We start from the raw sequence: 120,670 nt of genomic DNA, 5'->3' as shown, positions 1-120,670 counted from the left end.
CACACATGCACGAACACAAAACTATTTACCTGATAGGTTTCCAGGACGCACAATCAAATTGTTTCAATAAAGCGCATCATGAATCAATAGAAAAAGTTAAACAATAAGTGTGAAAATAATGTAAACATTAAAAAAAATTAAGCCACAGTGTTCCTCTAAATTCAGCCCACTTCTTCCTGGTCAGACTAAGAGTTGGGGGTTCACGTGTTGACGATGCATGTGTGGGCCCCTTCTCTCCAGGAACATTGTTAATATTGCCACCAGTCCAGTCTGAACCGGTTGATGGATGGGAGTAACAACACCACCCTGCACCAGTAGGGCGCACTGCCTGGAGTCCTCTCCCTGGTGAGCGCTGTTTAAAGCAACACATGCACAAAACTCCAGGATCAAATCTTAATCGGTCCTCCCGTCAGTGGAAACCGACAAGGAGTTTGGTCAAACCTCAAGGAGTATGAGAGGGATACACAAACAGGCAGCAACATGTAAACAGCCTGCCATGCAGCTACCGTGTTTTAAAAATAGCGTTATGGGAGTGTTACAAGAAGGAACATATACTGTATGCTTGTAGAGTATGTTTAGTGTTTTAGGAATATTGACAGTTCATGCAGGAATATTATATTCCATTGATCTGGTGGAATAAAATAGATGTAGCCATGGAAACACAGATAAATTATAGTAAGACTATAACCTCCCTGAATAAACTCAATTTATTTATATTGCTTGACTATCAGATTTAATTTCTAGTATTTTGCATATTCATTTTTTTTTTTATAAGATCTACATAAACAGATGGAGTTTGTTTGTCTCCAGCTTAACAGTCCTCTTCATACTCTGAGAAACATACAAGAACAAGACACATTTTTGATCACATTTAAATGAACAGAGGCCCACAGTCAGTTACAGACAAATATTCTTTTCTGTTTCGTGTCTGAGAATTTACTGCATTCATACTGTGGTGGGTCACACTGCCGTAGCGTCATAAAAATTATATCACCATGTGATTGTACCCATTCTCATAACCTCAGGTCAGAAACACAGTTGAACCAAGTCAGAAGAAAAAAGCAGAGGGGAGGACTGGAGAGAGGCGACGGGAAAGTAGAACACAGAGGAAAAGCTGACATGAAAGATGAAAGGACGGGAAGCAGAGTAAGAACGGGGGTGGGATGAAGAGAGCAGACCAGAGGTGAAACTGTTTTTCACACCGAATGCACCTAAAATTCTTCAGGAACTTTGATACTTTTTCCCATACTTGAGGTCTGCTGCCAGAAAGGGTCTTACAGGAAAGATTTAGGCTCCATAATCCCCGTCTGCCTGAAAAATTAAGGGAAAAAAGAACAAGGGAGGCACAGTTAATTGTACTCTACACTGGTATTGCATTGACATGTTGCTCCAGACCAGTTCCAACCAGACAGTGCATGGGGGAGAAAGTGTGTAGGAATCTGAGGGAGGGTGGGGAGTGGATTACAGAGCAGCTATGATATACTGTTGGCACTACTGAGTGATTCAGGAATTGATGTTGGTGCTGGTTTTTGTTTATTCTATACATTTGCTGACACATTTCCAGTTTCAGTATATAGACCACCATTTTCTATTCTTGGTACAGAAAAGCAAATTTGATTATCTACCCTGCCTTTCAAGTTATAGTGATAGTGACACCAAAGTCTGAAATACAGTGTTGAAGATGATTTCAACAGCTTAAGGCTGAGATGGCACAGAACATGAGGGCACACATAAAGTCTGCGGGAGAAAATAATGAGGATCTGTGCCCTCTGTGGTGATCCTTATATTGCATCATCAGGTTGTTCCAAAGCATTAACGTTGGAGACACAGTTGACCTATATAATTATCAACCCAGTATTTCAGCTGTGTAAGACCAACTTTTCAAGTGCATTCAGTACACAGTGCTGATGCCAATCAAATGAGCTGGACTTTGGCGTCAAATGTGCTCAAATCTGGGCCCAGGTCCCTGATGTTAAAGCAACCTAAAACCTCACACTAGTTAATTTGCTTGATGGCAAGTGTGCTGCACTCTTGTGTTATACTGTTAACTGCTATTGGAAATCACAATTTGCTGAGAGAACTAAAAATTGTTGTTTGTGAATGTTTTGAAATCAGGTTACTCAATTTGTTGATGGTGTACCACAAGGGTTCATAATGGAGCCCCTAATATTCACCCTATATAGTAATATATGTAATATTTCTTCACCAACTCAGCACTGATAGTCAGTTGGACACCACCATATTTTTTTTTATAGATAATACAAGTAGTTCAAAGCCTTAAAAATGACCATTTATGCTATGCCCTCCTTCAAACTTAGTGAAGCCAAACACAGAAAATGCAAGCACAGAAAGGTTCAAGGTCCAAACCACAAACCTTGAACTTCCTGAGGCAACAGTGCCAACCACCGCACCACAGTGCCGTCACCTCTTGAAACATGAAATACTAAAATATTACCACAACAAAAATATTGTGGTAAATGGAGATAATCTCGTGCTAATCTTACCAAATATGGCTAGTTTGCCATGGAACATGTTTTGGTCCTTTTTTATGTGTAGCGTGCCTCAAGATGCATTGCCAACATGAGAATTTCATTGTCAATCATGAAAAATCACCTTATAATGAACATATAACATTCAGGACATATAAATTGCTTACGTCTGCCCTAGCTGCAGAGCTCACATTAGTTTTCTATGGTACGATAGCAAACACACACCTAAATTTCCCAGCAGTTTAACATGAGCTGACCTGATGTTCTGACATTTTTAAGTATCTTTTCTTTTTCTCTAGTACTATTTGACACCTGAGAAGCAGCAGCCTGCTGTTCTTTTCAGTATGAGGCATGGCAGGTATAAACATACAGAGACACCCTGCAAGCTGGATAAATGTCTCTTAGTTCGGCCATCTAGCTCCATAAAGCTGCACAGGTGAAAGGCCACTTTAGCACCCAGCATGGCCACCCTGAGCCTCTGGCCCAGATTCCTGCTTGGATTAGTTCAGGTTCCTGGCCTCAGCAGCAAGAGAGAACACTGCAACACAGTAGAAAAACACAGGATACACTTCAGTTGTATCAGACTTCTCCAACTCTTTGGTAAGAGATATACTCATGTCAGTCTTACAATGGGGTGTATGTTTTGATTCTGGTGAGTTTGAACCGACCATTTGTGTGAATGGGCTACAGTTACCTGCAGTGACCTAAAGGAAGCCTCATGTGTTGCGTAGGCTGTCATTCTTACACTGCTCTGCCCCCGTCACAGGTTATTGCACCCATATTACAAAGGTTTACCATGTTAAATGATCCTACAATGATTGATTTAAGGAAACACCACTCTGGTCTTCAGCCTGTTAGAACCGGTTGAAACCATGTAGACTAGGAAATGAAAATGCTGGCACAGAATAAAGACTCAACAGAGCTGATGCTTGTAAGGTGCTTATCACATGATGTAGTTGCGGTACAATACATTAAGATCCAAGGATAATTGATTTTATATTTCAGTATTTAACGACGCTCAAAGTATAGCTCTAGGTACTGTTGTGGGTATTTTGTCCAGACTGAAAAAACACAAATACTGGACTGACTAGAACAAATTTGTGAAAGCACACTAAGGACACATATGACCTTGAGTGAAAGGCAGGTTTTTGTTTAGCATTGCTTGTGATTTACATAAAGCATGGTGGCAGCGCATGTACTCCTCTAGTCAGCCCTGGCATCTGACTGTTAGGTCTACTTGCAGTGGTCTAAGCTGAACTGTACAATGTATGGGGTCAAACATCAACACTGAATTGAACCCAGATATTTACATACAGAGTTTAGCTCGATAGTGTAGTGTCCTTATCTAGCTTTGGTCAACAGAAATATGGTCATCAGTCCCAAACTGTGGCTGAGCTCACTCACTGCTAACCTGTCCATATAATGCTAAGAAAGAGCTGCCATCAGGGCTGTGTTGACTGATCTAAGATTTGCACACACATGAAACAGAAGTCCTTTGAGCTAAATGATCAGGTATACATGTCAACATGCTGATGTTCATCAGGGATATGTTCACTAACAAACTTTGGAGAATTAGCATGCCAACCAATGCAAATTAGCATTAAACAGTTCAACTCAGGCTGATGCGAAGGCAACTCATTTTGCAAGTATATGGTCATAAACATCTTTTTGGATGAAGAGAAATTTTTATTTTTATATTGTGACCCCTTCTGCTCCTAACTTATGGCACTGAACAACGGCCAGAAACTTGATCTTGCTGAAAGTTATGATGTCACAGTGCAGTTGGCCTTTGACTTTTTGGATGTAAAATGTAATCACACCATCATTTTATTCTATTAGACATTTGTGTGAAAAAAAATCTACCCAATTCATCTGCTGGGAACCATGAATGTTCGTGCCACATTTCTTTGCAATCATCAGTAGATGAGATTTTTCAATTAAAAAAATGCCAACTGGGTGGCACTAAAGGAAGATTAAGGAGACAACCAAAGTCAGAAGTCAGTTGGATACATCCTCTGGTAAAGATGAATATCTATACCAAATGTCCAGACATGTGATCTAGAACCAACTAGAATCAACTTCATGGTGGTGCTACAAGAGAAAGTCAGTGGGTCGCTGCAGTCAGTAGGAATGTTAATATTTTCCTTAATAAATGAAAACCCTGACATGCTGGTGGCACTAAAAGTCGGGGTAATTGGAATTTATCTTGCAATTATCTCAGTCATTTCAGACATTACAAGGCCACCATGATTGTAAGATGACAATATTAAATCTTATTAGTAGTGAAGTGTAGAGAAGCCTCATGTGCAACACATCACTAAATGTATTGAACATGGATTCCTCCATTATGAAAAAATATAAACATCGTTTCAGCCTTACCAGATAGTGAGTTTTGACGGTGCGAATTTATTTAAGGCACAAACATTTTCCATCAACTACTGCAGGGGTTTGGTGGGACCTCATGATTTCCACAAGGAAGCATTCCAGAGAAGCTAAATACACAAAATGATCGATCCAATTCAGAACCGGTGCACCTGTTAGGATCTGTCAAATTCAGCATGTGCATTGAAATGCAGTCTCCTGTCGGGGAAAAAAAAACAATCACAAACAACAGACCGATTATTATTTTCAACAGTTCTGAAGTCTACAAAGCTTGCTCATGAATGTTTAACTCTACTTACAAATGGGTAGCGAACGCTATCCATAAAACTGACAATTAAAAACAGAAGTCGTCATCTCAAGAGCTTTAATCATACATAGAAATTTAGTTCAACAGTACCATTCATTGAGAATGTTTTAGCAGTATGTATATTTAGTGTAAAGAGCATTATGTTTTTTTCTTTTTTCTGATGAGGAATATCCACAAGGATGATAGAAGCTTTCAGAAATACACCAGAGAGAGAGAAGAGCAGAGAAGAGACTGAGTACATGACTAAGTTGTAACACCCAGATTACATTTTTAAACACCCCAAAAGGCGACATTTATCTGTGGTTTATGTACCAGTGTCCATCTTCCTTGATGTTTTTTCCTTTTCATTTTAATTAAAGAGCAGCAGAGCCTTGAATGCTTTCAGAAACTAATAACTGTGGCGCGAGCTCCGTCAGATCAATGCCCTATAATGGAGAAACTCCTAGCCGTTTTCTATGACACCTCTCGTTGACCTAATCGTAGCTGTGTTGAGCTTTGAGTCTGGAGAACCATTGACACTGTTCAGAGGCAAAGGGGGTGGCGTGAGCGGGAGTGGAGGACATTACTGCAATCGAGTGTCATATTATAGGCATGAAAAGATTTGACCACATCCATCTATCAGTTCATCCATTTCTCTAGCCATACATCCATCCGTTGATCCAAACATCCAACCTATCAGAAAACACCACCATGAAACATACTGTATGTGCTGTTTGTGCTATCGTAGAAGCGCCACAACAACAATTCCAACCAGCTAAAGTCCAAAGCAAAGAAAAAAAAAAAAAACATAACATGTACAAGACAGAAGGTGGAACAGATCCCAGAAGCGATTATTTTTCAGTCCATCCATTCCTTTTAAGAGTAGTTAAGTATGCCATGTAGATTTGGCAGGCGGCTAACTTCATTGAGGGTGAGCCGCCATCTTGTTTCTTTCCCCTCTAAAACTTTTGAAGTTGCTTCTTTTGTGGAGTTGGTAAAGAGTAAGAAACTTGACTTCCAGAGCTGGTAATGATGGAAGCTGCTGTTGCGGTAGCATCGTGGCATTCAGTGGGCGCGCTGACGCGCAAAGACAGAGACCGTGTGTTGCGTTAAGGCTGGGAGGGAGGCTGCTGTGCTGCTGCTGCGTGCTGCGACATAGCTGCCGGAGAGGACATGGACTGGACCATGGGCTGAGCTGGTGGGGGTAGCGGAGGCTGAGCCTGCTGGGCCCCTGAGTGCGTGTTGGGGGAAGGTGGGGGTGTTGGACGTTTGAATTTGTCGGGGCTGGTGCTTCTTCTTGGGGAGGGCCTCTGTTGGAGAGAGAGAGAAAATAAATAAACATGCCTCTTAATTGAGATGTCTGAAAGTCAGTCCAACCAACATAATGTGAGGACATTCTCATGGGCGTTTCTTACATTTTGTAATTTAGTTATAGGCAGATACAATTAGTACACAGCAATATTTTTGTTCAATGTTTCCAGGGCCAAAAACTACAGAGGGAAAATAAGATTGAGAGGCAAGATTTCTTCTCTCAATCATGTTTCCCTCACTGAGCTATTGGTCATGACCTGACAACTGCAATTCCAGTCAGAGGAATAAAAAAAGAGAAGAAAATAGAAGGGTTTTAGTGAAAAATTCATCTGTCTGAGGTTCTGATCTCCCAGACAGAGTTATTTCCCTGTTTAACTCATGGGTGGGCTGAGTGGTGATGGGAGACATGTGGTCTGTACCATCCACATGGATCAAGGTGGTCTACTGCTGCAGTGATCACTTAGTTTGTGTTACTGTGCAACTCTGGCGTTTTAAAGAGTTAGTTCAAACTAATGTGTTAAAACACCAGAGTCACGGCAGCTAGACTAGCACTTCAATTACTGTTTTTGTCAATGGAGTCTGGATGGCTTTGAACTGAGTGATAGGACAACAGTTTCTGGTTAAACAGAAGGGATGGTACACATCTATCTCTGTAGGGCTTCGCTCTGTAATGGTGTCAGACACTTCAAATAACAAAAACCAGCATTTTTAGTGAGCATACTTTGATCTGGCCCAATTGCCTCAGCGCATTACACTGCAGCAATATAGCCTGTTTGTCGTCACTTCTCAGCTGCCAGCAGAGGCGACGTACTGGATCAATTCCAAAACTTTTTGTACCTACCAGTTATTTTTTAACCCAAAGTATGTAAAAAATATACCTCAGGTTTAAAAATACAGAAGTTATCATTTTAAGTATAATAGAAAAATTATTCAGTAATTTTTTTTTTTTTTTACTGCTATGGATGGTGCTAATGTCAGAGAGTTTAGCCAAAGGTTTTAGAAGCAGCTATTGGAAAGTGAATACAAGGATGCTGATCACACTGAAGTCTGCCACTAAAACTTCTGTTAGCCTAAACCTTTTCTCCAAAACAGCGAGACAGTTCCTGATAGGTCATACATCTTGCAACTGCACATTAAAATCAAGAGGGCATTTCACTGGCATGTTGTGCTGCCAGCATGCTTCTTCCCTCATCTTCTCCTACTCCTGTTGTCCCCTGGCGATCAGATTGCCCATCCGCGATATGAAAATTTAAATGATCACCCAACCCTCGTGCACACCAGGAATCCAGGACCAAACTCACAATCTTATTTATTCTCTGAATTATTTGCTGAAGTCACTCTTCCACCTCAATAGCTAACTTATTATTCTGGCACCAATTCTGCCTCAAATAATTCTGTCAGAGCATTAAGGCTCATTTAGGAAGCATCTTTATGACAAACTAATATTAACTAATTATGCCTAATAATATTAGGTCAAATATGAATGAGATGATACACATACTTCAGGTCCTGCTGGCTAATATGACCATATGACACACTGCGAATAGGTGTCAGTCATAACAGAAACTAAAACCACACTAGCAGGTTAGGCCTTAATAGAACACAGATGGTGGAATAAAACAGTAATAAAATCATAAAAGATAAGTTACTACAGAAATCTGTGACACAATTAAGGCTTGTTCATTGAGTCAGTTATTCACTGTGAAGAGATAAATGAACAGCCAACCTTGAGACATTTATGGAGCTAGTATCAAACTAAGAGTGACCTATTTTCTGTGATGTAACAACAATTATCTATATGAAGACCAAGGCAGTTTCTTTTGGCAGGTTTAAAGTTTGCAAATGTTCACACTCATAGCACTGCAAGACTTATAACTCTATTTACCGTTTGTTCATACACATAAAGAAGGACTACAACATCAACAGGGTTTATCACACTGAGCCTTCTGTATAAAAGACAGCAATTCAACAAAAGAAAAAGCAGTATGTGTGCCATGTTTGATGTTATTTGGCCAAATATAATATAACCGAAAATGGAACATCTTGCTCAATAAATGTAGTAGGAACATCATGCTGACATGTGCAAAGAGCCCAAATGTGTATGAGGACATGATTAAAGTGTAACTTTTTCCCATTAAATGTATTAATCATTTCTATTTGCTTGAAAAGCACTTTGCTTTACACTGCCAGTGAAGCAATTTAACTAGAACTTAACTTAGAATTTAACTGCATTCGCCAACTGGTCAAGTAGCAGTTTACATCCATGCCTGTCTAGACCCAAGATTAGTGTCGGCGATTCGGTATCTGGCCAAATGTGAAATATTGTGACCCCTTCTGCTCCTAACTTATGGCACTGAACAACGGCCAGAGACGTGTTCTTGCTGAAAGTTATGATGTCACAGTGAAGTTGGCCTTTGACTTTTTGGACGTAAAATGTCATCACATTTTATCCTATTAGATATTTGTGTGAAATTTGTGTCATACATAGCGATGAATTCTTGAGTTATGGCCACAAATTTGTTTTGCGAGGTCGCAGTGACCTCTGACCAACAACTCTAATCAGCTCATCCTTGACTCCAAGTGGTGTCTTGTGCCATATTTGAAAAATGTACAAATCGCTCAAGGACTTCCCAAGAAATTCACAAAAATGTAACGGATGGAGGGACAACCTGAAAATATAATGGCTCCTGCCACAGCCTGGCACAGGTGTGGAGTCATAAGAGAATAAGCAGTGAGATCCCGAAAGCACTCACTATTTGGCAGGTGTCTGGTTAAGGAGGTGTGGGTGGAAGTTATTTACCGCTACGGCGTGAGAGGAGCTTCCGTGGACGTGCAGGGCGGGGGTGTTGTAGTGGGAGATGGCAGCTCTGGACAGTGTTGCTGGAGGGGTGAAGCCAACTGTGTGGCTGCCATATGAGAGACCTGTGACGAAGACAGGAAGGCGGACATGAAGAGAAAGTACATACCGTATGTCCTTGTTTTGCTCCAGGTCATTATGTTTAACTATACATTCAGCTCTGCTTCAGCGCTGCCAATTCTCTACTCTCTCTCTCTAATTATCTGTTCCATCATTACTTCGACTTGGAATGATAGCAGAGACCGTTCACATCTTTACAGAGACCTGGATCTCCTTGCCCAGTATCAAATTATTGCTCTTGTCAGGCAGTCATGTTCCATTTGGATATTCCGACTTGGACTTTACTCCGAATGTAGCATTTGCCAATTAGGACACATGGGATATGCCAATATGATTCAGTTTTTGGGGGAATTCTTTGAAATTCATACAACACATTCTGAATGTGTGTCTCAACTGGGATTTTTACTGCAGTTTGTGACAAATGGACTCTTGCCTGTTTACAGTCAGCTCTGTGAGTTACAACACAACCACGACACCACAACAAGCCAGCAGATTGCAAGACTAGAGTAGAAAAGCACGGCCAAAAGAAAAGCTTACATTTCTGGTTCAAAGGAAAAACCCACCCATTTCAAAAACATTTTGAAAGACTGAAGTCAGAAACCTGTAGGACATATGCTATTATGTGATGTAGGTTAATTAGAGAATGCATGGATGCAGATAAATGGGAATAGAAGTGTATTTATCTTCATTTAAACAGCTTAGTAAAAATTTTGCTTTTTTATGAATAAGGGCAAACACCAGGCACATATTGTGCATGTGTACTTAGTGATGCTTGGCCATAAATGAAAACCATATTATCATCACAATCCTGATGCTGCTATTGACATTAGGCAGAAATTACACTACAAAATTATTTCCTGGGTGTTTGTGTGTATACAAATAACCGTATGCATTGGTTTTTTTTTAATCTCGTATTTGATCCTGTTCTATTCTAAATTTAATCATTTGTATATACAGTGTGTTCTATGTGAATGTATCATTAAGGGGCAGCAGCTTTCATTTCATTGCGCAACCCTGTGTTGTAAAATGACAAATAAATGAACCTTGAACCTTGATCTTTGATAGATGGAAACAATTTGTACCTGGCTGACTGACAGAAAACAGGTGTTCTGAGATTTGATTACAGTCTAAAAGGTGCGCATAATGTTATCTTGCTGATTTACACCAAACATGATTGAGCTGACCTGGAATGGCTACATTTTCCTCTGCATTGCATTCAGAATTAGGACTCCAAACTTACCCTAGATGCTGGAGTTTTTGCCTTTAACTAGCACAAATGTAAATATGTGTTTTATCCTCATTTATTTTTACTACAGTCTTGTTGCTCACACATGCTCAGTCACTTGATATTAAGCTCCTTTAAATTGCTTTAGCTGCCAGTGTCGAACAACTCATTAACAGTAGCAATATAAACTGCACAAGGAGTAAGTATTTCTTGGGAATCCTTTTCAAGGAATGTTTTGAATATCAGATAAACCTAAAAAAAAGTTACCATATTTATGTAATTTGGTTTCATGTTTACTCATTTAAAAAAACTTCTATACACAATCACTTTCTTACATAAGTTATTTCCAGAACAGTGCATTTGTTATGTAAGCATGAGGATCTTTTATGATATATATGATTTTATGATGGAAGGGAGTAAGAAGGAGATTTGATTGGACAGAGAGGGAAGGCGAACTTATTTTTATGACCTTAATAAACTTGTCAGGGGAAATGTGCTCCAGATATTGACACAAGATACAGTGGATTTTAATGCTAAGCTTTGTTAGAAAGATAAAGCTTGTCTACCAGGAACAGATCGTGTGAATTGATAACGGCGCTTTTTCTTTTTGGGTCAGCTGTTCTCTTAGACGCTGCATTACCTGGACAGCAACTATCTCAAATGTACATACCAGGTGATATGGGTCGGCTGGAGCTGGGAGAGGGGGTGTAAGGGATCGGGCTGGACACAGTCCTTGCTCGCAAGCCCTGTGCAGACATCTCGTTGAAGTACCTGAGAGGATGACAGGACATGTTTATGAAAATTTTGTAGATTTCTAGTCCAAAAACCAATGTACATACATATACATATACACATTTCTGTCAAATACATGGTCAACAGGAAAAATTATGGTTATGCGGAACAAAATTGAGAAAAATTATTGATAATCCCTTAAAATGCAAAGTAAACATCTCCTCTGTGGCTACTTAAAGTTGGTGTATATACAGTAAGTCCTTAATTTAGCCCAAATTCTGGACATGCTGCATCCTCAAAATGTCTGAAGTGGAGATATTTTCTAAACCTCTGAGAGCGATCAAAGAAGAAATCTCTGTATGCAGGTGTCTGCTTACAAAGATTTGTTTCTTTCCTTAAGTATCATAATTTGTCAGTCAAGGACCTTATTGGTCTTTTTGCATGTTTTATGTTCTGATGACACTGCATAAGATGACATGCAGAAAGTTGGAAGATGATTTTAGCATTCATGGAATACAGCAATGCAATGCCACTACTATGTGTTCCTTGAGAGGGTTTAGGTACACACACTTTCAAATGTTATTTCTTTAAAAATAGGAGCATAAAAGACACAAGGGCTTCACAGACAGACAAACTAAAACATGGATATGACAATATACAAATATAACAATTAGATGTTTATGTGACTGTGTGTAAGGCATTAAAGCTACCCCCGCAGTTTTCTTGGTTTTGCATTATATTAAAATCAATATTTTAGGGAGTTGTGATTTTTACTGTTTTCTAGTGTTTTCCAATAATGGATAGTAGTTTTTTCCAATGTCAGAATAATTGGTAACAAAAATAACTGTTCCATGAAGCCCTCGTTCAAATATGTGGTCTGTGCAAGGTCTTGGCCTTAAATGGTCCTGCTATCTTACCTAACTTTCAGGATAACACAGATTTGGATTACTGACACTAAACTTCTGTTAATTCTTTTGACGTTTGCCTTTCTTAACACTGGTGTGTGGAGCAACTGTAGTGGCCATGGTCTGAGTCAAAACTGCATGGCAGCACTAAATATTAAAAACCTTTATTTAATGATTGTAAGGACACCATAATCACAAGGCAAGCCTATACAACACTAACAAAGACTGGTTATTGGAGGAACTACTGTTGTGTGCTGAGGTGGCTCACATGCCTGTGGTCTTTTGCATTTCACCCTCTTTTGCACCTTCATCTTTTCATTTTTGATTCATGGAGCCAAATGCCTCTGCAGCCACTCTGTAACATCAGACTTTAATAGCCAAGCCGCACTGCTTAATAAGAAGACGTTGCTCTCATCTGCCTCACTTGATTTGCTGACATGTGGTATTGCACCCCACTGTATGTGCTACTGCAACATGTTTAGTCATCAGGCCTATTGTGTTTCCCATCCTCTACCTCTCATCATCCATCTCCAGACTGGATTCACTCTCCGACAGTTGTCTGCACAGGGCCTCCCTGCGCTCCATTTCTCTCTGAAGCTTTCTCTGCAGCCGGATGTTTTCCTCCCTCATGTGTCGCTCCTCCTCTATGTACTGGGCACGTTTCTCTGTATCTGGACACAAAGAAATCAGTTGAGATATTGTCAAGATCAGATTTTGGGAAGTCTATATCAACACAGCCAGCAGCTGCATTACTGCACAGCATGTCAAAGCTTGCACTTGTAAAACCACCTAAATAGAAGGCCTACAAACTGTGCAGAAATAACATAATAGCTTCTAAAGACCTAGACGAGCAAACACCTTTATATGTGCAGTACAATGACTTCTTTTTCAAAAAGAAAGTGAAAGGGTCAACGCTGATCTCCCCAAACACAGAGGATTATAAAGAAAGCAATGTCATGATTTTTTTTCCAGTAGCAATGCTGTCTTGTTTCTTGACTCAGCTTTTCAGAACACACTCAATGGTGGGTGAACAGCTCCCTCTAATGGCATAAACCATGCATAGACAGGCCAATGTTGAATGACTCGCCCTGGCATGTTTGGAATAATCACCAAACAAGTATTACTAATTCAATGAAATGGTGTTTACTGCTGTGCTGTTATACGGTGAGATGCTTCCTCTCTTTGGTCCATGCCCTAGGTGCTATAGTGGAACCATAAAACATGAAAAACTTTTCAATGTGCCTGCAAGCCGCTGATAACGCAATATGGATTTCACCTCCAAATATCACATGACTTCCCATCCTATGCTCCATCTTGTGGCATCACTTTTTGGGGAGACAAACTAAATGCAGGTGAAAGTGGGAGAGCCAATTAAAGCAGGTGGGACTGATCATGAAGAGACATACTGGGCAACAACAGTTAGGCCTCGTGGTGTGTGTATTCAAGTACATGTTTGCCAAAGTAAACATAACCCTGCCCAACATTTTTATCAAATTAGCAAAATAAGTGTTCATCCAAAAGACAAACCAGGTTGATAATTCTTCATAAAAATTGGCCATAGCTGCCTGTGATCTGTTACAGACAAAATGTGTACAATAGCATTTCAATGCAATGGCACAAGCAGCAATACAAAAAACAAAACTTAAAAGCTACACTAATACTTTCTTAACTGAATCACAAGACAACTGTGTGATTATGCAAGAGCCAAAACCTAGTTGAATTTCACATACCACATTTGCCTGTTTCTGACCAGAGTCTAACCAGTCAATACTGTTTCAGTGATGCTTTCTAAAATTATAACCCAATTAATGTCAGCAGAAGGCAGGAGTTTTCAGTGGATATTTTGTCTTGCCAACTGTTACTTTGACCTGCAGAACTCTTATTCTCAGAAGGTTATCATCACCTTATTGAACGACACATCTTAAATCTGAAGAACCCTGTACAATTTTACTTTCATAATGTCCTAGCCGATGTTTTTTTTTTTATTCAAGAATGAAAATTAGCCTTGAGATTTGTGGAAAATTGGCTATTCAAACACTGAACAATTGGTCGTCTCTTTGGTTCAAGTATCTTGTCAAAATATGGCAAGTCCTTGTGTTTTATATATTTTAGTATCGTAGGATTGAGGTATCTCAAAAGGTATCTCTTAAAGTTTTGTATGCTGCAGCATTCTTGAATGCATCAAGATAGCATTTCACAACAGTCCTCAATAGCGTCCTAGAATGCAGAAAGGACACTTGCTACCTGCAAGCAATCGCATTTCCATGCAGTATTAATGAACGTAACATATAGTACACACTAGAGCTGGGAATTTTGTCTGACATTACAAAGACTTGAGCTCTGGAGCAAAACACACACAAAAAAATAAAGTTTTTTAATGTTTTATGCTTGAGTATGGCTAGTATTTACGACACATTATTTGTTTCTGGTTTTAGATTAAGTGGCGGTCTTTATTACATACTCTATAGATGTTAACCTTCCCCCAAAATCCATCAACAACAAAAAACAAAATAAAAACCGTTTGAAATGCTTAAGTGTAATAGTTACCCCTTTCAAAAGGAAGGAAAAAAAAAAAAAAAATCAGAACACTACTGACTTTCTTAGTCAAGCAGTTCCACTTCTTCATGAACCCAAGACTAATGTAACCAATGGGAGGTAATGAGGATGTAAACTGTGTAAAATGAGGCCAGAACGTATCCTGTTCTCTCACGTCTGTGGAAAACAACCCATGACTGTGTGTTAGGAGAATTCAGCCCCAACAGGTTATCAGAGGATCAGATTTACTAATTACATCCTTAATCAACACTTGGGGGCATCCGCCCCTTCAGGGTCCACACTCTCTTGGATCATGTGACAAGGTGAGAGGCCACTTACGCTGCAGCTCAGTGGTGCGCAGGCTTTTCTTAAGTCTCTCCACCTCATTTTTCAGGAAGCGGATATGCCGCATCATGTTCTCTGGTGAGTCTATCTCCATGGAAACGTCTCTTGGGGAGGGAGGAGCAGATACAGGCTGGTCCAACTTCTCCTGAAGGATTCTAGTTTAGAAAACAAACAAAACACACTGTGAGCATAATTCAAGCTTTTTAAAAATAAAATCTATTTGAGATCCCCTTGTTTTTATGCAAGTCTGGACAAAACCCTATAGTGAATGAATATACTGTATATGTACGTGTACACACATTTATATATTCATTAAGCCTGATGTAGTTTGTCATTTACAGCTCTACAACATTACCCTGAATCTTATCTAAATAATCTAAATCAAAAAGCTAGTTGGTCAATCATTGGTTATTTACTCTGCATCATAACTGAGGCTGAGTCACTTGTTTTTGGTGACAAAGACATTTTTTGTGTGTTCCTGTGAATGTGTGTGTCTGTTGGAGACCGATAAGGGGCAAGAAATACACATTTTCGAACACATCAAAACAGACAAAATATGCCATCCAAATCCAAATCACTCATCTCTGCACATGTAACAAGAATGTAAGTCTAATATAAATAGATTTATACTGAGTACACTACAGCCAAATCATCAGATTTCACACTAACTAGTCAAGTTACAGATTAGTCGATCAACAGGTGGTCTACTGATGAAAGCTGAAGATGTAGCTATTCTCAAAAATTTAACTTTTTTTAAAATAAGCAACAGGAAGATGACAATCTGAGAAGTGGGAACTTCTTTTTTTTTTTTATAGATTGAGAAATTAAAAACAATGACATGAAAATAATTAATGGCAGGCATATTTCAATAGTAACACACAGGCATAAATACGGTTTGAATCCAGGCCCATAAAGAGTAGATTCTAAAATGTCCATCGCCTCTAGATACTGAGATGGTTAACTAATATGATCGTTATAATATGATCGTTGCACACCTTTTCTCTGCCTCCAGTTTGTCCATCCGTTTCCACAGTCTGTTGACCAAGGCTTCTTGTTCTTGCTCTAATGTGTTCTCAAGGTCGATCTTCTCCCGCCTCAACTTGAGAATAAAAAGAGCCGAGAGTGACGTTCAGAGATAGAAAGGCCTTGACTTTGAAAACATTCAGACGACTGCACACAAATGCACTGTACTGCAAACCCAAGGTCTGTACAGATAAGCGTCTTTTAAAATGAGCTACAGTCTCTACCCGGGTTAGAGACAGTCGCACTGATAGAGGAATGACAATGCAGGATGGTCTATTATGATTTCTTTATTGCCAACTGATATAAAATAAGCTGTTTTCTTGTGTTTTTGTACTTAAGTCACTTTTTGGTAAACAATGCCATTTGATTACAGCGCAAATCTGAGCAAAATACACAGTGGCATTATACAAGCACCTCCTCAACACACAGCAAAAAATGAAAGCATGCATGCGCATCTACAGAAAAATCCTGTCATTGGAGCATGGAAATATTATGGAGTGGCTCTGCACACACAGGTTTAACTCAGCCACAGACCAAAATGTTCTTTCCAGTTAACATTCAGTGGGAAGAATTAAGAATGATAAAAATTTTGGCTGCAATAACTGGACACACAAGTTCAGGGATATATGGTTCAACACTGGACACTGACATCTTCTCACTCTACCACGATAGGCATACCTGTTCCAGAGTTAGCTGTTTGGAGATGGTTTCATTCTCCATCTTCTTGATCTTTTTCATGAGCTTGTTAACCTGGAACTCCTGCTCCTGCTCCAAATGCTGCTCCAACTCTGCCTTCTCATGCTGGAGCTAGGATGGAAAATGGAAGGATAGTGCATGGACAGAGTAAAAGAAGAGGAGGTGGAAGAAACAAAAGAGATGAGAAAGAAGGGAGAGGAGCAAGAGCACAGGAACAGACTCATGATGAGTCACATAATAACTATTTGATGACCACAGTGAACAAACACACTGCTTAAACATTGAGAGTAAATAAAAACAGGAAGCTAATATTTCAAATCTACTGGATTCATAGTTAAATTTCCCAGTGGAGAAACAGCATAACATAATGATTTGGCAACCAAAGTAACCACCTTTGGCAGCTCACCAATACAAAGAAAGGGTGCGGCTCGGGACTGATTCAAAATGGGATGGTTGTGTGATGAATTATATAAGTGATTACTCGTTACAGGAAAAGGATGCAAATCCATGAATAGGAAAAGACTTGAGGGGAGAAAAGTAACCATTTCCATTATGCTCTGAGCAGAAACAACTAGAAAACCTAAAAATGTGGCTTGTTTAAAACTTACAATGACTGCATTCATACCACTGCTCTGTAGCCGAGAGAACAGGCCACCAAGTTTTGCCACACCCGGTGCAGCCATTTTTCCTCTAATTAACACTAAAAATGTTGAGAATTGTTTTGACAATGTGCCTCCTTTTTTCCAATACAACTACCAGCTACTGTATGACAGGCCTCCATCCCACTGAACTGTGTGGTGAGTCTGAGAAAATAGCAGTTCATTTTCAGCCTATGGAAACCCTGAAGAGATTGCACTTGGGTTCTCCTGCAGTTCAAGCAGAGGCTGTTGGCAAACAACCCCAGAGTGGCGATGCGCTCATGAGTATACATATTGCACAAAACTAGTAATTGAGTGAAAGTTTTCGCCTTCATTATCTCATGCATTAGTGATAACAATCAGGCTACAATTACACAGGAAACATCTAATCAGCTTCCTCTCAAAAAAGAAAAACCTTCCATTTGGACACTGAATGGTATCACAAAAGGGGAGGAAAAGTGCACTGGACAATGATGGTGTATAAGTGAGCTGAAAGGGGGACATTGATTTAAATACCGAGGCGCTTGCATCATTTAGCTACTTAAGCTTAGACTTGAGTAAAATGCCCACCATCAAGTAATGGTGGAGGAGACGCAGGTCAGACAAAATTGTTTACAGAAGTGCATCTGCACAGGAGCACTTACACACCCAGTCAAATAAATGACCACATTTGCTCAATTCTCCCTCTATCATCATAAGAGTATAACACATGTCCATGTATACATATACACACACTACAGGCCATTTCTAAGCACAAAGTCTACAGGCAGACACAGGTCTGTTTCATGTTAAGTGAGAAGGCAAGTTAACAAAAGCCAAACAAGTCCATCTGTATGACCTTAAGCAGGTACTGCTGGGGCATTTGCATGCGTCTGTTCCAGTTTGCCACTTTACACATCAACAAACCATTAGTCAGCCTACAGCTAGCCATTGAAAGTGTGAGAGTGTGCGTGTGCATGCTGTGTGCTCTGCAGCAGGGAAAATAAGATGTGGAAAACAGACTGAACCAAATAACCGACAGACGGGAGGAGAGTAATTTGAGAGTCATTTAGAGTAGCTAGCAGCCGCAGTGAAGTCATCTTGAGCCTTTCCAGGCTTCAGGCAAGTACCAATACAGTTGATGATGATGCACTAGCTGCTGCGCCCTCTTACATGAGATTGTGTGCATAGACACACACACACACAGTGAGCGCAAGCTGAACACACTTGAAAACGCTGCAGTCAAAAACTTTGCAAACATCTCTGCACGACAGTGATCTTAGCAGTCAATATGATAAGTCATCAAGAAGGGGCGAAAGTTCAAAGTGATGTCAGGCTACTCTCCACTGGGCCTGGTATAAACATAACTAAAAACAGCGAGTTAAAAACGGGTATTTTCCCCATCTTGTTCCCATCACTCACTTGCATGAGTTTCCTTGACAGTTCATTGGTGAGAAATTCCTCCTCCTTCTCATAGTTGACCGCCAAGGTCTCTTTCTCCTTCTGGAGGGCCTGGATCTTCTTGAACAACGTGTTGCTGATAAATTCTTCCTCCTGCTCTGCTCTTGCTTGCTGTGCGACAAAAACAAACGGGAGACAATGGCAGAGACGAACATCGGTGAAGCAGACTCTTAGATGTGGCACATCAAACGGTTCACACTTAAAACTGATTAAATTGCAACAACATACTGTGCTTATGGGCGTACTGCAAACCACCAATCAACCAAAATCTGCTGCAGTGAAGTCTGCCAGCCAAAGAGGAAGCAGAATTTTCCCTAATGACTCAAGAGATATTGCAGTAACGGGTGACTTACAGTGAGGGGATGAGTGAAACAGGGGGCACTTAGGAAATGTGTTGGGGCAGCTACAACAGCTAGCATTACGGTGTGGTGATACCTCTGTCCTTGTTAGCACCAGTCTCAAATTCTCCCCCCCCATTCTCACTGACCTCAAAGCTAAATTCAGTTTTGCAAGCTAAGAGAATCTGTCAGTTGTGAGAGGAACAATGAGAAGGACAATAGAAACCAAACCAGCTAGTTAAGCCTCACACATTTACACAGGGTGGATGGGTGCACTGAGGCTGACTTGCCAACATATGAGCTTGGCATCTAGCTAGCTAGCTAAGTTTGGCCTACATACTTCCCATCTATCCAACAGATCGGTTACACATTTTTATGAAGCTGGGGCTGATTAACCGAGCATGAAGAGACATGACGCATCGGTCCATGCCCATGCTGTTGCTGTGCTATTTATTTTCACTCTGTTAGCATATCCTCGATGGACCCACCGTACTGACAATATCTAACAGTGCATAATCAGCTGACCAAATAGCTAACAGCAGTCCGGTAACTTGCATCGTGATGTTCACGCCTATATTTTTTAACGCATTTTAACCTGGCGTTTAGCTAACGTTAGCCAAGATTAGCAACGCGAAACAAAACAAAGCAAAGTAGCTGCCCAGCCACCTAGCAAACGTTAGCCCGCTGGCTAAATTAGCATCATACCCAACTAACGCTAGCTAATGTTAGTAGAGCTAGCAAAACACCAGAGGGTAGTGCTCAAAGACAGATAACATGTCCATGTAACACATTAAATGTGTAGTAATGGACTATTTAGCACTAAATGAACAACACCTGTCACAGCTACCTTACTGACAAATGCAATATAATAAGTAGCGTGGGGATAGCATCCAGCTAGCCAGTTAGCTAGCTAATGTTACTCACAATGGTGACGCTAGCTTTGCGGAGGTCCCGATTCTCCTCCTGCAGGGCTTTGCACTTGAGTTTGAACGTCTCAAGCTCAATTTTAAGAACTTTATTCTCTTGTTGTAAGGAGGCCAGGCGGTTCGTTAGCTCCTCCAAACGGAACTGTGAAATGACTATGCTCGGTTTCCCCGAATTTGAAGCGGAGGACGACATCGGGGTGGCCGAGCTGCTCCCCGCTCCGTCGGTGTCGCTCTCGCTTGCGCTGTCCGCCATGGCTGTGCGACAGTGTGGAGAAGGGAAGACGACGGCAGCTGCAGCGTTTGAGCAGCGCAGACAGCAGAATGGTACACAGTGTGACCTTGCTCACGCTTGTCGGCATAGCGCCACCACCAGGATGTCTCCAGTACCGCCCGGTGCATCGCTGACATGAGACAGATACATCTTCATGTGTGCAGACCCCAGACCCCAAAGTGTATTTTGAGCTGAACGATAAGAAGAGTGCGTTGTATCATCGATTTGTAATGATGGACATTCCTGCATCATAAATGCATTTGTGTTTAATCAACATACAACAAAGAGGGATAGGCCTACAGATAATGTGTGCCCAGGGGCCACAAATAGGAATAGTAATGGCCATATAAGGGAATATTTACAATATACTGAATGATAAATAATGTAGATGGCTGAGAATTTCTCTAATGTGATCAACAAACTAGGACAATCAATTGTACTATTGATACAGTACCATTAATACTCATATATATTAAGTAAGTGAGTAAAGTTTATTTAGTACTTTAGCACTTTTCACAGAACAAAGTCACAAAGTGCTTTACAGGAGTAAAAGAAAATAAAGACAATAAGTATAATTAAATCATAAATTAGATCATAAAAATACAATAACAATAAAAATGTAATTAGTAATTTGTACTACATTATCTACAAATTAGTCTCATCATCCATCCTCTGTATAAAATATCCTCTTAAAGTGGCTGTGTAATGTTAATAAATTATACATATAAGAGGCAGGTTTATTTTGAAATAACGTTTGTGTTTTATCTTTTATCATGGGGTGGATGTGGCTCAGGAGGTAAAGCAGGCTGTCCTCTAATCAGGGTTAGTGTTTAAATGCCCGGCTCCTCCTCCGCACTTGTTGAAGAGTCCTCGGGCAAGTCACTGAACCCCAAATTCAGGCCAAGACCTTGCATGGTAGCTCGCTGCCATCTGTGTGTGTGTAGGTGAACGAGAGACGAACTGTAAAGTGCTTTGGATAAAATGCTAAATAAATGTAGTCGCTTATTCTGCAGGAATCAGCAATATCCACTTGGGGAACTCTTGTTGTCTTATGAAGAAGCAGCTGTGGAGAATTTTGCTCAAGGACACTTTGGTGGGGAAGAAAAACACAAAACTCTGGTTGTGGGGCAGTGTTTCTCATGACATAACACCCCCACACCCCGCTGTGGTTACATTGCTTATATAATAAAAAAACTCAAGGACACAAAGACCAGAACAGAAACAATTATTGCGAAATCAATGCATTTTTATTTTTTTTTATTTTTAGGTAGATTTTTTTTTTAAAGACGTCTGAAACATTTGTGGTGGCATCATTGCTGCTATAGCCTCTAAAAGACCTTGAATAACCAAAGTGCTAGAATAGTTACATTTCAATGGCTTCACTCTGTTAGTAAGAATTGTACATCAAAAAATCTGCTCAGGTGAAAACACATATCAAACAAAATTGACAAAATTGATAGTTCAACCATATCAAAGGATCCTCTACCCCCTGATTGACATAGTAGTATAAGGGGATGTGGTACAGCACCCTCCCTGACTTCCTTTAACCCCCCCACCCCCGAAAAAAAAAAAATTACATAGTTTTCATGTCCACAGCATAGACATCAGTGTACTGAGCCATCGCACCAGTAGAACACCACACTTGAACTACATGGGCATCTAATGAAAACCAATACAAAGATAATTCCTAATGTCATGTAAATTAAAATTTTTGAGCTAGTGAAAACGATCCTATTCGACACTGCATATACAGACTTTCAAGCCTAAAAAGATCACACAGTTTCAGAGTTAAACACAATTTATTTAATGCTTAAATAATTGTTTTTGACCATCCAGTGTTTTTGTCATACAATATGCTATTTAGAGCTACAATCAAATAATTTCTTTATGTGTCCTTAATGTGAGTAGGGTTTAAATTAAGGAAATACTTCACCAAAAAATCCAAAACAAAATGCCCCAGTTTTCCTTAAATACCACAGCAGCCGTTAGAAAACCAAATTGACACACTGCTAAAATGATTACAAACAGTCTAACAGTGTACAGAGACTCCTACACCTTATAGCCAATACGCACAATACAGTTATAATTTTACAGCGAGCCAGCCTACTAGCATTTACATTCAGATTATTTCTTTCTCGTAGCAGAAGCTGCCCTTCCGGTTTCACATAGACAGACAAGACATCACACCCTCAAGAAGCTATAGAACGTTTTTTCATCCTCACCCCAACATGATAAATGTTTTAAATGGTATCCCCTTTCAATTCAAAATATAAAATTGGTGACAAATGTTAGGGCTATATGTGCACACAGATAAAGGGTTTTATTTGTCATTTGAATAGTGTTTGCAAACTTGTAAAAATTGTACTTAAAATAATGTGAACAGCATGCATGAAAATATGAGAACTCTGAAAGGCTGCTTTTTGTAGGATTAAATCCATTCCCACTTTGGGAATTACTGAAATTTGATTTTCCTGGAAATTTCCTTTGTTAAAATCAAACCAGCTTTTTTTTTTTTTTCATGTACAAACATTATACCTGCTCTAGTAAGTAATTATACAAGAACCTGTGAAGTTACACTCAAATCTTTAAAAGTGGAACTGTTTCAATAAATTTTGAAAGCACTTGAAAAGGTCCTTCTCCTCAGTGCGTTCTCAACCAGTAACTTACCCTTTTTTAAGATTTTTACACATTGTAATTTTATATACAGAAAAAAGCTTTTGTGTTAGTTTAAGTTTTAAAAAGGAAGAAAAAAAATCCCAAAACGATTTACATCCTGACAACAATGGGTTCAAGAAAAAACTATAAGGCGAGTGTTGAAATTGGATCAGAAGTGTTCCATTAGATTTTTTTTGTGTGTTATTGTGTCTACTCCATTCTTTCCAGCCACCATGTGGATTGAGCTCTTGTGCCATCTTTGGTCACAGTTGCACCTGTGTGGTTGTCAGTATGGGAGTCTTTTTCGTTTTCACAACAAACGATGCTCCTCAAAAAGCTCTCACAACACCAGTGGACCGATGGCACGTATTGTTTCACACAAAACAGGAAGCAGAATCATTGTCCATGGGTCCACCACAGTCAGAAAGTGAGAACCTCCCGGCCTTTTGATTGACAGGAGGTGAGTTTTTCATGCTCATGCGTAAGTCAGAAGGGTCGACTCCTCTCACGTGAAAACAGTTTGTTTGAAGCAGATAGTTGCAGACTGGACCCTTGTCTGAAGTCCTCACACTGGAACTCTGCAGCCCTCTGAACACTCATTCCCAGGAAACATCTAACTTGGCTCCTGTGCACCTGTAAGACACAGAAAAGTGCATCACGTACTGTAGCATTGCACAGATGCACATTTACCATCTGGTGGCGTGTGTGAAATACTTCTCTTGTTTTTATAATAAAGAAATCTTGAGCAAATTTATAATTTCCTTATATCTACAACTGCACCTTATTCCTAAAGGAAGTATTATCATTTAGAGATAAAATTAAATTGAAAGGGTGTTACCTTTCTCTCATAAAAGACTATATCTGTTTCTGAAAACACTTTTCAAAGGGCAGAAACTGGCACGCTCTTCCATTTCTTTGCATGACAAAATGACAACATGTGAACAAGACCCGATGGTCCGTGGGTTGTTATGGTGACCTCTGTTACCATAGAAACTGCTTTGCCAGACTTGACAGTGGTGCCATATTATTTCTAAGTCAGTTTTGTACAGATGGAATGATTCACAGCAAACATAAGGGTGAACAGCAGCTGGGATTAACAGTCTGGGCAGGGGGGATAACAAACTCCTTTTGGATGCTACAAAGCTATTGTGAGTTGGGGATTTAGAGGACAAAAACAGGCATGGAGGGTATCAGTGGGGCAATATAATGCTGAGGTGTGGACCACTCATCAGCCCTGTTGCCTATTCACACACACTCAGTGAACACAGAGGGCAGAAATGTTGCCAGAGGTTAAGCGGGCTCAGATGTCAGTCAGCCTTTTGCACTGACTCTGTGTGACAGAGGCGCTATCTGGGGACGGGTCAATTAAAGTTTGGCATTTTGGGAAATACCTTTATTTGCTTTCTTGCCAAGAGTGAGCTGAAAAGACTAATGCCACTCTTGTCATTTAGGTACAGAGCTGGAGCAAGGAGGCGATTAGCTTAGCATACTAGACGACTGGAAGCACAGGGAAATAAAAGGTAAAAGATACAACTACCGGCATCTCACCAGGGCACACGTTGTATCTTGCTGGTTAATACAAGCATCAAGTGTTCCCTAAGGGTTTTTTTTTGCCAAACAAGAGTTTATCCAACTGCCTTCAGTTGCCTGGTTTTAAGAGTCATTAGTGGTGCTGGTAGGCGTATTTCTGAACTTTGGAGAGATTCAAGAAAGCCAAACAAGAAAGCAGATAAGCACATTTGCCAAAATGTTGAATTATATCCTTTTAAGGAAAGAGTATAAAGTCATTGGTTGCTGTTAACTGAAGTGGGTAGAGTATAGAATAGAGTACAACTAAGTAGAGTCAAGTATTGGACCTGACCCTGATAGAGCTGAATGAATATGTATGGCATGAATGTAATCATATGGAAAAGAGTGCAGTATAAAGAGATAAAGAGGACAACAACGCACAGATACATACTGTAACAGTATAAGACAGTAAGCTGCTGTACCTGGTAGAGCACAACCACCCCTATGAGTGGAGCTTTTTGTCCCCTGACCTTCTGTCATCCTTTCTCCTGCTATTCCTTGACCCCTCTCCTTGCTGGAAAACACAGACAGAAATATAGTTGAGACGTGTCATTCTTATCTTCTGATAGGAGGAAAACAAGTCGCAACCCAATACACAAACCTGAAACAGCAAACTGAGACAAAGGAGAAAGTAAAACTCCACACACTGTAGGAGCAGCAATCTGAAACTAGTAAATGTTAGTTAGTTTGCTTAATTGTTAGGAACGTAATTGAGAGCAAAAACACAGACAAACAAGACACCTGGAAGAAGAGGAATTATGATATTGTAGAGAAAGTTAGAAACACAGGAGGCAGATTGCATTTTCACAGCAGAGTCACGGCACTCATTAGTCATACTGTTGACTAATCGGTTAACACTTAAAAGACCATTATAACCACATAGTCAGGAGCGTAGTCAGCACCCCCTTTGTTATGCAAACACAATAGACACCACACAGTGTCAAAACACAACATGCAAGCACGTTCAAATAGCTGCGTTTTTTTTTGTATTTTCAGAGATAATGAGGACAGTTATTGCCAACTAGTTAATCCAACATTAATCAAAAATTCACCTGCACTGTAGGAGGTATACATAGTCAAATGTAACTGATCCTGACTAAACGCAGCATTCAAACAGCAGTGACATAACTTTCTTGTCTTCAGTATCTAGAAATATTCTCTTTAACCTCCCTCTTTCTTCGCTTCACATTACTCCTAAATAAGCTTTCAAGTTTTACTCACAAGCACGACAATGTCATGTCAAAGTGTATTTGTTCTGTATCTGCTTGTTCCAACAGTTCGCTGAAGCGTTATGCAGCTCACACTGAGTGAACTATTTTTATTTTTTGTGTAGCATTTTATACACATTTCTGTGTAACTCATCATGACACATTTCTAATCTTTAGAAACCGTGTTAATGTGGGTTTGAACAATGTTTGGCCACAGACTATGAAGAGGTTTCTCGTGAATTCTGAAAATGTACTTTTCTCCTTTAGATACAATTGTCGTTTTTGTTTTTGTCATTGTGATTTAGGCTGATAAACCAGCTGTTTTTAAAGAGTAAATCTGGCCCAGCCTGACTTGTGTTGTTGTTAACACTGTTAACTTTCCACCACGTTTTCTGACAAGAGGATAACAATATCCCAAGCAGTCCCAGATTAGATTTTGAAACCAAGAACATAGTTAAACTGTATCTTCATGCCAACCTCTGACCCGTCTTCCTGCAGAATGGGACTTTGATGAAGGTCTTGGTGCCACCTGTCATTTCCTTGGTTTTCTGGTGTGGGAGCAGACACCCGTCGAATAACCTTCCTGATCACCTGCTCGAGGATGTCGACAGAGGAGGAAAAGATCTGATGGCGTCTGCTTTTATAAAAATATTAAGCTGCCTTTGGTGTGGTGTGACAGGATTTATTTCAGAGCTGAATGGGAAATGGAAATGAAGTGATACATTACTTTTCTACTGATGAGGTTACCATCTTGGTCCATGTAGTGTTCCTCTGTTGTAGTTTCTCCTGGGATATTCTTTGCTTGTTCACCCTGCAAGCGTTTGTGTTTAGCAGATAAATAAAGGCACAAAAATGGCTCATTCAAACAAAATAAAACAGTCCTTCACCATCATCACGCCAAAACAACACCTCAAGAGAGAATCTCCATGTCAGAAAGAGGCTGAGCAGTAGGTTAGTTTTCAACCAGCCAATGTAAACACCACGGTATGAGGTACCATGAACTGGGACAGGTTCAATAGTAACGCACACAAACATATCTACAGTACAAACACAAAGCGAGCAGAACTATCTCTGCACCAAGCAATACCACAGCAATGCACACCAGACTGACCAGTCTAAACTAAACTAAACCAAACCAAACCAAACCAAACCGAGGTTCAGCCCTGCTACCTTTAAAATGAGACGGCGTCTGAAGATTCTGGTGGTTACGGTCTGTTCTTCCTCTGAACCGGAATCTACACTAACACCCTGCCGAGGAAGGCATTATAACGTCATAACACGAACACAAGGAGTGAGTCAGGAGGAAGAAGCACACGTATAGGAAAAAAAAATCAATTAGTTTTGTTGATGTTCTTTATGTAAGTTCTACTCCGTGGCTGGCTCTATTGAAAAAGGGAAACCTGGAATGAAATACTGAAGCTCATGTTTCTTCAGCACAAGTTATAGCATAGGTTTAGGCATTTCCTGTAATAACAGAATCAAAATGCAATAGAAAGCTTTAAAAGCTACAGAGAGTTAAGAATTAAAGAATTATATTTTTCACAGATTAGACTACTTTTTAGGTTGTTTTTGTTTGATTCTATTCATTTTTGTGTGTAACATTACCTGAACTTTTATCTCCGACACCAGTGCTCCTTCTTCCTTTCTTCCATTCGATGATTCCGATGAGGCGTCCTGAGGTGAGTGCTTTGAGTTGTCGCCATTTTGTCGAGACCTCCCTGATTCGCCCCTGGACGAGGAAGTGATGGAGTCACTAGAGTTCTCTTGGCTGTTTGGGAAGAATAAAAGAGTTGGGATTGTAATTACAGGAGTACCTAAAGACCTGGAAGATAGATTATCTAAGAAGAAATAGATTGAATATTTTTATGGTATTCTGTTTGAAGCTTATAGTTGTTCAATACTTTACCTTTCCCGCCTGTCGAGCAGGTCTGAGCTGACACTGCGGCCTGGTGTTGGCGGTTCCACATTGACACTTGATGAATCACTGTGCCAACCTGAAAGTGAACACATTTCTTTTTCTGCATGTTCAGCCTGGTCAAGAATCTCCTGAACACTGGCCTTGGTCATCTCCTCGTCCTCCTCCTTCTCTGAGCCTTCTTCTTGCTTCACCTCCTCCAACACAGATACCAGTGCCTCTTCTGTGATTTCTTCATCTCTGTCACCCTCCCCCTCATCCTCATTGGATCCAGAATCACTGGGCTGAAGTTCCCCAAGTGCCTCAACCCAGTCCTGAGGGGAGAGGCGAGCTACAGCCGGGTCCTCGGCCGCCTCGTCCCCTTTTGATGTCTCGCAAAAATCTCTTTCACTGCCACATAAACCTTTTTCATCGCTAAACTGCAGATCTCCATCTGTGTCATCTACTCTCTCACCCCTTTCCTCACTGCCCCCATCACATTTTTGAACCTCAGGTGCTTCATCAATACACTCTCCGACAGCCTCTGCTTCTATTGTGACACAACCTTTTTCAAATTCATGCCCAATCTCTATCAGATTATGCTGTTCTTCAGATAGATTCTGCTCATCTCTTGCCTCCTCCACCTCACAGCCTGCCCCCTTATTCGCATCTTGAATAAGGACACGCTGCTCATTCGCCTCCTCTTCCTCTTCTGATCCCTCTTTCCGTTCCACCAAAATGTTGCTTTCCTCTACTACCATAGACCTATCTTTCGTTATCATCTCACATTTTCTTTCCACATTTTTAATCAAGTCCTGCTCTACCCACTTTTCCACTAATCCATTTCCCTCCGCTAACTCTGCTGCAACGATCTCAACAACTTTCTCTTTTTCTTCTGTCACTTCCATTTCACCTCTTTTCAAACCTACATCCTCCTCAACCCCATTGGGGGGACACGTCTGCGCTCCTTCGTGCCCCATTTGCGCTCTGTCGGGCGATGAAGGGGTGATTGATGATACTGATGAGAGTGATGGGGAAGATGTGGAGTAAGCCATGTCAATGTCTAACTCACACATCGCAGGGAGGGAGTGTGACTTGGGCCTGTGGCTGAACTCCATTTCTTGACAAGGTCTGTCCTCCTCCTCGCTCAAAAGCAGCTGGTCGTTCAGAGCAATGTGGGGCTTCCTGACCTTGGAAGGAACAGGATCAGGGAGTTCAAAGACTGGGACAGACAGGGCGAGCTCACAGGGTCTGGGGGGGCTCCTAGGGGGGCTGTCTGGCTCTCCGCTACCGGGCTCTATCTCTGGGCTCCAGGGCAGGGTCTGAGGCTGGGATTCAGCCAGCAAAGGGGTGTCTGGTTCTGGGTAATGGTGGTGTGTGTGTTGGGCAATGGAAGGGTTGGGGGTGACGGGGAGTTCGGGCTCCAGAAAGTGGGGGTCAGAGTGCAGTGCGGCAGGGGACTGCAGCTCCACTAGAATGCTCTGATAATCTGTAGGTGACAGGATGACAAATGTAGAGACGTACACACACCAAAGCATGCCACAAAAGAATATAACACACCGAAAAACACACGCCCTGACATATACACCATAGGACAACGACAGTAGCACAGAGACTGAAGAGTAAAGCATGTTTCCAGACATCCACTAGCTGGGATTGTGATATGTCAGCAGCTACTCTGTAATGGCAGCATGACAAATCAACATCAAGCATTACCCGTAAAATGTGATAAAGACACATACATTTTACTGAATATGTTTGGAAATGCCATATTCAACACAAATAAAAAAAAATAATAACATATTAAAGATATATAAAGAAGTAAATTCAAATTGACGGTGATCATAAAAGCAGTTTGGTGTTTATCAGTAGTTGTTTGATTTTTAGTGAGTGTTCGTTCAACAGTTGTGAGGTAAGACATTGATAGTGTGACATTAGTGACATAAGGCCATATTAATCATGTAGCGTGGGATGGAATGAGTGTAAGATATTAATATTTGCCAGGATGTTCTGTTACATGCTCACATGAGATAGTTGACAGATGAGAGATGTGTGAAGGAATAGAGGGAGGAGAAGGAACAAGATAAAGGACAGAGCATGCTAAATTAATAATTCCATTGTGGAAGGGTCATTGCAGGTTTGAGTAGGAGGTGGAGGGACGGAGGGCGCGCAAGTACACTGGCAAGCAGGACAGGGAGACAGGGAGCGGAGAGGAGGGGAGGAAGGACTGGGGCTAGGACAACGGAACCCAGAGGGAGAGATGGGAGGGAGAGGAGACAAAGAAAGAGGGGAGACAGGGCGGGAGAAGGAGGCCGGCTGGGTCACTGAAGACCCTTTGCTTGGAGAGGCAGTGACAGAAGGCGAGGCCCTGCCTGAGGGTGAAGAGTGGATGGGTTCAGATTGGTTAGGGTCAGCAGAGAAGGGTACAAGGTTGTGGTTAGTGGGTGTGGTTGCAGTTTCAGAGGGGGAAGTAGTGTGACATGACAAGTCAGAGGTAGAGCCGGATAATGTAAGAGAGGAGGTGTTTGGTTCTGCTTGTGAAGGGTTTGGAGTCAGTGTGGTGAGTGTGGGAAAGGCCGGGACAGAGGTGGGAGAGGCTGGGACAGACATAGCTGAAGAAGGAACGGGTGGCGGAGAGTTAGCAGTAGGTGAGGAAGGTAAAGGTGAGGTGATGAGGGGGATCGGGGAGGACGGGTGGGGTGAGAAAGGGAAGGCAGGGGATTGACGAGGATCAGTAGTAGGGCACGGAGGCATGAGGCATTGGGGCGAAGGGGAGAGGAAACTGAACTGCGACGGTTCAAATTGCGCTGGAGGTGCCAAGTCTTTGAGTGAAATGGAGGACTCATAACTCGGAGAGCGGCGTGAGGAAAGGGGATGGCAGTGAAGTGCTGCAGTGGGTGAGAAGGGAGTGGGTGGCGGCGTAGGGGTTGGCGTTGGAAAGAAGGGGCTGGCTGTATCCATGATGAAGGCAGCTTGAGCGCCGCTGGGAATTAAGGGGATAATCACGCAAACTATGGGATGGGAATAAGGCAAGATGCAGAGGAGATAAAAAGAAACAAAAAGTGAATTGGAGGAAGACGGAAAAAGATTACATACAAAACGTGAAACATGCTTGCATGACAAGATAATGAATGAATAACATGACATGAGGGATGTGTGGAGGAATGGATAAGGAGAGGGCACGTGATATCAGCAACACATGACTCTTAAATTGTTAAGAGCTGTTATGTGTTGTTATCAGCAGTGGATATTGCTGTGGGGAGGTGATGGAAGTCAAGAGGAGGAGGAGGAGGAGCAGGAGGAGGCAGTCTGGTTTCACAGAGGAAGAGATTCTCTCATCTATCCAAGGAAGGCTCAGAGGAACTGGAGGAGAACTGGGAGAACTAAACTAAACCAATAGAGGAAAGCAGACTCTACTTGGTTAAATCATATCTACTCAAGTTAGACATAATTGCAAAAAACATTTAAAGCAGTATGTAGTATGCAACATGCAGTTTTAACAGTGGATATTCCTCATTTGTGACAACTGGATACACTATTGTGATTTGTAGAAGAGTATTCAACCTAAGCAAGACCTGATTTTAATAACAACTGTCAATCCAACAAAAGCCAATTCAAATAAGTGCAAGTGTTAAAGTGCCATTAAAAATTGTTATAATTTGAATTGAAAAGTGAGAAGGATTGAAGTTTAAAGTGGAATAACATTAATAATATTTCAAAGGCACATAACCTGTAAAGAATGGAAATCAGGAATGTATTCGGGGAATAGTGGGAGCCAGTTGTCCAAACAAAATCCGAATCTGACTGTAAATCAACTTCTCTAGCGATTTGTATTAGGACTACACATATGTGATCCATGCATTGGCACAACTAAAAAAGGTAGCAGGGAGAGGTAAGAGGTCAGCTAGACAGAGCTAAACTTTACCATCAGCCTGATCCCGGAAAACAGCGTTATCATCGGCAAAACATCTTGTGCCTGAAATGTTACCATAGTCAAATATTGGGCCCTCCAGTAAAGTCACAATATCCATCCGATTGACTTTGGTCAGCACTGCAGTTAAGGCATCCGCTGTGGGGAAAAAGAAGACAGACATAAAATGCATTGAGTTACCTGAAAAACAAATTAAATTTGAGCATAAGCTGTGTATTCCAATGCTTTAGTGACAAGAACAAAATATATGAGAGCAATATCCATGAGAATTCTTTTAACAATATGATTAGAAAAGTAGGTAAAATTTGGCTTTTTCCTTTTGTTCTCCTATTAAGTTTTAAACGCAATAGGACAGATTGATGCTTAACAATTTCTGAACAGATGAGAGGAGTGAAGAAGATAGACAGTAAGATAGGAGTACACAGATGTTTGTGAAAAAAACAAGCCATCATTAGAACTTTGTCTGCTTTAAATTTACAGCAGAAAGACTGCCAGGAGTGAGAAATAGAAAGAGATACCAAGACAGTAGAAATGGAGACAGAAAAGCGAAGTTTCTTAGATATAAAAATAGTCTTACTTGTGGCGTTTTTCCCTTCCCGACTGACCCATTTCTTAAGTAGCATGAAGCTCTGTGCTGTCAGAGAGTTAGGGTTCTCTAGTCTGATGTGGTTGATCTCATCCACTGTAAAGTTCATCTCCCGAGCCAACTCTGTGATGGGACACAGACAGCAACCCAGACATTAATATCCAAACTTTAATCTACAGTATTTCAGTATCTGTCATGTTATTCACAGTGGAAACACACAAATTGCAAAAAGGTCATGTACAATTCATATATTTGAATCTCAATATGATTCAAATAAACCAGCTTATATCTTCAATTGTCTCATCAGGACATTTAAATTTCACTTTTGCAATTCTGTGACTGATAATTCATTAATTCATGTTTTGTACATATTAAATGATCTTTAGTGCCTCCTTCTCTGGGCTACAGTATAATAGCATTGTAAGTTATTCTATTAGCCTGAAGATGGCAGTAAATAACAGTGTTTGAGACTGATAGGGCCAAAGACAGAGATCTTGGTGCATGGGGATTACGAGAGAGAAAAAGAGCACTGCAGAGTGTCTCTCACCTGTCCAACTGAGTCCCAGGTGATCTGCAACGATAGCCATGCGCAAGTCTGTTCGCTCACAGGGACTTTGGGGACCTGGGAAGATAGAGGACAGTGACTCATTAATAACATTCACTTTCTTTTCCCCTCAAACAACAATGCCATAGAAAAATTAACATGTACATAACTGTCCTTTTCTGGCCACTTATTCATCAGATTTACCACAAAATGAATCAGGGTTGTGTTAAAAATAAGTATGTTACAATGATTGGCATATTACTGTAATATAGGTTATCAATTATTTCCTGGATGGCAAGAAAAGGATATTTCACATTAGAGACATTATGGGCAACGTAATGTTCATAGAGTAAGTGGTGCTCTGTGACTGTTTGTGGTATGTATCCTCTAGGCAGGCAGTAACTGTCATGAGAACCACACAAAACAAAGCATAACATGACTCTCAACGACAGACTACAAACTTCTACAAATCTAGGGTGGAAAGGTCTATGTTAGCATCTAAAATGTCAACATGCCAAGACGCTTTTGCGTGTTCTTTGCCAACACTAGTTAGTTCAAATGACAATTGATTGCATGAAAAATTCTGTAAGAACAAACTGCTACAATAACTTGGTAGCCACCCTGCACAGACAGACAGACAGACAGACCAGGGAGTTGTCTAAAAGGGGACTGGTTGCCAGTGGACCAGTCACTACTACTGGCATGCTCACTCTACTATACGGAGGTTAAAAAGGGTTGAAAGAGGGGAACAGAGGAAAGAGAATCTTGCAACAAGGACAATACAGTACACAGTACATCAATGACAAAAAAGAAATTTAAATGACAGCTACTGTTCTGAAGAGAATATGTAAACACGCCACAGGCATTCCAGTCAATCCATTAAACGATCACAACGATGTCATGCAACTAAAAGTGAAATATATAAATATATAGATGTATTTTAAACATAGTGTGAAAGTTTTACAAACTAGGCTTGATCTCCGCGATGGGAGGCGTTCGAGACCCTGTGAGTCCCTGACTGCCCTCCTTCCCACCAGTCCGCCTACTCCTCCTGCTCCTCTCACTGCCGGAGGCCCTGTCCGTCGTCGCCACCTTTGCCCTTACGGACGCGGCCCCGGCCTCAGCCCTCGAACCTCTACCAGACCTGGATGAGCGGGAGGGCTGGGAGGGCTGGGAGGGCTGGGAAGGCTGGGAGGCGTCCGACAGAGAGGTGCTCCGGGAGGTGCTGTCTTCCTCCGACTGCTCTGTCTGCGTCTTTTTCTCCTCGTCTGACAGGCGGTCCACCAACTTTAGCGTCTCCCCGCTAATGCCTTTAAAGTATTCGATGGTGCGCTTACAAACCTCACTAGGGTTCTCCTGTCTTTCCTGTCTACATGTTCCCTCAGTTGTCACATTGCTGACCTGATGCCTGTCCTTCAATGGTAGCCTTGAGGGTAACTGTATGGCTGGTCTGTCCCCTGCCCTTGTTGGCTGTGAGGTAACCCGAACTGAGACAAGTGAGCTAGCTGTGGCAGCAGGGCTGCTCTTTTTAACATCCTTGATTGGTATTCTAGACCTGGGCTCTACTTTGGCTATGGCTGGCTCTCCTCTTTTCCTAACCTCAACCGTCACTGCTTGTTTGGGCTTTTGTTTGCCTATGGCTGTTCCCTGCGTGTGAAATGACCACCCTGATGCTTTAACTGGAAGCCTTGACTTGGGCTGCTTCACTTCACTTTCTTTAACTGTTTCACTTTTCTGCTCCTGTGCTTGATTGCTGTTGTGTACTTCCACTTTCTCGTCTAAATCCCTACAGCACAGTGTTTCTATCCTGCTGGCTTTTTGAAGAGTGGGCTCAGAGGACGACTGCAAATTAAACACCACACTGCCACACTGAATGTAGTTCGCCTGAACACTGGAGGACTCGAGGTTATTGTTGTTGTTGCAGTTTTCAGAGGGGTAATCTCTTCTCTCTAACTTGGGCTCATTGTGTCTGCTAGGCTGGCTTTCTGTACACTGACCCTCTATGCTGATGTATTCTGGCACCATCTGACCCTCTGACATCTCAGCATTACAATCGGTGAGATCCCCTGAGTCTTTTTTCACAGTTATGGAGGCAGCTATGCCCATCTTAATAGGAGTGCGTAATTTGGGATCAACCTTAGAGGCTGTGATTGTGCATGAGGAGGCCGTCTCAGCTATGGCTTCAGAAGTGGGAGCATCAGTACCGGTATGGCCAGTGTCACTGCCAGGTTGTGGAGGACTGCATTTTGCTGTTGTTGTTGCTGGTGTTGTTGGTGTAGTGCTGCTGTCTGTGGTAGTATCTACAACTTTCACCATCCCATCTACTGTGGCCCTCTCCCCTGTTTTTGACTGAGAGGAAATTACCCCCGGGATCTTGCCCCCTCTCCCCTTTTCCCCTGTTTTAGGGTCAGAGGAATGCTCACCAATCTGGAAAAACTGAAGCCTCTCTTCAACAAAGTCCCGCTTGCTCATGTCAATAGCACCACTGCGGGTCATCTCAAACATCTTCCCTTCATGGAAAGGGAAGGGGTTAGGCTCACTAGTCGGTGTGCTCTCATCAGTCGGTGTTCGAGCAGGAGTTGTGTCAGGTGTTGTAGCCTGTGATTTGTCCTCCACCGATAAACCAAAGGGCTTCGGGTCTTCCTCTTTTGTTTTGGACTCAAAAATTCCCTCATTATCACTTCCTTTGGTAGACCAGGGATCAAAGTCCAGGCCTTTGGTGGCAACAGTTTTAAAGGTTGAATTCAGCTCTTCTTCAAGTTGGTAGCCAAAGTAGTTTTCTCCAAAGCCCTGCCTATCTGGATGTCTTCCTTCAAGAGTATAATCTTTTTCATCTCCACTGCTTTGCGCTGCAGATGTGCTTTTGGTCTTTCCGTTATCTCCCCCATCCTCACATTTCTCTTCCTCTATCACTTCAAGCTTGGACTGACTAAATGAGCGGTCAGTTGTTTTTCCATCGTTGGACAGACTAGATGTTTTAGGGTCCTCGCTCAGTCCATCATCCTCATCCTGAAGGTCATACCCATCTAAAGAGTCTATTTCAGTGGCATCTGTGTCATGGGAGAACTCAGCAGTGGTTGCTATGGAGCAGTCAGTGATAGACTGGTCATTGCCATTTTGTTCAAAGTCACCATCCTCGCCTTTTACGACACCATTGATCCCAGACTCCTTATTATTTCCATTTTTCTCTGTTTTTCTTTGTTTTGGGCGTTTGTCATCCTCCTCTTTCATTTTGAAGGTGTACTTTTTGATAGGGATGGGATGAAAGACAGACTCATCATCACTAGAGTCACTGTTATCAGCTCCAGGGGGAATAGGGGATGGAGGCTGAACCCTGATGATTGGCTCGGCTAAGAGGTGCCTATCATGTTCCTCTTGGAGGTTCACCTCCATCATCTCTGTCTCTGCCTCAGAGGAAGCACATGACCCCCTTTTTTCAGGGTCGGACTGCTCTGCCTCTAAAGGAGGGGGGGGTGGAAACTCTATATAAGCCACTCTTTTCTCCTTTGACTTATGTCTCTCTGAATCCTGTTTTTTACTGTGATTCTCTGAGGAAGCTGTCTTAGATTTTTCCTTCGCAGGCTCTTTATAGATGAAGGTCTTCCCATCCTCCTCCTCAGACTCCTCTGGGATAGGACTAGGCATGCCAGGCATGAAACCTATGACAGAGTCTGGTGTTCTTGAGGTCAGACTGACTTCCTCTGAGCTGGGGGTTTCAGGGGTAACAGGACTTTTCCCAGAGCTGTCCATGAACGTCACTTGTTCTAGAGTGTCATCTTCTGGACTTCCTTGAGGAGATGGAGACTGCTTTTGCTTGACAGTGTAAAATGCACCCCTAGTCTCATGCACTGTCCTACTCTCATGGCTTACTATCTTTTTGTACGTTCCAAGCTGTCCAGAGGCTGTTTCTTTCTCATACTGCTTTCCTACTTGGATGCTAACATACACAGGTAGGGGTTTAATATCTTTGAAACCCTCTGTGACAACTACAGGAGTTATTTGATCCAAATACTCTACTTGGTCACTATCAATACCATTACACACTACATTTGACTGGCTACCGTCTGATGAGTCTGTGGATTTTTCTACTGATGATCCACGAGTAGACTTGTTGGATTCAGAGCTACTGTGTAACCTGTTTCTAGCTAAAGTAGGTATATGAGACCCTGGCCTTTCATATGGATCAACAGAGGCATCTAATTTTAAAGTGGTGGATTTGTTATTTTCTGAGAAATTAGATGGCTTTTTTACAGGAATTTGTGATTCCGAGTTTTTTTTTAGACTATCATTGCTATTTGGACTTTCTCGGACAACAAATTCTGTGTAGATGATTTTCTTGGTGGTTTCTTGTCTTTGGGAATCACTATTATTGCCATCCTTCATAGAATCATGCATTAAAGAATGAGAAAGTTTGGGAGATTGTGGTTTATAGTTCCCATACTCTTGGGTGTCCCATGATTTGAATAACTTTTTCTCTTCCTGACCTTTTCCACTGGTCTCATGCTTGGGTGAGAACTTATTTGATTCACTATCTAGGGATCTCCTCTGGTTTCCCGGACTATCTGGTGTTTTTGGAATGTTTGAACCAGCAAACACCTGATACACAGGTAGCTTACTTTCCTGGAGTTTCCTGATAGGAGGGTTTGAATTTTGACCACCCTGAGAACTCCTATCTTGCCTTTGAGCCTCTTGCTCAAATTTTAGCCTCACTGCACTGACTTTGGAGGAAGACATTTGAAAAGGCTTAGGGCTTTCGCCTGTGCTTCCCTGTGATTTACTATCTCCTTGTTTCCTTGGGTCTGAATCACTATATTGCAACAATACTCTTCTCTCTGGACTGCTGGGTAGGCTGGCACATTTCCTGTCACTGGAACTGAACCTGTCTCTAAGCCTTTCTCTGCTCCACTCTTCCCCACTACCCCCATTCCTATAAGCTGACCTCTCCGGACTGCTGTGCGTAGAACTGGGCCCTGATCGCGATTCTCTGAAGTCTGATCTTCGAGATTTCTTCTCTGGAGATGAGAGCTCATCGTTGAGCTGTTCTGTTTTATCACGAAAGAACTGAGATACCTCACTGAGTTTTTCCTCTGCCTCTTTTACAGTCCTGTCCACTCTGTCCTCATACATAAGCTGTCCTCTGTCCTGTGTGTCATCTGACACACGCATCCAAACAGACTGCTTTGGGCTACCAGGCTCAGAAGAATACTGCAAAAGTGTGAGTTTGTCAAAGTTATCATCAACATTTGCCATTCTTCCGGATTTGTCAAACACATTTCGTGACGACCTAAAGACATACTCTTTCCTTGGCCCAACTGCTCTACCCTCACTGTGGCTGCTTCTGTCTGGTGAGTGAAAGCGAGACCTATCTCTCAGATATTCTTCTGTGTCAGAATGAGAGTGGTCAAATTTCTCAGAGAGTAGCATTTTCTCTGCAAAATTATAAGATTCTCCCCTGAGCTCTGATGATTCATCCTCATTGTACTCCACAGATTGCTGGCTAAGTAGCTTTAGTGTTTTGTAGGAATCATCTGCCATGAGCTGGGCTGAACTAGGACGACTGTCTTCCTCTTGTGACATGGGTGTGTTCACTCTGGGGGAGTCGAGGTATACTGGAAGTGATTCCTCAGGCTCTTCCTCTTCCTGTCTATTCCCTGGGTAGTAATACATTTCCTTCTCTGCGTGGTTTTTTGTCTCTCTGATGATGACCTCTGTTGGTTCTGCTTTATTGCCCTTTTCAATGTGAACCTCAATTATCCTTTCAACCTTTGGTTTGGAGTTGATGTCCTCAAGGACCCTTTGTGATGTTTCATCATTGCCAGACTTGTGTTCAAACAATCCAGCCAGCTCTCTAGAGGGGTCCTTGCCTGACTGAAAAGCCTTCATTATGTCATGCACAGACATAGTTTCCTCACACCTCTCTGATGCTGCTTCTTTGCCTGGTGGTTTGTGGTAAACCATCCTTGTCGTTGTAGTGATGTGAGTCTCCTCCTTTACCCTCATCCCTTTCCCCATTGGATCCTCATCAGGGCTGACTTTTATTGAATAGCATTTATTCTGCTCTGGAGATGATGTAGCTGGATTTAGATGCCCTTTAGAATCTGAATCAATATATCTGACAGGATGAGCATCCTCCATTGCAGGTTGTTTGTTATCCTCTGGGGACTCATAGCTCCTGATGACATGGACTACCTCAGTCCTAGTCTCAGTGATCACTGGGGGAACAGGGATATCCTGAAAAAGGGCCTTGGGGCCCATGCCTTCTGCACTTTGAGGGGCAGAGGGTGTCCTTTCACTCCTGGTCTCAAAGCCACTGTCTGAGAGGGGGCTTTTATCCTGTTCATGTGAGATATCATCAGGGGATTCTAACACAGTATCTGCTCCAAAAAGTGCATCTGCTACTTTACTGATCTCTTTGTCTGAAGCTGAAGAGCGCATGTTTGTAGGTGGCATTTTGAGCTTTTGCTCCTGAACTGCTATAGTGGGTTTTAAGATGCGTTTTTGCTTCTCCTTGCCCTCTCCTTCTTTTTTGGCCTCATCTGCTTTATGCTTTGTGTCATGCATTTTGGAGAAAGAGCTGCTACCAACATCATTGACCAGATAGTCAACCACTCTGGAGAGACTGAAGTCTCTATCTGGTATTGTTTTTGACTTAGCTTGAGGAACCACAGTCTCATATCTTGGTGGATAGCTCCAGTTGCTTGGTGGTTGTTCAACTTGGACTTTTGAGAAGTGTATGTCATCCAAAGACCCTCTTGCCAGGGAGACCCTTCCATCCTTCACAGCATCTTTGGTAAGGATTTCACTCACTTTTACCAAATCTTGTTTTACTTTCTCCACAATCCTGTATGGTTCCTCATCTTCTATCTTAGCCTCCTTGGGAAAATCAGACTGAAATCCTTTATTGGCTGTGGAATTTGGGTCTGTCTGCAAAATAGCTGACATTCGTATCAAGTCCTCTTTCATTTCGGCTACATCCTTCAGAATCTCTTGGCTGGATGACAGTGGTGATGTGGTGTTTGATTTCAGGCCAGCAGACAATAGAGGGGCTTTGATGGGCGAAAGAGTTCTGGCAAAGGAAGACTGAAACTGAGCATTCACCTCAGCAGGCACAGTCTTCCGCGGGGATAGAAGAGCAGCAGCTGACTTGGACACCTCAGGTAACTTTTTAAACTGGGGCTCTGGCAGCACATTAATAACGGAGTACACTGGAACAGTCATTGTACTGGACGTTACAGCAGTGGTGGCATTAGGAGGGGATCTCAGAGAGGCGTAAAGGGAATTAGACGCTGATGATCTAATGGACTGATATGAGGAAGATGCAGAAGAGGACAAGGACTTCAAGGTGCCATAGCCTGCAGAACAAGAATTAAATGTTTTTTCGACCTCATCAAAGGCTGCATTGACACTTGTAGTAGCAGCATTGGTGGTTGCTTGTATTCTCTCTTGCAGACTGCTTGTGAGAAGAGATGTTGGGGATGATGAGCGGTATTGTGTAGGCGACATAGTTCCGTTGATCAAAGCTGCAGCACTTGGAGCTGTGTTGGATTTAAGCGGTGATGAAAGAGAGGAGAACAGGTTTCTTGCAGAGCCAGTGGCATCTGAGGCAAAAGAACGCACAGAGGACAGACCAGGGACTGTTTTTATGGGTGAGGAGGAAGATGCTGTGCTGCCAGAGCCCCCCATAACAGTCTTGTATGGCAGAGGTGAACCGAACATACTCAGAGAAGATTTGGGAGAGGTTGGTGGGGTCATGCCTATGGATGTTCTCTCAAGAAGAGCATTTCCCCCTCCAGAGACAGTTATAGGAGAGGTCCTAGCAGACAATGCTGCCAGTCCTTTCATAGATACAGGATCTTGGGCACTTTTACCTGGTGAGGCCAGGGGACTAGGGGTGACCTGGACTGGGTACTGGGCTTGCTGGACTACAGTTTTTATAGGAGAGGAGATGGCTCTGTAAGATCGGATGGGAGAGGCCATGTCACTAACTGATTTAACAGAAGAGGCAGGAGATCCAGGGATGTTGGTCTTGATGGGGGAGGCAGAGTTGATGGACCAGACAGACTTTAATGGAGAAGCAGAGGGCGTGTTGGATGATGAACTGGAGAGGGAGCCAAACCCAGACTTGGTTTGGACAGGGACGGCGACAGGAACAGGCGACCACGCCTGATAAGATCTCGTTGAAAAGACAGGTTTGTGAGGGTAGCTAGAAGGCTGTGTTCTCGACGAGCTTCGATCAGTTGTTTCTTCAACAATAATTTAAATCAAAAACAATAAGGAAGTAAACATAAAATGCAACGTAAAATAATTTGAAATAAAACATAAAAACCAGAAAGAGAAATTTGTGTCAGTCAGAAACAGCAACACTCACAGCAGCAAGACAAAATTTTACTCATGAGATGTAAGAAAAGCCCTATTCAAAAACCCAGGATGATATGACAAATGATGGTCAAAAATCAGTGACTAATGACAAAATACAGTCGATAAAGAATAGAGCATGTATAGGGACAAAAATGCTTGACATGTGGTAGACAAAAAATGACACGATAATCAAAAAAAACAATTCCATTGACTTTTGATGTGCTTAATCTATATGCCTTCTTGCAATAGTGCCTTTTATTGTACATGTTTCACTGACATGTGTTTATCATATCATTTGGTTCATTTTTGTTGCCAGAGATGACCCCACAAGTGTATACAATTAATAAAAAAAAAAAAATCACTATTTGTTTGGTCAAGACTTAAAAGGTGAAATATGAGGTTGCACTTTACAAAAAAATTCAAATAATGAAATAATTGTTTGCAATGAAATCTTTTCACAAAAGACTCACATGGCCATGGCTGTAATAATAAAACAAAATACAGACAGTACCACAGACTTTGTAAAACTTCTGTGTCCTGATTATATATTAAGTATTAAAGTGCAGTATGAAAACTTCACCTCAAATATATAATGGTTGCATGGAAATGTATGCCAATATGGCAAACATGTAATATTGTGGGGAAATGCTTGCTGTAACACAGCCTCACTGTAGGGGAAATCAAGTTAATGTAAAGTGCAACCTGTTACCACATTATTATACACAGCCGCACACAATCATAAAGCCAATAAGAGTGAAATGGTCACTAAAAGAATGAGAACAATTCAAAAGAATATTTTTATTCGACACGAATTAAAACATTTTTGTTCAAATGATGAATGAACAGACAAACATTGATTCCCAGTGTTTCCACAAACGTAAAATAACATAACAGTTGAAACAGGGAGACGTTTTGTCAACATGGGGTGGGTAAGCAAAGCGTAACACACAGTAAACCATGCAAATGTTCGATGAATGACAGATGACCAAAGAGTATGTGTCAAGTGAATAGAATAAATGATTGATGAACATGTTTCAGGTAGATCCCTTTCTATACTATGGGTGTATAAAAATATGTACACTGTATAAATCTGATTAAAATCACACGAATATCTGAAATCAATTAAAAATTTAATGCAAGTAAAAATGGGAAACTCACTCGCTGCTGGATCGGTCAAATAGCTGTAGCGCTTACGCAAAGCTAAGGAGGCAAAGGTATGACGTCGTTCTGGCTTTTCAGTCTGAAACAAACAAAAAAGAACAAAAGATGCTTTAACATAAAAAATATGGTAGAATGAGATTCTAATCAATTATAATTAGGTCTTAATAATATATATTTTTTTTAAGTTAGAGACTGCAGTGCATGAATATTGTATTCTTTTTAGTAAATCAGTACATGCTGTTAGTGCTGGCACAAGGAGGCACTGCAGGTGTACTGTGGAGTCTAGGGAGTAGTGGACTGTTTGACTGCATATCTACACTCACTGCATTTCCCAGTGTCATTGCAATGAATTAACTACAGACAATATGTGCTTTGTCCAGTGAGTTCGCTGCGGTATGAAAAAACAAATGTCCTCTCACTGGTGAAGAATTGTATTAATTTCAATATGAGGATGGTGGTACATATTTAGACCACTGTCCAGGAATTCTGTTCATATTGGGCAATTCTGCATTACCTGATTTACAGTATATGCCAACATTCAGTGCTAATGTGGTTAATAACGTGCTCTTTATGTAACAAGGTGAAAAGTAAAGGTGTGGTGATTGATTTGATGAATGTGGGTCTAGTGTGTCTTTCTTTCATGCCACTGGCAGAAGTTTGCGTCCCTGTCAGACAGTTAATGTTGGTTTTTGAAACATTAATCAAGTTGTTTGACCGTTCCATAATCATACTATAGTTGCAGTGTGTGGTTATTGTACGTTTTTGTTTGTTTTTTTTAAATCACCATCACTGAGCATAATCTGGATTCTGAATTGTTGAATATCAACAGTGGGCTGAAAGATTTATGTAGAAGGAATATAACACACATTGTCACCACATAATATAAAAAAACAGCCTCATCTCCCTTTGATTAAACTCTCCTATACATGTTTTAGCATGCAACTGTGAAAGTTAGTATTTTCTGTTACACAAAAAGCCAAGGACAAGGGTGAAGAAAGGAAACCCCAAATACAACCAAACAATGACTAAAGTAGACAAATGATAAGAGTTAGGGTTTCATCTTTAGCTGACAAAATATAGCATAGTCCTGTGTGCAACTTCCTATGAGTTAATAGTAAGGATGGAGACATGGTGATTTCCTGTTGAACATGTATGAAGAGGAAGACAGAGATGAAAAACAAGCTGAGGTGCGGCACAGCACTTGGCTCCACTGGACTTGGGATGAAGACAACAATAAATAAACCCTTGCTGATTAAAACTGCCATTTCCACTCATGCACTACTTCACTTCAGCAATGACGTAGCTGTGTAAAAAAAACGTGCAGTCAGAAGCAGTAGTGTACGGAGACAAAGTATTTGCGACACGCATATCTACAACGGCATCTGCAGTAAAGCCAACAGAAAGGACGACAAAGAAGAAGCAGTTCCATGTGATGATGAAGAATCTGTTTTACCTCATCATCAGGATCAGACTCCATATCCTGTGGTATTCCAAGATGCATTGCGGGAGAGGAGAGAGATGACACAATGGAGAGCAGGGACGTTATAGTGAGCGGGGAGGAGAAATAAAATTCAGGGGATGAAAATGGAGCAGCAAAAACAACAAAAGGCATCAGAAAAAATCTATGGGATTAATAGAAATAAACAGCAAAATAACAAAAGCAAAAGCAAAATAATTTCAGTTTCTTGTGATCAATCAACACCACAACAAACAAACGAGAAGGATCTTTTTTTTTTTTTTGCATAATGTACCCACAGTGAGCCAGGCAACAGAACAAAGCACGATGTGCATGTGTGGCCGCATGTGTACGTTGTGGGGTCTTATGACTGGCACAGGCTTTAACACTAATAAAAGACACAAGCAGCAGGCAGTCATTTCTAGACCAAATGAACTTCACTGGCTCCTCTTGAGGTCAGGACGACATTGCTTTCTGTATTTCAATTTCATTTACATGTAGGTGATAATGATGTGACCTAAAAGGATTCAAACACAGTGATCCTACCTTCTTGTGGGTTGGCAGTGTGATATTCAAATTGCATATGGCAGTCTGTGGCAGGCCTTTACTGCTTTTTGGCTCTTTCAGGAAAGAGAGGCGGCCACATGGCTCCTGGCCCATATCTCTGATCTGTAGAGGACAACAAAAACACTGCATCACGAGTTGACTGCAACAAACAACTTGCAAAGGGAAAATGTGAAAAAAAAAATCTATCTCAACCTATTGCATGCTCCTAAAACTGGAAACTGTCACTATGTTGTCAGTATACAGATGTAAGGATCTATCTAATGTCAGTCAGCATGAACGTCAAGACACCAGGACAGTAATTGAGTGATAGTGTGAAGCTCTGATAATCTGAAAAATCATAAAGTTCACTTGATTTTACGGTATGACATTTCAATTTTCCTGGGCTATGGATAATGCATCAGACACTGTGAAAGAAAACTGCTATTGTTATAAATGTTGAACTAATTGGGAGAAGATTTAATCAGCAAGGCACCAAAGAAGAACAGAGTGAATAACAGACGGTAAATGCTAGCAGAGTGGGAGGGTGATGGGAAGGGTGCATTTTATACCTTAACATTGAAAGGAAGTCTGTTTTCCTTGAAGGAGTAGAAGTTAAAAACCAACTGCTGCCCACTTTTGGTGAGAGGGGACAGGTTGCCATAGCAATCCACATGGATAGGTTTGCCCTCCAGAACCTACAGAAGTCCAAAAATATAAATATAATATAAAACATAATACATTTATTCAGTTGTCAATTTGTTCTTTAATAGAATTCCCTATTACTGTACAGTGTTTCCACATGAACACACAACCCCACCTCAATATCTTTGCTCCGGGCCACTTCCTCAAAGTTTTCCTGCTGCTCCAGGGTCTTGTCCACCTTGTCGTCTGTCATGCAGAAGCAGCGCAGCCGAGCCTCAATAGCGTCGTTCATCTTGGCGAACACCACAAACTTGGCCAAGTATGGCACGCAGATCAGCTCCCGGTATAACTGAGACGCTAGGCTCACCGTCTCAGGAATCTGGTGACAGTCTGCGAGCCAAAACCTGAGGAGGACAGATCGGAGAAAAGAGGACAGGGGAGGGAAATTATAAATCTAGAAATCGGCCAAATGTACTATTAGCTTTATATGAAGATACATTTCCAACAGCTTAAACCCTAAAGTAAACTCTACATTGCACATTTAAGCCACTTTTGTACACTGCTGAAACACTGTACTAAAAGCAACCTTCTTAAGTAATAAATCCAACAACCTGTGTTATTTCTCTGAAAGGTGAACACTGACACATGACGGCTGTGGAGTAATCCAATTACAGAGCACCAAAGGGTGCTCAGTTAATATCAGGCTGCACACTCGCCACATGATTCCAATCTAGTTAGGATCTAGTTAGAGATTATGACTTTGCGTACTGTAACCAAAAAGTTCACTTGCAGAGTAGCAGCCTACTACTGGGCAGGCCTCTTTAGTAAACAGGGGCACAGAGAAAAATGTCTGTTTAAATACTAAGAGAGCGTCGGCAGGAGAAAAAAAACTACTATCAAGGCACTTAATTAATTCAATGAATAGATTAAAGTCAAGCCTATAACATGTAGAGTCAGGCAAGAGGGGAACTCTCTCTCCTTATGTGTGCAGAGAGACTGAAGGCAGCAAAAATGAACGTCCAGAGTAAACTTCTTTGATTCATGTGCCAACTGACTGTAATTTGTGTTTTTCTCTTGAGAAAGATTTTGGGATTCACTGCCAACTTCTTATTGCTTCCTGGAAATGTAATGTCACTATTTTGAGGCCTTAATAGACATTTAAAATTCCTTTGTTTGTGTGTGTGTGTGTGTGTGTGTTTCTATCTGTTCCACAGTGGTATGACTGAGGCTGCAACTGTTATTTCCATTATTGATTAGTCTTATCAATTATTAACTCAGTAAATTATTTGGCCATTAATAATGTCAGAAAGCAGTAACCAGTTAAGTTTGAATATTTAAAAATGGAATCATTAATGTTTGGGAATTAGCTTGAAAAGTGGCTTCAACAAAACAGTGGTAGATCAGTTCTCTCTGATCACCTAATGGTTTTTTTAAATTTATTTTTCCTTAATAAATGGCTAAAGCATTTACTTTTTTACTATATACTTCAAACACTATTTACTGTTTTTTCATTGATTATTATTGATTCACTGATTATTAATTGCTTAACCATTACTATACTGTGTCCCATGAGTCACCAATATGCTCCAGATTTAGTAATTAGCTCAAATGATGTGGTAAACAGGTTTAATTCACCAAACTACTCTTGCATTCTTTCTGTTTAATGTCATCTACTGAGCTCTGTGTGTATACGGTGTATGTGTGTGTGTGTGTGTGTGTGTATGTACAGTGCATACATGTGTGTGTGTGTACAGTACGTGCATGTGTGTGTCTTACCTGGCCGACACATTTGTGGTGAAGGAGACGCAATCAGTTACAAAGGACAGCGGTGTGGTCCCTGTGATATCCTCCCACTGGGCAGGGGACGTCCCTCCTGTGTGAAACAGAGCCAAAAGATGAACTCACTGCCTTTCCTGCCTAGCCAGCGGTTTGGTAATCCTCATCCTTTTATCTTCCCAGCTCTTCCCTCTGTCAACCAGTGGCTTTTGACATTAAAGTAACTCTGGGTTACAAACACTGTTTCATGCGTGATAAATGAGCGAAAAACTGTGTCTGCTGTAACAAATAACATTCATTAGCATCAGACTATTTGTATTAAATAGCTTGAAAACTAGTCCTGTAGAAGCAATTTGAATAGAGGCATTGCTACGGTATTATCGTGCTCTAGTTATCAGCAGGTCAACTTGCCTGTAATACTGCAGAGCAGACGCAGGCAGGGTGCAGATTCGCCTCGGTGGCCACTGGGATGGCCTTCTGCTGATCTAGGTGGGACAGGGATCGTCATGGTGATCGGCTTGTGAAACTTCCTCCTCCTGGGCTCTACAGTGACGATGGGGCTAAAGGTGGCTCTGTTCCCAAGGACCGCTCTCACCATGTCATCTGGCACCGGCTGGGCCTAAACACAAACACAGGAAGACAGAGAGAGAGCAAAGATGCAGACTCAATTTTGTTTATATTTGTTTGTTGATTAAGTTTTGAGAAATGTTTATTCAAACTTCTCCTGAACTTATGAAAGGGTCCAAGCATGTGACAAGGAGCCAAATATTCAACCAAATACAGGTCAGATAAAAAATAATAAGTCAGTTACAGCATTTGCAACAAAAAAGCAAAGTCATGAAACAGATTAAATTTGAGCTGATCCAAGGACTCCTGCTGTACCTGCAGGCCAACACGGATCCTCTTGGTGAGGGCCCCTTGTGGGAACGAGGCCTGGACCATGGGCACAGTGCTGCTGGACAGCATGCCTCCATCAGGACCCATGTGGTTAGACTCCTGCTTGATCCGCGACACCACAGCAAAATACTGAGGAAAATCTCTGGTGACAATGCGGCAAATGCGCTTCTTCTCCAGCTCTGCAGGACTGTCCAACTCTGTGGCAGAAAATATTTAACCGCTAAATATGAATTCTGAATGTATACATTTAAAGGTTAGATACTATTATATATATAATATATATTTTGGTTAGTGTTACCATAAAAAAGGACACTAAATAGGCTAAACAGATTGAAGATTTGAGGAAAAATATACTTTTAGACTGGCAACCTGCTCTTCTGGGTCACCATCTGACATAGCCCTGGGCTATGTGGTTCACCTTCACCCAAGTACTTATTTTACGGTCAAAAACACTTGAATAATCTTTCCTTTACCTTCATCCATTCCAGTAAGCAGATCAGTGAGGTCTTCTGGTCTGGCATCAGACTGGTGCTCCTTCCACGTGTCACCGTTGTCACTCCTCAACACAATCAGCTCCCTCTCTTTCCCCCGCATGGATCCAAAATGAGGGATCTCCACAATCACAGGACTGAAAGAGCAAATGCAACACAACAAAACACATTGAGTGAGTAAATGACGCCACAAGCTAATTACTGGTGAATTAGGTGACCGTTCTCTGAGTCATGATATTTTATGTTGATATTAGAAAATTGTATTTGATTTATCCTCCATCTGCAGAAAACTGCATCTCATCACAACAAAAGAAAGAGAAAGAGAGTGTGAAGTGTTTCAACCTACCCGAGGAACTGAGCCCCAGCTGGTCCGACCTCCACCAGCCGGCTGACCAGGCCCTCTCCCTCCACCATGGGTGGGGGGTAGGCCAGCTTGTGCCTTTTGGCCAGGCGACAGGTGATGCGCGTGGGCGCTGTGCACTTCCTGGGAGGGATGATGATGCGCATGCCATTGTGGCGGCTGCCTCTCATGGAACCACCGCGCGCATCCACCATGAAGCTGACCAGAAACCTGCAAGATAGAAAATATGTTAAAGGAGGGAAAAAAAAACACATAGGAAGAGAGAAAGCTAGACAGAAGCTATACCACGGACACAAGTGAGGAGGACGATTCCCATGCTGTGATCACCGTACACCCAAACAAAGTAAGGAAAAGAGAGAAAACAACAATAATAAGAAGAAAGAGAAAAAGACAGAACGATAGAGAGAAGAGTTAAAGATGCTTTGAGTTCTGAAAGCTGGCAGTTCTCATCTTCACCCGCCTCAAGTTAGAACATTAACACTGTCTGAAACTAAACAGGGTGCTAACGAAAGTTGCAGAGAGTTTAGTTTCTGGTTTTGAGGCTGAAGGTGAGACTGTTGCCAAAGTTTCAGCTCCTCTAAAGCAGCATTCAGTGAGCAAATATTTAACACCTGCACAGATGTTTCACCAGGATAGGGTTAATGTGATTAATATGTGGTGTGTCCCATTCTTCAGATTAAAAGCAGGCGTTGGCATCCCATTAATATAATCATTAACACACGTAAAGAAAGGAGTGAGGATGGAGCAGAGTGTGGGCCTAGAAAAGCTCTGCGTATGCAGTATTTATGAGCAGTCCTTATGCCCAAAACCAAATGTGCCTCTTCTTTTCACTACGAGTGTTGTGTCACGCACTGTATAGTTGCTTTTTCTATACTGTATGTTGCAAATAGCAGAATCCCTGGAAGAGTTTGAGGAAGGTTTATTTTTAATGTGCACTGTGAGAGAGAGGACAGAGATGGCACATCAATGAAAGACTTCCAAACACGTTGACTTCACACTTCTATTATCTAGGCAGTGCAAATGAAACACCAGACCACACGGATGAAATGAGCACAGACTGGAGGAGCAGAGGAAGCTGAGAAGAGAGAGAAGAGAGGGTGACGAGATGAGAGCGAGACAGAGGTGGAGGAGTGAGTGACATCACTGCGGCATCATGGGTGAAAGCAGCGAACTCAGTCATCACCTGGAGTCATACTGAGGGAGCGGGGAGGAGAAGCTGCAAAATAAACACATGGAGACAATGCAGGAGGCAAACCCCCAGAACCTAGTTTTAGTATCACAGTTTCACAATCACTGTTGGGATCTGCAATAACTACTGAAGATGAAAGAAAGATGAACAACTACAGGGGTGGGAAATCAAGGGAAACAGAAAACAGAAGACACACTGAAGACAAAATGCAAAAAAATATATAAATAGACTGACAAACACGCATAATAATGAGTCAAAAATAGGAATAAAGAACCAAAGCTGGACATGGCAGATCCCAGTATTTCATTTTTGAGCATTACACCAAAATAATGATGCATTAAGTTATGTGCGAAGACAGTGCAGTATTTAGAGTAACATTTCATAACGTCATATATTCAAAGCGTGTGAACGGCATGAGAGCGAAGTGTTATCAGTTTAGCCAAATTAAACAAATGAGCCATGAGTCTGTACTGTGTTTCTGTGAAGGTAGGAATAGAGAATGTCAGTGCCTTCTGGACCATGTCCCTAGACTGATGGTAAGACATGAGAGCTGTATAGGATGAACGGTGTCTTTTGTTGCCGTAGAGCAGCGTTATGTGTACAGCAGCAGCACTGCAGAAACCCCACAGCCGTGCGCCTTGTCTGCATCAGTGCTGCAGGGTTTGCTGAGTATTGACTCTCAGGGGGAGAACAAAAGACAACACAACAGTTGTGTGCAGTAAGCAGATAAAATGTGTGATTTCTGCAAGAGATTTATGGATGTACATGCAGTTTATGTGTCTGTGCGCACACACTGAGCTTGTGTACGCACTGAATGTGTGTTCATGCTGGTAAACATATCATGACAGATCGGGTGAGACAAGTGCAGCTGTTCTTACCCAGAGTGAATGGGGCTGGACACGGTGTTGTGGCTGTGGTCCATGGTGTCCGGAGTCCAGCTGTAGCGCCGCATACACTCCGAGCTGTAGTCTCTGGTCACAGCCAGGTGCTGGGAGAGGGGGATCCAAAGACAGAGAAAGGGGATATTTAGAGGAGGTGGAGGGGCAAATAGGGATTTGGGTGGAATGAGAGGAAGGCGAATGAGAGGTGAGAAGAACAGTCAAGGAGATGGACGAGATTGGCAGCAGATAAATCATTGACCAAAACAAAATAAAGGACAGACACAAAAAAAGATGTGAATGGAAGGAAAGATGTACACCAATAGGACGGGAGCAAATAACTTATCACTACACGAATGTAAGAGTTGAAAGACGTGACCCCTCCCCACTGTATGGACCAATGGGCTGACAACATTTACAACTTATTGACTCATATTTTAACAAATTTGGTCACCTTTCACCGCAGTCTCACCACACTCAGGACAAAAAGATGCAATAAAAAGCACAGGTTCTATAACTTTGCAGTGGCAATTCACAGAGTCGTGCAACAAAAAAAGTGGGACAATTATGAATTATGAAACTGTAAACAAGCTTTAATAAATTACAATGTATGGGAACACTGAATCATGGGAATGCATAAAGCAGCGTGGGAACGACCATCCATTAAACACAGTACTGATGAATGAGATGAGAATGGCACAAACCCAAAACAAACAAATAAGACCAAAATTCAAGAGAAATGGGAGCTGAACCACTGTGGCAGTGACTGAAAAATACCAGAACTGACAAACTATTCAGACAACCATGAACAATTTATACCTTATTGAGTGGGTCAACCAAGTAGGAAATGTCTTTACAGACACTCTGAAGCTTAGGGGAGAAGAGAGACAGTTCAGAAAATCACACTGTGAGGGCACTGTGTGGTCCGCACAAATTAAGTCACGGTGCTTTGTTTCACGGAACGATTCAATTTCCACCATAGACAACATGATCTTGTCTCTGTGAAGATGAGATGAGCCTACAATTTAGGAATCTAGATTCAAACAATCCCACTATAGATTGTAGCTGATTGGATTGTAACAGAAACTTAAAATTTCACATGTAGCAGATTATAGTAGGATTACACTGAAATGGACCACCAAGGATTTGACCTGTATATTTTCAGTTTCAGACCTTAGGTAAGTGCATATCTTAGCCATGTATAGTTTGAGGTCTTGGGTAATGCTGTCATTGAACTTGTAAGATATATTAGTAGTTGTTTATAATGTAAAAGGTTACTGTTCTGTGTTCGCTCGTGACCACCAAAACAAGTGTTGGACAGGCTAAACGAGCTCAGCAGAGCACTGCATTTTTCCATGAGAAAGCAAAGGGGGGCCTCCCAAAGCCCTTAAGTTTGAATAAACTCTTCATCCAGGTGCCATACACTCACCCTCAGCACTTTGGCAGAAAGCAAGCACGGCATCAGCACTGCTTCTGTTATGACCTTTGTGCGAGACAAGTTAAACTACTCTGCCCCCTGCTTTAAATCCGCCCAGCCTGTGTTTTCAGCAGGCCATTGACAGAGAGACAGAAAGATACCAAGGAAGAACAAAGTAAACAGAGACTGAGGGAAAGAGAAAAATGCTGGATATAGAGGGTGACAAGAAAGGACACAAAAGATGACGAGGAAGACAAGAAATGGATCTTACCGTGTCCTTTGTGGGGGCCAGAATCTCCTCAATCATCATACTGTCTCGTGCGAAGGAGCTCCGGTTGAGCGTGTTGGACCTATCCGAACTGAAGGAGCGGAGGCTACACGTTACCACGCAACCCAGCGCCGCGGGCAACAACAAGTGACGGGCACGGGAACATGACATAAAATAAAAAGCAAGGAATCCATTACTACATGCAACCTCCAGGGAACCAGTTTTTTGCTTACTGGACAGAGAGAGTCCAGAAGTAATAAGTGGAAAATAGAGAGGCGGAGGAACCCGCAGTTGAACAAAGATAAGACACTGCAGCGGGTTATTCAGAGATGGAAATGAGAGTGAGGTCAGTTTGTTTGCATTAAGAGATAGAGGGAAAGAGGACGAGACGGAAAGAAAAGTTCTTTACGAAGGTTTGGTCGGCGTGCATCACGAACACGGATGTAACTAAGTGTGTCTAAATGATGAAATATGGCAGATTAGTGGACAGTAAATGCACCTGGCTGGCAGGGGAGAGTCTAAAAATCACAAGAGGTTGTATTGACGGTAACAGAAATAAGGTTTACTCTAAAGTGTTTCAAACTGTTCAATCAGACCCAAGCTAAAAGACTGACATTGCTTTATTCTAAGATTAGCAGCTGACCTCGACCTGTTTCAGAGCAGCAAAGTAGAGGGAAGCTGGTCTCTTCTATCTGTCTTGCTGCAGTCTGCTTTATGGCTGTGTGTGCGGTGACGTGTGCCTATTTTTGCAGCCTCTCAGACTCAATGCAGTGCTCTAGACTCCTTTCAGGTTTTTGGTTTTTTTTCTCGTGCGTTTTTTTTCTACAGTGATTTGATCAGCATTGAAAAGCCATAATGTTTCTGTGAATGCACATGTGCTATACGGTCGCTTAAAATATGTGCACTTGTGCGTATATAGACACACAAATAACGTATATGAGGAGTGCTTGCAAAAAGAGACAATCCCAGCAACAGAGCTGACAACTTTGTAGCTTATTTTGTCAGAGTGTGTACTGTATGTGTGTATTGATGTGTCCTGTGTGTGAGTGTGCGCAGGGTGGGGTGGAGGGTGCGCGCGGGGGGGGGGGGGGACTGGACGGGTGAGCGAGGGGGAGAAAATGCAGAGCTCAGCGTGTTTGAGTAGGCACACTATTCAGCACAGAGAGAAGCCCTTTATTCAGCACAGCCTGCCCACTCCACCATCGAAGTTACCAAGCAACTCTGTACGGCCTGAATGGACTCGCTGGCATGGCAGTGCCGCTCTACCCCCCCCACCTTTCTGAACCCGGACTCTGTTTGTTCTTCACAGCTTCCTCCTCTTTCTCATTCTGTTCATCCTCCTCTCCTCTCTAAACATCCATGATCTTCCATTTCCTTCTGTGATTTCTTCCCTCGTGCTCGTACACTTGGTTGTCCTCCTCATTGTCCTTCATCTGTTTCTTTACAGTGCTGTCCCAACAGCTCTTCCTCTCGCTGTTATCTCCATTTCAGAGTCCCATTGCTATGACTCTACAGTGTTTACCCTGCGACTCACTCAGCGGAAGACTTATTTCACTTTTTCTCTAACTTGCTCCTTCGCTGCTCTTACCCCATCCTTCTCTGTCACCTTCCTTCCTCTTTCCACACCACTCCATTCATTTTACTGTTGATCAATCAGCCTGCCTTGCTGTAAACTACACTTCCCATTATCCAAACGGCTTATTTTTTTCTGTCTCGCATTCCCATGTATACACCAGTGGCTCTATGTTTTTAGGAGGGCAGTTGTGTGGAGTCAAAGAGACAATTGTTTGACCGTGTGAGCACTGAATGCATCTGTGTATGTGGGTCTGTCCTTGATGCATGAGGGGGATTTCTAAATGGTGGATCAAAACAGGCGGTAAAGTTTCCATCTCTGTAAACCATGACTTAACAACTAGGATCATCCTGATTAATGCTGGGACATCTCCAATTACAACAACATGCAAATCGGGTGGACACAAGGGATGGATTATGAATAAACTGATGTTTCTGATCCCTGGAAGTTACACTCAGTGGCACTACAAAAATATACATAAAGTGCCACTTGGTAAAAAGCCACATCAAAAAGTTAAGGGATTAGTCCATAACAACTCAAACGGAAGGAAAGTCTGCAAAGAACGCAAAGAGCGCCTTTTATTTTCTCATTTCCAGCAAGACTGCCTCTTTTCCAACACCTGCGTCAAAACATGAATACATTTTCATTTAGCAGATACGACGATTTTATTCAGACGAATGAGAAAACATGGTGAATGGTGATCAGATAAAATGGAGTGACGATCTCAGAATACGACACATCACGGCAACAAGGCGACAAAACGGCAACACCGGATGACACCAATGTACGATGGATGACTTGTGGTTTGGGTTAGTGGTTTTATGGGTGTGGGGTTAAACAGTAGTTTAGGAGTCACAGAGGAGGGGACACCAGTCACAGCTAATGATGCCTACTACTACTACAACTACCACTCCGTTCTTACCTGATTCTAGGGCTAGAATGAGGGACAGGGTGCAGGAAAACAAGGAAAAGAACAAAATAGAAGAGTGAAAAGCAAAGCATCTTGAAGACACTCAAGCATGATGTGGCTTTCTTTTTTCCCCCCCAATATGACATTGATGCTGTGCTTTTGCATGGCTGTACCCTGCGACTAGGCGCAGGTGTTTATAGGTTTTCACAAATGTGTGCGTTTGTGTGTGTGTGTGTGTGTGCGGCCCAGTCAAAAAGCAAACCATGCAATGTCGATGTCATAAACAGAAAGGTAAGGAAAAGAAAAGAACTTGCTCAGCATCATACACTCATTGATCAGGAAAATAGAGCGTTTCACAGCATTACATTCACACCCTTGAAAAGAGACATCTCAACAAATACAACATGTATTTCAGCCTGTTCAAACTGTTCCTGTACTTCAGATGCAATTAGAGAAAAGCGGCAATAGGAAGTTTTAGCAGTTGTATCTTTACTTTGTAGCAGACAGCGGTATTAATATTCAGAAAAATAACATTTTTATCCTAGGCATACTAATAAATTGTCATCGTTCGTAAACAAACAGCAATTAGAGCAAATAACCATCAACCGTGGTTCACCGATCTTTATATATCAAACTGCTAACATAATCCAATTCATTAACTCTGTTAAAACTCTTTCCAATAACAAACCAAGTGGTTCATCAAATAGGCTTGTTTATGTGGAATTTCTCCATTTGATTAAGTGTTTCCCTTTGTTTGCTGTGGCCGAACAGTGAGCAGCTTCCTGTCACAGTTAGTGCAGTTGTTTTGATCACCCCCCCGACCACTACAGTGCATCTGCCGTCTGTCGGTGTGGCTACAACGCACACACTGGGGCTGCATAACACTTGTCCTGTGTGCCGCTGATGTGTTTTCACTGGAGCCTGCCAGTTTTCCACTACATGCTTTGTCCACTATTTGGAACTGTGGCTGGGCCTGTGGTGTATCCTGATGTGCAGCTGTTTGGGCATCAAAGTTATCACCGATACATCTCTTGTGTTATACTATGGGCTATTTGCAATCTTTGCCCGGGTTTGAATGAGGCCACGCAAAATGCTGAATCATTATGTCAGGTTGAATCATTAGATGGCAACTCTCCAGCTGCTCTCTCTGGCGATTTCCATTATTCTGTTAGTGTGTGTGTTGGAGGGGCTGTGCATTATATAACTTGTTTCCGCCCAACATACACTGTACCATCTATACAAACTTCATATCATTTCAGATGACGGAATCATAAATCTGTGTTCATAAACCACAGCAGCGAAAGAAAACATGATGTCACTCGGTGGAAATACTTAAGTCAGATAAATATATTATGGCCCCAATATTCTAAGGACAACTTGGACCAAATAGTTAACAGCATCAGTGGGTTTTCATATGGATCTAATAAAAATGGCAGGTGCTTACCTGGCAGAGCGGGCTCCTATACTGAAACCCATGTAGCCCTCCTGAGGGAGAGAGTCATCCCCCAGCTCTTTGAGGTCCTGAGGCCGCAGGTATTTGTCCGTGTCCCCCGTCATGGCATCCTCACCTGGTAGGGGGGGGGGTGAAATCATAAAAATCCTCCTGTTAACTTCAGAAGCCAATCCGGGCAAGAGAGGCAATGCGGCGCCTCTGGAAGAAAAACAAGCCCTCAGCCCACCAGTCTCTCACTTATTTGACTGTGGTACTTAGAGGAGGCCTTGGATCATTTAACAACACCACTCCGCCTGTTAAACCCAGCATAGCTCACCTCACTGCAACTGCATAGCCCCCCTGCAACTTTTCTTTTAGTCTATTCATTCAACTGTGGCACGCCAACAACATGAAGCTGCAACACTGAGCAGAGCCGACTGTTTTAGAGGTTAGATAGTGATCATTTTAGAAAAGATGCCATCACAGGCGGCAGCAGCAAAGCCACTTTGCGGTACATCTGTAAAACCAAACGCAGCTCCTTTCCCAACGCGCAGCAGAGGGTTAAACAGATACCAAAAGCCTGCGCACAATAAGCAGAGAAGGAGCAGAAAGTGGAGAACCGCACCGCACCTCGATCGGCGGACCGGTGGACGATGACACGCCGGTCAACGAAGCCGGCGGAGCGGCTACAGTGTTTCCCCTTCTCCCTCATGTCCGGCTGTGTCCTGCCTGCAACACTCTGCTCCTTCACCGCAGCCCCTCCCCCCTACCTTCAACACTGCCGCACTCCGATCAGACACCAGCACCACTGTCAAGTTAGATGGCACTAAAAAAAAATAGGCGTTTCCGGTATCAAACTTCAAAATAAAACCAAGCGGTGAAAGGAGTTTTAGTTCTCAAACCCCGCACATACACATTATGGCACCGTGAACAGCCAACAGCTATTATGAAACACTCATGGAACCACGTGACCTAACCAGCTCCCCAAAAAGCAATATAGTTACATTGTGGCAATCAAATATCCAATTAAAAGTTAAAGTTAGAGGTAAATTGTGGTCATGTTTAGATTCATATGCTTCAGTTCTGTTTTTCTGGGTATCTGGACACATTTAGCATCATTTACATGCTGCAGCCTGACTGCATAAATTATTAACTTGTGTTGTAACTCGTCCAATGTCTACAACAAGACTCTGGGCCTATAGAAAAGTAATCTGTTGAGGCTCTGCATGGCGAAACACCTCCAAATAAATCTGAGCTGTAGATATCGATCTCATATTGAATGCATTCTAGAGTTACTTTATTAGGACGTGTTGTAAATTATTCATTAGCTCATTCTGAGTATTTTACTGTCTTAGTGTCCTCGTCCCAAAACAAACTCCAGCTTTTTAGTGAAGTAAATGCTGTGAGCATTTTGTACTCATCAACTTAAGACTGTGATAACACAAGGCAATTGAGGTGAGAAATTAATTACAATATGTTTCCAAAACTTTTCAAAAGACGCACTGTTATCTCTGCACAATCAGTGTATGTATTTTTGCCAGTGTCACATGTGGATGTCAGGGCAAAATGTTTGACTAGAGCTTTCCATGCACCTTTGTTCTCCAACAATGACACTAAATAATACGCTGTGTGTTACCACTTTTGTCATCTATTTCCAAAGATTTACTCATCTATTTAAGAAGAGGAAAAAACATAGTTAATGGTTACAGATTTAGAGTTAAAGACAGGTTGCACAACATTTATTTCCCGCATGCTTAATAAGCTTTTATTCTGATGATAAAATAGGTCACCTAACTTCCTGTGTTGTTCTAGCTGTGTCTGTCTGACTTGACACAACTGGAAAACAATCGGCTCCCCCCTTTGCTGTAATAATGTATCACCGTCCCATTCAAGCTCAGATACCCCACCACCGACACACACACACACACACACACACACACACACACACACACACTTCATCCTACTGTATAAATTGAACCTGACGCATCTTCTGCAAAGTTACAGTCGCCGCATCATAAACAGTCTCTCTGACGCTCTCTAGCAACACAACTCAAAAATAATAAATAAATAATAATAATAATAATAAAATAAATGTCCGACGAAACCAAAAGGCTGATCTCAGTCTTCCACTGGAGCAGAACTTAAAATAATAAGATACAAAATTATTGACTGATAAATTTTCGCATCGGCTCTCACATCATGACACCACTGTCGGCTTCTTTTTTTTTTTTTACATCTCAGCCTTCAAAACACCAAACACCGGCCATTAAAAACTCCCTCTGACGCTCTAACTACTTACCTTTGTCCAACGCAGCCATATTGATCGCAGCTCTTTTGCAATGTCCTGAGTTATTTCTACTTCTCTAAAGCTCCACAAAACGTCCCTTGGGATGAAAAGCAAATCCAGTGAGGGGTGAAGACTATCAAGTGGTCCATTCAGTTCCTCTGGTGCTGATGGAAAATGTTGCCCTCTCCTCACCTCTCGCACTTAACTCCACTCACACCAACTTGCGCGTTTGTTACTGGTGCGCACATCTCTGCCGCCTTCTCTCCGCAAAGAAATACTATTCAAACTCCGCCAAGTTTTGCGTCTCCTTGCAGCAAAACAGAGCGCGTAGCCGAGCAGAAAGAGTGCAAATCCGAGCCATCTGACATCGGCGGACACACCGGGGTTAATTCTCCTCCTGCGGCTCAAAAAAGCTCATCTCATTGGATTTAAAGAGAGAAACTCTCGGAGGCTCAACAGCATCCCACAGCAAACTCCGGCTGTACAGAATCAACAGTGGACGTGTTAACAGCTCTGTGGAGAGCACAGTCAGCTGACAGGTCGTCCGAGCGAATACTTGGGAGTCTCAGTGGAGGAGACAGTGACGGAGAGAAGAAGAAAACTCTCACTGAATGGCCCTCCTGTCTTTTCTTCCTCTATAAGCCACAGAGGGAGTCTGGCTGCATGTCAAACTGGGAGTGGGGCTAAAATAATGATGAAATAACCACAGCAGGCATCACTTGGCAACACATGTCTAGTTCTTCCTCCTACATGTTGAACACAGTGACCGAAACTTGCACAAGAATAAGTAAATTTAGAGCTATTATGCAAGATGTGATTGACAGTTAAAGAGCTCCAGTATACATGAAGCCAACCGTAGTAATGGTATCCTAAAGGCCCGGCTATAGGGAGACACTCTGAGCTGTGATGAGAGCAGGGCACAACAAGGAGTTAAGTTGTTGTCTAAAGTTGGTACAATTAGTGGCTATTGTTGTCTGGAGACAGCATGAGAAGAGCAAGTGTTTGCACAGGCAGGCAGCACACACACACACACACACAGAGCCAGAGACCAGGCGTGACCCATCAAACTTACTGCAACCTACAGCTTAATAGGATTGTCTTCCCCCATATAGGATTAAAGAAACTCTTGACTTCCTCTAACTCCTTCGTTCACACACACACACACTGACACACACACACACACACACACACTCGCACGCACGTACACACACACACAGCAAAAATAAAAGCAGTGAATGAAGGAGTGTATGCTTGAATGCAACAGCTAGCTGAAGGCAGTCTGGTGCTGCTACCATTGGGCAACGTGAACATCAAGGCCGCACCGCACAAGTACAATGTCGATGAATTATGCACACAGTATAAACAGTTTATGTGGAATACATGAGGCCATGGATACTCTTATTTATAATTCCTGCGTGGTAATAACAACACACTGAATCACAGACACATCGATGAGGATCTTCATCATACAGCTACAGTAAACTCATCCATTATCACCTGATATGTGTGCGCACGTAGCTTGTCGAGTCTGTCTGTATCACCTGACACAGAAACTCCACACCCCCCGGCTGTCCCCTAAGCAACAACCCATGAACGAGCTCATCAATTTTACAGGCCAGTTGGCTCTGTGGTTCCAAAACAAAGGACAAAAGACTGAAGAGGGCAGCCTGAAACAATGTGACTTGTACCATAAACTTGGCTGTGCTATTTGGCTCTGCAGCAGCTATTCTGCTGCTAACCTCCAATATTACTGATGTTATGCCACTTATCAAGGTTTACATACACTAGAATAAGATTATTTCATTGAATGTCTGCAGCTGTCTTCATAGTCTGTCATCTGAATTATAAAATGAGTCCCATTGACCTTGTTTTCATTTTCTCACAGTAGAATCTAGAGGTTGCAGGGTTGAAGGATGACACTTCACAAAGTGTCTTTGATGAGGAGAGTCATGCAGTACGAGACTTGTGGTGTAGTTAAAAATAACAAAGTTGCAGTGAAAATAACATCAGCGGTGTCAATTTGTGATCAGAAACACAAAAATGCCAGTGCCAGAGATGAAGACCACATTCAAGGCTAAAACAGTTCAATGATTTAATGTGGTTTTCTTACAAAATGATGGCATGCTAAGATTTACAGTAAATTAAAAAAAAAAAAAACACTCAGAAATAGAATATCTGCTCTGTTTGCACCTCTTATTGGCTCTTGGAATGAGGTTCATTTAACATCAATAGTATATCTGTCTGATTCATAAAGCCTTAAACGGCATAATAACTAAACTGCAGCATTTAGTAGTATAGCAAAGGCTTAGCAGTTAGCTCTTCAACACGGCAGGTTAGTTATGCTGGGGTGCGTTTTGTTAAAGAAAAACATACAAACAAACAATGGAGGAGGAAAACTGGTAGCAAATACCTTCATCAACATCTGATAAAGACTCCTCATTGAGAATTTCTGGCACATTGGCCCAGACTGTGATTCGGATACACATACAGTGAAACATGCACGTTAATGAAAAAAAAAGTAAAATATGACATGGCACACAATCATGAGTGAATGAAGACCATGCAATGTATTGATATCACGGTTTAAAAAAAAAAAAAAACAAGTTACAATGACAGTTAACTTATATATTAGTACTCAATGGCTGAAAATGAGGTGAATGAAAATGTCAGTTAGATGTTGAGCAGTCTTCACATACCTTCGTCGTCTGACATGTCGAGGAATTCATTCATGGTCTCTGGGACATTGATTTTGTGTTTTTCTGATGTGCTCTGTAAAAGTGAAAAGTAGATGGAAAACTGAACAATCCACCTGTACAATCCAGAGTATTCAATGAAACTTAAATCGAAATATGAGTGTAGTTGGTTACTGTATTAGGTTTCTGAAATAATAGCATTTCATAATACACCAAATGATCATTTGAGCTCACCGTTGCCGCATATTTACACATCCTGACCTAAACCGTGAATATATGCTTCCTTATATTATCAAAGCATCAAATAAATAACCAAAGTTCCAACTAGCACTGTTGATTTTTGTGAAACTCAATACAGTTTACAACTGACTTTCAAAAAAGCAGCAATGAGCTAAGAGGAAAATACAGGGATTTAGGGGTGCTCTCATTTGACCATAACAAATCCCTCTGACGGTGCTACATCTCCCCAAACTCAGTAAACATTTTAGAAACAACTGTTAATGACAAGTTCAGCATTTACATTCCAACTAAGGTGTGACCTTCCATATATTTCCTAATATGGACATTAAACTGAATCTCAGCCGTGGCCCCTGTCACGGTAAGAAGTAATGATACTGTGCATTCGAAGGCCATTTTACCACCCACGTAACTGACCAGCAAAGGTCTGTAGATGTGGGCTCAATAGAGACATAAAGCAACAGCAGAGGCCTTTGCAGGGTGAATAATAGATCAATCACACAAAGGTGTGGGGGAACGACCTTGATCTTTAAGTTGCTTCCCAGTAGATAGAGACAGTTACGACTAATACACTTTGCTGCTGATTGCGCAGGATCCTCTGCGACCTCTCTGTCCGTCTCTTCACTCACCGTCCCCCTCATTCTCCAGTCACCTCTTTGTCATCCTATTGCCTCTCTTTCTTCCCCACTCTCACACCCTCCACATCCTCCCCCTCTTCCTCCCGGACACGTGCGTGGATCAGATCACTGTTAGTGACCTCGGCTATTTGAGGAGAAACCTTAAGCTCCAATCTAAGCCCTCTCTCTCTCTCACTTAATCAGGATAACTTCACACATGTGACACAGTGAGACAGACTAACTTACTTGCTGGCTGATTTGCAGGATTCACACACTGACTTCACTCACAGTTTGCTGCTGGCTGACTTGCCAAGTTTTAATGTGGGCAGCGGGGTCAGTCACATATTTCAGTAAAACAGAAACTGCTCCATAAGGAGTCCAATAGTGACAAATACTTTACTGCAGACCATTTTCTAAAGCATATCCCAAGTTTTGGAATACAGCAGCAATAAACAACCAAAATTCATCTCTAATTGTCCACATCTTGACTTTTCTCATAAGAATTAAATAACAATCAATGGCTGCCTGAAAGGTAGGAAAATTAATTTATGAGCTTCAGTACTTTGAAAATGAAAAGGTGATGCAAAATACATATTTATGTGCAAAAACATGCAAAACCGTAGTACGGCATCTAATTTCCTCAATGTCATATGCAATTATTGTATTGGCTCTAGAATTAGATAATTAAAATATTATTAATAAGACTTAATTTAGTTAAACTTATTTGTTTACTGGTGATGTGATTGAGATTGTGCGCATTTAACCATAGCAGGCAGTTGACAGGAAGCCAGCGTCTCACCATGGTGGCAAGGTTTTCATCCGTCACCGGCCTCAGAGTGTCCACCACAGAGATGTACCCAAGACGGCAGGCGATGGATAGGGCAGTGTTCCCGTTCTGACCAGTGACAGACCGACAGGAAGTTATTCACAGGAGGCACACAAACTACACAAAGAGCAGTTAGTGTGTCAGCTCTGTTGGACAGTGTGTGTGTGTGTCTGCGCCAGTGTGTTTGTGCACTGACCACGGTGAGCTCGTTGGCCGAGGCCCCGTGCTGAAGCAGCAGGTTGATGATGTGGGTGTGGCCCTGCTGAGCAGCCTGGTGTAGAGGAGTGTACCCGTTCTAGACAGAAACAGCGACACACACAAACACAGTCAGGGGCAGAGCACAATACCTTTGTGTGAATAAATCTGGAATCACAAAGGAAGTTCTACAGAAAAACAGAAATACAAAACTGTGCATGTGAGTGTGTGCAGTTGGGCGCGTGCATGTCTGTGGGTGTTTTTCTACCTTGGTTTTGCCATTGACTCTGGCATGGCTCTGCAGCAGGAAGTTTGCCATCTTTGCGTTGCCATAGTGACAAGCCACGTGCAGCGGAGTGTAACCTATCTGCACAGAGGAAAGTAAATGGAGGAAGAGACACAGACATGAAAGGGCGAGCAGATAAAAAGAAGAGGAAAAAAAATACAGTCATGTATGCTGACTGGAGGCCTCATCTCATTATGTTTCTGAAAGAAGAGCTTTTTTGGAAGGATTTTGAAATTATTGTAGAAGAAAAAGGAATGGTTTATGTGGGAAAAAAATTAATTTGCTTCTATTACTTCGCATGCTGTCTCTGATTCTAAATATAACTTCAAAAGTGCATCATATTTCATGTCCTCGCTGAATTGTGAGTACAGTGCATAACGGTAATGGAGATCAGTGAGTGAATAACCTATTCGCTGTAAACAACTGTCCTGTCAGCACAAACACACACACACACACACACACTACATAACCTTGTGTAAATCCAACCTTCAGCTACTGCACCTTTGTCTCAGTAAACGTGAGCAGCCTGTTATTGGTTCTGTATGTGTGTTGGAGTGCAAGTGAATGTGTGACTGAACAATAGAGCTGTGCATATGCGGTGTGTGCGTGTGTTTGCTGCAGTGTGTGGTGCATCCATAAAGACATGAACACCATCCACTCAGGTATCAATCCTTTATTCATGTAGCACCTGAGATGATTGCAGACGAATGTGTGTGTGAGTGTGTGTGGGTGTATTTTTCCGATGCCATGAATACACTGAAACTCTACGAGAAAATCCAGTTCAAACTCAAAGACAAGCACATAAAGCAAAGTCAATGATGCATGTAAATCAAACATTATGCTTAAAAGCTACAAAGAGATTCAACTCTTACCTGTATGTATTTACAGTGTGTGTGTGTGTGTGTGTGTGTGTGTATACTGAGAAAGCTTTACCTTTGTTTGTGGGTTGACATCAGCCCCGTGGTTGAGAAGGACTTCTGCAACATTGACCTTGTCCTCCTGAGCTGCTAAGTGCAGCGGTGTAAGTCCGCTCTGTATATGCAGAAAGGACATACACTTGTAAACACACAAATAAATGTATTACGGTGGGAGCACATAACAAGACTGAAACATGCCGTCACTCTCAGGAAACAGGATGCTGAAAACTAGTTTGAAAAGCATTGAGACACATCTGTTTTTCTACTTGGGAGAGAATGAGCAGGTGAAAACGGGACATACTGTAGCTACGTCACTGATTTCACCTTATTGCACATGTTGACGTTGGCGTTCTTGGCTAGCAGCAGTGACACCAGGTCCACGCTGCCCTCCTGTGCTGCCAGGTGAATGGGGCTGATGCCTTGCCGCGTCACTGCGTTGGTGTCGGCGCCATACTCCAGTAGTGTGGTCCCAATGTCCATTTGGTTCTTTTTGGCAGCAATGTGGAGTGGAGTGTAGCCATTCTGAGGCAAGCAAAAGAGATGTAGGGGTTAAGAGGCTGGACAGAGCTCTTCCTCTTCTAGTTCTTCTGGATTTGATGGTTGGTGTATTATTCTTATTCTCAATTATTTCATAGTACAAGATCTGGCTAGTGCCCGGGTGATTTACACCAGGTGTCTTCTTCTATAATGGGTTTTACATATTAACATATTCGTTTGCCAAATCTATAGTCATGTGACTGGATTAAACAGAATAGTCTCAGCTGGGAATCGAACCACAGATGAAGTAATAATAATGAAAATAACAATAACACTAGTTATGGACTTTTTACAGACAATCATGAGGACTGGAGTGCCAAAAACATTGTGTCTGCTGTCCAGTGAACAAGTCATCCTTATTCTTCTTTTAAGTACAAACATGGAAATATAAGATTACCAACTAATAATAATTTTACATTTATCATTGGTGGAAGAATGATCACTCCTTAAAGAGCTTGTGAATGAACATCTGAGACCTCAAACAATGATTTCCCTCGGCTGGCTGAAGACAAACAGTATGCAACACCAATACAGCAAGCTCTGGGATAAGACACAGAGTGAGCACACAGGGCGAGCAGCTGAAAAGCGTCCGTCACCACTCTGACATCCCCCGCTTTGATCGCCATGGAGAGGACCGGCGAGTGAGAGTTAAACTAAAGACGGCATTTAAATACGTGTCGCTCTTAGGAACCCCACTGATGGTAGTGACAGCCGCAGGTGGGCTCTATTCAACTCTCTGGGCGGGTTTGAGGTCCACTGAGGGGGTGGTGGGGTGATTTTCTCTTAAATTAGTAAAAGGACAAGTTGAATGTGGAACAGGGAAGAGTCTCTGTGTTTGGTGAAACTGAGTTCTGAAGCTAAAAACTCCATTGAAGTAATGCATAATTTCCAAACTGCCCTCCATTACTTGGATTGTTTCTAGCAAGACTTGTTTCACGAGTCAAAAATCACAATTTTGGATCCTCCTGTCTGATGTGATACATGCACCATGTTTTATGTCACAACGCTGTGATCAAACACTGCTCGCATTTCGACAGCTCTTCTCGTACACACAGATTCATCTCTTTCCAAAATTAGACCAAGCATAGAAACTTCAGCACTCTGCTAAATGAAAAAGGATTTATAGAGGGAGAAACTGAGAGGAATGACTAAGAGCGTGGGTGGGAAGCAGGAAAAGTAAATGAATAAATAGAGACAGGTGTTAGGGAGAGAAAGACAGAAGGAGACAGAGTCGGTGACAAAAAGGGAAGATGGTGAGCAAGGACAAATTAGCTTTACAAGTTTTGATCTCCTCATTTCACAGTCCAGCAAAAAACAGGCCTTTCTTGTCCTAGTTTGTTTGCCAATTCTGCTCATACTTGTTCTGTGGTTCTGACAGACTACCAAAGCCTTGCAGGAGACTGACCACAACTTGACCACGTCACTGACCATGTGTGTTTGTGGGTGTTAGGCATTTCAACAAGCGCAGTAACCATAGTGAGTTTTCTTTGCATTTTAATGGGAACACACAAAATTTAGAGCTCTGGAACTTCACTAAAGTGGGTGGTTAAAAACACAAAACCAGTCAATTCACATGAGAAAAATATGAAAATATAGCATCCAGTAAACCACAAAGCCAAATATGCCGACAGATTGACTCTGACTAGTCGAGTCATTTCAAAGACTTTGTTGGGCTCAAAGAAAAAGCGACACATTCACCCGTAATGTCAAAGCCTAGACAGGATGGAGTGGAAGCAAATGGGTGAGCATCAGATAAGTAAAGATGGACATCACATACAGAACACGGTTAATAATAATCCAGGTCAGTATGAGTGTTGATGTGAGTTTGTGTGGATACCTTGGCGGCAGCATGTGGGGAAGCTCCATGATCCAGCAGTAGCAGTGCCACTCTCTGATTATCGTAGTGAGCAGCTACATGCAGAGGAGTTAGCCCGCTCTATAACACCCACACAGGCACAAATACATCCACACACACACACCAAGACACACAACACCAGGTTAGGAGATCACTGAACATACACAAGCACCAACATGCCAGTAAGTAAAACAAAAGAACCAAACCAACAGGATGTTAAGACATGAAGGAGGATGGACATGAAACTGACGAGAGACCGTTAATACAGGAGAAAGTTTAGAGCAACGAGAAGAGGAAGTAGGGCAAGGACGGCGTTATCAAGAGACAGATACGAGCAAGTCTTCGCTGGCCAATAAAATATATCCCCAAAACTGACAACTTCACACCAATTGTTGTTAAATTGTTTATTTTGCTTGAATAGCTTAAGTAGGAGGAAACACAAAAAAGGATCAAAATTGATGCAGCTCTTTTTACTACGCTCTTTTTACTACGCATTCTTCTTTCTTGTCAAAATTTGGTTCCTACGTTTCCCACAGTGCTTCTTCACCACTGTGAGTAACCAAATTATATCACTCGAGGCGATTTATCCAATTTCACACAGCTCCCTCCTGAACTTCTTTCACCTATGCAGTAGAGCTCCGCAAGACATGTAAGCAGACTTCAATGTGTCAAATCAGTGGAGTTCCCCTTTAATGCCTCACTTTATCGGAAAAAAGGAATTAGATGGTTTTCGATGGAAAGTGCTGATGTGACAAATGATAATTATTTTGAGCAGTGGTAGACGGAGTAGTAGTGTTAGAGTGCCAGCAGCAGCAGAAGCAGCATGTTGTTATTGTCTTGGTCTAGAAGATCACCTTCAGGCTCAGCAAACAGGCCTTAGTGGTTTAGTTTTTTGGTTTGTTTTTAGACCAAAATGTAAGATCATTGTCTTTTGTCTCTAAAGAAAATGTGTGTAATTAAACTGCAATAGAGGCCTGATTTTGCTTTGCATTTAGACTCAGTATTACGATGGGACTGATTCTAGTGCGACACCACTAAGCAGTGTGGAAGCTTCATTATCATACCTGACTGCCATTATGTTAAATGCTTTCAGATGGTGGCACAGACAGACAGACGCACGCACACACACACACACACACACTGGCTAAGACTATAATCAGTGCCAGTAGGCCTGTGCAAAATAACTGTGCCAATATGTGTGCACGTGTATACAAATACATTTGAACCGGGGTGCATGTGGAGGTGGAATGAATGCATGTCTTCAGGGGAATAAAGGTAAATCTTTCCAGCCAACAGCACAAGCATCTGTTGGCTGCGTTGTCCTGGGATCAGTCCTAAACTTACAGTCAGTACCACAGCCCCCTGTGCCCAGCTATAGCTTGGATAATACAACAAGGGTTCTGTTTACTCTCTTAGAGACAGGCTGGGTGAGGGCAGGCTACAGAGACTTGCAGAATGATAAATGGTCACAATATCTGAATTTCTTCATGATCTCACCAAAGAAGCTGACACAGTTAAAACAATCTTTACAAAGCTTCAGAATAAGTCTCTAGTTACATGTGTATATTTCTTCTTAATGTACTCTACTTTGTTATATGAGGTTATCTTCTATATACAGCAGCTAATAATCCTATCGGCTCTATTAAACACTTTTCCAAGCAATTCTCTTTTATGTTCACAGGAACTGTGGAGGATTATTTGGAAACCTTGGCTCTGATCCTAACACACCTTCTTGTTGGCGGTTTGTAATGATACTGTGGAAATTTGCAGGATTTATACTCCTGTTTTCTTTATTTTTCTCTGCACTGTGTAATAGTGTCATCTCCTGCCTAATATGTAGAGTCATTTCTGTGCCAGGCCCCTCCCTCCTCAGGGACAGTTCATGTTTTCCAGCAGCAGCACATCTGTAAACACCCTTTAATGTTTGTCAAGATTAAGTTTGACTCCCCGAGTTCGTTGTGCACCGAGCTTCTCACCTTTCCAGCAGCATCTGGCGAAGCCCTCTTCTGTAGGAGGAGACTGGCCACCTCCATCTTGCCGTACTTCGCTGCGACATGCAGAGGACTGAACCCTTTCTGCTGAGCACAAAATACACGAGATACATCATCAAAATGAAAGACAATGGAAAGATGAAGAGAATGATGGATATTCAAACAGGAAGTACATATTTGCACTGTTTTAGATCAGACCCTGCTGGCCTGAGTCAGAGCTCTTCTTCATAAACAACACAGTTTCTCACATAGAGGACTCATTTGAATGATTAAGTTCATGTAATGACACAGCGTCCATTTTTACTTAAAAACTTAAAGAATAAAGGATTTGTACATAAGTCTGTAACTGACACATGAACATTCTGACAAACTATCACGCTCATCAAGCCAGTCAAGGCCTATATAGTTAATACAGGACACACTAAAATGAAAATGTCCGTCAGACAATGTTTTTACTTTGGATAACATCTGACATGAGACATTATCTTGCAGAGGCCTTGTCAAACTAAAATACCTGGTGTAGTTAAAAAAATACTAAAATTAAAATCAACTATCAATCCCTGAGAAACTAAGCCAAAAGCCCTTATTTCCTCATGTATTCCAGATCTAAAAATGGCTGTTGTGTAATGTGATCATGTTAATCTTGGCTTCCTTCCTGTGTGCATGTGAAGATATTTAAAGACACTAGGTCATATTTTCCAGAAGAATGTGGGACTCCCACAGATTACCATTGACGGTGTTAAACGTGACCTCATTTGAATGACTGGTTATAGTTCGACTTCCTTCTCTAAAAAGGATCCTTTCAGAGAAGATAGGTCATGTAAAAGATGTAAAATTTAGAACCTTTATTGATAAATTTGTGTCATAAACAACACAAATGGGTCAATGCATGGTTTTTATTAGTGTGACATCATTTCTCTCAACAGCTGACTCAGGTGAAGTCCCAAAAGATGCTGCATGCGTGTGTGAAAGAGAGAGAAGGAGAGAGAGAGAGCTGGAGAGAGCGAGGGAGAGGGAGAGAGCGAGCACTGGCACCATGGGGTTTACCCTTCATTAATCTGTTCCATTGAGAGAGGTCACCTTCAAAGACAGCCCCTAGCAACATATCACACACATGCACAAACTAATTCCATGAAGTCTCTTCTGCATCTCTTTTTGACCTTGACTCGTGTAATTAGTCACATGTGAAACCACAACCACAAAAAAAATGACATTATCCATCCATGGTCCTCCTGGTTAAAAGAACTGTCCTAATTGGGCCAACAATAGGACTACCTCTGACCTGAATGTGGCCACTGTAAAACTGATGTGACTCCACTATGTGGCAGAGCTTAACATGGTTTGGTCTTGTTGGCTGGTTATAACCAGATCATTGGTCTTATGACTGGAGACTGTGAATATTTTTGTTATGCCAATAGAATATTTCAGCAGCAACAAAATCAGCAAAACAATCACTATGGAGGTTAGTGGAAACTCTGGTGCCCACTAGTGGAGAAACATAGTATTAAAATGATAAAAGTTGTCTGCTCTGTGATGCTTAAGACTTCAGATGTGCGCGTCTTTGTTTTTGTGATATCGTGTGAAAGAACTAGAGACATGAAACCACCAGACCCACCTTAGTCGAAGAGGAGAGCGAGGCTCCGTTCTCCAGGAGCATGGCAGCAACGTCTTGGTGTCCTTCGCGGGCGGCAAGGTGAAGGGGGGTGTAGCCTGAGGTGGTGGCAGCATTGGCAGAGGCGCCGCACTGCAGCAGCTGTTGGACGATGTCGACTTTCCCCAGTCGACTGGAGATGTGCAACGCTGTCTGGTCATCCTGCGGAGAAGGAGAACGTGACTTTTGGCCCAGTATTTTATCATTGTTTGTTAGTTTTTTCCTCCCTGAAACTGTGATTGATAATGAGGCTCAGCGTTCTGACCTTGGACTTGGTCTCCACCTTGGCTCCGTTCTTGAGCAGGTATCGGACTACGTCTGCCTGGCCTGCCCTGGCAGCCATGTGGAGAGCTGTCTCACCTCGCTGGAAGACACACAGAAACGCCTGTCAGTGGGAGCTTTTCATAATGCAATGATGTGGGATTTGAACTCCAAAATTTGGTGTTCTAACATGTAACAAATGCGTGTGTGACAAATTATCCACTCACTACGTTGGTCGTGTTGGGTGATGCTCCATGGTGTGTCAGTGCATGGACAATGTTCTCATGGCCCATGAAGGCTGCCACATGGATCGGCGTCAGTCCAGACTGTAGAGACACACAATCATCATTACCATAAAACTTTACAATAAATATCAAACCTTAGCAAAGCTGTCAACAAGAGAATGGTGCAGCTCAGAATAAAAGTCAGTACAATTTAGAGTCACGCAAGAAAAAGTAAATGTGGTCCAGTCTGGTGTAGTACCTCAGTGACAGCCTGGATAGATGCTCCATGTTTAAGCAACAGCTCCATCACTTTCACTCTGTTCTTCTTGCAGGCAATGTGTAGCGGAGTGAAACCATTCTGTGCACAGAAAGAAAGAACGAAAACTCGTGTATATCTATATATTTATTTGCTGATGTCCAGGAAGGGATGAATCCTCTCTCGACAGTCACAAAACATCTGACTGTGTGACTGCTTTTAATAGGCTGATAAAGGGAGGCAAGCAATCTGCCAGGAAACGAACAGGTAGTACCAAACAACATCAGTTCACATATTATCCTTCTTTATATTCTGTCTACTTCAGTAGTCATTTGTAGTGTTTTATGGTCTCTGTGCTGCTGCTGTCTTGGCCAGGACTGGTAAAATATGTTGAATAGATTTTTAATCTCAGTGAGGCACTCCTCCTGGGTAATTAAAGCTATGTGTTATATTACTGGATGCTTCACTTTCCTCCCTCTCTCCCATCCTGGCTGCCCCTTTGTGCCTACCAGAGCCTTGGCGTTTGGGTTGGCCTTCTTGTCCACAATGAGCTTGGCCACCTTGTAGTGACCACAGTGAGCGGCGACGTGCAGCGCCGTCAGGTAGTCGTTGGTGACGTCGTCCACCGGCACGTCATGCTGGAGCAGGAGCTGGACGCAGTTCAGGTGGTCCCCCTGAGTGGCCATGTGGAGCGGTGATAGACCGTTCTATATTGGGGGGAGAGAGGGAAAGACAGAGAGAGAGAGAGAGGGGGAGAGAGACAAAGAGAGAGAGACAAACACACGCAGACGGACACATAGACAGATGGACAGACAGACACAGTAAGTTAGGGCGTGACCATGCGCTGCACAGAAAGACTGTGAAGGAAGTTGTTGAGAAGGTTACAGAAGCATTGTTATAACGAGGTCATTACAACAATGTCTATTTTGTTACACTGGTCGTCCTGCGCGGTCAAACTGTACGGCTACGCAGCGGAGACAGGCTGTTCTGGAGAGGTCGCACAGACGTTATGGAGACAATGCGACAACACTACAGCAACAACAACAAGCCTGCTATCTGATTGGATGACAGATTTCAAATAGCTCTGTGTGGTCAGGAAATCTGGTTTGTGCAATCATCTGTATTATGGTGTCATTAAAAATGTGTGCTCTGTTTCAAGTGAAATGTGATCTAGTCCTTTGTATTTTATAACAGCCAGTGTGTTTGTGATATTTCCTTTCCTATTCTGAGCTAAGCAGCGTCTCCTGAATAGATCGTCCCAGTAGCTACCTTGGTCTTGGACAGGAAAGGAGCTCCTCGGTCTAGTAGGATTTCTACCACCTGCTCGTGCCCGCTCCTTGCCCCACAGTGAAGAGGTGTCAGCCCATCCTGAAGAAGAGGAAAGACAGCAAAAGTGTTGATAACTCACAAGAGACAAAAAAAATCCTTATCCCTGCCCTTTCTGCAACTGTTTAAAACAGATTTTTGGAAACTTTACATTTTACTGATCAGGACACATGCACACTGAGGAACTGCTCAGTTTCCACATGTGTGTGGAAGAAAGAAAAGTCTGCTTGATAAACTTCCACTGGCATAATTTATTGCAACCGGGATGGAAAATTATTAGATCGATCATCCTCCAACAGACATCAATCAGACTCACCTTGGTCTTTGCATCGATTTTGGACCCTCTGTCCAGCAACAGTTTGACCATGTTGCTGTTGCCCCTTTTCGATGCCACATGTAGTGGCGTGATGTCATTCTAAGCAAAAAAGGGGAAAGAGTTATGATGACTCAGCCCTCAAATTAGATGTTTATTCTTTTACACATACTTGTAAGAATCTACAATTAAAATTAATTAATTAATAGGATATATAACATGTAATCATGTTGTAAATGGACTGTAGTGTTTTTTTACATCTACTTGGCTAGCTCTAAAACTCTGTTCTCTCCTTATTAAGGGCACATGGTCTTTAATTATCAAGCAAACAGCTGTAAAATTACCCCATTGTTTAATCCCATCTATCTCCACTGCTGTACTATAACTCTTTGGATCCAACCTGTAATCAGTGTCACAAAGCGGCACAAACAGCAACACTCCTTCACAGGCTAGCTGATATAATTATGGACCACTCTTGATTCTGGTTAGCTGATGTCTAATGTGGAAACCCACTCTCGCATTACAATGTAAATATCGCAGTAAAAATAGTCATATAATGGTGTAGTGTATAATAGTGCAGCTTTGTAAGGTAATGCACCTCTTGAACACTGAGAGGCGTATTAGCTACTGTAAAAATGATGCTGCTGTATACTTTATTTACAAGAGAACAGGGATTTTGCTTCCTAATGCCCACTTAAAATAAATGATAATGACACCCCTTGCTAATTGGCAGTGTTTATAGTGTTTAACTTGAATGTACACACAGCACAAAACAATAGGAGTGAGCTTCAAATTAAAAATCAACTTGTACACCAGTAATCTGTTCATTATTCACTAAACGTTTTCAGTTATCTTGTCATCAGAGTGCTGCCTGATGTTTTTTCTTATAAAAAGTCACCATTTACAGAACATCCAGCCACATACGCACCATCTTCTCATTTTTCAATACAAAGCAGCAAATACTACACTTTTCTAAAACACATATTCAAATCCCCTCTATGTCTTTATATTTATGAAAATCCCAGGAAATCGGATTGACTTGACACATACATCCTTTAACAAATTTTTCATTTGTTCTGAGAACAACTATAATGCAGTATACTTTCTAGTTCTTCATTTAAACCTATTGGGGGTTAAAACATCCAACTTAAAAATCCAGATAGCTTCCCTATGTAGGAGTAATATCTCTAGGAGGCTGTCTCATTTCTGATATATCTAAGGAAAAAGACAGGATGATTCATTTCTATGAAATGCGCAGCAGATGGCCTAAACACCTCTGGAGATTGAGGGGCTGCTCAATATTACGTCATGTTAACTAAACGAAACCAGTCTTTCATAGCTGTATAGGATAATTGCAGGATCACTACATACAGAGCGCCTGAACTCGTGCAATGTTGTTAGTACCCCTCCTAAACAGCAGAGGGCAGGATAAACTCACCCGAGCCATGAAGTCCACAGCAGCCCCTCGGTTTAGGAGAAGCGTGGCCACGTTAATGTTGCCATAGTGAGCCGCGATGTGGAGAGGAGTGAAACCACTCTGAGGATTGGAGAAAGCCGAAGAACACACACATGCAAACAGACAAGCACACACGCAGCATTACAAACTATGAAACACACCACATATGTGCAATTCAGGACAGATCTTGAACTTTATAGCAGTCTACACAGGGCTGTGGTTGACGTACAGTCACACTCCATCAGACAAGGACACACTCAACTTCGCACTGGTACACTAACAGCTGACTTTCCTCACAGTGGTGGAGAAAGTCCTTTTATTGAAGCATCAAACATGGGGCCAATAGTACGCTGACAACTGGAGGGATTTTAGATTCAGTACTCCTGATGGGCTTCTATGTGCATTCATGATATTAGTCATTAAACTACCACACTGGAGAAAGTAAAGTTAAACTCTATAGGTCTGAGTGTTAATAAACAAATGTTATCTAAACGTAATTACTGATAAACTGTATGATTCATAGCATCCTGATACTATTAGTGTGCAAAAATTGTCCTGCAAATGAACCTAATGTCCATTTGTTAACATCTTGAATGAAAGTAATTTCCTGGCAAAACCCCTGGCTTAGTGAGCAACAGCTGTCAAAGCAGCAGAAGGACACTGGAAACAATCTGTCCAATCAGTGAATGCATCTAATATTAAGCTATCTAATCGTCGGAATCCAAATTTCAAATGACCAATAATCCAGTGGAGAGCAGGTGTCTCAGACATGTGTATCCACTGTGCTCAAACTCCCAACCAAAAACACCACAGCTATGAACAAATTCAAATGATATTTTTACATTTAAAATCATATTAGAAAAGTAAGGTAAACAAAAATTACAATGAACCTCAAAAATCTCTCGAGATTCATACATTTATAGTCAGTCTATGGTCATAGATTAGGTTAATCCTAAATGCTTTTTATAAAAACTGCAATAACTTTCTTCCATCTCCCGTTAGAGTATTGTGCAAATTTGTTTACCACGATGCAGGAGCCTCAGATCAACAAAGCCATTTTTGAATGATTCATACCAGATAACTGGCCAGCCTGCCTAAGCCAGACACAATGCCAACCAAAACAGGCACACACAGAAGGTGGCCTCCTGGCTTTGGTGTGACGATGGGGCCCGTGTTACCATAGAAGCAGTGTTGAGGTAGCTTGTTGCTTTGGTCCCATGCAAAATGCTTTAGGTGCAAAGGTTGAGGATTAAAACTAAGATCAGTAGAGGATAGACTAGTTACTAGTTAGACTACTTATCTATTGCTAGAAGGCTGGGTTCCTTTACAGCTTAATGGGGATTTGGTTGCCATGCAGGTTGTAGACAAACTGCTGCTTTTCAATGACTGATAACCACTTTACATGCTAACACAGGTTATCATGTTAATCAGTTTCATGGACGGACTGTGTCCAGACACATTAGGGAAACATTTTGTCAACAGTCACAAAGAATTTGCCAAAAAACAGCTTAAGTTTTGGACACCATGAAACTATTAGAATCAAGGAAAATGATACCCAAGCCTCCAGCCTGAGGATTTTTTAAACCAGCATTAGTGAAGCATGCGCTATTACTCTGACTTTCTCTACAACTAGAGATATCCACTACATGAATGAAGCAATGGAGAGGAAGATGAGACTGAGTTAAAATGGAAAAGGGGACGTGGCATAGGGCTGCAGAAACACGACTGCATCAAGTCAGGGGCACTGAAGTGTTTGTTGTTGTTTCTTTCAGAGTTTTTATGAGCTGCGATGGAGAGACTACATAATGTACAGAGCTGAGGTGTACCTCTGTTGTTCTATTCACCATCATCTACAGAGTCAGCCAAGAGAGGAGAGAATGGGCAGTTAGTGAGCAAAAAAACAGAAAAAGAGCCTCCACTGAGATAAAGTGGAGGAGCAGAGAGAGGGGAGAAGGAGCTCAGTACAAAATAGTTTATCTCAGTTCTGGATATAAAGTCTGTGATGTTATCTAAGATTTACGATACGATTTTAGGTTTGAGAAAGACTTGCACAAAAACAAACAAAAGCGTACTTCTGCTCCTTTCCCCTTTCTGCCAAAAAGAGCATCAAAAGCAAATTCAACGAAGAAAGCAGGAGAGAAAAAGACAGCAAGAAATAAAAACTGACAAAGAAAAACAAAATCCATCAACAGTCAAAAAAGCAATTTAACAATTAAAGATTCAAAGAGATAAAAAAAAAAACGAAAAAGAAAAAAACAGAGCCACCACCTGAAGATCCATCATTTCAGACTGGCAGCATCTGCGCCGTCACTCACCTTGGACTCCACATCCGCATTGTGGTCGTTCTGCAGGAGCAGGGCCGCGGCCTTGGTGTCGTCCTTGCGGGCAGCGATGTGCAGGGCAGGCAGGCGTACCTTGCCCTTTGTATCGTTCTCCAGCAGCAGGGAGACCACCTGGTCATGGCCCTGCTGGAGAGCCACCGCCAGAGGGGTGAAACCGTCCTGCATGTGAGGGGACAAAGGGGTCACTGGGGCTGGATGGGTGCTGCAATGCATTGCTGGTAACAGAACGAACGCGGCGTGGTAGGTATAACTGGAAGGATGATGTGAGCAGGTTTGGAGAAGGTTTTTACAGAGATGGTACTCCGGTATTATGTTTTGCTGAATTATTGTTTTGCTGCAGACATAGTGGAAAGCAATACAAAGCCCCTGAGTCGTTTAGAGATTTTAAAAATGGTTCAAATGTTTATGTTATTAATGATTCAATAAACTGAATGAATTAAAGTTTTTCTTCTTATTTTAAAAGCAAATTCTCTTTATAGTTTACAAATGGTACTTTAATCTGAAAGTAAATAAACTTAACTTGGAATGCATAAATGCCAAGAAAAAAAAGATAATTGGCTGGAAAACATAAGAGCAACAGTAATGTGTTCTATAATTTTCCATCAAGTCCAAAGTGCATTTTGTTTTATTGTGATGATAATTTCATCAGTCAGATATTACCTTATTATTAATGCTGCCACAATCAAATATCTTGTTTCATGATAAAAATCATTTGGATGTTTAAAACAGAAATAGAAATAGAAAGAGTTCAACCTTTAGACAGTCTGACCTTCTTGGAACATTTAGCGAAGTAAATCATATCTTAATAGCCCATGTGTCGAACAGATGAAGTTACTTTACATTTTCTGCACATTTCCAAGCCTCTTCACCATATACAGTAGGATACTAATGGAAGTTACATAATGAGAGGATGGAGTGGAAAAGGCTAACATCTATATCCTACACACAACCCTTATGATGCATAATTCAGCTGAAAGCTCCCTGCCACAACAGTGCATACTGTAAGTTTGAACGTGTGTATATGCATAAGTAGTTGTGTATGTGCACATGTGCTGCCGTTCATATATTATGTGATATATCATGTTCCCAGGATTATCGGATCTGTGTGCAGATCTGTGTGTGCATGCAAAAATATTCTATAATCATGTGTGTACATGTCCTGAAGGGCATCCTGTGTTCTACCGTGTAGCCCATAGATGTAAACCAGTGGGCTGTAGACTACCTAAGTATTCCATTAGGCCCACCAGGTACTTATCTCCTCATGTGCACGTGCTTCTGTGTGTATACGTGTGGTGACTGGTAAGCATGTGTGTGTATGGGTTCCACAGGCTGAGCAACGTAAATCAGAGCAGTAACAGCAGTGGCAGCAGCCGTGGAGGAGAAGCAGCGAGCGGAGAGGACCTCATCTGTGACCCACTCAAGGTCACTCTGCCTTCACCACCATACACTACCAATCAATGAAGCTCTGCTTAGTCCCTCATGAAGAGATGGGGAGTGTGGGAGGATGGGAAGAGGAGAGGGAGCAGGCAGAGGAGGATGGTGTGAGACAGACAGGATGAGAAAAAGACATTGAGACAGGAAAGTAAAGAAAGGACAGAGTGACGAAGAAAAAGAGAAAGAGAGACAGAGGCAGATGCAGAGTGAGTGGGGTCGGGATGATACAAGGAGGAAGGAAACAGAGGAGATGAAGGTGGTTAGTACAGCAGATGTAAAGACTTTACATGACTGAGGCAGAGAAAATGCATGGAGACATACTGTAACGGTATTTATGTAGAGAGGTGGACACATGACTGGCATACACATATGAACACATACACGCACATACACACACAATACAAAAACCCACACACATGTACAGTACCTCAGTGGCCATGCTCTGGCTGGCATTGTTCTCCAGAAGAAATCGTACCACCTCCAAGTGATTCTCCTGGGCTGCCATGTACAGAGGGGTGAAGCCATTCTGCACACAACATGGCCCAAAACACACACATATACAATTACAAACATGTTAAAACAGCCAGGGATGAACTTGCTGCCACGTGTGCTTCAAATGGAGAAATGTCCTTGTAGTCAGATTTGGCTTTTCATTTTTGGAGCACTGCAGGCTTTTTCCTCTATTTCCCACACAAAAACATCATAAATCATAAATGCACTGAATGTAATGTATAATCCTCTAATATGCCTTAAATGATGGCATAAAGTGTATACTGTCAAATGATATCAATGTACTGGGAAATCATGAGAGAGAGATGATGCCCAGACAAAAAGATCTCACTGACAAAACAAAACGCTCGGGTGAAGACTTTTGTGTTGTTACATCTCCGTTGGCTGTTTCAGGGTTTGATAAGATTGAAGAGAAAGAACGTGCTGGAAATCTGTCCTCTCACCTTGATCTGACAGAGTTAAATGTAAAATGCAAGGACAGCAGTTTCCTGGAGAAGCAGAGGCCTAGTTGGCATGATGCCATATTCTGTCAGTGAGGATCTTTCCACTAAGTGATTCCCTCAATGTCACTGACTTCATGATACTGTATCATACAAACCAATGTTTGTATGATACATCCATCACAGCAGTGCTATTTCATTGAAGTTGTTTCAGGACCTACATGTACTATAGACTGACAGGACCTGACTGTCATTTTGACATTGCATGCATGCTTGTGTGCGAGTGAAAGTTCCCACCTGAGACTGTGAGTTGACATTGGCTCCATTAGTGACCAGCACTTTGACGACTTCCGTTTGGCCAGCCAGTGAGGCTATGTGCAGAGCAGTGTTTCCTTTCTGGATTACATGGAAAAACCACAGGAACGTGTGTTAAGCTGTGTTCCACCTGTCCCACTGCACTGCATGTGTGTGTGTGTGTGTGTGTGTTTGTCTCTATAGTCTGTATATATCCATGGCATTACCGATGTGTCCCTGTGAGATCCCCCTCACGCCAACCATAGTTTTGTACAGCTGGTGTTCCAGCTCTGGCATCTCCCTGCCTGTTCTGCCAACAATGTGTCACTTCCATTGCCCCCCGCGCATAAATGAGCTCCAGCTGAGCGTCGGCCATAAATAAAACTACAGGAGGCTTTTTAAGAGCCTGTACAGGTCCCTGTGAGTCGACCCCCTGGCCGCGTGATATTGGGCTCTGTTATTCACAACGAGTGCTGTTGTGCAATAATGATCACCTGTCACACGCACAGTATAATGTAGCAAGGAAATCAGATAGCCATGCCTGCTAAGGCACATGGCAGATTAATGAAGAGACAGACAAGGCTGGTTGGTAGATAATGTAGTTTGTGTGCTGGAGTTAGCCTAAAGGCTTTTCAAGTACAAAACAATAAGAACAATTCTACTATCACCTTGAAATCTGAACCGTAAATTATGTTTGACCGGCTGCTTGACTAATTCTGCTTTTTTACAGACACTAATGACCTCTATACAGACACACTTACTTAGTTTGTCCCCACAGTGACTTTACTGTGCTGAATTCTCTTTGGAAAGCGGTACTTATCTGAGCTTTTTTGAAGCAAATAGAAATGAATATGCCTCAACAAGGGTGGACACAATGTTATGATCATTAGTGGAATCTAATGCAATCTAATGCAATAGCTCTTTCGTTAAGAGCTGTACTGACTTAACTGTAATATTTCAAACAATGGAAGTGAGAGATTGTTAAAGAGATGAGGCGCTACTTTTGCATCACTGAACTTCTGAACACCCACCATGCATTATTATTCCATGTCAAAACCTGCTGCCTACATTACCCACAAAGCACCAGTAAAACATCTAAAACTCCAGCCCCAGAAATGACAACAAAGTCAAATAAACTCTCTCTGACAGTCTGAACATTGTGTGCTTTGTTATAGATCTGCACGGGGGCTAATGAACCTCTTGTTTAATTGTCCCACAACAAGAGCAGCATAACATTAGGGAGGGGCACACAATTAGCTTTGGCATTAAACAACCACTCAGCCTAAATGAAACACTATGTGCATTTAAATCTACGTATCCTCGATAGCACTGCCTCCCTGATTATCTCCATCGGCTGCATAAAATAGAAATTTATAGGCATTAGGACACAGGCACTGGATTCCCAAGATCTCAAACTAATCCCTAACTATCCTCGGGGTCATAAACGAGAGAGGCTTTAATTGGGGAGATTTTCTCCTTGATCTTGAATATTTCATTGTGTCTTGTGTTTATGTCAGCACCAGGCACATGGCTTGTGGCAGAAAGGCTGAACGAGACGACTAAATGGGAGTGAAAGCCCTCTGGGCTCAAATCTGGATAATGTTTTCAGTGGCTCTCCCTTTCAACTCCTTTTAGCATCAGAGATCAACAGTCAAAGATGTTTCAAAGGAAGAGACCCCCCCCTGATGTATCATACTATTTTGCTCTTTATTAGATGTACTACTGCCGTTATTACTACTTAATTCTCACTTTTTCCAGCAGCAATCCCCACAGAGATCATTAAATATTGATCCAATATTAAACTCTAATGAAGGCTTCACATTTACAGTAGTCGTACTGTAGCTGCACGCTGTTTAATCCTACAGTGCAGCCATGTTTTGTGCTAGATCCAGATCTTGTCGTCCATAACATCAGCTGAGGTGTGGTAGGCTGTGGGGTGGGCCTTACCTTTGTTGCAGCATCCACAGCAGCTTCGAGCTTCAGCAGCTCAGCAACAACCTCTACATGCCCCTCTTTGGAGGCTAGATGGAGAGCGTTCAGACCATTCTGAGAAAGAGACATATTTAGTGAAGTTGGTGCACCTTGTGCACTAGGATACACTACGAGATAATCCTGTGTGTTCAGTGAGCCCTTGAGCCCTAAATTTGAAATTCAGCTGATGCTGCAGGACGGTGTAAACATGTTTACATGTGTAGAAAATAACTTCCTATTTTTATTCAAGGAGGGCACACAGTTATAAGAACTTTAAAAAAAAATTATTTTCACAAAACTTACCTGATTACAAATGTTAATCTCAACCCCAGACTTGAGGTAGTCGAGGACCTTTTCAAGGTTCCCTGCCCGGGCAGCTCGCAAGTAACTGGCATTGCTGTCAGACTGGAGAGGAGAAAACAGAGAGCAAAAGGGAGAAAGAGAGGCAGATGAGAGAGAGAGAGAGAGAGAGAGAAACAGAGAGAAGGTGAGTATGTCAAGTCAGACTCAGACCACATGCTTGTCTGAATCAAATTATCAAACTGTTACAATTAGGCAGACAGGACAACAAATGCACATACAAATGCCACAATTGTACTGTACCAGGTAGAACTCTGTCATAATTTCTCAGACATTCAAAAAACATCCTAACGGGAGAAAAAACAAAGCCAAGATCCAAACATTCAAGAGGTCCATTGTCCCAATAAAATCAGTATAAAAATATCCACTGGTGTCTCAAATCGAGACAACGCCAGAACGCAAATATCTCGAAAAAAGCAAATCCATGGGAAACCAACAGAACCACAGCATATCATCCCAACAATTCACATCATCCTCCGTCATCCTTCAAATCGCGCTTGACTGTTATTTCAGCTTTGTTAAATCCAACTGTGTGTGATTCCCAAAGGTAGAAAGTTCAATGACCGGGTGGTCCTTCCAGCTGCCACAGAGACCTCCTCTCTTGTACAGAGATCTCTTCTGAATCCACCAGTACAGCAGTTGTAAGTCCATGTTGCTGTGCTACGAGAGGCAGAGTGTTCTCTATTCTGCTTGGCTGTCCTTTATTTCACTACAGAAATAGGGCTTTGCACACCAAAATAAAATGATGAGGCAAGCATGTTTTTGCTCCTATAACAAATGTGCTGTGCATGTGTATGTGCGTGTGTGAGAGGAAGAGGAGGGGAGGGGGAGAGATCGAAAGAAGGATGAGAGCAGACAAAGAAAAAGAGATGGAGATAGCTAAAAAGAGAGAAGGGGGGGGTGAATGTTGTGTTTCTTTTCTGTGTTCATGTTAGGTCCTACAGGACATTGGGTTTGACATAAAATGACACACAGCAAACTCTGCACATTTTGTCGTCCTTCTTCACAGCAGCCTTACAAACAGTGTTTTGTAAAACTCAGCACTTGGAGCTGCTGAGAGCAGGAGGGAGAGAAGCTGTGATATGCTGCCTCATAACAGAGGCTCAAATACCAAATTCCCCTGAATTATCAAAAGCACAGTCCTGCTAAATTTAGCCTTGCGTCCAGAGACACTTAGGATAAACTCAGCAGGGCCAAACGGTACGAGTGGTTATCCAACATTGTACTCTCCACCTCCCCCACCACCGTGCTTTTCCAGAAATAACTCTGACGAACATAGAGGGATCTGACCCAAAGCCAAAATGTGAGTGAACAAGACATCCAGCATCAGATTGTTCCACTGATAAACCGTAATAAATTGAGAGAGGAAAATATTTTTGTCTGTGTGTGTTTATGCGCGCATGTGTAGACAAACAAAATAATGGCAGATGACGCGGTGTTAACTGGAAACCAAGTCATTTCCTGATTACAAAAGACCATTAAGCTAAAGCACATATCTCTGCAGCCGATCAGCCAACAACTAGAAACGTCTTCTTCCTTTTTCCATACTCCCAACCCCCTGAGATCCCTAATGATATCTGAGTTCTTTTGGCCTTGAGAAAAGTCACGATACAACAGACTGTGTCACTGGCACAGAGCCTGACCCAGCGCAGATATGGGCCAAGAACAATTACAAAAAACATACAGTCGCTACCATTAACAAAGGCATATGCAGAAGTAACATTATAGAAGTGTGAAAGGTTTGTAGAGACAACATAAAAGCCGGAGATTATCAATTGAGACTGGAGCTGTTGTAAGAAATCAAGTGAGAGTAGCAGCTGCAAAAGAATCAATAATATTGGCACAGCTGCACCTTACAGTTAAACAGGCCATTAGCTGCGAAAATGCATAAAAACCCAATGCAGTAGCTGGAATCTCCTGTTGCCGACTGTAAAACAAATAAGATACAGTGTGGATATGCAAATGAACGATCAGCATCAGAGCTGTTTTACTTGTGTGCTAGATTTTGTTGTGTTTCTTCTGTTGCGGAAGTCAACCACAAGAAAACACCAACATTTTTAATCACCACAGTGATAAACAGCAAACCAATCAAAAAAAAGGTTGCAATTTAAAAACAAGCCAATAAATCACAATAGCTGATATGACAACATAATACATCATCTAAACATGATTTAATTCTGTGTCATAATTCCGAATATTAGATCTCACAAGGACCGTTCTGCTCCCAGGCTGAGGTTTCTACTTGTTAGTCATAGACATAGACACTAAGAATCGGTGTCCTTCATGGTGACCTGTTAGAAACACTTTGGCTCCAATCCAGACTAAACCAACCAGCAGCCACTCTCCACCAGCTCTCTGTCATCACAGTGTCACATCTCGACACTGAAGTAAATTCCCTGCACTTCGTCTATGATACTGTTACGCTATGGCTGCATGCTGCATCATGTGGCGTCAACGTGATTCAGACGGACTACTGTTTACAAGTGGTGCCCTGAAAACAATGTCTTTATGACGAGACGACACGCTAGCAAGAGGGGAAAATAACGGGGTCGTTCTCAGAGAAACCTCATGCAAACTTAATGTCAGATTTACATGAAGTTACACATTTCACAACTGGTACTCCTGTTAGCCATTCCTCTCCACCTTCGTCTTTTTCATCCATTATGGAAATATGGACCCAGCACTCGGGTCCATATGTGTGGTTTTTAAGTGTGCACCTTGACTTTCTGCAACACATGCACAACTTCAAGATGATCTTAATGTTTCACTCACAATATCACCATCAGCCCTGGCCTCATCATGAATTATTCAAGTCAAAGTCTCCCCACATAATAAAATATCTGTGCTGCATGTGTGCGCGCCTGCATGCTGGTAAACACACCGACAGTTGTCCTGTTCTTACATAACCGACATGTGTCCTTAATATGTGCCAAGCTGTGTGTGTCGTATGTCTGTGTGACCCACGACTCTCAGGCTTTGTTGAGTGTCACCAAGTGCTTGACTGCTCTAAAACCTCTGACATGTAAATATGCGGGTCACTCTGCTGTGGACAGACGTGCACGACAACTACTCAGTGATTTCCATGTTTTATATAATTCAAACATGATAGGTACTACAGTAGTCTTGTACTGTTTTTTTTTAGTCACTCAGTGCAGATATTTAATAGAAGTCCATTTGCTGGTTTTGTACTGGCAGATGTGGTGGTACATAACACAACAATGAAATATTAACACACTCATAGAAATCCCCACAGACACACAGGCTCTCGCTTTAGAACTAGATACACTGCAACTCTAGAATATCAAACTATGGAGCTCTAACAGCATTTTTAAAGTGTTTTTTTTTCAAAGGTTACTATTTGGCAATGCTCTTTAAAGAATATATTGTACAGTGTTCTTTGCCTCTCCTTCTGCATCTGCCCGTGCCTAAGTGCCAACAGATTAAGTAGTCTCCATCCATAAGTCACTATCCATTGCTTTTGTCAGTTTATCCCTTGATGCCTGCAGTGAAAACCAGTGACCAACATGTCCAGCCCTCCACCCACATCCCGTCTACGTCCAACATGACGGACCTTGAAGTCTTTGTGAATGAAGCATTACACAGGACAGGGCAAGAGCTTAGTAAGAGAAATATCATTAAGCATCCACAGATCAGAGGTTCAAAGAAAATGGGGCCATTAAAGACTAGGTTAAGCCTGAAGGAAAGCATTAATCTCATGTTAGATTGAAGGGAGAGGATGAGGGAGAGAGAGAGAGAGAGAGAGAGAGAGAGAGAGAGGGAGAAATCTGACACACAAGTGATAACCGGAAAAGCTGAGAATTACATTACTCCAAATTACAGTCACACAAAGTCAAAAATGCAACTAATTTCTGGCTAAGTCGCTGTAAAAATGACAATTAACGATCTCAGTTCTAATTAAAATTGCCCTCTGGTCGCTGACTGGTGTCTGCAGATGCTCTTTAAAAGACAGACAAAAAACAGAAAAAGAGACAAAAAACAGAAAGTACTGCACCTCTGTTTCTTATTGGTAAGAGACCTTTCGATCCAAATCTTTGAAGATGGACATAATGTAACCCATACTTCTGAGGCAGATACTGACATCGATATTTGAACGTTTCAAATAACTGGAGCAATTGGAGGAATGAAGAGTTGTGCACTGAGCTGGACATTTGCAGATGAGGAACTTAATTTGTCATACTCTCTGTTGAATTATGTAATGGTGACACTATTCATAAATGACGTCTGTACTGCAATATCTTGTTACTGGCTTGGCTCACATACACGGTGATACAATACTGCGGTATGCATACGAAAAAACCTAAAAATAAATTGAGGATCAATTGGTAAAGTAAATTGATTTCTTGTACACTAACTGCAAAATGCTGCGTTATGAAACTGGGACGTGGGATTTGTCATGATCTCAAATAGATGCTGGGTAGTCAAGTTTTTAGGTGGCTCACTTCATTGTTGTCATTTCTGCTGAATCAGTACTTGGCACGTCTTCTCCTCATGACATCAGTACAGCGACAGTCTAGATGGATAGAGGATATTTGGGTGTATAAAGACCGATATCCCCTCGTCGCCAGACTGTGATGATGTCAGTTTGGGACTCTGAACTGAGCATGTAACAAAACAGAAGCTCATGCAGCATTTTGCAGTGACTCTGTGTATAAGATGGGATACTTCAATACTGTGCATACACGTCTGCACACACTTATGGAAATTGTTCACTTAACATGCATGCAGGCAAAAATATGTACACACAAAGGAAGACATGTGGCACGTTGATGTTATTGCTGTAGGCTCTGGGTGAACTGAGTGTGCTTAGAGGAGGAGAGCCAGACCAGCAGCGGCTGTATTGTTTCACTTTATCCCCTTCTCTCCTGACAGCACAAAACACACAGAGCTCCACCAGCACAAAGCCAGGGGCATCCAGCGGCGGGCCACTGGTGCCAAAGAACCTCACCCCACCAACCACCACATTAAATTCTCTCATCTCTAAACTGTCAAAATTCCCAAATCCAATGCCCTGCTGAGTCCCTCAGAGGATCCCGATTTCTCTCTTCGCTCAAGACAAGATATAGCAAAGCCATTGAAGAATTAATGCCGCCATTTTACTGTCAACATGCTTATAGCAGAAAATCATTATTAAGGCTTTAAGAGATATGGATGCAAAGGAAGATATTGGCAGCAGAATGACTGGTAATCTATAACCGGAGTGTTTACATTTTAGAGCCTTCTCAGATTTCTAATTAACAAGATGTTCTATGTACAGTGCGGCGACACCTGTTTCGCTCTCTTCACTCTAAATGTGCAGTTATCTAAAGCATCAACATCTCTCTAAACCACCTCTCTACTGTAGTAGTGCTGCTGATGGACAGCACCACACACATCCAATGCACTGAAATGAAGAGACAAGTGGTTCAATGTGTCATGCTTCCTAATGGCCACTTGGGGAAATGATTGTAAGAGGCAGCGCAAGTAAGCGAATGAATGAATGAATGAATGAAAGAGCAAGTCAGTAAATTACTTCCTGGATCAATAATAATAAATAAATAATAATGAATAAATAAATGATTCTCACAGCATTCTCCATTGAAAAAGAGTCTTACTGAAAAGTTTCTGTCCAAATTTCTTTTTTGGCCACTTGGGGACAGCAGAAATATTGATATATTATCACTTTTTAAGTTTATATGGTGTACCTGTTAGCTTACAGCTGCTTATTTACTCATCTAGCAGTTAAGGAGTTAACATCATCAATCATTTGGAGTCTGTTAATGCACATCTGATGACTGTAAATCTGATAGTCACTCCCCTTTTAGTTATATCTGACTCTTAAATGCTACATTATGCTCACAAGCTACGTGTGTCTGTCTGTTGTTGGGTGCTGAGCAGGTTGTGCACAGTGGGTTTTTAAAAATAGCAGGATGGACAAAAATGGGATGAAACTCCCTGATTACATCTGCTTTAAAATACTTATTATATTTCAGTAAAGCACAACAAACAAACAGTGCATACCACACCACATGTTTTATTCCCATCCTAATAGGTTAAGACACATTTTGAGAAATACATTTATTTGATGCCGTTCTCATGTCTGAATGCTAAATATGAAGCTGAACCCAGGAGACTAGCCTGGCTCTGCTCAAAAGTGAAAAACAAGCTCACTTATTAACACTACAGTATGTCTTGTTTGTTAAATCCATGCCTGGGAAAGCAAACGAAGCCATTTCCCAAAATGTCAAACTATTCCTTCAAAAAGAAAAGGTATCCAGCTTGCCCCAAAAACGTACACATACCTCTAGACAACATGAGCATGCAGATGCATGGGAAATAAGCTTTCAAGAAACGTAGCTCCCCGATGTGTGCTGAAAACCTCCTGCATGTTGTTGTTATGCAGAGAAACACATACATTCTGACTGCAGCAGATCAGCTTTCCATGTTCACACACACACACACACGCACCAAAACACGCATACAGCACCACTGAATTTACAAGATCAACCTCTGAAACAACCTGAAATAACCTCTACTACTTTTTTTCAAGGTAAGACCAATTATAAATGTGAGAATAAATCAAAATTTTAGCACTACTCACTTGTGTTAGGAAGACAGCACCCTCTTCCACAGCCATGTTCGCTTACTTTCCCTCTTTCTTTCTCTCCTCAGTATGAAGAGTAACCTGAGCTCAGAGTGGCCAGTCAGCCAAGAAGCCAAACAGCCAACCAGCCATCCACTCACTCAGTCGGTCACTCAGTCAGTCAGTTAGCTCTATCCTTATCTTAACCTCACGGGCATCCATCCCACTCAGAGGAAAGAGAAACACCCCATTGGTTCCTACTGGCTCAGGTAACAGAGTAAAAAAAAAAAAAAAAAATCAAAGCACACCAACAAATGCTAGTGCTGGAGGTAGCGGATACAGCAGTTCCTTCCGCTGTCTGGTCGATGCCCTGCACATCAGACAGAGGGATGGTGGGAGGAAAGAAGTGAGTAGAGGGATGAAGAAGAGGATGCCGGGTAGAGAGGAAAGGAGAGGAGAGGTCTATCTAACTCTCCAGTGGTGATTAAACAAAGCGGCGAGCATCTCAAAGTCTTTCACGCTGCAGAAAGGACGCACGCCAAATCCCCTCTGCTGCCTCTTTCCCTCCCTCTGTCTCTTTTTAAAAAAATGTGTCAACAAGGGTAAATCCCCGCCGCCTCGCAGAAGCTGGCCCCTGCCCCAGAAAGCACCTTCGAGCGGGGAGGGTGCAGGAAGAGCACCCTGACTTACCATAATAGCTGAGGCTTCTCCCTCCCTCTCCGCCTCCTTCCTTTTCTTCCTCACCTTCATTTACTCTGAGGGGGGTGGGGTTGGGGGATGTCAGTGATCTTGATATCCAAGGTTAGGGAGGCAAGCAGGGAGAGGGGCCAAACTGAAAATAGCAGCTGAAACAAATACTTTAGCTAAAATGACTCGACTGGGATATGTCAAACCCCCCCGCTCCCCCTCTCTTGTTATCCCACCCACTCTCCCTTTTCCCTCCCACTCATTCTCTCTGGTTCACTCTCCCTGCCTCCCTCAGTCTCTGCCTGCATGCTGCTCTTTATTGTCATCCTGCTTATCAGCTTTTTTCCCCCTAACAAAGACCAGCGCGAGTGTGTGTGTGTGTGTGTGTGTGTTGTCCCAGGCATGGCTTGCCGTACTTGGTTGTATGACATCAAGCAGGGGAATCTAAACACACGGGAGCAAGTAGTAGTGACTCTATGTGTGTCTACTGGGGGGGTGGGTTGGGGCTGTTGTACAAGTCCAGTAACAACAGAGAGCGACAACAATAACACCAGACGCTATTTTGGGGCGAGTGGACCAGTGGGGGCTCCCCCCCCCCAAACAGTCAATGGGGACACTTTAACAGAGGATTAGGGGCTTTTCCTTTGGTATTAGGGACACCCTCTGTCCTCCCACCTCTCACCCCTCGGCAAACACGCCCCACTGCAGTCAGCTGAGTGGGAGCTGGGGATGAGAAGCTCACCCCCACTGATTTCCCCTCACAAATCCTGCTCATAGGTGAGCCGCAGCACAGGAAGAGAGCAGCTAAGTATATAGACTGCTCTCCTGGAAAATATCGCCTGGGTCTGATCACTATCTGAGAGAGCAGAAGGGAAAAGACAGTTGAGGTTGAACATAACATGCAGGATAATTACCGTATCCATGTTATATGTTTGATCTTGGGTCTTTACACCTGTGGGTGGGAAGCGGTGTGATTATCTTATCTTGGAGGACCACCCAAAACTGTATAGTGTTCTTCAACCTTTTATCTTCAGGGAAATTATTTTTCAATAATAGACCACCTCCTATTCTAGATAGAATATTGATATTAGACCTGTGGTTCCCGCCCCGGGGGTCAGGACATCCCAAAGGTGTCATGAGATAAATGTGAGCGATTATGAGATGATAAATTTGGTGGAAAAGAACATATTCTTTGACTCAAAGTGATCTGCACCATCAGATTTTCTTGTGAAAAACAGTTTTACCCCATTATAAGAATTAAAGCATCTAGGAACATCAAATCACCCAGAAAGTAAAGGAATTATTTGATATTTATGGAAATATGTTAAGTCGCTTTCTTTCCAATAGTTAGATGAGAAGTCTGATACCATACAAGTTTGATATCCAAGTATAAAATAAAGTATAAAAACATGCTGGCTGCTGGCTGTAGCTTGATATTTACTACGCAGATATGAGAGTGATAATATCAATGTCAATATTAATAGAATCTATAAACTTGGATTTATATAGCGCCTTTCAAGAAACCCAAGGACGCTTCACATAAAGAGCAAAGAAGAGAAAGGAGGAGCAGGAGCAGAGTCAGGAGAGGTTGTAAGCTGTGGTGAACAGGTGGTGTTTGAGGAGTCTTTTAAATATGACCAAAGATGGAGCGCTGGAGCAGATGTCGTTAGCGAGCGCATCCCAGAGGGTCTGGGCTGCAACATAGAAAGCTCTGTCCCCCAAAGGTGCGGAGACGGGTGGGGGATTGATGGTGAGGGAGGCCAGAGTTCGGGATGGGGTGTGGGGTCGGAAGAGGTCAGAGAGGTACTGAGGAGCGAGAGCATGGAGGCATTTGTATGTGGGTAGGAGGATTTTGTAATTGATGCAGTACTTGATTGGAAGCCAGTGTAGGTGGGTGAGTGTTTGGGTGATGTGCTGCCAGGTCTTGTTGCGAATGAGTTATGAACGTTCTGGAGCCTGTCTAGGGCTTTATTGGGAACCTCAGACAGGACTCCATTGCAATTGTCAAGATAGGAGATTATGAAGGCGCGGATGAGGATGATGTCAACCGGTGATAACAGTGATGTCAACCTTTTCATCTAATGCTCTGTAAGACAGCAAATAAAGTTAGATCTTTCCCTGAGCATACTCTTTTGTTGTGGGTGGAAAAGCCGCTCTCAACAGATGTGGAGAGAAATGCTGTGGTCATGAACTTTCAATAGATGGAAAATCCCTGGGACACTATTTCCCTCTGCCTGCAGTTTTTTGATAATAAATGATAAACATGGTTCATCCGTATCACACCCATTTGTGTTATTTATAACAGGAGAGCTGCTGTCCTGGCAGTGCTGCCTGTAAGATCATACACACAAACGTACATGTTCACTCAGACAGGATAGACAGTGACAGGCAACCATCCATCCCTCAGCCACTGCTTTCACATTCTGTCACCACTCCAGAGGAATGGCACCACAGCATTATGGGTATTTTCCAGCGCTATCAACTTTCAGAGGGAGATAAAGAGAGCTAGAGAGTGAGAGACCGAGAGTCTGACAAATTCAAAAGGAGAGAGAGAGAGAGAGACAGAGAGCGGTGCACATGGAGCTGGCAGAGGGAGTGACAGATGCTCTGGACCAGAAGAGGCGAGTTGAACATGTGATGGTGGATCACAGGCCCCTTCACACCAACACTGCAGTAAGCAGCCCTCCTTGGAAACGGCAGGGTTACCATGACTACCGGGGGAGGTTACAACAGAGGAGGGAGCCTTCTTATGGAAAATGATCTCTTTTGACACAGTTATGCTTGCACACACACAGCACCTCAGTCATTCTTATCTCAGTGCCTGTCAACAACCACACACACAGTGTGATTGATATATTATCTGAGAAAATAACATTTCAATTAGATGCTGAATGGATATTAAGTGAAGCTGGACTTGCTACATGTTATCTGCTTTGAAACTCAATAAATGTAATTTAGAAAAAAAATATTTTGTCACCAAATGTCAGTGAGTGACCAGCAATTAGTCATTATGAAATTCTTTCTATTGTATTTTAACTATTATTATAAAGGGTTATGAATATTTTCGTATTATAGTGTTTATAACTATAATTATGGAGTGCTATAAGCAGAAAACACATTATAAGCATGTTTATTATACAGAATAGAAAATCATTTCTAGATAAGATGGTCAAATACAAAATGTAATATTGACAGTAATCAATATTGGCGTATTAGGAGACACTTTTAACAGCATTTAACAGCTTTAGAGAATATATATATCACGATATACTGATTTATTTCTCACCAAGCGCTAATCATAAACACTAAAATATTTTGTGGAAATGTTTTGCTCCAAAACTGTCTTTACTGTCTGTGACCTCCAAACCTATCAAAACAGATATGCTTGCAAATTCCAAGGGAATTGAAATGGCTTTGGGCTAAACCAGTTGTCTCTCTGCTGGCTTTCCTTTCCTGGTTTCACAAGCACACTAGGTGAGCTCAGCCATCTCAGAGGAGCTGTAAAATATCACACCATCCTTAGTCTGGGGAGTATCCTCAATATTTGTGGAGAACATACAACACACAACACACAGACGGATATTTACTGCTGCTGCTGCACGGAGCTCGCTCAAGGGCACAGCTCTCCTTTGTCACCTGGGACATGAAACTGTCGGGGGAGGGAGGGGAGAGGGAAAGGAAGTGAGGGAGGAGAGGTGAGAAGGCAGAGAGGAAGGGTAGAAAGGGGAGAAAGAAGAGGAGAGGAGGGAGGGAACTTGAAAAGGATTATAGGCCAACCATTCAACTAGAGCAGCGAGTGAATGAGCAAACCCCAGACACCACCACTCAGTTTGGCCAGCGTATGTGTTCGTCAGGTTCACTATCAAATTAGTGCTTTATTGGAAAACTAAATCTACTGAATACATTTTACATCTTACAGTCCTTCTTTAGTGCTTTAAGGCTGCTGGAGGCATGCAGAGGTGACATCCTACTGACAAAATTCAGTTAGTACAGTACAACCTTTTTAATATTTGTAATCATGCAGTCAGGTGTCTCTCCACTGTCTAGGACCAGGGACAATAACGCTGACACTAATGGGAGGAGAACTTAAATGTCACATTGGATTTCATCCAACTGACTTGTCAGCTATACAGGTGAAATCCACACACTAGTGCACCGTGCTGGATCAATAGCTGTCCCGCCAAAAAGTCACCCTAAAACAGCCCCCAGAGGAGCAAAGGTGAGACAATAAAAAAAAAAAATGCACACGGAGGAGAGGGAGAGGTAAAAGGGAAGTGGAGGGGTGCTGAGGAGAGGAGAAAAAGTCAAAAAGCAAGGAGAAACAGTAAGGGAGAGACAGGAAAAAGCAATGGGAAGGTTATGTGAGGCGTAAGAAGAGAGTGAGACAGAAACAGGACAGAACAGAACAGGAGGGGAAGACACAATGAGGGCGACATAGGCATAGAGGGACAGAACTCATGGCCAAACAGTGACAGGACACCAAAGAAAACTAAACAACATACCAGACTTAAGTTTTATCTGGCACAAAGTCAGAAACATCCAACTCCTCCTACTCCTCCTCCTCCTCCTCCTCTTCCTCCTCTTCCTCTGCTCCTGCTCTTCCTCCTCTAGCCTCAGTTTGACCTGCAGCAGTCTGTGTTCAGCAGTCAAACACTGGACTCTGCTGGACAGTCTCCTGCATGACAACTGAACTAAACATCACAAGGTCTCTCTAAGTGTCCACAGCCTGTATTCTTTCAAAGTACGAAGGGTCTATTGAGAAAAGACACTTAATAATATACCAATATGATTTACATTATTGATTCATGGGGTCCAACTGGTTCTTTCACTCAGTTAAACAATAATTAGTTTGTCAACAATCTTCTCTATACTGTATCTTGTTTTTTCTTCATTCATTCTTCATATGCATGTTGCGTTTCATCAAAGCACTATGAGATTCATGGCTTAAAGAATTCACTACATGGCTTCATCACTACAAGTGACCTCTTTCACATTACACATAGCCATTCAAGCCATTGTTACTATAAAAGTATTGATTATTGCTGCTTAATAACTTAATGAATTCATTTGTGAATTTCTTTCTGTCATTGCAACAATGCAATCAGTAAAAGACACAGAGACCAAGAGTGTCACTTGAGTTCCCAAGCACAAAGTCTATGAGTTATTAACACATTAAATATGTCTTTCATCAAACATTCACATTGCTGAGATGTGAAGCCATCTCAAGGTAATGACTGAAGGGTCCATAAACCAACTTAGAACATATTTTTGTGTCAAAAATGGGAGTTTTCTGACAGTAAGCTTCAACTCTTTCTGACACAGTAATGGGGCATAAAAATGCAAATGACTAACCAGTAGATGGACTGAAATGACTATTCCCAATAATAAGAGCCATTCTTGTGTGAACAGCAGGTAGCATACATGAGCTGTGGGAGCTGAAATCGAGATGAGTTATACTGTAAGTGTGTGTGTGTGTATGTGGGGGGGGGGCATGAGGAAAAAAAGAGGTACATGTGACACATAGGTCTATGAATTTCAATGAGTGTGTGGGAAAAATGTAACAAAGAAAGAGATGGCATGTCAGCTAAAAACTCAAAATAGTCCACCAAAACGAAAATAGGTTAGCTTTTCGTGCAGTACATATTAAATCAAAGAAGAAGAAAATAATGTTGCATCAGCAGCCATATGTTTCTCTGGCATAAAAGGATTGATGCTGTAATGTAAATACAGTCAGGGCTCACACAGCTTTTAAAAGTAAAATTCAAGCACTTTCCAAGCACATCTAAATTATTACTATAAATGTAATTGCAAAAGCAATCAATGAATATTGTGACTTTGTTTATTTTACTGACTGTTCATATTAACTTTGTATGCTTTGATCACAATTGTTTAACCCTAAACGGCTCTGCATCTGGTGTGAGACACAAGAAGGCAACAAACAAATCTGACAAATGCATCGTTTCATTTCAAATATTTAAAGATTTTTGGTTTACATGAGTAACTGTGTACATGAAACACAAGATTGTGTTAGAAATCAAGCGCTTTTCAAGGTGTATATTCAAATTCAAGCATATTCCTCACCTTGAAAACGGTTAATGGTTAAAATTAAGCATTTACCAAACTTGAAGACTTTGTACGAACCCTTTACAATGGCGGACACACAAACCCACTTCACACACAGAGATGAACGCACAGGCATGCAAAGTGAAAATGGATCAATTCTTTCTTTCTTGCTTCCGTCTCTCGGGATGTCATATAAACTTGAGCAGCCTGAACTGATGTGACATGATTAATCTAATCACATGATTGACTTTGTCCTCTGTATCAGTTCGTAAGGGGACTGTTCCAGTTTAAGCTGCAGGGTATCTGTTACCAGGATGTTAGATCTGATCCAGAGGAGGAAGAACAACAAGGAGATCTAGCTTGCCCAAAGAAAGTACTAAAACTACCTTCCCCTAAATCCAGTAAGGCAGGAGACAAGAAAAATGGCTCTCTAAGTCTCTTTCAAAACACTATGCAAAGCTGCATGATTAAAGCAATTCATCAACTGCAGACACCCATTACTGATGGTCACCACTCCATTCAAATTAATGTGCGGTGGAAAAGAAGTGGTAGCGATGGAGGGACAGATGTGCAGGAGCTTTGGGAATCCCCTTCTTTCCTTTCTATCCTCGCTCTTTTAGGTCATCTTTTCCTCCCGTCGTCCTCCACCTCTGTCTCTCCATCAAATCTTGACCAAATTCCCCATCTCTTCCCTCGCCCATTCATACTTTCCACTGCCTCTAATCCACGTCTACTATCAGCATTTCATGCCCATTTATCTACTTTCTCCTGTTTCTTTCCCTTTGTCTTTCGCATACCCTGCCATCACTATACAATATCTTTAAATTAGGTTTTCAAGTGTCCTCCCACTTCTGAGCTTACAGGGTAGACTTGATTTTTCTATGTGTGGATCTGAATGTGCGTTACAGGGAAAGTGTCCATGTAAGTAAGTTTTGTAGCCCTCTGAAGTACATGGCCTATCTGTTCCACTGGCTTAGCAGCACAGCTGGATAAGTGAAAGTACTTTGGACAGAGTGAGAGACTGAATGTCCATCTGGCTCCTAAATTCAACAGGGCGTGGTTAAATTGAAGTCAAGATGACTTTCACAGTTATATAATCAAGTTTGAAGGTGTCTCCTGTGATGTTTTGCCAATCTGTCTGTCTGTTCGCCCCTTTCCAATGTCCTGTTTGTTGGCAGCTTCTGCCAAAGACTTTTTTGAGCACATTATAGGTCCACCTCCATGTCTCTTTGTCTCGCTACACCAGCTGTAAGTTTGAGTATTCTTCGACAAACCAGCAGATCCTGGAATGTCAGCTATGCTAACTCACAAACCTGCACAATTAAAGTCAGGTAAAGTAGGTAGGTTACATGTTTGCATGGGTATACGGCTCTACCACAGATACACTGCTCTCTCTATAGTAGGTGTGTGATTGTTGGCCACTGTGGACAATACATGTGTGTGTCTTGGTGATAATTACCTCTATGCTGAGGCCTCTACAGCAGACTGAGAGGCTCTTCTCCAGACTTTATGGAGAGGAAAACAACTTCTCATCCACATTATTACAGAGGTGCATTTAGCTCAATGCTCTCAAATCCAGCTAAACACCTACTGTATCTGGGGTGTGACCATGCATGAATTTGTAAGGAAAGACATTTCCAAAACTTTTTAAAACCATTTTAAAACCTTTTCTCCAGAGATAGGAAGAAACAAAATATCCTGTTGTCTTACTAGCATTCAACTGAACACTTTTAGTTGTCTAAAACATTAAGATGGAAATGACAATCAGTATGTTCTTACATTAAATAAATACTATGTAAAATTAAAATACTGGTCAAAGCAGTTGCAGAAGTTTCCTCAATAAGTTATTAAAGTAAAACCTTGCAGTTTGAAAGACTGTATGTAAACACGTGTTACTGCCAGTCAAAAATATGCTGTAATCTTCAAACTAAAAATTTACCACAGCAAAGAGCCAAAGAATATAAATCAGACATTCATTGTCAAATATAGTCTGTAAGTGATACAAAACACAATCTGCTATAAATGTAATTTCTGTATCTTCCAACATTTTGATAGTGCCATCTATAAAACAGAAAGAGGTCTGTTATTTAGGCCCGTCAGGCAGGGCAGGCAGAGTGCTGTAACTGTTTTCGCCTGATCTTTGGCAGGCAGAGAGCACCAGACGAGAGCAGACCACGAGCCATCTGTCCCCCCCGAACCCCCCTCAGTCTCCACGCAGCACGCACACACGCACACATGCAGGCAGACACAAACGCGCACACGAGGACCTACACTAAACACACACACACACACACATGGATGGGCTAAGTAAACACGTTAAAATTAGGGGACAATATTCTAATCCTCCATGATCACCCTTTGACACGAGTCCAAGCGAACCAAATGCTCCATTCAGACTTGGAAGAAGAGGAGGAGAGGAAGATGAAAGAGGAGAAAGACGTGAAGTTATCATGAGGAAGTTTGCGAGTGAAGGGGAGGGGATTTACACTGACCAATACAACTGCTGATCTTTCACTTATACCTCTTAAATCTGTGTCCCCTCCCCCGCAAACACAGAGGTTATTACACATTACAGCCACCTACACTGGGGTAACGGTCTTCCAGATCCTGGCATTTCTGCTTGGCAGACAGAAGGCTATTAGATGCTGAAACAGTCAGCTGCCCCTCAGGCAACACAAAGTAATAGGCTGCTGAATGGGGAGGCCCAAATCTATAATAGCAGCACTCCCCAAACGTAGCAACAAGACCGCCAGTGTGTGTGTTGTGAGTGAAGAAATTCACCGGTGTTTTGTTGCTATCAATATCCCAAAAGACAAACCCCCACACCTGCAGGAATTCTTTAACAGCAAAATCGCATTTAGAAAAATATTTCAGCTATTAAGTCTGAAATTTTTATTTAGTTTTGTTTAGTCAGCTGTTGGAAAGCAGCAGCCCCTTATCGCAATAATGATGCCACGACCAAACCACAACATCAATATGTGAGGTCACAAGAGTTTAAGGGGTCAACTGGGTCAAGCGTGGCCTGAAGAAGGATTTCAATATATTGAAGGGGACATAGCAGTGGAATGGTCATTCAGTATGTCTGCTTAGAGCAACTCATTTAGATTAATAACGCCAGCAGATGTCAGTGCAACAATCCGAGTCTCTACACTGAGGGGGAACGGCCCTGCAAGCCGTGGCATGTGACTTTCTTAAAGAGGAAAATGAAAACAGGAAATCAAAAAAGCTTTCTCTGTTACCATTTCTATTTCTCTAACGTAGACTACGCTCATGAGCACCTCTCTCTATCAACTGTGCTGTGTTTAGCACAGGACATGGGACACGGAAATCGATAGAGGGAGGGGTACAGGATGATCCAGAATGTCTCTGTCCCCCTTCTCCTCCCTGGGTAAATTTTGATCGGCTATTTTCTTTCTGCGGGACACTGTAATATGAATCTGATCCACTGGTATACGGTAATATAGCAACCTATACGTCACTTTACACTGCTGGGCACGCCAGCTCACTTGCTCACACAAAACAAGGACTTTTTGCAGGAGTATTTTGCAAAACTGCTTGAGCGTCATGCAAGTCAACATTTGGTGGTTCCTAGAGCTTACACTGCAGAGATACACATGCATAAATACAGCAGTTTATTTTGTTGTCAAATAGAACTGGCTATAGTTGCAGCTGATGGTTAGTAGGGCTATTCCAAAGTGCCCCGCTGTGTCCAAAGGCAGCAAAATCCACCTACGAGCTCTAAAGCTCCCTAATTGACATGCTAAATCTTGTTTGTTTAATCTGTACAAAAACCAAAGCTTAAAAATGGTATGTTGTAGTTTTACTGAGGTTTTTGTGCCTGATTATTTTGTGGCTGGGCGCGGTCCAAATATCTGGGTGAGAACTTGATGATATACTGTAGTATGCATATCACTGTGTAACTGTCAGAGAAGGTAAAAGGCAACAAACAGTAAATGACTGCTGGCAGTTGAGACTCAGCCTGTTGTCCTGCACGGCAGACAATTTTTTATCGTGGGTGGCAGCAATTTTACTTTAGACCAGCGTTAGTCCTGTAGCCCTAAAACCTGTGACTGACATCCTTGTGAGCCTTCCCCGCCCCCCTCTGTATGAGGGCATGTTGGCTGACCCTCTGTGACCCCCGCGCCCATCAATCCCTCACACACAGCCAGAGCTGACTGCTCATCAAGGCTGCAACCACGTCTGCTCCCACACACATTTAAAAAAACAACACACACACTAAACAGTCTTGAACAAATATTTTGTGCAGGGAAATACACACACACGCGCGCGCACGCACACACATTTTGCCGACTATGGTACATATGCATGCTCTAGCAGGTAGCGTCAAGGTCGCAGCTGAGCAGAGAGACTAATGACCTATAATAAGACACAACCTTGACTGATGGGTACAGTCAGTTAGCTTGGCTATAGCAGCCAACAGAGAGCGTGCGCGCACACGCACGCGCACACACACACACACACACACACACACACACACACACACACACACACACACACACACACACACACACACACACACACACACACACACACACACACACACACACACACACACAGTCACAGTGCTCTGCTCTTTGCAGCTCAGCATCATCGTTCTATATCTGCTGTCTTCACTGAAGTGGACTCTGATCTGCTATTCATAATTTTACCCTTATTTATCTTTATCTTTTTCAGCAGTCGTGTCTTGTCTATATATTTGTACCAAGTGCTTCTGTTTTCTTGTGTTTCGTTCTCAACTCTGCTATTGACATGCTTGTGTGTTCTCTCACCACAGGAAGGTGAGGGCACTGAGGTGTTACTGGCAGCAGGTGTAACCAAAAGGTCACTTTGAGGCTATGGCAGTGTTAACAACTCAAATGATCAAGTCACATTTGTATAGTCTCCATCCTTACTCCTGAAGCATAGCTTCAGTGTGTGAATGTGTGTGAAAGAAAAGTCTCCTTCAAATTAGATTCCTCCTGTATGACTGATGTGTGAGTGGGTGAATGAGGATGTAATGTAAAAGTGCTTTGAGTGGATGAAATGACTAGAAACGCGCTATACAAATACAGACCATTTACACTAAATACATACATATCTCTTCAACAAAAACACACACATCTTTACATTCAATCAGCCATTTGCGCCGTAGTCCCTCACTACACCAGTTGTAAAATGGCCTGTGTCTGACTCATAATATTACTGGAGTCACGGTGACATTGAATTCAACTGTTGAATCTCAATTGCGCCGACACATCATAATGTGATATGAGAGACTCGTTGCAGCTATTTTATTCAGTTGATGCTCACCAAACAGACTGTGAAGATATGACAGACGTTTAAATCCACTCTAAACCAACACAACTTCATCTCAGATATCACTGAATTCTAACGGTCAAGATTTAAATGATGCAAAAATCATACTGACCCTGTGGGACGAAGAACAAGCACAGCTTTTTCTGCTGTTGTCTACTCTGTGTCATTTCTGCTTAGTTCTAACACTTCTTCTAATTGGTCACTTCAGCAACTTGAGTGTGTGTGTGTGTGTGTGTGTGTCCATGTTTTTTCCTAACGGCTGGAGCGGCCATTTGGCTGTCAGGAAGGAAGGTCCCAGAAAAGTTAAAAGTGCACTGAGGGTGTCAAGATGGCTGACACATAGCTGACAGCATACCAGTCAGCAACACACACAACAATACACACACACACACACACAGGATGACAGCAACCTAGTCAGCAACAGCACTAACAACAACCTGACTCATATTGCTGCGTCTCGGTGCATCAGATCAAGCCTCCATGCTGACAGTTAACAAAGTGTTGGCAACTTCTGTCAGACAACACTGTCGGCTTTTTGATAGCATAGTCACAGTGTATCATGTCTTAAAGCTATCTGTGGGATTGATTCCTCCAAAACTAAAACTAATCAGAACTTTCATTATCAATTAATCTGTGAAAAGAAAGTGAAAGTGCTCATCACTCACCAACCCAGGGCCCAAAGGGACGACAACTTCAGATTCCTTGTTTTGTTCATCCTACTAGAGGCACCGCTGAGACTTTTTCTCTCACAAAGCCAATACCTAACGTCTTCATATCTACTGAATAATGTGGTTCTCTTTTCCCAAAATGTACAATTTAAAGAACAGCTACTTCAGTGTGGAACTCATTGAGATAAATAAGACAATATCGAGCATTAGGCACAGCTGTGGCACTTAAAAGTTACGTCGGACATCACCAAATGAATGTAACACTGAAAGAAATGTTTGTATTTAATGGATCTGCTTCAGCTACGATACCAGCATGATGAAGTGTTAAATTGTACTTTACAAAAGGTGCCAGTAAAGTTGTGATTAAGCTCAAAATACAAATACCCAAACAGAGGATTTAATACCATTTACTATAGAAGTCCAATTCATTATTGTTCTTAAATACTGACAAAATGACAACAAACAGACTGATTCCACCAGGTAGGAATCTGCTGGGTGGGATCATGGTGAAACACAGATGCGGCAGATCACACAGAAAAGGTGGAGTGTCTCTTAGTTGAGCTTCTCTCAAACCAACAACCACAAAGGAAACCAAAAATATCCAATGTGAGATTGCCAACATGAAAATACACATCATCCAGGGAGCTGTAGCTTTAGGGCTCTTCTATTTTCGACACAATGGGCTTTGTGAAAGCGGCTATAACCAAACAGAAGAGTAAGAACCACCAGAAGAGAAAGATGAAGGGATGAAGATAATATGCTAGCTATCCGTTGGTGATGGTGTAGTAAAGTGATTAATTATTCATATCACATGGGTAATAACAGAAATTGCCATTTGACCCAGTGATGTCTGAGCTCATGTGTTCATATTGAAATAACTGTGTGAGGTTAAGGCTGATACAGCAAAGTTTCACCATCATCATCAATACAAGAACAGTCATCAACCCTGCTTCCTGTTTAACATCAGTGTTTCATTGGTGACAGATCACTTAAAGGAAATGAGGACCGTGTTCCTTAATCTCCAATGCTTGGTCTATAAAATGTCAGAAAAATGTGAAAAATGTCCGAACGGCCTGGGTGACTTATTTACATTACTTGTATTGTCTGACCAATAGAAACAGAGCCCAATCAAGGCCCACATACACCGGAGGAGAAAACAATTCCTTGTTCTCCATCAGTTTTGCATTGCGTGAAGGTGTCTGTAAATACCTGAACTTTTAAAAAACATCATGATGTTTTTGATGGGATGATAGTCCACATCAATCCAATTATAAGTTTTACTCCTCTCCTCTCAAAAACCGGCACTAACAATGAAAAGTTAAAGAGAGATACGTGACTGGGCGAAGAGATGGTGGCACAGAGACGCCAAGCCAGAAGTGAGGAGACACAGACACGGAAAAACAAAGGAACAAAAAGACAGAGAAGGGGGATGAGGGAGAGAAGAGGACAGTAGATTGGTGTGAGGACAGGATGCAGGGCAGGCTGAGGTGAGAAGAGAAAGTTTATTGTCCTCATGGATAGTGCTGGGCACAATCCAATCAATACAACCCTCTCCTCTCCTCTCCTCTCCTCTCCTCTCCTCTCCTCTCCTCTCCTCTCCTCTCCATGTTTTTGCCCTTGCTATACAGTATTAGTGATGGATTTCTGGCAGGAGCAGTGGGCTTGGAGGGCACCTAGAGCCAGAGAACAGCATCAATCCAGAATACCTGTTCTGCCCTGGGGGTAAACTCGTATCACAACATGTACAGACAATGCCCCTCTTAGGACCAATCCTTTACAGTGATAAAATGTTATTCAGGCCTGCATGCAAAAAAAATCTCTTCAAGGGCCTTTAAAAAACATGTATCTGTGAATCCAGTTTAATTACATATTCAATGCAAAGAGACAACAGAAAGATTAAAATAAGCCAATTATAGTCATATGATAATTCTGAGACACCCACAGTAATACGCCTAATGTTCAAGTTAATCCACACTGATTTGTGCCCTTAAAACTAATATTAGATGTAGGCTACTAACTTTTCTAATCATACATCAACAGACTGGGGTCAAACAGTCCTGTGATTGACAGTAATAGTATGAAAATAAAACATTTTTTTTTTATTAAGGGTCACATGAAAATAAAAGAACCATTAATGGCCTCAAGAAAACAAACAATCATTAATGCTCTATGTTTTCTTTCTTCTGTGGCCACTCTCCAAGAACAAGAAAGTCCGCAAGATTGGAGGACAGAGTAAAAAAAAAAAAAAAAATCTAAAAGACTAGAAAACGCAGCAGACTGTGGGTTTGAAATCGAGGACATTTTGGAGGGAGCACAAATATAGGCACGATATAAATCACCACTTTGCTCTGTTCCCAGCCTCATCCTTGAATTTCAGACATAGTACAATTTGATACTGCGATCCTGTCACACCACGGCAGGAATCCTCTGTGACCTTTTTAATCCTACCGTGCAGTAAGTCTACGGTAAACCAGGCTGCGTTATTATTTTGAATTTTCTGCTCCTTCAGTTTTCTTTCAGAAAGGAGAGTCTTCATAGGGTTGACAAAAGACACTTCCATTCCACAACATGCTGTGACTGTTGACTGATAACAGAGTCCAAATTCAGTATGAAATGTTTAGTAGACAGAACGCTTTGCTTTTATTCTAGCTGTCCATACAACTGTTAATAAAAACACAAGAAATGCAGCCAAATATTCTCAGGTTTATGTGTGTGTGTCTCTGTGTATGATGTTCTACAGTCTAAAGGTCTATTTTCCAGCGATCTGACACATCACAAGCTGCGTGAAAGAATACCAATCCCACCTCGGAGCTACAATCAACCTTTCCCCATCAACTGGCATTATACTGGATTACCGCGTTCTGCACAGCCTTGCTTTAAAGACGTACAGTACCAGCCAGCAAGAGTTACCATTTTACTCCTTGTGTTACCTCCCACTATACTGCACAGTACACCCAAGGCCACACACACACACACACACACACACACACACGGTGAAAATACTGAATCTCCATGCGAAGATTGCACTGCAATAAAGACTGCAGCCGTTTCACACTAAATTACCTCTTTTAAGGCGCAATGGAGTCTTTTCCCTCTGGGCCAAAAGCAAACATGCCGTCTATATGTTGTGACAAAGTGGTATCAAGAGTCGGTGTTGTAGCTGAGTCTATTAGCTGGACATTGCAGGAGGTTTATTGTGCTTCAGAGTGTAATAATATAAATTTCAGAGAAGAAGAATTGCAGTGCACTAGAACCATAACAGCTTAATCCTTTACAGTGAAAAAAGAGCAAGTGGGTATGGGTGAAGGCTGCACGTGCTTAAGCTGAAACTATTTTCCCAACACAGTCAGGTTAGAGCTTGTTCAGACAGAAGGGTGCATCTATGTTTGGGAGTTGGTGGATGGGATAGAGGGGACGGGGGTGGGGTGAATATTTTTTCTCTAATCATGAATCTAGGCGTTTTCCTCCTCCCAAGGGACCCCTGCATAGGCCCCTCCCTCCCTCCCTCTCTCTCTCTCTCTCTCTCTCTCTCTCTCTCCTGCCACCTCTTCCTCCCCCCATACACAACCTCTGTCTGTCTCCCTCTCTCCGTCCTTTCCTCTCCTTCCCCCCCATGCGAGAGAGCTAACTGTGAAGAGGTGTGATTACCATCGATCTGTCCTAACGCAGCCCATTTCCTCAGCTCCAGAGCCACTGAGCTCCACACGGCCATCTCTTGCCCAGGGACAGAGGCTTTTTCTGGGGGAGAAAATGTGACAGAGCTGGGTGACGGAATTAGTGACTATAAAATCTCAGATGCAGAATGTTGCAGCCTGTTAAACAATGTTGGGTGTTTTCACTGTTGTCTCTAGGCCATGCTGGGATCTTGAACAAAATCAAGCCGGACGACAGAATTGATGACCACATGATTCTAGTTATCGCTGCACATGATGGTGGAGTGGCAGGTGGTTAAGTGGAGGACGGGGAGGCACGTTGTGTGGTGGAGGTGGGGGCGAGCAAAAAAAAAGTAATTATCAAGCCGTACAGGCATGAGTCCCAAGGGTCAACAGAGCGGTGTGTGTGTGTGTGTGTGTGTGTGTGTGTGTGAGAGAGAGAGCAAGACAGCACCATTTCAATTGGATAAGCTTTATCTGTGAGTGTATGAGGAGCACCTGCCATTTATTCATGCATATGTACACACACACACACACACACAATGTCTGTGACACACCATTTGGTGCGTTTAAGAGCCTGATGGAGGAGGTCTGGCACTGATGCACAGTAGGGGCATAATGAGTGTGATGTTGAGGGAGCGGGGGCGTTATTTCACACACACACACACACACACACACACACACACACACACACACACACACACACACATACACACATACACACATACACACATACACACATACACACATACACACGCACACACGCACACACGCACACACACACACACACACACACACACACACACACACACACACACACACACTGCTGCTTCAGTGAACAGTGAGTTGTGACTGATGTCAAGACAGACTTGCGCATCAAATGGAGAGGAAGAAAAAAAAGAAGCTGTAGGTAGCGTTATGCATTTAACGTACAATTAGACATTATAATAACAGTGAAAGAGATAATAATTCACTGTCTGACTGTGTGTGTGCACAGTAGACATCTTCCTCTGCTGCCTTTCTTACATGACTTCTAACATCTCCTGTCATTCAGTTTTCTATTCTTGTCTCTCTTTCCTCCTATTCCCTGTTTTCAGAAAGCAACCCTTTCCCCTCTCTTCTTTCTGCATCTCTTCCACACCTGCTCCCCCTTAGCCTCTCTCACTCGTTTCTCTCCCTCTGTCCTTGCTTCATCAAGTCTCTGCTTCCCTATCTTTTCCTCTTTCCTACTCTTCTGTCATTAGCCCTCCCCCCAACCCCCCGACATACCATTCAGCTCTATAATCACATCATTAAGCTGCATTACTGTATCTGTAACTATGTGTGAATAATCTCATGGTGAACTGCACTTACGGCGCTAAACTCCTTTTCTGTCTCACCCTTGAGCACCAGAGGTGAGCTGGTCCTTTGTAAATGAGATGAATGATGGAAGTCCACAGTATATACTTGATCAGACAGGAAAATGCTACAGTTTAGTGTAACTTAGCATTGCTTTACTTGCATGACAGCAGCATGGGAGATGTGTCTCTCCAGTGAATCTTACTATCCTCTCATTTGGCATCTATATGTGTTGGCATCACACTTGAACTATAATCCTGCATGCTAATAAGACATCTGATGGTACTAGCTCACATTTCCATTTTCCTGTAAAAACGCAGTCCCATATCCTGCTGAGAGGAGTTTTCACCCTCTGTTACTATGCGAGGTTGGAGAATTGTGCCTCTGATGCCAAAACAATGAAAGAAACACATGAATTGCGTAGCATTAACATGCAGGTCATTTGTATAGCAGCATAACTACATAAGTCCTCCCAACAGGACATGTGAATTTACCATATGTACAACATGCCATTTCACAGACATTGTATAGGTATATATGATTTTCTGCTTTTTCCACATGCAAAATCAGAGACGTCACATGTGAAAATGACAATTTCATATGCGATAAATTTGCATATAATCATATGTCTGAAATTCCATATGGCATCACATGCATAATGTGATTTTTATATGCCCTTCCTTCCAGTGAAAACCGTATATCAGATAGACCAAAGGATTACATGCTCTTTTATGGGTCGAGATAATTCTCCTACGTCTACGGCTTATTTAACACTCTGAAAACCCCATTTAATTGGTTGCATTTTTTTGTGGATGAAAAGCACTGAAACATTTTTTGTGTGTGCCCTCCTCCCATTTAAATAGAGCCAGCAATGAGCATTTTAAATATTATTATATTTAGGTGAAATCACATTCAATAGTTCCACACAGGACACCACTTTAGAGGGAGGGAGAGAGATGAAGAGGGAGGGAGGGAGGGTGCACATGGATTTGAAGAGCAGCAAGAAAGACGCCACTCACCTTCAAATGACCTTTAGGCTTGCGATCATGCTCTCCCCTCTCTCTTTCCCTGCCTCTCTAATTCCATTTCTTCTTATCTCTCACTCTCTCCTCTCTTTCACACACATTGCTCACTCTCTCTCCATCTATTTTGTCTTTATCTCCTCTTTCTCATTCTACCTCAGTCTCTCCTTTTCACCTTTTCTCTGTCCGTCTCTTCACTGCTCACATACACACATTAGCCAGCACCCATGTAACTGGAATAAAGGGTGTAAAATTTTTGTGCTGAATGCAAACTAAATCACTTATTGTACACAAAAAAGGAAAAACGCTGACCAGGAACCACAACTAGACAACATGGATTTTTTTCCCCCAGTTGTAGGACAAACAAATTCCCACATACACAGGTTTCCAGTTACCACGACTCCCTAAGAAATCCCATCACTACATACATACACACACACACCATCCCCCAGCAGTAGCTCAGTGAGGACCCTTGAAGTGGTGGATCAATAATTAGAACAATCCTTATTACACGCTCTCATTTCCCCTTAGAGACTGAAGCTAATGTAGAACAATAGCAGCAGCATACAGTAGAGTCAGGACGCTGTGTCGCCCAGCGGAGGATCCTGCATGTTTCAGGCCTTCCTTAATACAAGAGTGGAGATTAAAACGGACTTTTTAACTAGTATTACGGTGTGTATATGAATCATCAAGATTTAGGAAGTGTTTTTTGTCCTTGGATCTGAAGGTGATCTAGTCTTATGTGGACCAAAGTACGCAAAGTGCTGGTGACATTCTGGCTTTGAGTATAAACACCATCCCGACTCCACTCACAGGGAGTAATCACACACTCACACATGCAGTAACTCTTATACATTCATAAACTGGGACAGACATACAGAGAAAAATTTAAACACAAATCCTTTCTATTGCCTTTTCTGAGATCTAGGACATTTACTGAAGGCCTTATTAGTCTGGTTTTGCATGCTGTAGTCTTTCCTACTGTTCATATTGGCCATTAAAAAACTCCCATCTTACCACGTTCCCAATGTACGTGATGGGGGACAAAATCCACAGTCCTCTTTTGTGCAAAAATGTGTTTGAAAGCCTATCTAGAGCTTATATGAGGTTTCGGTCTGAGTCTGAGTTTGTCAAATCAAGTGGGTTAGGGTTAACCCTATCTTCCAAAGTTACAGTTTTTTTTATATAAAATGTCCTCTTTGTGCCTCCACGGATGATATTTCTGTGCTGAGCTGCAGTGGAGGGATAGTAACAAAAGCAGTGAATCTTTAACTACTAAAGTTGCTGTAACTTTGGAAGATATATTGATTTGGCAAAGTCAGACTGCTGAAGCACCATAAAACTGCAATTTCAGATAAAAGTTTGAATAAATTTCAGCTCAAATAGCAAAAGATGGCTGTGGATCTTGTTCCTCGTCACTTACAGTGACAGCACATTAGGAATGGCCAGAGAAACCATCACAGAAAGCAAAACCTGTTTCAGTGTTCATATGGACACCTGACTACTGTGAATGCATCTTTAAATGTTGCTTGGCCAACAAGTCTGCTTTGTAGTGCGTCTTTTACAGTCTTTTACAGGTTGCCTTACATTCAAGCCATAAGTCCTCTTATATTTGAACCATTAGAGATTATAAAGTACTGTCACTCTCCACTGAGCAGGAACATAAAACACACCTTTTTTAGACTAACCAGGCTTTCAGTAAAAGTCTCAGCAGAAAGGATTTGGGTGTTTAAATCTCACTCTGTGGGTTTCAGGGACAGAACTAGTATGAGTTACTGTATATGTGAATGTGAATGTGTGTGTGTGTGTACTGCCTGTGTGCAGAGTCAGGATGGTTCTCACAGTTTGACATTCAATGCACTTTGATGAGTGGACTTTGAACAATTAAGCTACTCTGACTGATTAATACACACATAATCAAAGTGTTGCTACAAACTAGTCAATAGCATCTTAATTGATTAACCTAATCTGACTAAATTGCATACATCATATTCCCACTGACTAAATACAATGTTCGCTGCACCAATTGTCATTATTTCCACGCACAGAAAGCTTGGCAGCCTCCTGAAAGTCACGAACACCAGCGGTCCAGCCGGTGGCCATCTTGATGGTGAAAACATTTTGTAATACTGGGAGGAGTTCCCAATGCCAATGCAATTAGCTGAGGCATGCATGAGTGCCGAATTCATTAACCTCCATCTTTTATGGGCTGGTGGGGAGGGGAGGAGGTGAAGGAGGAGTGAAGCAACACGCGTGCCGGCTTTGTTTCAGCCAGACCCGAAAGTGAATGGAAGAGAAATGTGGGAACGGAATGAAACAGAAAGAAAAGAAATAAAGAAAAATAGGAGAGAAATTTATCAAAATATGTACTGATATTATGATTCTTCCCTTCCTGCACTGCCTACAGCCTAATGACTCTTTTCCCCGTGGTTTACTTTTCCTCTTTGGGCCAGGCAGACTATCGCCTTGCCGCTGTTGCCATGGGCTTGCTCTGAAGGCGGCATGGGGCAGAAATCCAATTTCAACACTGCCATTCGCCTTCCAGCCGTCATTTCAAAGTCTTGCTTTAGATTCACTACTGTGATCTGGATTCAGACCTCTAATGAACAGTGATGATGGTGATAAATGATGATGACATTCACCACTGATGAGTGAGACAGGCCAGCGGTCTTTGGAATCTTAATGAAGTGGATCGAATTTCGCAAACGCTTTCCAATACAACAAATGGCAAAATATTAGACTTCAGCAACACAGCGAAGGTGCAAGAAGCCTGGAAACAGGCACAGAATTTTGTTGAAAGATGGAAAACTATCACAGATTAGACTTAAGGATAAGCCTGTGGAAAAAAGCTAGCACATGGCCCATATAAGCCCTATGAGAGAAACAATACTGTACCAACGCACACTCTGTGTACCGGAACGGTGTGTAAAACTGGGACTCGGCAGTAGGAAACCTATGCTTTGCTTAGCTCTCTCTCTCTCTCTCTCTCTTTCTCTCTCTCTCAGGGAATCCACTGGGGGCTCCTGGCTCCAGATAATGTCATTAGAAGTAAAGCAGCTTGGAGAATTTATGTAACAGTGTAACAGGGGTTTCCCATTCAGATGACCACTGCCGCTTTTGAGTATTCACTGGCTCTCTAAGAAACTCTTGTCCACCACATACAAATTAATTCCAGGATTCACACAAACACACATACAAATACGTAGAGGTGTGCTCACTTCGCTCTCAGGTTGGCATCCCACTATTCCCCGCTGCTTATGGTAGGAACTTTATCTCCCTCAGTGCAGCTTTTCTGATGATACACACCACAAACACACGCACACACTACACCACGTTGTTCATCTGTAGCAGGGATCCCTCCCTAGACACCCTGGACTCCATTAGGCCTACACTGAACTGACAGAGTGCTGTCTGATAAAAGCAGCAAGCCTCATGTGGAACTGTTTCTCATCTCCCTCATACCCATTGTTGATCTATTTCTGCATTTCAATAGTCAGCTGTGTCCAAAACTGGCTCCCTATTTACTACATCCGCTATCCGCCATTTTATTCGAATGTGTGAAGTGTTACATTTATTCAGAGTTTCTACACTTGAGAACTGATGATTGATAAGAGTCCAAAATCTCAATGGAAGGAAGTAGTGCAAGAGTGACAGACTATGTTTCAGTGAACTGCTTAATTCTTGTGTTTTTAACCTAAAAAAAATGTCAATATAAAGACTATTTTTTGTTGACTTGACCCAAATGAAAAGTGCAGTCCTCACTCCGCTAAAGATGAAAACACAGGACTGATATCTGCTGTCACTTCCAAACTGATTGATTGGCAGATTTTCATTCAAATAAATGACCAAACACTAAACAGCATTTAAAAGTAAGAACTAAACAGTAATAACTTAATTATTAATGCTTTCTGAAATGTAAATGGAAGGAAAACAGGCAGCTGAGAACAGCACAAAATGACCTCACCTCAATTCTATTCAGTACAATCAGGAAAACAAGAACTGAATCTAGACGTTGATTAATTCACACTACTGAAGGGCATTTAGATATTTATACACCATAAATCAACTATGACTCTCAGATGGTTTAAAGCTTCCCAGTTACTCGTACATATTGGCAGGAGATAATATGAGCAATACAGAACTTTTTGGTTGAAGGAATTGAATGCTCTTTCTCCACAGTCTATTCGGACCATATCACAGCTCATGTACTGACGACAGACAAATGTCTATTAATGCTATTATCAGCAGTCAGCAAGAAAGCTGTAACACAAACATGGTTGCAGACTGAATGTCCAAAAAAGATGGATGGAGAAGGATGGAGAGAATGATTTTTTCCCTAAATCTACTTGTTGATAAATTCTTGGAATACTGGGAAAAACGGATTGTGTTTGTGACCTGATGAGACGATTGCTGATCTGTTACTGTAACTGACATGCATTTCTATTAATATGACTTACGAATGTAAAGGTGACCAAAAACATTCCATAATGTTTTGTTTCTTGTATTTCTATGATTCTTTGGAAAAAATAAATAAAGAATGACAAATACAGTTATGCACCTGCTTGGTGACTAATGCAAACAAATGTACAAATAGGAATACACACCGCTCTGCAATGTGGTGCAAGAGTTCTTAACCAACGGTTTTGTACCTGCTCTACCATCTAAATATAGCGCTTATACAGTTGAGAAAGGAGTGACTCAAAGAGTTTCTTGCATAATTTGCACCAGACAACCATATCAGTTTAGCAACAGGGCAGAAATAAGCGGTACAGGAGTGAATAATGGAGGGAAACTGTACCTTTAACATGATGTGAGATTGTTTAGTCGCTCTTTGGGCTGTGCTTCATCGCAAAAAACAAGCTCACTCAGCAACACATGGAGAAAACTCTCTCATTAAGAATATGACCAGTAGAGTACACAATCATTTTCACTGTTGTTTCTGTTGCCTTCCTGCTCTTTGTTTTTGCCATGTGTACCTATGACACCTCTCAGTCAGTCTGTTCCAATGTACTGTGGGACACAGTGAGAGTTGGAAATCCCCCAACAGGGGTAAATAGCACATGAACGAGGGCAACCAAGGAATGAAACCACAGGGAAAGGAGCACTTGGTGTGCGTGCGTGTGTTAAAAAAAATACAACTACTGCGTGTCTATGTGTGTGTGGGAGAGAGAGTGACCGACAGCGACGACCTAAAGTTCACATCCCTCAAGTAAACAACGACTGACAAACAAATTAACTTTAGTGTTTGACTTTGTTTTGTGACGATGTATTATTCAAAGGTAGCAGCATGAGCCAAAAAACGGCGCTAACAATGAAAAGTCAAAGAGAGATACGTGACTGGACGAAGAGATGGTGAGACAGAGACGCCAAGCCAGAAGTGAGGAGAGACAGACACGGAAAAACAAAGGAACAAGAAGACAGACTGAAAGACAGAAAAGGGGGATGAGGGAGAAGAGGACAGTAAATTGGTGTGAGGACAGGACGCAGGGCAGACTGAGGTGAGAAGGGAAAGTTTACTGTCTCATGGATAGTGCTGGGCACAATCCAATCAATACAACCCTCTCCTCTCTCCTCTCTCCTCCATCCCTGTCTCTTGTTCTCCCCTATGAAACACGACCCTTCATAAGGACTATAAAAACTCCTATTCAGATCAGCATCTCGGACACAGATAATTTTCCACTCACACGAGCACACACACACACACACACACACACAGGAGAAGAACAAGTGATGTGCACTTACACACATGTATACAAATTTAAAACATGCTCGACTGTGTAGTGCAGAGAAGTAGATCCATAAAGTCACTTGACCTTATGTTTTTTTTCTTTTCTTTTTTTGGTTTAGAAAAGATTAGACCATGATAGCTAGCCTCTTGTTTATGCTGAGGTCAAATAACGTTGCCAGCAGCATAATTCAAAACCGGGCACCCATGGGCGCAAAGTGCAGTAAATGTCACTGTTATTGAATAGATCGCTCACGGTCAAATCTCTCCACATTCAATACGCAGAATGCAATGAATGCTCTCTCTACAGACTAGAATAGTCCAGACAATGAAGAATCTATTTGAATATGCAACTGTGGATAGACAACAGGTAAACTTTTGCTTTACTTTCAATCAGTAGTAGTTTATGATCTTCTATAATCTGATTAAATATCACTTTATCTTGTGATGAAGTGGCTCCCACTGGCCTGCCCAAAGTGAAGAGCTGACATGTAAGAGAGGAGGAAGAGGAGGGAGACCCACGTGCATTTCAGTTCCTCCTCCATCATATGAAAAGCTTTGTCATCAATAAATCAGTCGTGTATGCATTATACATGGCTGTCTGTGCATTCAAGCACACACACACACACACACAGACACACACTCACACACAAGCAAAAAGCCACGAAAAACCCACTAAAGCACACACACATTTCTAAAAACCCATGATCAAGTGAAAAGAGCGTGAGAGGTGTTTTTTGCATCTTGGCCAGTGTTTGTCCCATTTTGATAACATGTGCGCTTGTTTGGTATTTTAAGAACAAATGCAAACATGACCTCACACTCTTCAACTCCCAGCATTCATTCTTATTCGGTACAAAGGCCACAACATGGTTAAATTACACCTCAGAAGCAGAGGTTAACAAAGCAAACTCTGCACAGGACGATCACAACAACTGGCCACCTCAGTTTGCATCAAAACGAGGAAGAATCTGCAAATATATATATATGGAAGCCCCGTGTGACGTACTTTTATAGAAGATGCACAATATTAGGAAACAACCATAGAGGCAGAGGCAGGAAAACTAGACGCTCCAAGTGTCTGTACTGTGTTCACATCATCTGGAGATGGGCATCGCGCACAAGCAGGGGAAATTATTTTTGACTTTGAGATATCACGTGTGCCTCACGCACACAAACATATGCAAACACTTCACATGCACACCACCAGTAAACACACGCACTCCCACATTAGTAAATAGAGGAACACCATCACACACACACACACACACACACACACACATTCAGTATACAAGGTCAAAGATGCTCTTTAAAATGAAGACTCCACACGTGTGCTGGTTTGTTTGCAGATATGAATATGTGCATGAATGCATGTATGTGTGACGAGGCAACCTCCAAGCCTAGTTGATGTAGGTAGTCAAGCTGAGGGAGATGTAGAGATGCATACACACACACACACAGAGTCACGCTCCAATGATGCTAGCGGAGCGGAGCAGATGAAGCCACCAGCCAAGCCAAGCCAGCCGGCCGGCCAGCCCTCGTCTGTTACCTTTCTCTTTTGTTCCCGGGACGCTGCTCTCCTGCTCTTCCTCCGCTTCTCCTTCTCGTCCTCTAATGCATTCACATCCACTTCCCCCCGATTCTTCTTCAATTGGGAGGCCGCGTGAGCCATGATAGGTAATAAAAAAATGAAGAAGCACCACACACTACACACGCGTGCCTCACCTGAAATCCCAGAGAAGTTCAGGGGCTGTAATTGACAAAACCGGGATCTCAGAGGAAAAAATCGGGGTAGAAAAGGAAAGGGGGGGAAAGGGAAGAAAAATGCCCTCCTTGAAAAGGAGAATGGAGAAGAGTAGGGTTTCTTATGTATATATGTATGTATATCCTGTGCGTCCTTTCTTATGGTTGTTGCTCTGGTCTGGTCTGGTCTGCTCTCTCTCTCTCTCTCTCTCTTTTTTCTTTTTTTTTTTAAAGTGATGGAGAGACGGGAGAGAAGAGACAGCAGCTTCTCCTTGTCTCCTCTTCCTCCTCCTCGTGTGTCATCCGCTGGCAGTGTGAGAGGAGCGCGTCCAGGAGAGGTGAGGACAAACCGGATGGAAAGAAAAGAGACACGAGCATCACCAGCACAGAGGTGGAGGGAGGGAGGGGAGAGAGAGAGAGAGAGAGAGAGAGAGAGAGAGAATGGAGGTGGAGGGAGAGAGGGAGGGTGCGAGGGGATTGGTTACTACGGCAACCACGCTCTGTTTCAGTCCGTCCTCTTAAATGTTTCTCTTTCTCTCCGCTCGGGTCCCTGCTTGCTTTACCTCACCTGGTGCTCTTCCATGCAGATGTGTGTGTGTGTTTAGGTGTGTGTGTGTGTGTGTGTGAGAGAGAGAGAACTTGTATGAAAGAGATAAAGAAGAGAGATAAATTGTGTTTGAGAGCGTGTGTGAGTGCATGAATGAAGCCAAGGTTTGTATACCCCCCACCTATCTACTATCACACACACACACATGGACACACATTACCAGCTGGAGGCGGCCAAGTAACGGGATGGGGAGAACATCTAAAGGACATGGGTGAAGGCAAAGACGGAGGGAGGAGAAACTGGATGATCCTGACAGTAATAGTAGACAAATCTCTCTCTCTCTCTCTCTCTCTCTCTCACACACACACACACAAGGAAGAGTTAGCTATATCTGATGGTAATGTTATTCATATACTCAAGCCTGTAAATGAATGTCAAAGCAAAAACTTCAAGTGAATAAACCAACAAGGTAGCAAATGCTAAATGCTTTAATGAAGACATTTATAAATAATTTAATGACATTTCAAATAAAATGCCTAAAAAGTAAATGCCTGATTTCTGAGCTCTCAGTCCTGTGCTTCTCTAACCTCAGTGTGGTCATCCCACCATCTGGGTTCATTGACATCATGATGGAGAGGTCAAAGAGGACCAGGGGAGCTTTTGTTTCACCAAATCACTCGAGTCTTTGTTGAAAACAGAAGCACAGAGGAGGAGAAGGAGGAGAAGAAGGAGGAGGAGGATGGAGTCAGGAAAGAAGATCTATACAGAGAGAGGGAGAGACAACAAAAGCTCCTGTTTGATTTTCTGCAACTGAAGGAGGGGAAAAAACACAAGATGTCTCATTTAGGATGTCCTTCACATCAGGAGCGCTCACGTCAGACATGGCAGCATGGAGACAGGCAGAGCACGCAGCGGCCATCTTTGTGTTTCTCTCCCTGTCTGCCTGCGTGTCAGAGGCACCTATGAGCCAGGCTGGGTCCTGTCGATACAGAGAGGCTGCCTCATCACATGCCTGTCTGCTTCCCACAAAGTCTACTGTATCTGTTCAAGCCTATAACGGTGCATATGGACAAAATGGGAACCATATGGAGGAAAGCCGAAAATGAGAGGAGATGATCGGTCACTGCTGCTAGAGAGAGAGGAGAACAACCCTCCAGGGACAGATGACAGGTTTAACCGGTGGACACCAGTCATGTAACGATATGAGCGTGAAATTCCCTTTTCTCCTCCTCAAATATATTCATCCTCGCCCATTCCATTTTTCTTTCTTTTCAACCCCAAACACAAGCCACCAGCATAAGGGGGGATGAAGCTGACTTACAGCCCCCATCATGCATCAGGGGGTGTCACATTATGCCAAATTATCATGCGGTTGCTAGGCGAGGGCCAATGGGGTGGCTTCAGGGAGAATAGGATGGATGGATAAGGAGCGTGGAGAGGTAAGGAGAGGGATTGGGAAGGCAGGGAGCAGGGGGTGGGTACATGTGCGCAAGTGTATGTAGATGCACGGGGAAGACTGGGCACATGATAAACAAACCGCTATTTTAAAAGGGAAAAAAAAGCCTTTGACCGAGGAGAGATATGCAAAGAAGAATCATGATGAATGAACAGGAAATTAATCATCTGTGAATAGAGAAACACGCATTTTTTGGAGCTGAATAAAAATGGCGTGAAGAAACGGTCATTGTGCAACAACAAGCATTTAACTGCATCCACTTCTACTGCTATTCATTGATAAAACTCCACTGACTGATTGCCAAAAGAAGTCCACTACCTCCCATTGCCAAACTCGTAGTAAAAGCCATTGCCAAGGTGTCCTATATTTCAAACACCAGCATTTTGCAGGCAAAGAAAAATCACAACCACTACAATAGAGCAGAGTTGGCTGGTGGCCGGTGAACTCTAGAAGTGGCTGATTATTGGACGTTTTCCACTGTGTTCCAGGCACTATGCCATATACAGAAAGCCAGAATGTTAAAAAAGCCACAACATTAGTGGTAAATCACACATATATGCACAATATGAAGAATATGTGGCATAAAATAGTTTTATGTGTATCACACATACTAATGTGAAAGCAGTGTATTATCAGGATAGTTTAATTTAGTGGTAGCTATTTATTAGAGCTGAAACGATTAGAACGACGATAATCAAACAGATGATCAACAAAAAATAAATCAGCAGTAGTTTAAGTCAAAGCAAATTATTTTTATTATAATTTATAATATATAATAAATATAATATCATTTTTAAGCATTATTATTAGAAAATGTGAATATTTGCTGGATTACTTCTGTAACAATAATCTGAATATATTTAGGTTTTGGACTGTTGGTCAGACAAGAAGAAACAAACACTGGGTCAACTTGGTAAACTTGGGCATTAGAGAGTTTTCACTATTTTTCACTTTATAGACCAAAAGATTCAGAGAGAATCTAATTTCTATTATCATTATTATTATTATTATCATTAGCAGTAGTAGTAGTAATAGTAGTACAAGTTCTATCAATACTATCAAGTTCTATCAACAATCAGGAATTTGATCAAGAAGTTAAAGTTTTATATAAACCTTACACTGAATATAAAAGCATGAAAATGAGAAGCCAAACTTTCTAAATCCTCATGTGTCTCCAAATGCCCCTTGTTTGGGTCAGGTCTATATCTGCAGTGATTCGTCCTGAGTCTGTGGATCCCATTTCTGCAACTCCCTCGGGTGCCACATGACCAATCACAGCATCAATCTCATTGGCCTTTTTGACCTCTGCAGCCACAACAGCATGTCCCCATACACTAACTAAAACACAGGCGACACAAAAACAGCATATGGAAGGCTTGAAGTGGAAGGGTCGCTGTGAGGTTACAGAATAACCGACACACAGGAACGTACACTGAGGCCTTTAACTGTAGGCTTTCAGGGTTGTTGAAAGACATGTTTTGTTGAATGGAATTAGCTCAGATATGAACAAAATATTACTTCCCCGTGGTCATTTTACAGCCTCGTCGACATTATTTGCTCACAAATACAAACACAGTCATCATCCTGCAGGAATTCTAGTCAGAAAATGTAGTTTGTGAACAGACAAAGTCACACTCTGCACTGCATTATATGTTTTAAAGGTTTGACAAGAGTCAAATAAGAAGCAGGGTGGTCCAGCCAGGCTGTGCTCATTATTTGTACTCTGCTGCCCTCTAGTGCTCAACAGCATCAACAATCACAAATGTCCTGAAAGTGCACAGTTGGGCTTGTACAGCACATCTAAAAAAAAATAAAGCCATCGTGAGCATCAACAATTTGTGCACCCATGGTGAACTGTTTTTTTGCATCTTGGCCAGTGTTTCCAGGGTGAATAGTTTGAATTCAAACATCACCTAAAATGTTTACCCCGTATGAATGTAACCTGTTCTCCAAATCCATGACTTCACTCCTAGAAGGATCTCTGTCGTAAAGATTTTGTATTTTGTCTTTCTGCTTGAGGCTTTCACACCAGATCTCTGTTAGTGCTTCACCAGGGCAGACCTGTCTATGAGCCCTGATAACTATTCCCTTTGCTGGTCTCCAAGTGTGGAGTTTTGTCTGCTGTGACTGGACTGGAAACGCCTCCGCGAAAAAGAAGGCTGACAGAGAGGAGTATGAAAGGTGCAAGGTCAAATGGCAAGTGGTGTGTAGACTGATGGGAAATGCGCCCACACAGAGAATCCCCCAGACACCACCCGCACTTGGCCTCCGGGCAGATGCATCAACATAGGAGGATGTGATGAAAGGAGGAGGTGGGGGTTGGACAGTGAGAGTTGAGTTTGAAATATCATGTTAAAAAAAAAAAAAAACACAGCATGCAAATAGAACAAAAATCAGAAAAGAGACAATTAGAAATGGACTCAGGATGGAAACAAATGAATCATCAAGCATCAATTTATATTCAGTTCCACTGTAGCTCTGCCAGACTCTCAGAATCCAACAGTGTGTTCAAGGATGTTTGCAGCCTCGACAACAACAGCACAGCTGAAGGTATTTATTTTGTTTTTTTTTACTCTTTTCTCTCTCACATGTTCAATCTGGCTTTGCCAAACACACAAACTGGGTCTCATTCACGCACACATACACAATCTCTCTCCCACAGCCTCCCACAGTATTTTTCTTATCCTCCTCGATATCCCCCTAGTTCCTCTTCTCCATCATCTAAATGACTCTAATGTCGCCCTGCTGATAAGCAAAATGCACCATGAGAAGTGCTTTAACCCACTTAGCTACCAATAACCTACCTAAATGTGTGTCACGACCAAGCGGTCTCCTTCAACCAGACCAAAATGTCCTTCCACGGTTTCCCCACTGAGGGGCAGACAGACATTCACGGTGGAGGGCATAAGCACACTAACACACATTTACACACACACACACACACGCAGGGAGACTGTATGCTGGGCTCTGAGGTGGGGTCTTAAACGGTTGACTGATTGTGGGGGGGGGGCTATGTTCTTTTTTTAATTTGGTGTGAAGAATTAGCATCGAGTGGATGATTTTTCAATGCAAGGCAGAAACACAGAGATAACAGACACTGTTTACACTCGCAGATACAGATTATGTGGGTAACAATAAAGTCTCTACATGAATGAATCAACAGAAAATGCTTTTCTGTAAATGTGGCCACAATGCACGGATGGTCGATCACGCAGCTTAAGATCATCAATAAGGTTAAAAAGGGGCGCTTGCATCACTCCGCAAAAAGGGAAACCACTTAGAATTTCTATAAACTCAAACATCAAAGAAAGCTTTTAAGAAATTATCCTTCATGCAACGTTAACAAGTGGAGCTGGTTCCTGTCCACTGTGATGAGTTACAGGTTACCCCAGAATAAACCACTTGGCGTAAGAGACGTAAAACAAAATGATTGGATTTCTGTTTCTATTAGACCAGTGGAAGTGGTGTGAAGGCAAAGCCCCTGAGCAAGGCTTCAAGCGACTATGTAGAACTATATTAAAACCCTGATCCGGTTTGGTGGGAGCAAAACAATCATGTATACAACTTTTGCAAGCAAGAATTGCAATATATTTAATTTTGCACTACTCGAGAAACGGTTCATTTAACCTGACAACAATGAGAATATAGCAGAAAAACTGCTCAGACCCTTGTTGCTTTATCTGCCGTTTCACCATGAAGCTCGTGTGGAACAAATCTAAGTCACTATGAGGAGAGCGGAGAATATATAATCAATAATTTTTTGCTCAATATCTCCAGGCTATTGAGATGACTTCACTGGGACGTTCAAATCACAACAAGAACAAACACAGTTGCCTGTTGATTAAGAATTTCCGGTAATCAATGGGGAGTTAATTTCTTGGCTGAAACAAGTGGCGGTCTGATGGCGACGGCTGTGTCGTGGGGGGAAGTGATCCTTTTTCTGTTTTACACAGAAATGGCAGCAGAAGAATAAACAATTTCACGGTCTGTTGGGAACAGTAATACACGGCCTCGCACAATCACACCCATTTTCTTCCCATTCACAGACTGCTTTATATCAGCATACCGTGCTGCAATAAGTCATTTCACTATGACACAATACAGCCAAGCAGCTTTAAAAAAGTGCACAGTATGTTCTACAAAAGGGTGACAAAGATTGGTCATCTCGGTAATGGCAGTGTCCAAACTTTGCAAGGCAATTATATAAAGGTGATGCAAAGTTTCCATTATATTACTGACAAAAGTGTACACTGGTTCTCCTGTGCACTTTTCTATTAAACTTATCTCTTAATTCTCAGTCTATCGTTGTCGATGCAGTCAGTCCAATTTCATTAAGTTGTCCAGGAAATTATATCTGTAGCTGAGGAGAAACTTCAATATGGGCACAATTTC

The 120,670-nt window shown here is 42.1% G+C and overlaps 2 protein-coding genes across 2 annotated transcripts; both read right to left on the bottom strand.

Moving 5' to 3' along the window:
* Nucleotides 1–4,875: 4,875 nt before the first annotated feature.
* LOC139211060 (coiled-coil domain-containing protein 6-like) lies at nucleotides 4,876–20,503 on the bottom strand. Its single transcript, XM_070841314.1, has 9 exons — nucleotides 20,187–20,503; nucleotides 18,886–19,035; nucleotides 16,829–16,957; nucleotides 16,123–16,226; nucleotides 15,122–15,282; nucleotides 12,762–12,918; nucleotides 11,281–11,381; nucleotides 9,269–9,390; nucleotides 4,876–6,467 (listed from the first exon to the last, which is right to left on the bottom strand). Exons 1-9 carry the CDS (start codon nucleotides 20,439–20,441, stop codon nucleotides 6,267–6,269), a joined length of 1,380 nt encoding a protein of 459 aa, XP_070697415.1. The 5' UTR covers nucleotides 20,442–20,503; the 3' UTR covers nucleotides 4,876–6,266.
* Nucleotides 20,504–21,695: 1,192 nt separating this feature from the next.
* ank3a (ankyrin 3a) lies at nucleotides 21,696–114,204 on the bottom strand. The gene is made up of 51 exons (XM_070840703.1): nucleotides 114,082–114,204; nucleotides 81,424–81,525; nucleotides 81,097–81,195; nucleotides 79,153–79,251; nucleotides 78,333–78,431; nucleotides 76,445–76,630; nucleotides 75,956–75,979; nucleotides 74,112–74,210; nucleotides 72,677–72,775; nucleotides 72,304–72,402; nucleotides 71,544–71,741; nucleotides 71,038–71,136; nucleotides 70,782–70,880; nucleotides 70,559–70,657; nucleotides 70,258–70,455; nucleotides 68,628–68,726; nucleotides 66,634–66,732; nucleotides 64,584–64,781; nucleotides 64,276–64,374; nucleotides 63,325–63,423; nucleotides 63,058–63,156; nucleotides 62,835–62,930; nucleotides 61,185–61,257; nucleotides 60,899–60,955; nucleotides 56,214–56,337; nucleotides 54,782–54,793; nucleotides 52,290–52,392; nucleotides 51,421–51,471; nucleotides 50,602–50,711; nucleotides 49,718–49,750; nucleotides 48,520–48,744; nucleotides 48,156–48,310; nucleotides 47,668–47,879; nucleotides 47,197–47,404; nucleotides 46,786–46,882; nucleotides 45,185–45,413; nucleotides 44,937–45,062; nucleotides 44,368–44,490; nucleotides 43,819–43,845; nucleotides 42,363–42,444; nucleotides 35,270–41,089; nucleotides 32,850–32,924; nucleotides 32,294–32,425; nucleotides 31,711–31,854; nucleotides 27,798–29,274; nucleotides 27,497–27,659; nucleotides 27,062–27,139; nucleotides 26,619–26,702; nucleotides 26,376–26,482; nucleotides 25,106–25,197; nucleotides 21,696–23,747 (listed from the first exon to the last, which is right to left on the bottom strand). Exons 1-51 carry the CDS (start codon nucleotides 114,202–114,204, stop codon nucleotides 23,728–23,730), a joined length of 12,750 nt encoding a protein of 4,249 aa, XP_070696804.1. The 3' UTR covers nucleotides 21,696–23,727.
* Nucleotides 114,205–120,670: the final 6,466 nt, after the last annotated feature.

The sequence above is a fragment of the Pempheris klunzingeri genome, chromosome 12 (genome assembly GCF_042242105.1).
Source record: "Pempheris klunzingeri isolate RE-2024b chromosome 12, fPemKlu1.hap1, whole genome shotgun sequence".
Taxonomy (NCBI): domain Eukaryota; kingdom Metazoa; phylum Chordata; class Actinopteri; order Acropomatiformes; family Pempheridae; genus Pempheris; species Pempheris klunzingeri.
The sequence above is the reverse complement of the archived record's forward strand: the minus strand, read 5'-3'. Positions and strand labels throughout refer to the sequence as shown.

Coding starts and splice junctions, on each gene's coding strand:
- LOC139211060 (XM_070841314.1), bottom strand. CDS start 20,441: ATGGCGGACAGCGCAAGCGAGAGCGACACCGACGGAGCGGGGAGCAGC. Junction 12,919..15,121: donor GCGCACCACTGAGCTGCAGC/GTAAGTGGCCTC, acceptor CTTTGTGTCCAG/ATACAGAGAAACGTGCCCAG. Junction 11,382..12,761: donor CTGGAGATGGATGATGAGAG/GTAGAGGATGGG, acceptor TCATCCTCTCAG/GTACTTCAACGAGATGTCTG.
- ank3a (XM_070840703.1), bottom strand. CDS start 114,204: ATGGCTCACGCGGCCTCCCAATTGAAGAAGAATCGGGGGGAAGTGGAT. Junction 68,727..70,257: donor CGCTCTCCTCTTCGACTAAG/GTGGGTCTGGTG, acceptor TGTGCTCAGCAG/AAAGGGTTCAGTCCTCTGCA. Junction 29,275..31,710: donor TTTCCGGGATCAGGCTGATG/GTAAAGTTTAGC, acceptor TGTCACCTACAG/ATTATCAGAGCATTCTAGTG.